General features: G+C 40.8%; 8 protein-coding genes across 16 annotated transcripts; all 8 read left to right on the top strand.

Moving 5' to 3' along the window:
- Positions 1 to 3,137: 3,137 nt before the first annotated feature.
- On the top strand, positions 3,138 to 25,826 carry LOC113136513 (CUGBP Elav-like family member 3). 2 transcript variants are annotated; one of them, XR_003296268.1, is made up of 14 exons: positions 3,138 to 3,312; positions 4,658 to 4,740; positions 18,767 to 18,815; positions 19,121 to 19,249; positions 19,350 to 19,429; positions 19,830 to 19,985; positions 20,412 to 20,556; positions 20,807 to 20,956; positions 21,089 to 21,154; positions 21,892 to 21,996; positions 22,126 to 22,269; positions 22,414 to 22,577; positions 22,921 to 23,020; positions 24,987 to 25,826. XR_003296268.1 is itself a non-coding variant. In XM_026317389.1 (13 exons), the coding sequence occupies exons 1-12, from the start codon at positions 3,168 to 3,170 to the stop codon at positions 22,539 to 22,541; spliced, it is 1,380 nt and encodes a 459-aa protein (XP_026173174.1). In that variant the 5' UTR covers positions 3,138 to 3,167; the 3' UTR covers positions 22,542 to 22,577; positions 24,987 to 25,826. The 2 variants fall into 2 exon arrangements, 1 of the variants encoding a protein (XP_026173174.1); XM_026317389.1 differs by lacking the exon at positions 22,921 to 23,020.
- Positions 25,827 to 27,630: 1,804 nt separating this feature from the next.
- On the top strand, positions 27,631 to 46,454 carry cers2b (ceramide synthase 2b). 3 transcript variants are annotated; one of them, XM_026317337.2, is made up of 11 exons: positions 27,631 to 28,074; positions 33,997 to 34,170; positions 34,840 to 34,957; positions 35,061 to 35,179; positions 42,032 to 42,089; positions 42,329 to 42,379; positions 42,893 to 42,985; positions 43,433 to 43,561; positions 43,954 to 44,060; positions 44,214 to 44,367; positions 44,636 to 46,454. In XM_026317337.2, the coding sequence occupies exons 2-11, from the start codon at positions 33,998 to 34,000 to the stop codon at positions 44,789 to 44,791; spliced, it is 1,158 nt and encodes a 385-aa protein (XP_026173122.1). In that variant the 5' UTR covers positions 27,631 to 28,074; position 33,997; the 3' UTR covers positions 44,792 to 46,454. The 3 variants fall into 3 exon arrangements, with proteins under 3 accessions (XP_026173122.1, XP_026173124.1, XP_026173123.1); XM_026317339.1 differs by lacking the exon at positions 27,631 to 28,074 and adding an exon at positions 29,269 to 29,342 and having other exon boundaries at positions 33,998 to 34,170; XM_026317338.1 differs by lacking the exon at positions 27,631 to 28,074 and adding an exon at positions 30,493 to 31,897.
- Positions 46,455 to 47,727: 1,273 nt separating this feature from the next.
- arnt (aryl hydrocarbon receptor nuclear translocator) lies at positions 47,728 to 58,182 on the top strand. 3 transcript variants are annotated; one of them, XM_026317047.2, is made up of 20 exons: positions 47,728 to 48,086; positions 48,584 to 48,677; positions 48,809 to 48,847; positions 48,934 to 48,984; positions 49,836 to 50,049; positions 50,668 to 50,881; positions 50,974 to 51,076; positions 51,178 to 51,243; positions 51,416 to 51,501; positions 51,598 to 51,674; positions 51,973 to 52,107; positions 52,231 to 52,305; positions 52,940 to 53,091; positions 53,349 to 53,471; positions 53,945 to 54,029; positions 54,910 to 55,097; positions 56,203 to 56,392; positions 56,585 to 56,759; positions 56,840 to 56,976; positions 57,074 to 57,157. In XM_026317047.2, exons 1-20 carry the CDS (start codon positions 48,050 to 48,052, stop codon positions 57,155 to 57,157), a joined length of 2,325 nt encoding a protein of 774 aa, XP_026172832.1. In that variant the 5' UTR covers positions 47,728 to 48,049. The 3 variants fall into 3 exon arrangements, with proteins under 3 accessions (XP_026172832.1, XP_026172833.1, XP_026172831.1); XM_026317046.1 differs by having other exon boundaries at positions 48,050 to 48,086; positions 53,346 to 53,471; positions 57,074 to 58,182; XM_026317048.1 differs by lacking the exon at positions 53,349 to 53,471 and having other exon boundaries at positions 47,732 to 48,086.
- Positions 58,183 to 61,625: 3,443 nt separating this feature from the next.
- setdb1b (SET domain bifurcated histone lysine methyltransferase 1b) lies at positions 61,626 to 71,920 on the top strand. Its single transcript, XM_026317767.1, has 25 exons — positions 61,626 to 61,763; positions 63,197 to 63,400; positions 63,591 to 63,757; positions 63,907 to 63,950; positions 64,327 to 64,453; positions 64,547 to 64,717; positions 64,889 to 65,090; positions 65,405 to 65,478; positions 65,670 to 65,860; positions 65,949 to 66,078; positions 66,319 to 66,562; positions 66,959 to 67,072; positions 67,200 to 67,503; positions 67,601 to 67,862; positions 68,000 to 68,090; positions 68,179 to 68,295; positions 68,476 to 68,642; positions 68,796 to 69,020; positions 69,177 to 69,347; positions 69,586 to 69,725; positions 69,875 to 69,894; positions 70,024 to 70,142; positions 70,242 to 70,489; positions 70,599 to 70,687; positions 71,564 to 71,920. The coding sequence occupies exons 1-25, from the start codon at positions 61,747 to 61,749 to the stop codon at positions 71,679 to 71,681; spliced, it is 3,756 nt and encodes a 1,251-aa protein (XP_026173552.1). The 5' UTR covers positions 61,626 to 61,746; the 3' UTR covers positions 71,682 to 71,920.
- Positions 71,921 to 72,324: 404 nt separating this feature from the next.
- Positions 72,325 to 80,066, top strand: LOC113136731 (meiotic recombination protein REC8 homolog). Its single transcript, XM_026317768.1, has 18 exons — positions 72,325 to 72,380; positions 73,693 to 73,761; positions 73,836 to 73,978; positions 74,055 to 74,127; positions 74,243 to 74,363; positions 74,483 to 74,564; positions 76,001 to 76,068; positions 76,184 to 76,256; positions 76,411 to 76,522; positions 76,602 to 76,779; positions 77,147 to 77,342; positions 78,008 to 78,198; positions 78,439 to 78,481; positions 78,797 to 78,881; positions 78,952 to 79,041; positions 79,157 to 79,266; positions 79,529 to 79,653; positions 80,004 to 80,066. The coding sequence occupies exons 1-17, from the start codon at positions 72,325 to 72,327 to the stop codon at positions 79,612 to 79,614; spliced, it is 1,776 nt and encodes a 591-aa protein (XP_026173553.1). The 3' UTR covers positions 79,615 to 79,653; positions 80,004 to 80,066.
- Positions 80,067 to 80,161: 95 nt separating this feature from the next.
- On the top strand, positions 80,162 to 89,026 carry clk2b (CDC-like kinase 2b). Of its 3 annotated transcripts, none has more exons than XM_026317191.1 (11): positions 80,162 to 80,708; positions 81,395 to 81,485; positions 81,559 to 81,625; positions 81,748 to 81,864; positions 81,957 to 82,123; positions 83,023 to 83,117; positions 84,007 to 84,136; positions 84,231 to 84,313; positions 84,403 to 84,482; positions 84,558 to 84,648; positions 84,734 to 86,481. In XM_026317191.1, exons 1-11 carry the CDS (start codon positions 80,643 to 80,645, stop codon positions 84,911 to 84,913), a joined length of 1,167 nt encoding a protein of 388 aa, XP_026172976.1. In that variant the 5' UTR covers positions 80,162 to 80,642; the 3' UTR covers positions 84,914 to 86,481. The 3 variants fall into 3 exon arrangements, with proteins under 3 accessions (XP_026172976.1, XP_026172977.1, XP_026172974.1); XM_026317189.2 differs by having other exon boundaries at positions 80,163 to 80,708; positions 84,731 to 86,481; XM_026317192.1 differs by lacking the exons at positions 84,558 to 84,648; positions 84,734 to 86,481 and adding an exon at positions 88,945 to 89,026.
- Positions 89,004 to 96,327, top strand: cyp11c1 (cytochrome P450, family 11, subfamily C, polypeptide 1). The gene is made up of 12 exons (XM_026317775.2): positions 89,004 to 89,342; positions 89,731 to 89,818; positions 90,301 to 90,523; positions 91,538 to 91,871; positions 92,046 to 92,201; positions 92,523 to 92,737; positions 93,977 to 94,180; positions 94,326 to 94,495; positions 94,613 to 94,779; positions 94,989 to 95,067; positions 95,219 to 95,419; positions 96,209 to 96,327. Exons 1-12 carry the CDS (start codon positions 89,122 to 89,124, stop codon positions 96,317 to 96,319), a joined length of 2,169 nt encoding a protein of 722 aa, XP_026173560.1. The 5' UTR covers positions 89,004 to 89,121; the 3' UTR covers positions 96,320 to 96,327.
- A 196-nt stretch (positions 96,328 to 96,523) lies between these two features.
- On the top strand, positions 96,524 to 109,291 carry pklr (pyruvate kinase L/R). Of its 2 annotated transcripts, none has more exons than XM_026317613.1 (12): positions 96,524 to 96,595; positions 100,484 to 100,648; positions 101,501 to 101,592; positions 101,721 to 101,852; positions 103,071 to 103,257; positions 103,627 to 103,900; positions 104,620 to 104,770; positions 105,570 to 105,722; positions 105,836 to 106,002; positions 107,014 to 107,080; positions 108,204 to 108,318; positions 108,424 to 109,291. In XM_026317613.1, the coding sequence occupies exons 2-12, from the start codon at positions 100,510 to 100,512 to the stop codon at positions 108,528 to 108,530; spliced, it is 1,584 nt and encodes a 527-aa protein (XP_026173398.1). In that variant the 5' UTR covers positions 96,524 to 96,595; positions 100,484 to 100,509; the 3' UTR covers positions 108,531 to 109,291. The 2 variants fall into 2 exon arrangements, with proteins under 2 accessions (XP_026173398.1, XP_026173397.1); XM_026317612.2 differs by lacking the exon at positions 96,524 to 96,595 and adding an exon at positions 97,861 to 98,375.
- Positions 109,292 to 110,055: the final 764 nt, after the last annotated feature.

Genomic DNA, 110,055 nt, shown 5'->3' on the forward strand with positions numbered 1-110,055 from the left:
GCAAATAGCACAGTTGACCTGAAAGACATTAAATAAATAAAGCCACAATTGAATAATTGCTATCCCTGTGAAGTGTTAGTTACAGCATGTGTAGTGTGGCATTTAAGTGTCAAATACAAAGGCAACATTTGAAGATGAAGTTTATTGTGCAGATTGTTTAAAGCCTGTGGACAAATAATACAAAAAGAAATTTTGCAGAGTAGAGAAATATCAGAAATATCTTGTTGTCTGTGGTGTAAATGTAGGACTGACTGAACGAGTAGAAATATGTTGAAGAGGGCCCACTGCCTCCTCTAGCGTTTGATCATTTAAAAACCAGCGCATGTTTGTTAAAATACATTGTAAGTATAGTAGGTTTGTGGCAGGGGGGCTATAGAATACCATGTTACAGGCCAGGCAGGATTTCAGAAACACCCAAGTCTCCTTCCTACTCCACCCCATATTCAATGACAGTAAACTTCTATCTCACAGACCATAAAAATAGCCCTGATGTGTAAGTTTTTAATTGCAAAATGTATATCCCAAATTCCCAGGAAATAATACACAGGACATTGTTTTATAGTAGATATTTGTTAAAGATTAATAGGGTATTGTTCTGATGGACTATAATGTAATCTTATAGGTTTAGCTTTCAAAACCCAGGACAACATTATTTTTGTTCCTCCTCTTGCACTTAGTTGCATTGTTTCTTATTCATCGTGCAGGTCGAGTTAACTGCGCACCGTTCGCATCCGTAGGGAGCAGCGGGCTTTGCGTGCGTCCTCTGTCGGTGTTATGTTTGTAAGAAGCCCCTAGTGTGGCGATGTACATGCTAGTGTGTGTGTGTGTGTGTGGGTGGGGTGTGTATAGTGGATGGATGTTGCGGGGGATGCTGGCTCACAGAGGGCACGAGGCAAAGCAGGCAGATGGTGACCTTTCGGAGCAAATTACCATGGACCCTGTGACTCTCGCTTTTCACTCGCCCCTTGTAAGACCACACGCACACACACGCACCTCAAAGATAAGATTTGAAGGACGTGTGCGGTTGCGTCAGTTTGTCTAGCAGTAACCTTGTACGCCGCTTGTTTTTTTTTTTTTGTTTGTTTTGTTTTTTTACGCCCGCCTTGTCGCGCTGTTTTCCAAAGTAGCGGCTGTAAAGTAGGCCAACTCCATCCCGGAGCCATCTCCCCTTCCCACTGTCACACATTTTAGCCTGCGTGGGTGTGAGCGTGATTTCGGGCTCAGGCGTGAACAGCTGTAGTTGTCGTGACTGCGTGCACGACGTCGGTAGCGCGCTTCGGCTTCACGTCAAGAGGCATCGTTTCAGCACCAAGGCCAGGGCTCGCAGCGAGAACAATAGGCGGCTCCGCGCACGCCGTCGCTAGGCAACGTCTCAAAGGTCCCACCCGCAAACCCTCGTTCAGGCGAACAGATTAAAAACGCACAAAATGCTTATAAAATGAACATATCGTGGATGAAAAAAAGCACGTACAATGCTGAATTTAACGAATGAAGTTGTGAATGCGGTTGAACCATTGGGCGACGATGTTGTTGTTTTTTTCGTGTGAGTACGGCGAGTAAAGTTATCCACGGTCCCTGCGAGTTACGTCACAGCCCAGCAACCGCTTCGGCGAGAGGAGGGGGAGGGAGAGAGAGGAGATGCCGGTGTAGGACGTTAAAAGCCAACCATCCGTGAGCCGCGACAACAAGACCGATAATAGCAAGTAGTAAGTAAGAAGAGCTTCCGTTAACGTTTACAGTTGGTACAACAACTACAAGGCCGAAAGAGGTTGTTATATAAGTACAAACAAGTTTGACTAGTTAAAAGTGACCAGAATTAAACAGCTGGTTAACGTAGCTCGTTATCAATATAACTGAATTGGGAGCTTGTTTTCGTGAAAGTGTTCACTGACTAGCTAGTTAGCCAGGTGTCCACTCTCGGTGTGTATTTTGAGAGTTAAGCGCTTGGTTTAAAATCTCAGTGGGACCGGTGACAAGCTGTGATTTGGGGTCACCTGCCAGGACTCTCCCTCCGCCGCCACCTCCTGAACTGGAAGAAGACGAGGTTTTGCAAAAACGAGCATATAGTTAGTGTCTGTACGCCGAGGAGGAGGAGGAGGAGGAGGAGGAAAGGGAGAGTAGCACGGCAGGCACAAAGAGCGGAGAGCATCCAGAGACTGGCGGAAGGAGGACGGGACGGAGAGAGCGCGGTGAAGACAACAACGGGGACCCAACACAGAGCATCCCCCCTTAATTCCTCACCAACACAGGAAACACAACGCTCATAAGCGTCGTCTGTAAACGGTAAGAGCCTTAATGTATATATCCTCTATATTTAAGTGAGTGTTGTTTTGTTCTGTTTTGTGTATTTGTGTGTATATGTACGTGTGTACATTGAGGGGGGGTGGGGAGGGGGAGGGGGTGGGGGGGATCGGACAAAGAGCAAGGGAGCCCCATGACATCCGTGTGTATGCTATAACCTACAGCTGGCTAAACAAAGAAACCGCTCTACTGAAATGATTTATCCCGATCACGCTTTCTTCACCTATTTAATGTGTAGAGATCCTCAACGCAGTTTGTCCACTAAAAGCAAATGCATGCTTACAAATATGTTCGATTTATATGTATTTAATTGGTGAAATAGTGCCATTATTGTTTGTTGATTGGCTAATTAAAATTTGCATAATTGTTTTACCAGAAGCTACTGGAGCCCTTTGTCAGTAGGCTGAGCAATAAATACTCAAAATAATCACGCATGCAGTCTTTACAGTTATTTACATAATTGGGGCACACATTTCATAGCCTAAGAGCATATTCAAATAGGATATTTTATTAAGAATTTATATTTATAACGTTTTTTATTCTTTATTTTTCTGACCTTACAATCCCTGAGGGAATACTACAAATATTGTTTCAATACAATAGTAGTTTAAAACCTATAAAACCTGTATTACTTTTACATTTTTTATTATATATCAGATATACCATAAGCCATTAAATTAATCATTTTAGAAATTGCTTTGTGATTTTTCATTTGTGTTTTCCATCGTTTGCTTTTTCTTTTCACCTTTCCAGCTGTGACCCTAAGACACGTCCAGCGTTGGTTGCCCCTCTCCAAGGATACCTGCTACTTATCTGTTTGCCCCTCGGCCCCTACAGTACCCAGTCATCCTCTCCACCTTGTCCTGATGAAGGAGGCCGATGCCATCAAGCTGTTCGTGGGGCAGATTCCCCGGAATCTGGAGGAGAAGGACCTCAAGCCTATCTTCGAGCAGTTTGGCAAAATTTATGAGCTAACAGTGATTAAGGACAAATACACAGGCATGCACAAAGGTAGGTCTCACAGTATAATGCAGCATAAGCATAGCAAGAAAAAAAACATGGACAAATAAATAGAGAGATATTAGGTACCACATCGATAGACGTGTGACACTAACATAGGTGGTGGGTTTTTCCTGCTCTGAATGCCACCGGTTTCCATAGAAACTGTCACACCTTTGCTCATCTTCATTTCCTGTTAACACTGCAATGTGAGATCATGTCGACAGGCAAACACGCTTCTTTATATTCCACAGGGGAGTATGATATATAAAGCTGTGATGAATAGGTTTTTAATATATGGGATCTAGTAGTTGAGAGCCTTCTAATTATGTGAATGATTAGAAGGCTTTAAATAATGGCCACCTCCAACAAAAGGTTGGTAATAAACTGTAGCAAATAAACACTCTCTTTCTCTCTCTGACACATTAACACACACACACACTGACCTGGGGTCTTGTGTGTTATGAACCAGATTAGGTTGTATGCTCCAATCAGTGTAATGGGCCTGTAAGCCTGTGTCTCACAAGGGAAAGAATCTGTTGTTCTGAGAGTCCCCACGGCCACAGTAAGCACCTCCTTAATGCAATGAGATGGACCATAAGATGCACGTGTGTCTGTATGAGTGTGTCATGTACTTTCCTGTGAGGGGTCATTTGTTTTATCTTTATTTATGTATTTTTTTTGTTGAGTCATTGTCAATTTCTCAGATGTGAATGTGTCCTGTGTAGTCAAATCTTTTCTTATCTGTTCTAAATTTACATTAGTCTGTCCGAGATGTCACTGGGATGCTAACCTGCTGCTAATCTTGTTGTCTTAGTGCTGGTGACAGGTGTAGTAAACAGCTCTGGCCAGCCAGCTCTACTACCTACCTACTACCTACCTCTCTCTCACACACACAGGCACAGGTACAGCACATAGGAAAACAGAGGGAGTGTATTTGGAGTGATCGTGAGGCATGCATAGTATAGGGCAAAAATCTGGCTGTAAGGCCTTGTTAGCCCGGCGCACACGTCTGTGGTGCTGTCATGTGTGCTGACTTGTGCCGTGCCGTTCTGAAATGTGCTGTCCCGTGGAGTGTCCTTCTCTGCTCTAGAGTGCATCATTATGATGTTATTAAGTTCAGTTACAGTGCATGGATATATATTTTTTAATCCTTTAGCAAGTTAGCCTATTGATAATTCAGAATGGATGAGTGTTATCAAGGAGGGGTCCAGAAAAGGACATTTAAATGATTTAAATGGTGTCTGACTGTGTGTGTTCGTAGGTGGTTCAGACAAAGACATAGCATGACAAATATTAAAGCAGTGAACTTTTCTACCTTTGCCCCTTTCCCTTCTCTACTGTTACTCTCTGACAGGATGTGCATTTCTGACGTACTGTGCAAGAGAGTCAGCACTGAAAGCCCAGAGTGCTCTGCATGAGCAGAAGACACTACCAGGGGTAAGTTCACTTCACCAACTTACACATGCATTGGCAGACAGTTATATACTGAGTTACACTCATATCACAAGTGCCCCTCCCCCCATCTACATACACATGCTGCCATCTACTGTGACATACAAGTGACTTAACATCAATATGTGCCTGTGCTTTTAGAGGTTCATCTCCCATTAGTAACACTGTGACATAACTCAGCAGCCAGGCGTCTTGCTGCTAAGGATGAATGTTACTTCTCACTGGAGACACATAAGGCACATTATCATCTCCATTTCTCTATCTGTCTCTGTCTCTCCATTTCTGTTGGTCCCTGTGTTAGCCTCCAGTGATAGCTCCTGCCTAGAGAGTGTGTGTAATTAATGTGACCATTCCCCTTTGTCTCTTCCCAGTCTCCCTCAGTCTCTCTAGTGAGAGATTGTGTGCAGTGGTTAGGCTAGGGTAGGACACTGTTCATTATGGATGGAGCACCGTGCAAGGTCTGTGTCTGTTGTGTAGGCTTTACCTCTCTGTCGCTCCCTCGCTCATTTTTTTTCTATCTGACCTGGTTTCCACTGCAGTTAAAAATGAATTTTACAGTTAACTGTTTTGGAACATTTTGCAATTTAACCCTATTTTCTAACCCAAAAGTAGCGTGCTGACGGCCCAGCCGAATAAGAGTGTCGTGACAGTATAGGACATTTTATCGAAATTACATTTTCCTATCCTTATCTAAATACTGATTTACAGCAGTAGTTTACAGAATAGTGAATGTACTTCCGTCATCTGTGAGCCTTTCTCTATCTTGATCGCTGTGTCGCTCTGCCACTGATCAGAGTTTCAGTTCCTGCACCTTCTCTGCAAGCTAGGATGTTGATAAGATCTCTGTGCAAAAATGGTTGGAGGAGAGACTTTGGGGGAGGGGAAATGTTCTGACACACACAAGCACAAATCCCTGCATACATACATATTGCAATCATGCATGCTTTTTAAATGCAGTTGGGGAATGCCTCTACATTCATACATACAGAAGGACTCACTTGTCCAAATGCAGCATCTAAATAATTACATGAATCCAATTAAAACTAGTTGGAAGTCTGACTTTGTTGCAAAAATCACCTCTCCACTGTCTGCTGTGTGTTGTTCCCCTCTCACCTGCTGCCTTGTGACTCATTCTCCTCACCCTCTTTACTGGATTTTTCTTCATCCTTTCTGGTTGATGACTTGCAAAGCAGGAAGTAACAGACTTGTTGCAGACAAGGGAAATTATCTATAAACTTGATTAGTGAGTAGGTAGTCACAATAAATTTCCAGATAAATAATAACAAATATTCTGGACACACAGAGGAAACATTTGCAGGGAGGATACTTGTTAGTGGCACAGAATCACTAAAGAACCAGTATACAACAATCAGAAGCACCACTCCCCTGAGGAAAACTGGTGCTGAAACAAGGGTGTGGTTGTCGTGTGTTGGGTTTTCAATAAGCCTGGATTCTTAATGTGCAACATTACTGTTTCCACATGTGGTTTTACTCAATTTGGACAGGCATACCTTCTCCTTAATGGTTTATTAGAAAGAGAAATCTTCCATTATTCTGTCCAATTTGTATCAAAAGTTTCAGAGTAAAGTATTGGTAAAACTATGCAAAAAATAATTGACTGAAAAACTTATTTTGGCATGCTGTGTTCAGTGAATTGGCTGATTAATGCCAACGAATTTCATTACATTACGTAGTTTTCCAGCAACACTTTACGCTATTCAAAGCACTCAGAAATGTTTCATGCTCATTCCCATTAACTTGTTAATCACTCTATGTTGTCCACAACCTGGGAATACATGTGCGTCTTGTAGTTTTTATATTTATGCTGCATTATTTTGGTGGATATATTTTAGCTTGGAGATCTCTAAATGGTGCATTACTTCCCCTCCACTAAATCTTTTCTTAGGTTTAGCTCTGCTGTCATTTTCCACTGTCTTTTCTCTATCCCGTGTCTTCTTTCGTCTTCATCCACCTCCCTGCCTATTGCCCTCTTTGACAGGACCTAGGAAGTAATTCAGATAATTTCTCTTTTTCACATATCCCTCCATTATGCCATTCTTTTCTCCCTAAGAATAGCCTTTTCATCTTTTCTTATTCTTCCTTATTCTTTCATTTTATCTCTTTTTCCTCTGAAATCCCCTCGGTGCTGTGTTCAACTCCTCCCCTCACGCCCTCAGGTTTCTCTGTACCAGTAGAATATGACAGAATGTTCCCCTCGCTACGTCCAACCCTTTCATTGCTCGCTCTTTTCCTCTCAGGAATCTCTTCATGGTATCCCTGTCTTATCCCCCTCATTTTTTTCCGTCAGTGCACACTTGAGCTTCCTCCTCAGATTCTCATTTCACAGTCATTTATGGTAACCCTTCTCATAAGTCCTCTCAACATCAGCCCCTCTTTCTCTCCTTAACCCCCCCCCCCCCACACACACACACACATAGAGTAGTTCCTCTACTCCTCATCTCATTTCCCCTCCTCTTGATTAGTTGACCCTTTTGACCGTTTCACACCCCCATCTCCTCCCTCTCCTCCCCTCTCTCCTTCTTCTAAGGCTCCACTTGTTAAGCTGCATGATTAGTTTCTCACAAACTAATTTTCACAGTCAGATCCTCGGCTCACCGTCGGGCAGGTTTTTGTGTGTGTGTGTGTGTGTGTTTGTGTGTGTGTACACAGTAGTCTTGGTTTAGTGGGACTTGAATATTGAGATCACTCTTAATTGCAGGTATTGTTAGAAAGCAGGCACCTCATACAAATGTAATCGTCAAGCAGTAAAATTTTTTCAAAACATGTTGAATGCTACAAAGTGCTCTGGCTCCCTTTTCTGTCACTGACTGATGAGATTTATCGCAGACTGTAAAGAAGCAGGCAAACACAGAGGGATGCAGAGAAACTAAAATGTCCCTGACCAGCTTTAGCAGGGTCAGTGCACTGTCAGATTGGAAAAATGAGGAAAAGGACAGAGAGACTGAGAGAGAGATGAACAGATGGCCTTATCAGAGTACCCTGCGCCTTGTGTTTAATTTGGACACAGCGTGGGAAAGAGAATCACTGAGGGAGAACAAGATGAAGAGAAGGAGCAATAGACAGAGAAAGAGAGAGAGATATGCATTATATTAGTCACAATGGCAGACTTCTAACAGTGAAGCCACTAGTACGTCCCACTGTAGCACAGAGAATTTTTTTTGTTGTATCAGATGTGGTGTAGAGATTTCCCCTGTGAATATCTTTGTGAAAGAGCTCATGAGCACATATCAGTGCTTATTTGCACTTAAAAATTGAATTCCTCATTCACATTTGCCTGCAGGAATGGTAGCAAATAGAAGTGATGAGGAAAATGAGCAAAGAGGCAAAAATCAGCTCTAAGTGTTGTTATTTTTGTTTTTATCTCATTGATGCTTCATTAAAAGCATATCCAGTATTGCTTGATAAGGACAAATAAGCATCTCCATCAAGCAGTATTTTATTTATTTTATTGTTTTTGTCTTTAGATGAAACACGCAGTTTTAATGTTTATATTTCTGCTATACATCACAGTGCCATGTTGATTTCACTACACACATTCGATCACATGTTGTTGAAGTTATTAGCGATGAAATTGTTCAGGATGTAGTATGTTTCTCATTAGCCCAGAGTTAGTGGCAGTCGGCTGACAGCGTGTGTCCAAGGTCAGAGGTCAGGGCTCATGCTCTGGTCAACAAATTCAGAGGGGTTGGTCTAAGAGCCATAAAGCTTAGCTTCCAGAGGAACCATTAAAATGACATGACATCCCCCGTGAGCTGTTACATCCAGTGCATTTGACAGAATGGTAAAGATGGGATGTTGAAGTGAAAGCTAGATATGCAGTGTTTTCTTAGTAGTATATATATATATTTTTGGTAATTATTATGCCTTTAGGGGAAACAAGTGAGGCATAGTTTGGCTTGTAAATAATTTTGCTGGAATTTGAGGCTGAGTATCAAATGCTACACTGTGCAAAACAGGTTTTTGTACTTCTGTTAAATTTGATGTAACTAAGATTGCATTAGCCACTTAAATATGGTTTTTGTCACATCCTGTGTTTGTATATAGACAGTTTGTCTATATTTGTGTAATAAATAAGAATGAGCATTAAAGAAATCTGAAATACCTATACTTTAAAAATTAATTCACATTTTATACCCCATTACAATTTAAAAAAGACTAGTCTTAAATGTCCTATTTCCTAATTTGTTGACATTATTTGTCATTTCCTTCCTGTAGATTTTCTAGCTTTCCTCAGCTCAGGGTTGCTAACAGACAAAAAACACAGAATTACTTAGTGAAAATGCTAACAAAGATGTGTCAAAAATGTGCAAATGTACTTTTGTGCTCATACACTTGCTATAGTCACAGTAATCATTTATACACAACTGTCCTTACTTCATCCTTATCCAACAAACCATCCATCCATCCCCTCTCTCTGATTTTCCATCAGGCCACACTTTCCTCCTGGCCTCTTTAGATTGTAATGTCATATCTCTCTCCACTCTCTGTCCCTCTTTCTGTCTCTTCCAATCCTACTGCTTCTGTATTTCCTCCCTTATCTTCCCCCTTATCTTTCTCTTTGTTCTTTGCTGCTGATATCTCTCTCTCCATTTAATCTGCACTTACTTCTCTCTGCCTTTATCATTCCCTTCGTCGTCCTACTTCAAACACAAGGGTGTGTACACACACACACACACACACACACACACACACGCGCACACACACACACACACACGCGCACACACACACACATCTGTTTGGTCATGCTGGCACATCTCAGTGTAGGTGAAATTAAAGTGTGATAAGCAGCTTACCAGGTTGTGTGTTGTCATGCCTCACTGCTCTCCAGGCGACACTCTGCTACCTGTTCTTTGATTAGAGCCAATCCAAAGCATACACACACACACACACACACACACACACACATACAATGACACAGTGTATGCCTACTGAATTATTAAAAAAGCAGAAGCACAACAAGAAAGGCAGTAACTGATAACAGTATCTGATAAAGCGAAGGATCGATACACTTATAAAGAATATAATAAAAGTTTGTTCTATTCATATTGATTCAAACCATATGGTTTGACAGTGTGTACATTGAAATAGTTCTAGGGTTACTGCTGGATCATAGAAACATGTTGAGAGCTGTTATATATTTTATTGAACCTTGATCGAAGAGAGAAGGAGTGAATTTATTTATGTCCCAGACTGAAAAGGCTCTACTTTCTATGCACGCATAGTGTGGACTCACATTGACCCAGCAGTGTACTTGCAAGATGCAGCAACAGTGGCTTAGTAGTAGTCTTTGTAGTTAGTTCAACACATTTACATGACATTTTTGGTTTGATTACAATACAAATATCAATTGCTTGTCCCATTACTATGTCAGAAGCGTTATGAGACTGGGAAGTAAGGTACTATCTTTTTATATGTGTCCATCATCTAGTACTTGATGTTTAGCACATCCACCCTAGATGTGTAATGTGTGCATGCGTGTGTTTCCATTTGCAATCTAAGATGCCTGGCAGGCGGTCTCCCTGTGGGGCAAAGCTATGATGAGCAATTATCCACTAGGGCGACTTTGTAGGCTAATTTAGCATATTTATGTGGTCAGCAGCACTGTTTACTATTCCCCTTCACTGCTTACTGCTGCACTTTCAATTTAGAACAGACCCCAGCTCACTTGCGCACTCTTTCCGTTTCTCTGTCTCTTCCTCCTCTGCCATCCCTCTGCCTCTATCTCTCCGCGCCTGATGGGGTTTGTGATGTGTATCGCTCGCCCCTCCCCTGTGCTGTTTCTCTATTTTTATCCTCACTGTGTGTGGGATGGGAAGGGAGTAGAGGGACAGGTGTAAACTCAAGTGTGTGTGTGTCTGGGTGATTGTATACAAGAATTAGAGAAAAGAGGAGGAGCCAATGAGAAGGCTACAGAAGGGGTATATACAGAGCAGAGGTGTTTGTGTGAGATTGTGTACAGCTAAGACCAAGGGGGATTTAGCCTATTTGTTTTAAACAAAAGTCAGTGCTTATAATGTATGTTTGTGCATTTATGTGTGTGTGTGAATGTGTGTGCATGTAACATGGAGAGAGAACGAGAGCCTGCCTCATATTTCACCACAAAATCTAATCATAGTCTCATAAAAGCCTAACCCTGGAGAGTGCCTTTGTCTTTAAAGCTTGATACACACACACATGTACACAGAGGAACATTTGTATCTTGGCCAGTTTGAAAATTTTGTGGACACATGATTACCAGGGTATGTGATCACTGCCAAATCTGTGTCTCTCAGATGCTGAGCTCTAAAGTAGCCCAAAGTTGAGTTGAGTCCATATCATGCACCATCTGTTTTGTAAATCCAGCCAGCTACAAAAATCTGCATGGCCTTCTTTCATTTCATTCATTCAGTGAATGAAAAAGACTGTTCATTTGCAATTATCAGTCATCATTATTGCATCTGATGCTGACCCATAATTTGTTCTAGCAACTTAAAGCTGACTTCAGACTTTGAGTGAAGCAGCTTTAATGTCCCCATTTAAGTCTTGGATTCCCAAAATGATTTACTGCAAGCTGCACACTTTACGTGATGATAATTCAAAACCAAGGCATCTCCGACTGATACTGTAACATTTCAAATGAATGTAATATGTAAAAGACAACAAGCAGCCAAATCATATAGCAAACATCACCCCATTTTTACCTTAGTTACCATAACATTGACAGTTTCATCTCCATTTCCTAGTACATATCTTAATGTACTGCTTTCGATACATTTTGGCAACCACAAAATATAGTGTCAAAATGGACCCTGAACACTAACTAAGGAATTGACAGTCTTCTATGTAATTATATGTTAAATTCTTACTTTTTGCATAGTATACACATTTCATGTTTAACAATTGAAATCCGCTGCTGTATATACATTATAAAAAATCAAGGATGGCATTGGCATGAGTTGGTATGTTTCAATCTGCCCAATTATTTTGTTGGGTTGAAAATTACAATATCTTGTCTCAGCATGTAATATTTATATGTCTACACTGAGAGTAGGACCCATACAAGTGTGCTGAATGAGTGTGAATTCGTCTGAATGAAAAGGGGGGTTAAGAGCAGTGGAGGAGGGCCATGAAGAGGTTTGGTATGAATAGGGGTCTATAGACAGGGAGGGGGTAGGGTGAGACAGGGGAAGAGCAGAGGAGGTCAGGCTAGAAAGAAGGAGGAAACGAGACAAAAGTTTCCCATAATGAGCATGAAGGAAGAGGCAGGGGGGTGGTGTGTGGAAGAAAGGGCTTTTTCTGGGTGGTGAAGGAGTGGGAGGGAATCGGGGTGCACTTCTGTCAATTTAAACACAGACATCTGTCAGAGGGGGCCACTGGTGTGTGTCTGCATATGTGTCTATATCTGTGTATGTAACTAGGCAAGCAAAGACAATGGGAGGACGTTTGGTTGCAACTTGGGTGTGATCATTGCTCTGATGTCACTTTTGTAACCACACTTCAACTTGGTGTCCAGATAATGACTTTTCCACACTGACTACAGGGAAAGCTGAAGCTTAATACCACCAAATAACACAGGTATAGATTGCCACATCTCACTATGATATGTCCAGCAACAGAAGACAGGTGAATAGGGCAACAAGGCTAATAGAGGTCCATATTCTTTGGTTTGTTAATGCGTGACAGGAGCACTGTTGTAATACTAATGCTCCTTTGAGCATGAATGTGGGTGTATGCGGTGTAAATTGAAAGGCTTTACAATTAAGGTTTTTTAAGCAATCAGATTTTGTTCATATTTTGATTTGAAGTACATTTTAATGAATGAAGACAGTGTATACATAATTACTTTGTGTGTATGATTTATTATATAATAGATTATTTGGTCTTGGATCTTTAGACATGTACACTGATTACTGATTACACACTATTATTAGTGCATCTAATTCTGTTGTAGCATGTATTTACAGTTACATCCGTTCCTTATCATGGAACATGTAAAATCTAACAGAGTTAGGAAAAGACAACAAAATAAAGACAAGCTACACATTGTTTGAAAGGGTTAATAAGAGTAATTATAAGATCTTGGAAGTGATTTTGCCTAGTTAGTTTCTCACCATGAAATAGAAATGAGTTGTTTTAGATACCATGAAAAAAACATATATGATATTTTCCCATTTAGTTAAGCTTCTAGAAGACCATACCAGTCATTTGTATATTTGTCATGACTTGTTTTATGGGATCCTGTCTAATGCTATGTAAGCATTCAAAAATGTGCCACTGGCTTTGAATCGAATGCAATCTTGCTGGATATGAGATTTTAGCAATCATAAATTTGTACGGCTTTCACAGTCTTTTTAATTCACCAGCTCATTTCCCAAAGGACTTAACACTCTCAAAAATAGAAAGAAGGTCCAAGTGCATAGGTCTAACAGTTATCCGCTATAGTGCTGTTGGATTATATTGGACTAAATCCAAAGGATCAAATTTCAGTGAGTGCTTCATGGCTGCGTGTAGAATGTCCTCATTTAGGTTTTTTGACAAAAACAGCATAATAATATAGGGATCTACAAGGTAGTTAGTTCTGCTTTATGCATGGTTTAATACTATTACTATGGACCATGATAAAGAGAAAAAGAGAAGGCAATAGAAGAAGGTAATCCCTGCTCCAGTGGAGAGGCTGATAAAGGGTTAACTGCCAGATAAAGTATTGAGTGGAGGATAAGAAGGGCAGACTTCTCAGGTGTGAAGAATGGAATGAGTGCGACAGAGGAAAGAGGGATGAGAGCAGGGGGATGGGCTGCACAGGATCTTGTAGAATGGTTGCAGACTCCCGTTACCAGGCAACCGAGCTGAGTGAGATGCCAGGTTGCTAGGTAACCTGAGGATGCAAAGCTTTAACGTGGTGTGATAGAGAGATGGGAGAGAGGCGGAGTGGAGCGCTGCTTCTGGGCTACTCCACCTTTCTATTCACTCTGTTTCTCACATTCCAATATCTTCATCCAGCTGTGAATTAGAACTGTCACCTCAGTTTTATCAGGGAGCCAGTATGTTGCATTTTATAGCATCTTACCAGCCATGCAGAAATATAAACACACTCAAATGTAGTATATAAAACACTTCCTCTATTAATTACTCTCAGACAGATAATACACTGAGTAGAGCTGTGTGATGTGTACTATAGTTGAAACCCTAATATGTAATTTAAGACAAAATTTTGTCCACTATTTTGATTGTTGTGATGGATTATCTTTTGTCTTTTACTAGTTTACAGTAAAGTAATGACAATAGGACAACTAACGATTATATTCATCATCAATTAATATACTATTTTTTCTAGATTACTTAACTATGGTCTTTACATTTTCCGAAAATGGTGAAAAACCTTTCCTGAGACCAGTTCGATGACTTAAAAGCCAAATGCCTAAGGATATTTTGTTTGCTATGATAGAAGTAAAAACATTCATATTTAGGAAGTTATAACCAATATTTTATTTCACATTTCAAAGAGTTGGGCTTTTTAGAATGCGTCGCTAAGATGCTTATATGTCTAGTTTAGCTGAGTTATAGCCAAGTGAAAAAGAAATGTTCCTAGCTATTTGATAATATCCATACAGCAGATTACTGTCAAAAACTGTGTTTCAACATCTTCTGTAGCAGTAGCAGTCATACCCAGATAGGAAAGAGAGGAACATTATCACCAAGCTGTTAGGTCAGAATATTTAACATGTATTTACCCCGAGCTACAATTAAAGCACGTATAGTCATAGAGTACTACAATCATCGCCTACAATATCTTTTCTACAAGAATTTTGCACCGAACAGGATTAAAAGTATTTTTTGGTGCCTAAGTGGGTACTTCGTCTAGTTCAAAGTAAAGGCATATTTATATTAAACATTCATATATTATGTAAAACAGTTTATACATAAGACACCATTGGGATAAGAGTGCTGCTGTTTAGCTGAATTTTGGTTTTGTCAAATGAAGGTTATACTGTACTGATGATAATTAGTCTGTAGGCCTGAAAAGCACGTTACGGCAATGAAGAGAATGAGCATGAGTAGGAGCGACATGAGAGAGGGAAGTGAATGAGATAGAAAGTCAGAGCAAGAGAAGGGATGGAAGAAGACAAACAAAGCAGAGTTTCCCATGTCACCGGGCATGGTATGGAGGGATTAAAGAGATGAGAGTGGAAAGAGAGGAATTGAGGCTGGGGGACAGAAATAATGCTAGATCGTGGAGAAGGGATAAAAATAGTTTTCCTTTCTTGTGCACTCTGGAAAATGGACATGAAATTGTGTGGATGGAGTGTTCCAGGGGAGACCGAAAGGGGGAAGGGTGTGTGTGTGTGTGTGGGTACGTGTGTGTTTGTGTGATGAAGCGAGTGTTTGTGTCTGTAAACAGACACACACATACACAGCATTGTTTATTATGCTGTACAATGTAATCAGTTTTATATTTCTATCTGTGGGAACATTTGTAGAGTATTGCCCTCAAGAGTTTGGTTGGCAAATAATGATCAAAATGATAACATTGATTGGACACTGTAGTTTAATCATTGTTCCAAACTGTGCATGTACATACACATTTACATGCTCACCACCCCCTGCCCTCATGATGTGGTGCAATGGTTTGTTCCACTGATTTTGCGTAAGTGGGGGAGGGGGTAGAATACGATTTGATTGGATAATCCAAGGATTTAATATCCCCTAATCCTGGCACAATCCTCTCTGCATTACTGCAGGGAGTAAGATTAACTGTATGTGTGCAGCATGCGTTTGTTTCGGTGTGTGCAAAAAAGAGAGTGGGAGGAAAACTGTAGTTTAAATTGTGTATGTGTTTTTGTACCCACATGTATGCTACATGTAGTTTGTTTTAAATTGTGTTAGCACTACAGCATGCAAATGGAGTTGTGTTTGCATGCAGGGTTTGGCCATGCGTGTGTGAGTGGATGTGCCTCCACAGTGAGCGGTCATGCAAGCTCGCACTCAATCATATATCACATATCTTGCCCTCATGCGCCACTGCACCCCAGCTCATGTATGAATTCACTTTCCTCAGAGATCCAGAAACTAAGAGTGCTTCTTAGTATGCAGCAAGGCAGACTGAACCACACTACAGTAGGAAGTTTCTTATACGGGCGCACGTTTGCAGATGGTTACTTTTAATTAAGTCTTAATTAGAACGTGAGTAATTAGAGGATAATTTGACTTGAAAGGGGCATGTGGCTGTTCATGTGTGTTCAAGTAAAGGAGAGAGAGAAATAGTGGAATACAGTGTCTGACTGACTAACAGGGACTGTCCTTTATTTGCATTTTTCTCTTGGGCTCAAGAAAATTTTAATTACTCTATTACAATATAGATTCAGTTCTCTCACCTTCTACTCCTTTCTTTGCTCAGAGCCAACTCACACTTATTCTTCTTGTGGATACTGCCCACATCGCTTCATGATTCTCCTAAATTTCTGTTCTGTTCACATATATTTTCAGTCTTAGTGCTCATTTCTCCCTGTGTTAGATAAAAGGATTAGGGATGATGTTGTGGAGATCAGTATGAAGCCAGCAAACCGCTCTCAAACACAAATTCTTTGTTTACCCAAAGAGCACAGCAGTCGCCCTTGGCAACCAGCATCCTTGTTTACCTACCCAGTGTGCCGTCATACGATTGCCATGACAACGAGCTAGTTGCCATGCCAATTTTCCGATGCCATTGTGTTGTCTTTGTAGTAGCAGTGTGCACGACTCACCTGCTGCCTTTTTCCTTCTCCTCCTCTTTTAGCCCCCATGTTTCTTTATATATTATTGTGTCAGTATTTTAAAACAGATCTCACAACAGCAGGTCAAAAACAAAGACATTCTCAGATACAAACTGATAGGCCTTGATTGATAAGTCGCTGTTTGTTTGTATCATTAGGTGTTTCTGGTTAGTCTGTTTTACTGTCTCAAGATTGAGCTTGAATAGGTGTAATTAAAGAAGAAATGGAAGAGGTGATGAGTCGATGGATGGATAGACAGAGGAAAGGTTAGTGGACACAAATCTTGATACAATCAGCCTGCTCTACAACACAGCCTGAAATCAATGAACAAGACAGGACTGATCGATGAGTTGATAGCAAAAGATGGATGATGGTGTGGACGGACAGCAATAACACCAGGACTCAAATACGATGGTTGGTTGGATGGGTGGATGGATGGGTTGATGGATGGCTGGATGGATGAACAACAGTGTGAATCCAAGGTCACACAAAACTGTTAGGATAGAATGTGTGTATATTCTGTAAGTTTATGTTTATTCTGACAGCTCCAGTCAATAATGGTGTGGGGTTAAAAATGTACATTCCATCCTCTGTGGACCTTCTGTGTGTGTCTGTGTGTGTGCGCATGTGTTGTTTATGTGAGCTGGTGTCTCTGTGACTCTGTGTGATGGCCTTACCTTAGATCAATAGCTTTGTGGTGACAGCTAAGAGCTGATTAATCAAATGTATGGATCAGTCTCTTGCTGTTCTGCCCTCTCCTCAATTACCAGCTTCATTACATTGCCTTAACACCCCACTGGGACCTTTTTCCATTCTTCCTTCTCATCCTCTCTCTTTCACCTCCTTCTCCCCCTGCTTTCTGTCACTTCTCTCATTCTCTGTTCCCTTTACGCGTCTTTACGCGTTTAAAAAATGTACTCTCTTGATTTGGTTTTGGGACATTTCAAAGCTAGAAATAGGAAATAGTATGTATGTTGTTATTTTCCCACTTTTTAGGCTTTGCTTTATGTATCCACATCACTCTCTTCTTCATGTCGGGCCTCCTCTCTCCTTTACCTTCATCTCCTCGCTCTGGATCCATCCAACTCTGCCTCTCTTTTCATTGTCATTTTGCAGCCCTTCTCCTTCTCCTTCCCCACCCCATCCCTCTGGCATTAACACTCTTATTGCCTTAGTGCTATGACTAAGCACTGTTTGTGTAGTAGGTGTTTGTGCATATATATGCCTGTGTGTGTGTGTGTGTGTGTGTGTGTGTGTGTGTTTGTGACAACCCTGTGTCGCTGTAGATAGCACAGACCAATCAGAATATGTGTGTAAATGCATTCACTAAAACTCTAGGCGATGGATTTCTGTAAACGTGACATTTTTTAAACACAGCAAGTCACGACTGAATCACGCCTTACTTCTCCCTCCTCCCCCTGTCTTTTTCTTTTTGAATCATCCTCTCAGGGGCAGCTCTGCTTTCATCCTCCCACTCCCTATCTCACTCTTCATGTAATGCTTCTTTTCCATTCAATCCCCAGGTTCCTCTTGGCCTTCCACCTGCCCTTTCAGACAGTCGAAGTCAGTCAGGGTCCCCCAGGCCTCTCTCTGTGTCTCTCATTCTCCATCCTTTTATTTTCAGCTGACTGCGCTTGTTCCCTTCACACTCATGTCATCTAATCCCACTACAATCTTTCTCCTGTCCCCTCTGCCTCTTCCATCTCGCCCCCACCTCAGCTTACTCTTGTCTGTCATCTAATCCGTAGTTCTTCTGTAATCCAGATCAGATGGCCTGCATTCTTAATCTCACTTCTAAATCACCCCTCCAATCTGTATGTGTGTGTATGAGAGAGAGAGAAATCAAAGATAGTAAGATTGTGTGTGTTTTGACAGAGATAGAGAGCAGCCTGGAACAGAATTCAGACACACCTGTCACCTGCTAACCTTGATTTATCAGGGGCTAAAAAAAACACATGGGCGGATTCAAATACACACATTCATTAATACTATAAATAAAGTTTCAACATTTTTTTCAAGATTCTGAATATTACACTTAATCTCGGTAATTCTCTTGTCACCTTTTTTATTTCACATTTCACAAAAGGAGTGCACCAACCTGGGCACATTGGCAGAAATATTAATTTATGTAATTGTCAAATTGTCAAATCCAAGAACTCTTTATTGTATGTGAAGTTAGTTGTCCTGTAGTAAGACAAATGGAAAGAGTGATGTTTATGTTGACCATCTGTGTTGATGTTCCGGCTTGTTTATCTCTTCAGATGAACCGGCCAATCCAGGTGAAACCAGCTGACAGCGAGGGCAGAGGAGGTGAGGTGCACACTTAAATATCTTCACAGACACACACTTTATTGTGACAGAGTGAAGGATATGTGTAAAGTTGGACAAGACAAAGATGGAAAGTAGTCCACAGTTTGCTTGACAGGGCCCTTAGACTCCTGATTTTAGTAGACACACATGTAGACACACTTTTGAATTAAACGATCCCCTTCCTTCTCTTATTATGATTGTCTGTAAGCAATACTGCTCCCTGCTGGACAACAATGGTTGCTTCTATAGAAAGATGTGTATAGATTTAGAAACTAATTCATTATTTGGTTTTCCTTCCTCCTCAGAGGACAGAAAGTTATTTGTGGGTATGTTGGGAAAGCAACAGAGCGATGAGGACGTCAGAAGGCTGTTTGAGCCTTTTGGCAGTATAGACGAGTGTACTGTCTTGAGAGGACCCGACGGCACCAGCAAAGGTAACACATGTTTAAGCACACAAACAAAAAAATATCACAACCTGCCTTCATTACTAGTACTTTATTTTCAGTAGTACGGCAACAAACTCTTTTGTTGCAGGGTGTGCTTTTGTAAAATTCCAAGGACATGCTGAAGCCCAGGCTGCCATCAACAGCTTGCATGGAAGCCGCACAATGCCTGTAAGTTAAATGCATAGAAATATCAACTTAATAATCACTTCAAAGATTATAAAATTTATCTTACCGTATCTTATTACACATGATTACACAAGGAGCATACACAAGGCAAATACACACCATATAATGTGGTCTTCCAAAGATGTATGCATATGTCACGTGGGAGAGATTAAATTTTCTGTAGGTAAGTAAGCTAAGTAAGTGTCTGCTTTAGTCCTCTGCTAGGCTCCCTTTATGTGCTGGGAGCCCATCCTGTTCCCATTTGACTTATAAAATAGAGAAATGGATGAATTAATAAACACAGAGCGTTGTTCCATTAACATATAAAGAAGATAACACATAACATTACTTGCAATTGTGGTTGAAACTTAGGTCAGTCTCCATCTCTCTCCTCTCTTCACAGGGAGCGTCATCCAGTCTGGTGGTGAAGTTTGCTGACACAGAGAAGGAGCGGGGGTTGAGGAGGATGCAGCAGGTGGCCTCCCAGCTCGGCATCTTCAGCCCCATGACCCTTAACTTCCCCGCCTATAATGCCTACACACAGGCAGTCAATGCACAGGCAAGCAGCGAACACATGCACAAACACTCACTGTACCACACACATGTACGCACAAGTTTGTAAGGGGAGTGCTGTGCTTATGAAAGGATGTAATAAGTTTGAAGAGGCTATCAGTGGTCTAATTGGGGCTAATGTTATTACCCAGACAACAGAACATACGTCATCTGGCATTAGCTTTCCCGCAACACACAACCATTAACCCACTGACTCAGGACATAATGGCCTTGTAATTAGATCTCTATTCATCTGTTCCTCCATCACTCCCTCTGCCTGTCCCTTCCTCTCATTTTTTCTCCCTCCTTCTCTCTCTCTTCTATATCAATTTAACTGTCTCTTTGTCTACTATATCTCCCTCACTTTTTTTCCTCACTCACCCTTTCCCCTTTTTTCCCCTTCCTCTCTCTCTGCTTCCTTCCCTGTCCACAGCTTGTCCAACAGCAGGCCCTGGTTGCCCAGTCAGCATACTTGTCTCCTGTTGCAACAGTTGCAGCCGTACAGATGCAGCAGATGGCAGCGCTCAATGCCAACGGAATCATTGCCACACCCATTACACCCATCACACCATCCTCGGGTAGGGTCACACACACACCCCTGAATTTGTGTATGGTCAGACACAAGCAGAGGAGTTTTCCCTTTAAATATTTGGCTTCAGCAGAATAAAAGTGATGAAAAATGTTGCTGATTGTAATATTGCATGCTTTCATGTTTTGACAGTATTCTGCATAAGGATACAGGATAAATGGATAAATTATGCCGAACTAAGGAAACACATATAGTGCTATAGTAGGTGTAGTGAACAACAAAATAATCTATGTCTGTAGGTGCAAATACTCCACCAACCATCGCAGCAACGCCTGTCCCAGCTCTTCCTCCACCAATAGGTGTGAATGGTTACAGCAGTGTGCCAGCCCCAACCAATGGACAACAAGCAACAGAAACACTTTACACCAATGGGGTTCACCCATATCAAGGTATTTTAATCAAAGTGTAGACATGTGTAGAGTATTGCAACTAAAACATTAAATGAGTAAAAGACTCAATAATCTGTTAATACAATAATCTCTATTTTCGACCCTCAATGGTCTTTCATTTTCTCACTCTAGCTCAGAGTCCAGCAGCAGCCCTGGACCCCATACAGCAGGCATACGCAGGCATGCAGCACTACACAGGTTGGTGTGTGGCAAGTTGAAGACATGACTAAGTACATTTTATTCTGATTTCCTTAAATATATTATCTAACTTACTGTAACAATGAAGCAAAGCCCTGAGAACCAAAAGCTGACTCGCTGGAAACAGTAAATTACTGTTTTTGGTATTCAGTACTTAGGTTTACTTACTATGAGACATACAATATACAGATCACCTTACATGTGAGTGACATCTTCTCACTGTGGGCCTTTAACATTTGTGTGGAGATGGTATGTAATTTGTCCTGTTAATCACAAATGTCTCATTGTGTTATCAGAAATAAGTATTAACATGCAGCCCAGCAGGCAGCTCAGACTGTAGACTGTCTCAAGATATTTAGAACACTTATGAATAGGGAACAAGGCTACATGTCTGCTTTCAGTGTGACCACCTTCATTTCAAGGATACCTCTTGTTAAGGGCAACAGACTGAATTATTTTTGTTCTGATTTATTGTTGTGAATATGTCATTGTGACACAAGAGACATAAATGGCTGGTAATAATATGATACAGCTCAGATATTCCTACCTTTACACCATCTGTGATGTGTTATATCAGATCAACAGTGTCATTGTTTATCAGACTTTCTTTGTTCAACTGTTACAGTTTATAGTTTTCACCTTCAGCAGGAGACAAAATGACTCTATTGGCCAGCGCTATGTTGCCACCTGTTGTTTTTAACCAATCAAATTTTGTTACTGTCTGTCTCTTCCAATAGCGGCATATCCTGCTGCCTACGGATTGGTTGGGCAGCCATTCCCCCAGCAGCCAACACTGGTTGCCCAGCAACACCAGCAGCCCCAGCAACAGCAGCAGAGAGAAGGTGAATTGCCTTCTTGTCTGTGTTGGACCACACCCTTCTCTCCAGTATAAAGTTGTTTATCACAAGGATTTCACAGCCTGAAATCATTTATCACAGCCTGCCTAATGTATGTGTGTGTGTGTGTCTCAGGTCCAGAGGGGTGTAACATCTTCATCTACCACCTGCCTCAAGAGTTCAGTGACTCTGAGATGTTGCAGATGTTCCTGCCCTTTGGCAATGTCATCTCTGCTAAGGTGTTTGTGGACCGTGCCACCAACCAGAGCAAATGCTTCGGTGAGACACAGATATAGTGGCGAAAGAGGGAGGGAAGGGAGAGAACATCAGAGAAAGGAACTGGACTAGTAGAGGAATGGCTATGTAGAGTATAGCATACTGTGATATTGTGATAATGTGAGAGGTTTTTGTTCTCTTATTCAGGATTTGTAAGCTTTGACAACCCAGCCAGTGCTCAGGCCGCCATTCAGGCCATGAATGGTTTCCAGATCGGCATGAAACGACTGAAAGTGCAGCTTAAAAGGCCTAAAGATGCCAACCGTCCATACTAAGTGACAATTACGAGGAGAAAGAAGAAATAAAGCGAGGTGAGATGGTGGTGAGGAGGTGATGGGCAACACAACAACAATGGATTTGAGGTGTTGTTTGTTGGGGGAGCAGGAGGCTAAAATTAATTTAGTGAGAAAAAAAAGATGGAAAAAGTAACTTTAGATTTGACTCTACACTGCTAACTGATTGTAAAAAATTAAAAAGAAAAGCTTAACATGGCATGTTGTGAATATACGTTGGGTTAAACATAAAAACAGCTTAATCAACTCAGGAAAAGTGAAAATACTAAAATATTGTTTTCCTTTTTATTTTCTTTGACAATCTTATTTTCTTTCCTGCTGTTTTGATCTTTTCCTGAAACGGCAACTTACCTCACCCAAGATCCTTCCGTCCAATCATAATTCACGAGGACCCCATCGCTATGGCAATGGTTGCCTAGTGACCGATAAAGCCCTGACCCCCCCCTTCCTCTCACATTGTTGTAAGTTGATTGGTTGGCCTGTGTTTGGGTTGCTGTGGCGATTGATTGCCTGTGTTGGTTGCCCTTGGCAGTTTTTGTTATGTCACCTCGAGCAACCAGCCATGCGTTGACCTGCATGTCCTGTTGCTGTAGTGACCACAGACTGTGTTTGGTGCATTGTGACTTTATTTTGTATTGACCTGTGCACATACTGATCAATAACTGTCAATAGCCAGGACTGTACTCAGAATCAATAGATTTGATTGGATATTTGATATACTTAATCACTGCATAGTAACTTGTTAAATTCGTAGCAACGCTTGTTATTTTTGCAGCTTTGTTTTTGATCAGTTTCTGTAGTCTGTTTGGTGTCATTATTATTTGAACAAATTGTTTGGGTACAGTAGTGAGCGTGGGCATCTATGTGTACATATGTGTCTGTGTTACACTGTTAGTGTGTAATACAGGAGTGCATAATCCCTGTTGTATTAGCGTCTGTATAGAGAGGATTTCCAGATGTTTGAACAGTGCACTGGTGAAGAAATCTAGCACAGCACTTCAGTTTACTGCAAATATGAAAATGCTATGGTGCTAAAATGGCAGTCCATTTTGGACAAGAGGCCTTGTCATCGTTACACACTATAAAATGTAGAAGTTTAAAATGGCCACAAACTGGTCCACAACATGGGCTCTATAGTTTAGAGGAGAAAAGAATGTAAGTTTAATGACAAATGCTCACTGTTTTGGGGTGAGCATGCATTTTGATGAGCTGTACTCTGACAGGCTGAGTTTGTAATCTTGGATTCTGATTTGTTACACTATTTGATATGGCACTTTAGTTTTTTGCTTCTTCGTTTCTCTTTATTGGTCTCTTTTATATTTTCTATCATTGCTTTTGTGGTGTTTCTCCCCTTCATTACCTCCCTCCCTCCTCCTCCTCTAATCCCTTATCTCCTCTTTCTTGTTCCACCTCTCTCCATGCAATTCTTCTCTAATTCTTCTCTACATGCCAGCCTCCTCTTTCTATCTCTCTAGCTCGTGTTTTGAGGTAACGAATATGTGGTTGTCATGGTGGAAAAACAAGTGCCTCTTGCTTATTGGAGAACAGCCTTCAACTATAGGAATTCTGGGAGAGATATAACACAAAATGAACATCAGATCTCTACGCTAAATTTAAACCTCCACCACCCCTAACGTTACCCAAAGAGGAGAAATCACGTAGCTGCTGTCACATGTGGAGGCACTGTCACATGGCAAGACACATTATAAATAAAGGATTGTGTTTCTATTTCTAGGCAAATCTTTACATAACAAATAATTTTCAATAATAAAAAAGGTATATCTAATACTACTGCTATTTAAACCGATGAAACCTGCTGCCCCTACATTCGTCTGATTAAAATTATCGCCCAGAATTTCTATATTGCAAATGCTAGAGAGTGATGCATGTCGGTAGTAGTGATTGCTTGCCCTGATTCAAGGCACACCAGGTAACAAAAAAGTCACAAACATAAACATGTTTTTTTCCAGATAGTGGATCTTTACAAACACATGCAGACATGCATATCTCCAGACACACTTCCATATGCACACAAGGACACAAATAATTGATTTTCACTGTATTGAGTTGCATGATTCAGACACTGTGTGTGTGTATGTGTTAAAGCACCATGATTTATTGCTGTTGACAGAGCTTTACAACTGTGAATGATGCCTCTTTGTTGAACTGAAGAAGTTGAGACTGAAAAAATTGCCATTTAGGAGCATCCTAAGGTGCAGTTTTGCTGCAAGATATATGATAGCAGTGCAGGTCATGCCTACTGAAGAATTTTGGTTGTTGGGAGGGGCATGTTTGACAAGATGTAAAGATACAAAGAGAAACATGGAGCTCCAGTGTATTTATAACTCTAACATATCTTCCCTTCTTTTCTGTCCCTTTCCTTGATTTATCACTCCCTCTACCCCCCAACTCTCCCTCCTTTCACAGGTGACCTTTCAGAGTCCAGCTGAGTTGGAATCCCAGGGTTCATTGTGCTTTCAGGCTGTCTGCTACCTTTGAGCGTCCGGGGAGTGCAGTCACATATACACACACATACACACACACACACTGACACACCTCACACAAATACACATGCACTCCCAACACTGACTCTCAAACGGTACAAGGCTGATATACAAATGTACATAAAGTGCACAAACACACACAAATACACAGTTCACACAATTCAGTAATCCTATTCATACAGCTGAGAGTTTCCCAACAGGGTGTTCAGTCCAGTTACGACAACTCAGACCAAGTGTGTATGGAGGGTACTGATGAAAAATGCTGATATATCATTTCAGTAGACTTTAACATGTCTATACCATGTCTATTACATGACAAATATAGAGGGGATGATGTTTCATAATAAAAAAAGAAAGAAAATACAAAAAACACAATTAAATGAGTAGGTTAGAGAGACTTTGGAGAAGATCCTAATGACCTGTAAATAATTTAGTTTACAAAGAGCTGCATTTAAAAAACAAGAAAAATTTCAAAAAGAATACTACTTTAGATAAACACTGGACAGGATACAGCAACATTATTATTATCATTATTATTATTAATATTTTTATTATTATTATTACCACCACCACTAGTAACATCATCATCTTCATAATGGGATATTACATTCCAAACTGTAAAATGGGAAATCACTAACCTATTTTAAATTTCTACTTAGATTTTAGGTGAAACACAGGGGAGGGGGGATTGCCCTTTTTTTGGGAGGTTTTAATATTTGAGCTATTTTTATTTATTTACTTATTTATTGGCTATTTTGTTTATTGGGAGAAGAGGTTTGAGTGGGTTGCAATATTTTCATTTTAGAATTTTCTAGATAAAAACTTTTGAGGGCCTGTTTCTGTCAGACTCTTGCAATCGAGTAATTATAATGTATGTATTAATTATTACAGCAATTATATTTATTTCTAATTTATTGAATCCTGTTTTTGATCCACTCTTTTTAAGTTAAAATAAAAAGTATCATACTAAATGCCTACACATGATTTATTAAGTGTGTCTTTGTATGTATGTGATAGAAAAACTATGACAGAGCATTTTTTAAATAATTTATTTCACATTAACATCTGGATTTGAACGATTCCACACCAAGGAATGCCAAAGGAATGAACGCACACATCCGTCTTCTGACCAGGAGAGGGCGTAAGTATAGAGCATGTAATCAAAAAAAGATTAAGCAGGAGTGCCCAGTGTATTATCTTCTGTATCTGTTTATGAGAGTAGGCTACTTATTTATCAGCAGAATTGCATTTGGTCATATTTGTTTTTATCTTTGAAGAAAATGTTCCTGTAAACTCTTCCCCTTGTGGGAAAATAATTCTATAGTTTTATCCCTGTGATGAGGTAATCTCAGTTCAGTGTACCAAAACAGAAAGAAGAGAATTTTAATGTATGCGGGTTAAATTACAAGTAAAGGTTATTAATGAGATTAGTGACAGCATAATACAGTATTTCATTAACTTGTTTCACCACAGGTATAAGTTTCAAAATAACACATCTGGATTCACAGGACTCATTTAACCCTGTGGTTTTCAAAAAATGTAAACTAATGTGCTTGTGATTCAAAGTTGCTGAAACTTGCTGAAAACTGAAAAGATATTTTGTTCAAGTAGAAATGCAATTTAAGATATTTATAGCTTGTATGACTAAAACTGTCAGCCTTACGGACCTTGCCCATTTGAACTCATCTTACATATTCTAATGTGTTTCTGTCTCATGGGAAGTTTTTAACAGGCTCAAGGTTAGTCTGGCCTTAAGAAATACTGTATGTCAGCCTGTAACCCCTCACATGCTTTTATAGTTCTTGGGTCAAAAGCATTGGAGCATAACGTCTTTCCTCTGCATGACTGTAGTTGTACAACTGCAGTAGAAATATCACACAAAGCCAGGCTAACAGAATTGTGTGTCTAAAAAGGCCAAAGCTACATGTTTTGTTAGGATTTAATTAATTAAGCAGAAATGCAGTGCAGGAAATAAAAAAAAAAGATGTAAGAAAAAACACAAACAATCCATGTAAGATCATTTTTATTATTTTAAAGAAACCATATGATTTATATTGGGCAAATTTAACGCTTATTTTTTAGTGTTGATTTATCAGATGATTATTTCATGATTAAAAATTGTCACCTACAATGTCTCACTTTACTTTGTTTGTTTTGCCCGAGGAACAGTCCAATACCCAAAGATATTCAATTAGCATATTCACCTTCAACATTAATTTTAATTAAGTTTGAAGTATACATTGAATGAGTCATATGCTGCGTTTGCAAAAAACGAGGTGAAAGGTCAGAGCTGATGAAAAGCTGAAAAAGCACGACTCCAGTGTAAGAAATTAAATATACAACCGAATGGGAAGGCGGTGCGGGGGGGGCGGGGGGTATCATCCATGATAACTTAAAATGACAGAAAATTAAGTAAAAAAATAAGAAGGGATAAACATGTGTCCGACCGGAAGCAAAATGCGGATGTGTGTGATTATGTGTCAGCCAAATGCTCTCTCATGTGTTTGGACGTCATCTGCGTCCCTCCCTCTCCGTTATCCGCTCACTCCTCCCTCTGTCTGCTCCTCTCAGTCCACTCTCCTGCCGGCCCGACCTCCGCCTCTGCCCCGCCGGACACCCCCACAGACCCCGCCGACTCCTGGGACACACGAGGGGGAGAACAATTAGCTGAGACACCACGAAAAAATAAAACAGCCCCAGCGTTTGTTGGGAGAGCAACGGGCGGCCGCATTGCAGCGTATCACACATTCTCCCATCTGCAGCTTTTTTTTTCTACATTTCATCTTTTTCACCAGAAGAGCAACAAACTTTAGAGCCCAATGGAAAGATGTAAAAATCAGCCCGGACACTAAACGCGGACACAAACTGCGCCCCCCTGAGCACAACCAGCTGGCTGGGAACACTAAACAGGACCGTTGGCTAGGAGGGACCCGGACGCCTTGTTGTAAAAATAAAACATAATCAGATAGAAAGCCTCATTTTACGCTTCACAACGGGAGGGAAACACCAAAGTAAGTAGCGCTTCACTTCTATGTAAACGTTTTTCGCTTATGTGTGCGTGAATGTGTGTGCGACGCATCCTCACTTCGTCAGACGTCATTACGCATTCGTGCAGGATCGGTTAATTAAAGATAACGGGCACTTTTAAAAGCTACACCGAGCTAATGGCGGCGTGGAGACGTTATTGCACGTTAGCAACCGTTAATCCATTAATCGTTATCCTTTGCCGCTAATGCAAAGACATGGAGGGCGGCCCGCTGTACGGCTAAATGGTGGGTTTGTTTCTTGAGTTTGCTAGCAGCAGATTATGCGAAGTTATTGCCGTAAATAGACGCACTCAGTCGTAGATACAACACTGCAGCCAACAAAAGGGAGACCAGTTTGTAGACTTCTAAAATGTAATTTGTCTGCTTGGTATTTAACTACAGTAATTAGTTTATGTTCGGGACCCCTCCGCCAGACATTATTGTGGTCTTCACCACAAAGGAAAACAACATAGTACATGTCCTGATCAGATACTGGATACTGTTTCCAGTTTGTGTTTGTTTACATTCCATTCCATTGCATTTATCTGACAGGTATGACGTTAGTTACTAACAGCAATAATTGTAACATTCATTTATAGTTATAACATCTTTTATAGGCTGTAGTTTTTGGTCCACCCCCAACTTGGGGAAATTATAACTTCAAATATTTAGATGACAACTGGACTTTGTTTCATCACTCATCCAAGTAGCATCCTCAGCCTAAAAAAACTAGAGATTTCAGTCTTTCCAGGGTCTTTAGGATCAAATGGTAGTTAGCCTCTTGTGACCCCTCTGATCCACGAGCTGGGTATCCTCTATGAAATGTTCTTTACCTGCTTGAGAATGGGTGAAAAGACAGCAGAGACAGAGGCAGGTTGTGTCTGAGTTCAAAGTCCAAACTTGCGATGACATCTTCTGACATCCCTCTGCTCAGTTCATTGAGTAATCAGTAATTTGGCTACAGATAAGAATGTTGTCCTGGTAATCGTTGCACAGAAGCACCTCAGTGTTGCTGGAGTTTTGAGTGTTTGTAGAGCTACCATTCAACAGAAAGAATAGCCTCCCATATATCCAAGGTGGAAATAATTGACCTGACTGATTGAAACTCCCCATTAATAATTCATCCAAGTCATAGACCACTGCCAAAAGTATTGAAGTTGGCTTTCTTGTTATTTCCAGCTAAGACACAGAGGGTTGGCTAACAGTGATGAAACAGATCACAGCAGACTGGCTGATGTTTTCTCCCACTTACAGTATGTCTTTTTCTGTAATCTGTTTGCATAACCTTGACATCTTGCGCCTTGATAAAACTACAATGAGATGTTTTCTGTTAAACCATGGGCTTGCGGAAGGACTAAAATGTGAAGGATGTGTATGACTCATCCTCAGAGCAGCCCTGTGGTTCAAAATGGCCAAGGCATGACCTGCGTTACAGCTAATGGACCATGTGTAGAAAGTATGCCAGCCTCCTGAACTGCCATCTCTCACAATATGTGCATTCAGAATTTCATGGCTTTACTCTGATATCCAAACTGTGACTGCACATTGGACCGCAAAAAATAAAAGGTGTCATTATACTGAGTTTACTATCATATGACAAAGAAAAGCATAACATCCTCATTAGAGATATTTCTGCTAGTAACCAAAAGGTGTTGAACTGACTTGGTTTGACTAAATGTCATTCATTCATAGTTACATCATTTTGAATTTGTCTGCATTTGAACAGCTCCAATATGACAGCAATCACTCTATATAATACTGAACCATACATGAACCCAGCTACAGTAAATTTCAAGGCCATGATTTGATTTATGGTTGCTGACTTATTTGACTCTGTACCATTTTGACTCCACTCTGGTGACCATCCATCCATCCATCTTCTATACCCACTTATTCCTTAACCAGGGTCACGGGGATCTGCTGGAGCCTATCCCAGCTCTCTTTCGGGTAGAAGGCAGGGGTACACCCTGGACAGGTCACCAGTCCATCACAGGGCCACATATAGACATACAAAGACAAACAACCACACACACTCACTCCTATGGGCAAGTCAGAGTCACCAATCAACCTAACATGCATGTTTTTGGACTGTGGGAGGAAGTAAGGAGTAAACCCAGGCAAACACGGGGAGAACATGCAAACTCCACACAGAGAGGCCAGGTTGCGAACCCACGACCTTCTTGCTGTGAGGCAACAGTGCTAACCACTCAGTCACCCACTCTGGTGACCTTTGGCAGTATTAGCTTTTATTCAGTGTGTCATTCTGTCTCTTACTTATCAAACCTGATCCATTAAAAGCACGTTATGTTATCTAGTCTACAGTGAATGCATTGTCAGCTGTCTCATTCCCGTCTGTCGGTCTCCTCGTCATTTTTGAAGGTTATGGTTTAAATGATTCAGCTGTCTGTAATCAACTTAAGTATTGATGGATATGAGTAAACTAGTAGATGTGCCCACATTGATGGTATGTCATGAGTGACTCACACTTAGAGCACAGCGCGCATTGCTACTGTCTCATGACCTATGTTCCTCTGGCTGGCTCAGTGTCCTGTCAGATAAAACTCCACAAGGCTGTAATAAGATGGTATTCATCCATGGAGTGTGAATGAGAAAAGCTGGAGTGCTCGCTCAGTATGGAGGCGGCATGTTTACATTCTCCAAATATTCCTGCACTCTGTACTAGGTTCCAGTCCTGTCTGTTTAGGTTTTCCTCAGAGAGCCATTATGTTTTTTTTTTTCTATTTTTTTTTTATCAATGTATTTTGGGTATGTAAACATGGGATTAGGGCAGAGCTGAAAACAAACATATCAGTCACAGATGGAGTCCTCTCTGCCAGCTCAGAGTGAGAACTCTGTTTACAGCCACCACATCATTGTAATGTATATTCATGTAGTGAGCTAGTGAGAAAGTGGGAAACAGTCGGAGAACTTCCTTTCTCCCTCCCCCGCTAGAGAAATCCTTTATTTCTATTGGATGTTTGCAATGGTCAGAGTCTGGTCATATGATCCAGTGGTCCAATGGTATGTGGTATTAGGAGTGCTGTGGGGGGAAAAGTGCTTTAACATGCTGAATTCTCTGGATGATCTCAACAAGTAACCCTAAAAATATCCTATACTGCCGACTGTTGAGGCAGCCTTTGACCTGTCCTTGTTTAGCTGCAAATGTTGGGTGTCTGTGCATATGGATATTTAGGTATCTGAGAATATACTACAAATACAAGTGGTTATTTACAGTTTAAAGTCAGTTTTTAGTGTTGGAAATCAGGTATTATACAGTGAAGTCAGCAGGTTCTTGCACTCCTCAGCACTTCTGCCCTTTGAGCAGTCATTTTTTTGTGCTCAGAAGCTCGCCTTGTTATCTGTTTTTGATTGAGATTACATTGACTTTTGATAGAGCCAGACATGCAAACAAACAAAACTCACAAGATCTGGCAGAGCAACTTAGCAGAAGCAAGATGTGGCGCTGCTCAAATGGAAGAGCTGGCAAAATCACTAGGACAATATATGTCACACTTTCCATACACCACCACCTGCGCTGAGCAGTAGAAAGAGATGGGAAAGCCTAGTGCCAGGCCAGCTATGCTGTTCCAACAGGAAACAGGCGCTATGACTAACATGACACGATGTGGAAAATAACTGACACACTCAAGTATAGCACCATTTCATGGACAGTGTCAGAAGCTGCAATCAGCAGGAAATGGTTTTAACCTGTAGGGTTGAATTAACGAAGGGTGGTCTATCAGCATCAGATACTAAGAGCTGGTGTGAAGTAGTGAATTTAAAGAATCTGTAACAGACTGAGACAAAGGTAAGGCTATAGACAGTCATCAAAGTTTTTTTTTGGACACAATGCATCAGTAAAATTGTCAACCGATGAAAGTTGTCATTTAATGTCTGGGTCATTTAAGCAAACTTCTAACCAAACGTCTGATTGTGTCTAGACAGCATTCAACACTAATGTTTTTGCAGACCTGAAACACTCATTGACTAAATAGTTTGAAAATTAGACTAATTAATCATCAGTCACTTTTTGGGGCTAAATGCTAAAGTGGTAGTAGAACTCTTAATGCTATTTTTCTGAGCCTTATGTCCTTTTGGGGCTGATCAGAAAATCACACTTCAGGGTCTAGGAAATGACATGTTGCAGAACAAATGATTAATCAGTTCATCAAGATAGCAGATTCATTGATGATGAAACCCAAAATGTTAGATGCAACCGCATATATAAAAAAAACTTGTTAATGGTAATATTTGTGTATATTCTTTAAGGTAAAAAAGTATCACTTTGGTATTAATACTGAATCTTTAATTTATGTTTAAAAGCTCTTTGTCCAAAGCTTATTTAGTCATTCACTTTGCTTTTCTTTAAGCTAACGACTTTATATTCAAGCATGATTTAGTCTGCATATTTTAAAGTTTGTTAAGGGAGGGACAATGTAGGACCTGGCTTTAGCTCTCTGGCCCAAAGAGGGAATCCTTGAATACTGGTGCGGAGCAGCAGGGTGGGGATGGGAGTGGAAGTGAAGTGGTTACATGGCTTTGTTATTTACTGCTGTAGTGGGAGGAAGGGGAGTTACTCTAAATCTGCAAGGGGTCTCCAGAGAAGGAGGGTGTGGGGTGCCCCTGCTGATCTGCACATATGGATAAATTATGACTCACATCCTTCAGCTACTTCTCTCTCTCTCTCTGCCACTCCCTGAACATAGCAGCAGAAATATTCATCTGTGCCCTCACTGAGTAAAAACCAACCTTCATAGCTGTTGAGGGGGGAAACTGGTGCACTTTTTTTTTTTTTTTTTTTGTGGCCAAGTATGTGCTCTGCATTTTACCCATCCCAAGTACACACACACAACAGTGAACACACACATGCCCAGTGTGTGCTGCAGCACCCAGGGAGCAGTTGGGGGCTCAGTGCCTTGCTCAAGAGTCACCTCAGTCATGATATTGAAGGTGGATAGGGCACTGGCTGTTCACACCACCCCACCAACAAGTGGACTCTACCTGACCTGAGACTCAAACCGCAATTTTCGGGTTACAAGTCCAACTCTCTGTCCATTAGGCCATGACTGCTTAATTGCTGGTGTGATTTTGCTTACCTAATGTGGGCCTCCTGAGCTCCCTACTTATTGCATGCTCTCAGGGGAAAGAACTGTCAACGGGCTTCCAAGGGAAGGAAAACATTGGTACCATAATTGAATTTTCTTGAGTACATAGTACAAAACATTTCCGATCACAGATCTCCTCTGATGTTCATAGCCAGACAGCTGACTTTAAATGGTCTAATCACAATAATCATCACATCTGCACTGATGATGTATTTTCCTAGAACGGCCTTGTCAGAGATGCATCACAACACATTAGCGTTTACACTACAGAAGATATGTGGTCAAATGCGTCCTAGACCACCTTGGAAAGTGATTTCACACAACCCGTGTTGAGCTGTCCACTTCTAAAATCACCCAGGAGGCATTAAGATGTTTCTTGATAGATAGATAGATAGATAGATAGATAGATAGATAGATAGATAGATAGATAATTTATTCATCCCCCATTGGAGAAATTCAGAATGCCAAACCAACCAACCAAACTTAAGTGTTTTTTTTTTTTTTTTTTGGTTGTCTGAAGTAGTGCTGCTGTTTTATGTTTTAAGTTAGGAGATACAGATGCAACAGAGCTTGTTTGACTGGGATGTGTACAGTGATGTAATTAGGTGGCTCTGTTGTTGCTCTTTCCTCTGTGGAAAAACAAGCCAGTTCTTAGAAGGTGCATTCACATTTTATGATGTTTTTATTTTCTCAGGCTGTGGATTCTGCCTCTAGAGCACATTTTTCGTGGGTTTTGAGACTTTACAGCCTAGCACACCCATAAAAGTGGTGCTGATTCCCTATGTGTTCCTGTGTGTTTCAGGATGCTCTCTGAGTTGAGTGAATGGTTCTGGCAGGAGCGGCTGTGGTTTCCAGAGGGCCTGGGCTGGGCTGATCTGGAGGATCGGGATGGACGGGTCTATGCTAAAGCCCAAGATCTGTGGGTCGCACTGCCCATTGCCCTTATATTCCTCATTATTCGTCAAATCTTTGAAAGGTCAGTCCATTGTCAGTCTTAACATGTGTCTCCTTCTTCTGTCCAGTCTCACTCTTTTCTTTTTCCCTTGACTGCTGCCTTCTTTCACTTCTAGTCAACTAATCAGTCACCTCCTCCTGTGACCTCTAATTAGATAATTTTATTTCAGAAACCCTTTTTGCTTGCTTTTTTTCTCTTTACTCACTTTACTCCATTCTTCCATGCGACTTGTACTATTTCTCACACAATTACAGTGTTCCTATTTCCTGTAGCTCATATTTTGGAAGCTAGACAATCATTCCAATCCACCTATGTTTTATTGTTAATAGCTCTCTTCCTTCTTTATTGTTTTTAATCCTACTTTCCGCTATGTCACAGAGGGATAACTTATGTAAACCAAGTTAGATGACTAACACCGCAGATAAAAGAAATACAGCACAAATTGTTTCCATACACACACACATAGATGATACTTGTTGCTCTTTGGGTTATCAGAACACATACTTTCAAATGCAACTTTGTAAAAATGTGTCCTGTTCTGATTAAATAATCATCCTGAATTACACCAGCTAAAGCTGAAATGGTTTCTGTGGTTTCACCGTCTACTTCTTCCCTTCCTAACTTCTCTTCATTTTATTATCTTTGTGTCTAATGTCTGTTTATGTTTCAATGACCGTTTTATACTTACAGGATGGTTGCTACACCCCTGGCCTCTCTACTTGGGGTGAAAGAGACAGTACGGCTCAAAGCCCCTCGCAACCCCAAACTGGAGTCCTACTACTCTAAAGTTACCAAATATCCTACACAGGTAAATGTTCACATTCACCTATACACACTTTAAAAGACATGTGCCAACTAACCAGTGTGTATTCTCAGGAAATTAAACACTGATTTCTTTGTGCTGGTCTCAGATTTCAGTAGCAAGTCTTTGCAAGCAGACTAGCTTTTCAGAAAGAGAAGTGCAGCGATGGTTCAGGAGACGAAGGAACCAAGACAGGCCAAGTTTGCTTAAAAAGTTTCGAGAGGCCAGGTAAGAAAAAACACATATTTTCTCTCTTTTAAATATATAAGCACACACTGCTGTAGAGCTACAGAGCAGGTTGAAACACCTGCCCTCCCTTGTGTTCCCAGCCCCCTATTTTTAACATGCACTTATCAGAATGCCCCTCTACTACCATGCCTATCCTTACTCCTCACACACACACACTATATGCAACACTGGTCTCAACAATACTCACCGCAGTTTATTATTTTTACGTGATAAATTACTGTAACATAAGCAGAGTTAAAACAATGGCAAGATTACTTGATGTAAAGCTACTGAACTTAAATTCAGCAGGCAGATTCACACTGTGGAAACATGAAAATTACATCTAAATATGTATAGCACTACAGACAGACAAATCTATGAGGTTGTTGTATACAATAATAAAAGCATTAATTTACTGGTAGATGGGCAAATATGCAATGAAATGCATGTAGACAGATATTTGTTTATACATTATTGCACCACATGTTGTATTGATGCAGAACTCATCTACTGTTTCCGTTAGTTTCATTGACCATTGTTCTTGTTTGATGCAAAAAAGATTTTAAAGGGCCAACTCACCCAAACTACAAACACACTCACTGTTCAAAGAGGTTTTACATGAATTATTTTAAACTGGAAAAAATTATCTATATCACAGTTTTTTTGCTTGTGTTCTGTGAATTATTTGGAGGAAAAGGAATACAACAAAAATGTATATGATCTTGAGAAGATGTGGCTGCAGCCAAAGTACAATATTGCAACCAAAAATAATTAACCCAGAGTCCAACGCAGAGCAAAACGTATTTTTGTCTCTTTTTCCATTTTTACACAATGTGTGTTGATGTTTTAGCCTAGAACAAATTTCACTATGAAATGTTAAAACTTACTGAAAGTTTATGAAAATCAGTTTTCAAAGGATTATTCAAAATATATAATTTAGCACACTGATGACCTGTTCGGGGCGTACCCCTGCCTTTCACCCAGAGAGAGCTGGGATAGGCTCCAGCAGATCCCTGTGACCCTAAAGAGGAATAAGTGCGTATAGATAATGGATGGATGGATAATTTAGCAGACATTAATTCAAACATAGTAAAGATATTCTGCAGAAATGTAATCTCCAAGTAATGATTTATTTAAGTAGGTCTAGTCATATGTAGTATGTATGTAATCATAGTAATGATAAGACATCATGCTGGTTTTAGCCTAAAACAAGTGTTTTCAAGATATACACTCACCAAAACTACACAACAGTAGTTGTTGTATAAATTAAGCATAGACAATTAGGTTTTTGTCCACTTTTCCAGGAACTTTACCATCATAAATAAAGTTCAGCCATGAGGCTTCTGCTACTATAGAGTCGGAGGGCTGATGTTTTGACTTGTAGTGACTTGTCTTACACAGCCAACAACATTGCAGCGTTGGGCTCCTTCCCTCTGGTAGCTGTTGTGCTGATGACTCCAGCAATGTCTTGCTATGAAGCGTTAGTTCTAGAATGGCGTTCTCTCAAGTTCTAGAATGGCGCCTGTTAGGTGGCAGCCTGTTACAGCAGCTCCTCTGTTTGTTTTTTGTTTTTTGCAAGTTTTTTACTGAATTATCATCTGTTAATCCAAGTCAAATCAAAATATATGCTTTCTCTCTGATAACGGATGAAAGTGGATGAGTTGGGTTTTTCGAATTCTTGTGGAAAGACATATGGAGATTATGGAAACAGCATCAGAAAATATACGTTTCTGTGGCAACGGCATCTATACAAGGGAGCAACTGTTAGCTCTCAAGGGAACAAGTCTGCTTCTTGGTATAAAACCTGAAATCCCCCAAGACCTGAGGAGGCGCAGGAGGGGCTGTAGAGCAGGAATGAAGCGTCGAGAAAAACGTAGGAGATTTAAACCATTTCTCCCAAAAATTATTATGGGGAATGTGAGGTCACTCTGCAACAAAGTGGATGAACTTACAGCTTTAGCTAGCAGCCAGCGAGAGTACAGAGAGTGTAGCTTGCTTTGCCTCACCGAGACCTGGCTGAATAAAAATATACCGGACAGCTCGCTTGAACTGCCTGGGTTCTCACTAGTGCGAGCGGACAGAGGCAAACAGAGCGGCAAGAAAAGAGGAGGTGGTCTCGCAGTTTTTGTTAACTCTAAATGGTGCAACCCTGGACATGTAACAGTGAAAGACTGTATCTGCACTCCAGACATTGAGCTGTTCGTGGTTGGACTGAGGCCATACTACCTGCCCCGTGAGTTTTCACACACCATTGTTGTGACTGTTTACATTCCTCCATCAGCTGCAGCACAGAGTGCATGTGACATCATCCACACAGTTGTCGCTGGTCTCCAAACAAAACACCCCAGTGCCCTTATACTAATTAATGGGGATTTTAACCATGTCAGTATTTCGGGAACTCTGACCAACTTCAAACAGTATGTGGACTGTGCAACACGAGAAAATAAGATTCTTGATCTCCTTTATACCAATGTGAAGGAGGCATACAGCTCTTCAGCACTACCCCCACTTGGTGGATCAGACCACACCTTAATATATTTAGTACCAACATACAAGCCTGTAGTAAGACCACAGTCTGCTATCAAGAGATATGTGAAAGTTTGGTCAAAGGATGCTGAGGAGGCCCTGCAGGAGTGCTTCAGGGTTACAAACTGGGACCTTTTCATGGACGCTCATGGTGAGGACATCGAAGGCATCTCTCACTGTATCACAGATTACATCCACTTCTGTGAGGACAGTATTGTTCCATCCAAAAAAGTTCGTTGTTTCCCCAATAATAAGCCATGGATAAATAAGGACATTAAAGGCCTCCTCAACAAGAAGAAGAGGGCGTTCATGGCAAGAGACAAAGAGGAACTCCGAGCCGCACAGAAGGAACTCAAGAGGAAGCTGAGGGAGGCAAAGCAGCTCTACAGAGACAGAGTAGATCACAAGTTGAGACAGAACAATATCAAAGAGGTGTGGAATGGGATGAAAATAATAACTGGTTATAAGAAGTCACACACTGCTGTGGAAGGAGACTCAAAGTTTGCTAATGAACTTAACCTGTTTTTTAATAGATTTGACACCACCTCTGCTTCTTACTCTGATCCATTGTCCTCACACACCATCCCTCCTCCCTACACCACCTTAGCTGATGCCTTGGGGTCTGTTCACATCACCCCACCCAACATCTCTGCCAATGCTGCCTCCCCATTGCCCACTGATACCATCTCCTCTATCAGCAGCCATACAACATTGAAGTATACCTCACCTCCAATAACTCCTCCCCTGCCCTCATCATCTGACTCCTCATCAACACAATACACAGGCCCAGCCTTTGCCACAGAACAGGTGAGGAAGGAACTAGCTAAACTAAAGGCCAACAAAGCAAAAGGACCAGATGAGATCAGTCCCAGAGTACTTAAAGTGTGCGCTGGACAGCTTGCAGAGGTTTTTCAGAAACTCTTCAACCTCTCTCTGAGGCTCAAAAAGGTGCCTAAGTTATGGAAAACTTCCTGTATTGTTCCATTACCAAAAAGAACCCGTCCCAGTACCCTTAGTGACTTCAGACCAGTAGCGCTAACATCACATGTCATGAAAGTGTTTGAGAGACTGGTCCTGCAACACCTGAGATCCCAAGTGTCTGAATTTCTGGACCCCCTGCAGTTTGCATATCCAGAACACATCGGAGTGGAAGATGCCATCATCTTCTTAATGCACAGAGCATACTCCCATCTGGAGAGGCAGGGCAACACTGTGAGAGTCATGTTTTTTGACTTTTCAAGTGCTTTCAACACTATTCAGCCCCACCTGCTAAGTGCAAAGATGCAGGATATGGAAGTTCCCGCAGATATGGTGGAGTGCATCAAAAACTACCTCACTGGGCGGCCACAGTTTGTTCGCTTAGATGGCTGCATATCTGATGTGGTGATGAGCAGCACCGGTGCACCTCAAGGAACTGTACTGGCACCATTCCTGTTTATACTCTACACCTCAGACTTCCGCTACAACTCAGGAACCTGTCACCTCCAAAAGTTCTCTGATGACTCTTCAATCATTGGATGCATCAACAATAATAACGAGGAGGAATACAGACACTTGATAAAAAGCTTTGTTGATTGGTGTAACAACAACTGTCTAAAGCTCAATATCAAGAAAACCAGAGAACTGGTGGTGGACTTTAGGAGGAAGACCCCAGTTCCTGTCTCCATCCTTGGAGACGAAGTAGAGATTGTGGACTCCTACAAATACCTTGGAGTCCACATTAACAACAAACTGGACTGGTGAAACAATACAGATGCCCTCTTCAAGAAAGGACAGAGCAGACTGTTCTTCCTCAGGAGACTCTGTTCTTTTGGTGTGTGCAACAAGCTACTGAAGATGTTCTATCAGTCTGTAGTAGCGAGTGCACTGTTCTTTGCAGTTGTGTGCTGGGGAGGTGGCATCAAGGCTGGTGAGGCCAACAGACTAAGTTAATCAGGAAGGCAAAATCTGTTGTTGAACTGGAACTGGACAGTCTGGAGGCTGTGGCAGAGAGGAGGATATTGGACAAAATAAACTCCATATTGGGCAATCCTGCCCACCCACTTCATGAGGAACTGTGGCGAATGGGAAGTTCATTCAACCACACACTAATTCCCCCTAAAGCCGAGACTGAAAGATTCAGGGAGTCTTTTGTGTCCACGGCCATAAGACTATAATTCCTCAATATAAACAATAACGCACACACACGCGCGCGCGCGCACACACACACACACACACACACACACACACACATGCATGTACGCACACACACACACAAACCCCCCCCAAATAAATAGTTAATTACTTTATTACTTTATTAATTACTTTATAAATTACTATTAATCAATATAATTTAAATAATCTCAAATTTAATAACTGCTGTAACAACTGAATTTCCCCTTGGGGATTAATAAAGTACTTCTTCTTCTTCTTCCTCTTCTTAGCTTAGGAAGCTAATTCAGCTAGTGTTAGCTCCTTTGCTGTGGGCAGGGCCTTGGGGACAGATACACCAAGGGGCCTGACTAAGTTAATGAGCTTCACTGTGACATGTGAAGGAAGCCAAATCAGAAACAAGGTGTTCTGACTTTCAGTTTCTGAAAAAGCCGGTCTATAAGAAAAACACTGGGTGGGCCGCTGACACACATGCCAAAAAAAAAACAAAACAAATAACAATCATGAAATCATAAGAATTTCCTGCTGCTCTGGGTAGTAGACTGAATATCCTTGAGTTTTGGATAAGACAAGCAATTTAAAGATGGCACCTCCTGTTGCTTTGGTGTTCAATTCAATTCAATTCAATTTTATTTGTATAGCGTCAAATCACAATACAAATCATCTCAAGGCACTTTACAAAAACTAAAACTAAAAACCCAACAATTCCCTTATGAGCAAGCACTTGGCGACAGTGGAGAGGAAAAAACTCCCTTTAACGGAAGAAAAAAACCTCCAGCAGAACCGGGCTCAGTTTGGGCGGCCATCTGCCTCGACCGGTTGGGGTGAGTGGATAGAGGAGAGAGAAAAGAACAGCAATAATAAACAACAACAAATAGACACTGCAAGTTGGTGGGGCCAGTAACTGCACATCAGCGATAAACAGCTCCAGGACCAGGGACACCTGCAGAAGGTACAGAGAGAGAGAGAGAGAGAGAGAGAGGGAGGGAGAGAGCACAAACTAGGGGAGAGAGAGAGCACAAGGTTAGTAACATTCAATGGTGGAATATACATGAGGTGGGAGAGAAGGGGGGTTAGGGTAGGGGAGCTCAGTGCACCGATGGTCCTCGGGCAGTCTAGGCCTATAGCAGCATAACTAACTAAGGGATGGTTCAGGGTTGCCTGAAGCCAGCCCTAACTATATGCTTTGTCAAAGAGGAAGGTTTTAAGTCTAGCCTTAAAAGTACAGAGAGTGTCTGCCTCCTGAACCCAGGCTGAGAGCTGGTTCCACAGGAGAGGAGCTTGATAGCTAAAGGCTCTGCCTCCCATTCTGCTTTTGAGAACTCTGGGAACCACAAGTAGGCCTGCACTCTGAGAGCGAAGTGGTCTATTGGGATAATATGGTACTATGAGGTCTTTAAGGTATGAAGGAGCTTGATTATGAATGTTGCCTCTGACTTGTAGCAGTTAAGATATAATGACAGGAATCAGTAGTTGAAGCCCCATTACTATGACATGTATTTCAAAATTAAGAAAATTAAAACCGCTACATCTTTATGGCAAGATAGATATGAATGAAATTAGGTTTTTCTATAGTTAGGTGAACTGACTATCCAACAGTGAATCCAGCTGGTGTGTATGTAAGTGTGAGTCTGCTTTATGTTTTTTTCAAAAAGGATATTACTAGTCTATAGGGGATTGGTGTTCTGCATATGCTGAGTGCAGATGCGTGTGTCACTGCATGTTTGGGATTCTCCGGTTACAGTATTTCTCCTCTGAATCAACCTATTGTTTGTATGCACACAACAGGCTCCCTGCTGTCCTCATTTGCCCCACTCTTGCTGTCTCTTCTTTCTCTGTATCTGTCTTTCTGTCCCTGCTGCTGTGTCTGAAATCCTGTCTTACCTGTACAAGAGGCTGTAATGGGAATGACCCCTCAATGTCTCTCTAACAGGATAATAACAGCAGGACACCATCTGACACCTCTCATTGTCGGTCAGCACGTGTTTTGGCTGTTTGTGTGTCCCGATTGACATTCTGAGCATAGTTCGACAGATTTTTTTCCAGACTCTCCATTTAGCCTAGTTTTTCTTTCCAACTGCTGCTATTTGTGATGCATTTATCTATCTCCTGGTGGAAAATCTGTATTATCCTTTTCCCATTGACTGAGGAGAAAGTGTGTGTGTTCTCTTGCAGTTGGAGATTTACCTTTTACCTTCTTGCTTTCATTGCTGGCCTGGCCGCCCTCATCGATGTGAGTACTGCCATATGTACCTCAACCTCTCCTCCTCTCATCACTTTATGTTCACATCCTCATTTGTCACCTGCCCTGCCATCATATCTTGGCGGTTTTCATGATCCTTTTTTGCTGTGATAACCTCAACTCGCACACTCTCAAAGCAGCAGCATTAACTTATAGCCATGCTGAGCCACTTCATATAAATACACTTGCCAGGCTCTACTGTCTCAATCTCATCTCGTCTCTCCCTCCAGAAACCTTGGCTGTATGACATGAAGGAAATGTGGCAAGGCTTTCCTGTGCTGGTACGTCTCTGGGTTGTTTAAGTACAATGAATGCACATCTGCAGGTTCCAAAAAGTCTCAAAAAGCACTGAATCTAGTTTCCTTAAAATGCCTTACAAGGCATTCAGAAGTCTTAGATTTCATTTATAAAATGTAAGTGAGATTGATGCAACAGCGGATTGTGCACAAACCCATTTTTCTGATGAAGCAACTGGGAACTACTGATAAAAGACAGCTGAGTCCAGCCTTTCGGATGTCTATATTTGTTGTTTTACATCTTCTTTGATAATCAGCTGAGTAGTTTTGAGTTTGGGGACATACAAAGCAAACTAATTTAATGTGTCAACCTAAGCATTCAGAACTTGTGGACATTTTAGAGACCAAACAGTTCATCAGTCAGTTATATTAAAGTCAAGAGAATAAATTGAGGATTAATCAGTAATTTAAATAATGGTTATTCGCAGCCTTAATTCTCAACATAGATGCGTGTGCATGTATGAATTTGAAACTAAAAATGTGTTTCGTCTCCTGCAGACGCTTCTGCCATCTCAGTATTGGTACTATATGATTGAGCTGGGATTCTACAGCTCTCTACTCTTCAGTGTGGCTTCTGATGTCAAACGCAAAGTAAGTGAATTTGACCTGTGATGAAACAGAAGGAAAAGTAAATGGAAAACAAATGTATAATTCATGCAGGCAGTTTTAATACTGTCATTGGGAGTTTTACCTTTTAAATGATTATTAAGTCATGATCAACTGTACATAAGAGGTAAACAGTCTTTTGTTGCTATCTGATCTGTTTGACATCTGGCACTGACTGTGGATGGACATTAAACTGTTGTTACACGTGTGTGTGAACGTCTGTGCGTGTGTTTGGACTTTGCTCACCCTGAGTCAGCTGAGCACAGTAGGGAAAATCTTGCCAAAGAGGCATAGGTTGGTCCTCTAACACAATATTCTAACCTAGATAGCTCTTAAGCAGAATTTCCCACACAGATCGAAGACACAAATATAACAATTGCATTTTCCCAGCATAAGTGGCATGTCTTCTCCCACCTTTTTTCTTCACTTTAGGACTTTAAGGAACAGATTGTCCACCATGTAGCGACCATCCTGCTCATCAGCTTCTCCTGGTGTGTTAACTACATCCGTGCTGGAACTCTTATCATGCTGGTGCATGACTCCTCTGATTACCTCCTTGAGGTGAATGTCTCTAAAAGTCATTGAGCATTTTTGTATTTGTAGTATTTTAGTTACTACACTTTAGCAAACAAATGTATATACAATCACAACCAATGCGCCAAAATGACGGTAGATATACATACTGTAGTAACTGACATACAGCACTTTTAACCACATTTAATTTTATTCTGTTGTCATGTGTCCCAACTAGTAAGAGTACTGTTTGGAATCTAGATTCTGCATCCCAGTTGGGATTTAAATATGAATTCTGAAGCACTAATCACTAATCATACACTGCCACCTTGTGGAGGAAACTTAACTTTGATAGTCTTTGGTGCAACAGAGCCATTCCATTTTCTCAGGGGACATTATACAAAGAAATGTTTTTTGTTCTTTCTTTCTCCTTTTGACAGTCTGCAAAGATGTTCAATTATGCTGGCTGGCGTAATGCCTGTAACTACATCTTCATTGTATTTGCTGCAATCTTCATTGTCACTCGACTAGTCATCTTCCCTTTCTGGTATATATGCGCACATGTTTTGAACAATTGTTTTTATGGCTTATTGCAATATAAGATAAGATTAGATAAACTTTAATATCCTTTATATATATTTATATTGCTTTGTGCTACCCAAATTTACCTTGTTCCTAATCCTGACTGTCTCTGTTGCAGGATCATTTACTGCACATGGGTGTACCCAGTGACCATCTACGAACCTTTCTTTGGTTACTACTTCTTCAATGGACTTTTGATGATTCTTCAGTGTCTACATATCTTCTGGGCTGTCCTTATTGTACGCATAGCGATCCGCTTCCTCACCAACAATGTAAGCAAACATCAAGAAACTTACATGTAAAATTCAAGAGTGATCATCTAGCGAAAAAACTAAGGAATATTTAGGCCTGTACATGTTTATCGTCCAGCACTGACTAAAAGACAGATATACATTAAATACCCACAAATAAAAATAGTATATAGTGGGTTTTTAGTGTTTTGCTGAAAATAGCTTTATGTTGCAGTGTGGGTTGCTTTGTGTAGAGGGGAGCTGCGGAATTAGCCTCTTGTCTTTATACTCTCTTTCTCATTTCTTTCAGGAAAAAGTGGATGATGATAGGAGTGACAAAGATGAAACAGATGAATCAGGAGAGGAGGAGGATCGTGTGGCAGAAGATAAAAAAGACATGAAGAAAAATAGACCAGTGCAGAATGGTTACATAGTCCACAACAATAACCACAGAAAGACAGAGTGAAAAGAAACAAGTGTCAGGAAGAAATAATGTGAGAAGGACTCGTATCCCTCAGCAAGTGAGCAGGAGAGAGGGATGAAAAGACAGAAAAAGAAAGGGATGTGGGTAAGCAGGGGGAGGGGGTCATTAATTCCCTAAAAACCAAGAGCAGCAGGTATTCTGAGGTTTGACACCATTACTTTGCACAACACAAAATATTCACTCACACACATTCATGCATACTTCTAGAGGGCACAGAGATCCAAAAGATGATATACACTACATCATGTGGCATGGCTTTTGTGCTTTGTCATCAGAGAAAAATGTATCACAGTCAGTGTCAGTCCCAAACTTTCAAAAAAAAGAGGGGAAGAAATGGAGAGGACAGAGAAAAGGAGTGATGCTGATTTTACTTCAGCTTTCTTGTTGTAACTGTGCCTTAGAGCCAGCTAATGGCTGTTAAAATGCCATTTTATAACTTTATGCTTTAATTTTTTGTTGCTTTATTTCAGTGTCTTTTGCTTTCTACAAGGATAAAGAGAGTCAAAGTGAGTTTTATGAAACAACGGGGCATGTATTTCCCTAATTTTCAGTCTATGCAACTACATTAGTGTTTCTTCAGCTATTGCAACATATTTGCACAAAAATACAGTATATCATATAATTTAATATTGTGCGGTAGGACTGTGTACCTCTGCTCTCCAGTACACACAGTGCCATTTATAAAAAGGCCACCTTGTAAAGTTTAAGGAGTAAATTAGGTTTCAGATTTGTAGATAAACACCAAGAAAATGTTGCCTTATTTCCATTTTTGTTCAAATGATGTCACACCTGAAAAGGATACAGTTGTCAATTCTTTGCTGTGTGTGCAGCCTTTGATGCCCAGAAAGTATTGTTGAGCTAAATCACTGCAATAGAAATCACAGCTCCATGCTAGGTTTGACAGAGCTGAATGCTCTGGGGTTTGGCCAAAGCAAAAGTAAATCCTGTCTCACCCAGTTGTATCACACCTATGATGATGTTCACTGAAAAGTGATGATTCTCAATAAAATGTAAAGGTTGGTGGTACTGTTGAAGTGAAGGAGTTTTACTAAAGCAAAACCAGACAGGTCAACTATTTCCAAGTCTTACAAATATTGGCCAAATTTCCTATGTCACTGCCAAGTAGCCCAGTTATTTTGTTAACCTGAGTGAGAATTTAAATGCTGATCTAATGGATGATTTTAGGTATTATTCTTTGTATAAATCAGGTTTACATGTATGTTTTTTAATGTTTGAAGGAAATCTGGAGTTCAGTGTTTCAGTTTTGAGAAAAATGAGGAAATCGTGAAATGAGTGTCAGTGTTTTGTTTTTTATGCTTTTTGCATTTTTTTTTTTTTTTTTTTTTTGTATGTCAAGTGCCTTATACGTGATGTGTGGCAAACTCTCTTTCCTGTCTTCATGTCCTCTCCTTTTCTCCACCTCAAACCACAGATTCAACTCTTAAGACCTGGGACATCCTCCCTCCCTAACGTCTCTCACTTTTCCCCTCTTCATTACAAATTGCCATCTGGTCCAACTCACGCTCATTCCACCACCATGTTCATTTTACTAACCTAAACCAGCCAGCAACCTCTCTTTTCTTGTGATACCGAAGAAAACAGCTGTGTCCTACTTACAGTGTTATTTTTGACAGTGTTTTTTTTTTTTTTTTTTTGGTTTGTTTGTTTAATAATAGCTAAGTATTGTTATTAATAATAAAAAACAAACATCATAAATCACAATGACAACACTGGAAAGTTGGTTTCTTTTGTTTATACTGCTAGCTATATTTAAACAAATGTCCAACAAAAACTGGAGTCCATTAATCATAATTTTATGGCTGAAGAGAAGAGGTGGCTCAGAAGCACATCACTTAAGATGAAATGCTCGAACTGTACTGGAGCTCTTACCTGAACATTGGTCAGCAGTGTCCAGCTGTTCTTTTGTCTGCACAAGAGGTTTATATGATGCCATGAATTTTAATAGTTATTTCACATACATTTTTATGTTGCATGTATCTATAGTTACGCCAAAATGTAAAAATACGTTCTCTTTTTAAGAGATTTATAATATCACAATACATTAATGCAACCTCATAGACTTCTGAATTTCAAATGCAGTAGTGGAAAATGACTAAGTAATAAGTACATTTATTTATGATTTATTTGTATCAACTGACCAAATTTTAGAGAAATATTTTACTTTTTGCTTGCTATTAACATTTGAATGGATTTTATAGATTCAGCAACACGGTAAAAGTAGTTACATCTGACTCAACAGTGAAAATCAAGTGTTAACTTTTTGCAAAATAATGATGGGTATTTGTCAGGATTTCCTGAACTCTAAAGAAATTATCAGACATGTTGATATTGGAAATAACACGCAGATGTAGAGTTCTAATGTTACTACTATTAATAATACTACCTAGCCTGCAGGTTTCCTGTGTATTTATTACACAGAAAAAATAAAGCAAGACCATGACTTTGTCATAGTAGTTCAGTGGTGCAAATTTGCAGTTAATTATAATTTGTAGATAGGGCAGATTAAATCAAGGGCTTTTCTTCCCCATGGGCAGTTTGAACTGTTGATTACGATACTAATTGAGAACAACATGAATGCTTTTACCTTTAAATAGAATATTTTACTTAAGTTGACGATCTCAGTGCTGAGACGTGAAAACATGACTTCTTGTATCAGCTATTAGAAGCATGTGATGAAATCTGGCATTTCTTAACTATTTGTGCATTGCATAGCATGGGTTTCAGTCCAGCTTATTCGGCATTTAACCACCAAAGTCATATCCTATCAGATTTACGTAACATACCTCAGTGTAACCCTGTAACTCTACTGTAACCCTGCAGAGCTGCAGGTCCCTGTGCTGCCGGCGGGGAGGAGCACATCACGGATTTCCCGACATTTGACGTCACGTGTTTGGCTTGTACGGCAGCCAATAGGAGGAGAGGAAAATACTACCGACAGCTCGACCTCTGCTAGCCTGAAACGCCATCTTAAACAGAAAGGGGCTTTAAACCGGGAGATAACAAGAAAACGGGCATTAGACGAGATAAACAGCATTCTCGTCTATGTTTTACACCCTTCGGTTGCTCTGGAGCAGCACTTGTCATGGCTTTGGATGTTTATATCACAGAATAAAGTTGGCTGTGTGAGGAACTCGGCACTGGTTAGCCTCTAGCTAGCTAGCGAGGGGGGAGGGGCGGAGGTTTGAGGATTTTTTTTTCCGCAGCCGAAGTTGTTTGTTTATGTTATTCCAGCCCGACATGTCTTCTTCAAACCCAGGTAAAGTGCAATAAAAGTTACGACAGTTGATTTACACAGTGCTATTCAACCGTTAATCGGCTATGGGAGTTTTCTCTCGCAAAACTGAAGCGTTTATTTTCCTAAACAGTGTGACTGTAGCAGCTAGCTAGGTTAGCTTACTAGTAAGGTTAGCGGGTAATTGCACAGGTGATAGTTTGCTAATATTCTAGCCAGCTACAAGTGGCTAGATTAATGCACAAGTAGTTAAACTAAACTATTAAAATGACTTGTAATATGTTGATCGGTTGGCTAACTCTTGCGAGCTAAATATAGCTTCAGTGTTGTCAAATGAAGTGTAACTGGTTGTAAAATAACCAAAACTGTCAGATGTGTGCTTTAATGCTAATTTGGCTTCTGATTGTGGAGTCTAGCGTGTGTGGTTTCGTTTCTTGTTCACCGCTTGTGGCACAATAGGTAAATCACTTGTCATCTTTTCCACATTGCGTCCAATTTTACCTTTGTGTTGTTATTATTAGAGTTACCACTACCAGACCCAAATCTCGGAGCAGCAGGGACCCAAGCCAGTGGCGGGGCTGTTGTCACGAAAGTGACCACCAAAAGACGACCTCCGTAAGTGTGTGTTGGTGTTGAATTCAACAGTGTGATGTTGGGTCTCTTGGCCATTGGCATTTGTGGTTAAATTTTATGTGAGGATGATTGTATGAAGCTACTTATGTATATCTGTCTTCTTCGTGTTGCAGGACCGACTTTGATGATGAAGAAAGCAGCAAGTTGTTCAGGTATATCTTTGTCGTTTATAAAGGAAGATGTCAGAGCTCTGTATGTCAGAGCTGCCGAGGTAACAACGTTTTCTGTTTTTCCTCAGGTGTGACGATGAAGCAGCATGCTCCAACAATGACAAAGAGCGCTTTGCCAGGTATAAGGATGAATTTCAAAAAATAGATGCCTTGTTGGGGTTGGGGGAGCAATAATATTAATACAACTATTACCCCTAAGATCCTCTCCCCCTCTCCTTCCAAGTTTTTTTTTTTTTTAACTCTTACAGTCCTTTTTATTTATTAGGTAGTGATTTTTGGGCCTCTGTTTTAGTGGGTTGGTTTTATTTCCAGGTTTTTGGAAGAAGATCAGAGTTTCTCAGATAAGGAAAAACTAGCCAGGTATGGCCTGTACCACTGTGGAAGGTTCCCTCTCCTTGTCCATATCAATATTGAATGCACTGATGAAATACTATCCTGTCCTGCTGGGGCCCCAATACATTGTCATTTTGACAGCACAAAATTATTGGTATATTTCGCAGCTCTGTGCATCTGTTTTAGTGCCTGTCAGTGCTTTTCTGTCCAAGGAGACTGGTTGTCTGTCTCAGCCCACCACTGGTATGTGTCACTAACTGCTGTGCTTTGTGTAAGTCAGGGACTTTTTTCACCTGGTAAACCATTATCTTTGAGCAACTGTACTCTCTGTTTTTCTCTCTCCTTTCTAAGGACATCTGAAGGGTCTTTCTGCACTTGCTTCATTTAGTCACACGACTAGCCTCAAAGACTCTCTTCCTTTCTCATTATCATTTTGTTAAATCACTGTCTACACGTTGTTGTTCTGTGTTTTCATTACTTCTCATAACTTCTATGATTCCTACTTTTTCTTCCAAATTGCCATACTTGAAGAGTGGAGTTAACTCTATCCATGTTTTCCACCTGCCCATCTACCCCCCCCATCCACATCTCAATCCCTCCTATCCTCTCCACTTGGTCCCTCGTTTCCTTATTTCAGGGAAAACCACAGTGAGATTGAGAGGCGGAGGCGGAACAAGATGACCGCTTACATCACAGAGCTCTCCGACATGGTGCCAACCTGCAGTGCGTTAGCACGGAAACCAGACAAACTAACCATTCTACGAATGGCTGTGTCCCATATGAAATCTCTAAGAGGAAGTGGCAATACCAGTGCAGATGGCTCATACAAACCTTCCTTTCTCACTGACCAGGTATTTGGAATTTAGAGAAAAGTATGAAACTGAGGACAAGTTGCGTGTTAAAGTTGTCACCAAATCTACTTAAACTGAGTTTACGCCAACTTTAAAGTCGATGTAGCTGAGAAGTTGAAGACATATTCAGAGCAGGCAACCATCTCTGACATAACAGCGCTGCTCAAGTATAAGTCAACAAATTTACTTAGGGATATGGGTCTCACAGTTATGTAGTTTTAACTGTATATTCTGAAAATATAGCTATAGTAGCTGAAGATTGTTTGCTATTTTCATTGAATATTTTTGATGTAGCTTGTATGATCAAATTTTATGTCAAAACATTTTTTTTTTCTCACCATGTTGGGCCAGACTTTGTTCTAGGCTATTGGTTACATTGCAAATTACTCACATCCTAACCTTTTGATTATATATTGACTCAAATTGACTACAAGAGATTCTCCTGTGTCTTACACCCTTCTAGTAAAGCTTTATGCTGACAGCTGGTAGTGTATGTGACGAGACCAAGCAGCAAAGGAAATTTGGTATTCTAAATTTGGAGAAAAACAGATTCATTAAAAAACAACAACAAAAAAAAAACTAATCTACACACTAAAAGCATTTGCTCTCTGTCTGTAGGAGCTAAAGCACCTCATCCTGGAAGCAGCTGATGGCTTCCTTTTTGTGGTGTCATGTGAGACTGGTCGCATTGTTTATGTCTCTGACTCCCTGACACCCGTCCTCAACCAGCCACAGTCTGAATGGCTTGGCTCTTCCCTTTATGATCAGCTTCACCCAGATGACACAGAAAAGCTCAGGGAGCAGCTTTCCACTGCAGAAAATAACAACACGGGTATAAATCACACACATAAATATCAATAGACACATGGACCTTTATGGTATACCCATGATATGCTGAACACACTGTCTTGTTTGTCTTTCAAGGGAGGATGTTGGACTTGAAGACAGGAACAGTGAAGAAGGAAAGCCAGCAGTCATCAGCCAGAATGAGTATGGGAGCCCGTCGATCATTCATCTGCAGAATGAGGTGTGACTCATACTAGATGTAATTATCCCGCTTATCATTTACATTGATATATGTATCAGGATGTAAACATTATTCATGTGATGGTATCGTTGTGTTTGCAGGTGTGGCTCGTGTCCAGTGGAACCGCTGTCGATGAACAGATTGCACTTCCTTAGAAATAGAAACAGGTGACCAAAACCAAATGATTTTTGTTTTGAGGTGTTTTTTTTGTTGTTGTTGTTGTATCAGGATTTTAGCATAAATACAGTAGCCCAATTGCAATGAGATGCATGCAAACACAACTGCTTATTGGCACAGTAATAGATCTTACAGATTTTACAATTTCTTCTTTTCCTTCAGGAATGGCTTGGGGATTGCCAAAGAAGGGGAGACCCAGTATGTAGTGGTCCACTGTACAGGATACATAAAGTCTTGGCCTCCTGCAGGTAAAACTAATAATTTTGTGAGGACTGGCATATATCTTTATAAATTTGCTTCTTTCTGGTCCATGCTATACCATTTTTTACGTGTTTGTGTTTTAGGAGTGTCATTAACAGATGATGAAGCAGACAACACTCAGGGGAGCCGATACTGTCTAGTTGCTATTGGGCGGTTACAGGTATAATGCATATTGTTTATGTGGAGATGTGTAGTGTGGTATGTAGTTAATACAGAGAAGAATAAAGGTCTCTAATTCTGGCAATGTAATGTTTGGTAAAGATCTTAAACCTTGCCTGCCATTGTAAAGGCTTGAGAACATTTTCAATCAAAACTCGAAATTGGTTGTAGTGATTCACGCTCAGTGTGGTCATAAAGAATCTGAAATCTTAACCATTTAATATTATGTTATGTCGTGTTTTCTGTAGCACTTAATGTTCAAGCTGTTTTTTTTTTTTGTTTGTTTGTTTTTTTTTAAGGTGACATGTTGTCCAGGTGACACAGACATCAACTGTACCAGTCTTCCAGTGGAGTTCATCTCACGCCATAACTGTCAGGGCATGTTCACCTTTGTAGACCACCGCAGCATGGCTGCTGTTGGCTACCAGCCCCAGGTAGTCACCACAACTGGTCAAAATTTCACATCCGGGATGGCGTGACCTAAGAGGCTTTGTGCCAGAAAGTGGTATGAAATGTTTTCTGGGCTAATGGTGGTTGTATTATTTGCTGTGTCACAGGATTTACTGGGGAAGAATATCCTTGAGTTTGCCCACCCTGAAGACCAGGGCTTACTGAGAGACAGCTTCCAACAGGTAGGAATATTTTTTTCTTGTCAAATCCTTGCATCTACATCACCCACAATACACCTGCACTCGGTGCATTTCACTCCGCTGTACAGATTTGTTTGTGTTATGCTAGCAGCAGCTAATGCAGCCTCAAGCAGAGATGAGGAGCAGGTTCCAGAGGTCTGATTTTGTAAACCCCTGTTTTATGCTCATGGTCTTTAAACCCAAAACCTCACAGTACTCCACAACACATATAAACAGATTATGATGCATAAATTCAGGGAAGTTCCTTTGTTAACTTTGTTCCTGGTATCTGTTTCCAGTAATCTGGTTTCTGAGAAACTTTTTTTTTTTTTTTAAACCTTTTTTTCATTTGAGCTTGGGGAAACATAGTGTTGCTTTGAAAGTGGATGTATATATCATAGATGGCGCATTCCTTCTAAACTGCTATTTTAATCTGCAGATCCATGACAAATATTTGCAATGATCAATGTGTTAACCTTGTTTTCAGAATAAAATAATTAAAACTGTTTTGTCAATGTGTTGTCCAGTAGCTGTGTAACCTGACCTAACCCCATTTCTTGTGTACATGTAAAGTTACTGCTCACATATTGAGTTCACCACAATATGATGGTTTGACATGCTTGATTTGTGTCCTCAGGTGGTGAAGTTGAAGGGCCAGGTTTTGTCAGTGATGTTTAGATTCCGCTCCAAATCAAGAGAGTGGCTCTGGATGAGAACCAGCTCTTTCACCTTCCAGAACCCGTTTTCAGAGGAGATAGAGTATATCATCTGTACCAATGTCAATGTCAAGTGAGTCACATTTTGTAGACTGTTAGCAATGCCAGTGCTTATGTAACATGATTACACAATCAAATACAGCTCATAATGAAACCATTGACAATGTGAAATGTGACTGTTGGGAAAAATCCCTCTGTCTGAATACTTACCCTAATCCCCAGTTCTCTTACAGCCTTACTACAAGCCCTTTGTTTAAATAATAATAAAGTACCTGATCACTCTCTCCCAACACCTTTCCTCTGCACCCATATCCAATTATCGGGCAGTAGAAACTCGACACAGGAGCCCCTCACTCCCATCTCCTCCCCAGGGGGTTCGCTGCCCCCCTCATTGGGTCAGAACAGCCCAACCATCCCTCCTGTAGTGCTCAGCCCAGGGCAAGTGGCCACCAGGTGAGACCAGGCCTGGCCTGACTACCGTCCCCCTGCATGGGAGAACAGGGGCTGCTTCTTCACTGGAGACTGCTGCTGCTTCTAGAAAGCTGCAGTCCTGATTTAGTTGTCATTTCCCACTCTGAGCCATTCTTCTCTTCACTGTTACTTGTCTCTGATCCTCAGTAGCATTGTTATACTGCTGTTGTCCAGTTAGAAGCATGTCTTACTGTAGTTTTTTTAATTCATACTTAGTAAAGAGAGAAACCTTTAGCAGGAGGTGTATAACAGGCCTTTCTCAGCAGAAGTGTGTAACTCTTCCTCTTCTCTTCTTTCTTCTCTGTTGTCATAGTAACTGGTGGTGGGTTGAGTGCTATTTTGTCAGCAGGTGTTTGGGATTTCTCACTCAGCAGCCACGGGCATGTAAATGGAAATTACGCTGTTTAAAACTGAGTTCATTTTTAACACTTTCTCGCTTTCTTTCGACTCTTCAGGCAGTTACAGCAGCAGCAGGCTGATTTGGAGGGAGGTGGAACCAGAGATGGTCTGTATGAGGCAGGGCCAGTCACCCTGTCACAGGTTAGACCATGCATCTTTATACTAATAATGATGATGTCCAATTTCTCTTGAATAATCAAGTCTTTTTTTTAAATGAAAACAATGGTAGGATATTGATTGTTTTCCAGCAGGAAAACACAACTGGATGTTGGGATCTGTTATCACAACTTCCTTATGACATACTGCAGTTCATAACTAACTGGAACACTTTCTTTGTAATACAATTTCTAAAGGGATTTTAAGGCTGGGTGTATTCCTAAAATTAGATATGTGTTTGCAGGTTCAGGTTTGCAGGTTTGATCAAAACCTCTTCTTTTGCCTTGTTCAGCTATGCAGTTCATTTGACATGCTTGATGTCTTAGGAAATTTAACTCAGTGTATTGTTTTCTGTGAATGAGTGAACAAGATGACTTTCACATCATTTTGAAGCAAACACTTTAGGCTACAAGACACAGTTCTCAGAAGTCTTGTGAACCAATGTTCTCTGTGTTTTATGACCTTATTTCAGTGACTTAAAAATTTGTAGTTTTTCACTAACCATACATAAACGCTATTTTCTCAAAAAAAGAATCATGTATAAACATGCTGCTCACATATTATTGTAGCCCATTTTATGCTGATTGCACTGTTATCAGACTTCAACCATTATGTTTAAAACCAACTGAAAAAGCACAAATGTAAAGGCATGTCAAAACTTATCCAGGGCCCAAAACGCCCTTAGACCCCAGAGCGTTAAACAACCCTTGCACAGGGTTCTGCCAACATACCAAATTAAAGTGTACTTTAGTTTTAAGGAATTGTTCATTACAAGCAAGTTGGGCTCGGTCAATGCTTCAGCACTTTACACATTTTTAAGAGCTTTGGAGTTTGATTGCTGACAGATAATTTTGGTGCTCCTTAGATGCCAGTGCAGCCAGTGACAGCTACAGGACCAGATCATAGCAAGAGCCTTGAGAAGCCAGAGCTCTACTCCTCCCTTTTCCCAGGCCCAGATCAGACCAAGGGTATTCCGCCTGCGGCCACTCCCTCCACCCAGGTCTACCCTTCACCCAACAACTTCACTGCTGGTCGTTCCAACGACGCATACAGGTAGGAAGTCTTGTGTGTATTCATGTATGTGCATGTCTTTACATATTCACTGGATTTTAAACGTCAACATTTTAGTACAATTGTTAGTGTGAGGTCTGTTCCGTCTTAGATATATGCTTAGATTTTTAAGAGCACTCTGACCGTTATTGACAGTTACTTGATACAGTAATTCAGTTGCCCTGTCTCTTACACAAACAATGTGACACGCCACAGAAACAGATGTTTGAGTGTGCTTGTCTTTTATCTGTCTATATTGACATTTGATTTAATTAGTTTATGTTGTTATCCTGGGATTATCTTGTGCTTTTGCTAGTGTCAGTAATGTAAGTAAGTTGAGATTTGGAGAAAATGCGATTTATTTATTTCTTTTTTGGTACTGTACAGCAGCCACAGTGCAGTAAAGACTAATAGACTTAAGTCTCTATGTAACAGACCAACCAGTTTGCGTGACACATCACAGATGGCAGGGGCAAAGTTTTTGTCTGAGATTGGCTGATGTGCAAGAACAGCCCTTGGAATACTAACAGTTCTCCCAGCTGCAAATTTGCCACAACATACAATCCACATGAAGGGTACAGGAGAACAAGGCGTCCCACATGAGGTTTGGTTTGGTTGGGTGCAGATGCCACCTTATTGTCTCTTTCTGAATGTGTTCCTAAAAGCATCTACAGTATGTTTAACCTATTTTGCTGAATTTAAATGCAATTTGCTGCTAAACCTGTTTGTCTAGCCCCAAATATTAGGCACTAACTGGGCCCTTAGATGAGTTATTCCCTCTGACTCAGATGGTATTAAACTGGTCCACAATGATCAAACTGGCATGTGAATCTTGCAATACTCTCTTTTTTTCTAAGCATGTCTTATTATAAGCACTCTGATGTAAGTGGGTCTCTTGCATCAGAACATTGATTCCATAGATGAGTGGATGTTCTGTTCTTTTTATTTATTTATTTTTTTTATGGAATGAACCTGAGAACCAACCTGTTTGAAATTATGCAGATACAGACAACAGATAATTTCAAATTGTCAACAAAATGACCAAACTAACGCATTAATCCATGTACAAAGAACAGAGCACTCTAACTCTCTTCACTCCCCTCTGCAGGCCTGTCAATGTGACTCCGCAGATGGCCCAGCCAGCCCACTCAGCAGGCCAGATGCTGACTCAGATGTCTCGTCAAAATGGAGTCCCGCAGTCAGTTACTTCATCCAGCACTGGCACCCCACTTCATGGTGGACCAGCAGGAGGATGGCCTGGCGCTGAGGCTGGAGCCAGACCACAATTTAATAACCAGGTAATACATCATATCTGATCCGATTTTGCTCGTCCTTGTTGGTATTTTGTGTCAATCTTCTTTCACAAAGGAAACTAAAAGGAGATACCTAATATGACACTTTTACATCTGTTCCCGGCACTGATGATATATTGACTTAACATTTAATTCTTGTTCCATGAATTGACTTACTGTTCAACTTCCAAACAACAGGTCCCCCCCCAGGCGGCAAAGACTGTATCACCAGCTTTTAATTCCATGGGAGGATTTGGGGGTAGTTCTTCTAACTCTTTTGGCCAGATGCCAACTGGTGCGGCTCCCACCCCCAACAATGGTGCAAACTACTCTCAGATCAATGCCCGTGCCAACCTCAACACCAATGGTTATGGTAGGCTGTGTACATGTATTTGTGAATCTGTGTGTCTTTGTTATACTAGTGTGTCCTCTCACTTTTCTGTTCTATCCCAGATGGTTCTCAGTCGGCGCCACAGTTCCCCTCTCGAGCAGCTGAGACAGTGTGGCCCCAGTGGCAAAACCAGCAGCACTCGCAAAGCAATGCAGAGCAGCATCCTCATACTCAGGGCAATCAGCAAGACATATTCCCTGTGAGTGATACAAGTGTAATCTGTCTGTCACATTAATTTTCTAATCCCTTGCTCTGCCATTTAAAATAAATGCCTTTGTCTCTCTTTTCTGACTCAGGATGTGTTGTCTATGCTGGAGCAGCCTGCTGCTTTCAACAGTGACGATTTTGAGATTCCCATCTACCCTTCTTTTAATGAGTGACCTGGTCAATACTACTTTGCTGGTTGTACCCCTTTGTCTTTTTAACTGTTTTTGCTGTCACTCTTTCTTACATTTAGCTCTTCTGCTCTTCTTTTCTTCCTGCTCCTGAGAGTAGCACTCTTCCCTTGCTTTGCATGGCTTAAATTGCACTGCCATAAGCCAGTTAAAGATGGAGGGATATATCTGACAGCAGATGTATAGGAGAGGAAAATCAAACATTTGCTACTGACTAAAAGATGATTACTTTTACAATATTCCAGCCATTCTAAGAGAACTCTCTAGCTAGCACTGCCCAAAGCTCAACAGTCTATATTGTTTGCACAATCACACAACCACACTTGAATAGACTTCTAAAGAACACTCTTACTCTGGTAAACGTACACAGTAAGTAAACACATATAAAGGCCTTTTATTCTGATATGTTACAGGTTTTTCTCAGGCTTTGAAGAAGAGTGTATTTTTCTGTTTTACCTTTTAGCATATACATTAATCACAGAATGGCTGATTTAAACTCTCAGGAAATTGCAGTGATGGTCCCCCCCCCTCTTTTCCCTCTTCTGAGCTGTTGCACGCAAACCATTGTCTGTACTAACCCTGCTTCTAGTTTTACATCCACAGCATGTCAGCACTGTTCTCACGGAGCGTTTCTACAATGTGTCGATCGACATATGGAGTACACTTTTCTATCTTCTACATTGGTGACTTCACCTCAAAGTTTGAATTATTTTCCTGTTTTTTCTTCATTAAATTATGTACTTTGACACATACAGTCCAGTTACAACAGCTATACACTGTTTGTCTCTGTGCCCAGTTGCAACGCATACAATGTATTTTTCTTTGCTTGCATACACATATATACAGTATGCATGGGCTTTTTGGGGTTTGTACAATGTCATTATCAACTTTAACACAGTAGGGTTTCTGACTTGCTTGACTGACTTGCTTGTCTGTCGCCTTGTACCAAGTATGGGCTTTTTGTACTCCTTTTGTAAAAAAAAAAAATTAAAGTTATAATACAGCAATAATTAACAAGCAGGAATTGTGTACGTTTAAAGCCATACTTTATTATTTGTGTTTTCCTTGTAATTTTAACAGGGAGAGATGTGATTGTCATTTTTGATTGAATTGAAATGTTTTTAAGTATTATTTTAAACCTTTTGACTTTCCCCTTGCCCTTTTCTGATTGGTTATACATTATTAATGGTTTGATCAGGGTATTCAGGATCAAAATGGAATAAACAGAGCTAAAGTTAATGCTCCAAAGGAGAGAGTGTCCAAAAAGATTTTTTTTTTTTCAGTGTTTTGTCCTCCTGTTTCTGAGGAAACATCTGGACTAGGACTGAGGTTTTGCCAACAAGATCCAGCCACCTGAGTTTTAGAATCAGTTTTAGTAAGTTGGTATCCAGAGATGATGATGTAGATGAAAGACAGTGGTTCTGCTGAATTACCCTTTGTTTTTTTTTAATGTGTGCAACTAGTTTAAATTTCATCCTTTTGGTGGCTGTGTTGTCTTTGTTGGAAACCTTTTTGGTTGCTCTGTATCCAGGTATTTTTTTTTTTTTCAATGATGTGAGCTTTTATCAATCATAGAAACATAAATCTAAGTATACTGTATATGAAATGTTAAACAAGAAAAAGATTTTTTGTATTAAATTGTTATATTGTAAAAAAAAAAGAGTGAAATTGTACTTTGAGCTACATATGTTTCTTTTCAGGTATAGTAGGTCAAACGGGTTCAGTTGGCACACAGTTTTTTAATCCTTAATCGCAAAGTCATACACATTTGCTGTCTTGTTACTGGGAGGTGTTGATCACACTGATGCAATAGATATGGTTGTCATCACTTCTGTCTATAAATGTACTCCCTGTTGTATGCTCTTCATTGGTTTAGGAAAAACAACCTTATGTGTATTGGTCAAGACAGAGACGAGCTCTGTGGGTAACTGCTGGATCAGTTTCTGCTGTCCTCCTTTGCTCCTCTGAGTGGTCTAAGATAGGTTTACTGGGTCAACTTTGCCCTGTTTGGGTTACACTTTTAGTCTTCTGCAAGTCTTCTTCCAGCATCATCTCAGCACATGCAGCCTCTTCTCTCAGCTGTTTGTCCAGAGCCATTTTTATTTGAGTTGCTTTACTCTTAAATCGTGTGCGTGTCTGTAGAGGCGTCAGAGTACATGCAATCTGCATTTTTTTTTTTTTTTTTTTTTTTTGGGGTCTGGATCAGTTTCCAACTGCTCTCAAGTGGATTGGCATCAAGGCGTCATATCCTCTTTCTTAAACTTCATCTTTTCTGTATCTTGACCATTGTGTTGCCTTCTTTGTCAATTCTGATAAAATAAGATGATCAGAATCTCATGCATGTGTGCAGGGGTTATGTGTTAAACTGTTTGCCATAGACAGCATTTTAGTCTTCACAGCACATCTGTGATATAAAGCTTTGAAAGCCTGTGTATAGCCAAATCTTTATGGCATGTTGTCATGTATTTATACCTTGTACTGAACAGAGATGCTGTCACACCTGTAAAGGTCTCATCTCCTGAATAGTCCAGAGAGAGGCTGGGTCATTATAAAACTATTAACTATTTATACAGGACACGGGTGCCAAATGGGGCTCAATGTGTCCAGTGATCCACTTTACGAGGAGAGTAGGTGTCAATGCTGGGAAGAAAAACTTGAGACCAAGACAGAGAACTAGGCTGTTGAATGAAGAAAATAGCAGGATGGATTATCTATGAGCATCGGTAGAAGTATTTGGGGAGCCCATCAGATAAAGATAAACTGTATTTTTGGAATAGTTATTTCTGGAACTACAGATGAGACTACTGATTTTAGATCTGATTTATATTGGATTTTGTCTGTTACCAGCATGGACCAGCCAATCCTCCCTGTGGCCAGGCTGGAGGTGGATGTGGATCTTGGTTTTGTCCTCTTCTTCTTTTTCCTCCTCTGCTTCTTTTTGTTAGTGACCATAGTGCGTTGTGCTCAGACAGTGCTGGATCCTTACAGTGCTATCTCTGTCACTACATACCAGGAGGAGCAAACAGAGGACTAATGGGGACCAGAGGCCGACACATTAAAGAAAAGGAGCAATGCCATCTACTCATACTGCAGGGATGGGCTGACAAAACTAGCTTCCACAAGCCACTGAATATTTGAGGCTTGTCTTATAATTGATGCAGGGTTGTGGAGTTGTTTCTGACACTGCTAACCTTTGAAATACTTTCTACCAACTGTAAAACTTTGTACAAACTACTGTTTACCAGCAATGTCCATTAATTGTAAGTATGCAATATGAATCACAGATAGTAATTCTTTAAATTCACTGAAATTTTAAATATATTCAAAATGACTGTCTCATCTTCACGTCGTGACTTAATCTCTCATAATATCTTTGGGAACAGCTCAGGGTCCCTCAGGAGGAGCCTGTAAAACGTTAATGGGGAGGAAGTCTGGACTGCTGCACCGAACCCTTTGCAACCTCAACCTGACCCCGAATACGCGACTGATGTTGGATAGATGGAATTGACTATGTTTACTATGTGGGCTATATGGTAAGTTCTGGAATATCAGCTTCTGCAATTTGGGCATTTTCCTAATATACGTGTTTTTTTGTTTGTTTGTTTGTTTTTTTTATAATAAAGTATCTTCAAAACTTTTTAAACAAAATCTCTGTGTTGTGAACCAGTGGACACTGCCCCTGCTCACAGTGGCCCATTTACAATTACAGTAACAAAGGAAAATATGTAATCAAAAGAAAATACCCAAACTTTCACACTAATCGGGTGCAGATGTTTCAAAGTGCTCTGTGATTGAACTGTAATGCAAACCAGATGTTCTCTTCTTTTCCCCAAATTCTATCACACTGTGTTTTGGAAAATTTGCACAAACATTCGTGCAAGATTCTCATTAATGGACAAATTAAATAAGAGTTTTAACTTGTGGCATCTGTCAGTAATTCGCCTGTACTGGGCAACAGAAGCAGAATCGCTGTTGCATCTACAGCAGCAGAATCAGCAAAATTAAGAAAATACTAGGAGATATTCTTATAGACCCTCAATCTTTTTGATACTGGTTCTCGAAGTCATCCGCAAATTAATGATTATTAATTAATACTAATAATGCAAAGAATTACAAAAAGACTAACAAATAACAATCTGTTGTAAATTTATATGAAACTGACATTCCAGTCCAATAAAAATTATATCTAAAAGCTTTAAAAACAGTAAGTCTCATAATAAGCCATTTAAAAGTGTAGAACCTCTTTGAAATATATTTGTTTTGACATAGCCGGATAGTTGATCTTAACTACGTCCCAGATGCAGAATCGTGTGCTAAACCTCAGTTAAAGTTTGTTATTATATTATCTATACAGGAGGAACAATTTCGGCGCCTCTTGACTGAATACGCAAAGCACTATGTGTGAGTCGCCCGTTTGAAAATCCTGGGTAACCCGCGGGGGCGGGATTGGGGGGCGACGGCGAACGGCGCGAACAAACACCGTCCCCTTCGGCTACCCCGGCAAACCACAGCAAGCATTCCCCATTGTAGCTATTCGGTAGCATTAGCTAGCCTTATATTTACGAGCAAGCTGGATGGAAAGCAGCGAGGGGTGAGTGATGGGTGCTGTGTCTGAATGAAGCTTTAGTTGTTCCGGGTAAACTGTGTTCGTGAGCGACTGTCGGGGACACGGTGCTGTTTGTTTTCCTGACACCTGGAAAGATTCAGCAGATGAGACGTTGTGCTTGCTGCTGCTAAGCTAACACGCTAGCCCGTGGCTCCCACTTGCATCCAGCTTCAGTTTGTTGTCTTGTAGCTGCTCTGTTTGCCCACAGTGTTTTTAGGGCAGCGACAATGTGTTGTTGTGGCTTATATTGCCAATTACTATATCAAGCGAGGCAGAATCGGTTTTATAACACGAAATTTATCCTAAGTGTATCCATAAGTTGTGTCTGGCTGGGCTAACCGGTAATAAGTTAACTAGCTAACGTACAGTCCAATGCAAACTCTGGCTGTTACCTTAGGGTTAATAGGTCATTATTATTTACGTTTACTTTACATGAATTAGCTCTAAAGCATGCGCTCCGTTCAATCTCTACATATGCAATTTATTTTGGGGGTGCTTCCCCTCGCCATTGAAACGATGTGTTCGTAAAAGACATTATCAGCAGCAGAAACAGATGAATGGGTGGTTTGTAAGGACTCATATCTGACTCATGACAGATATTATAAACATAAAATTATGAGGTATACTTATGCAGGCCCAAATAGACTACAGTCATGAAAGAGATTATGTTACCTTCTTGTTGCTAGATATTGATTCAACTGTATGATCAGGATCTTGTTTGTGTTGCTGTTGAATTGAATTGTGTTTTAGGGAGAACTGTTTATTATTTATCCTACCTTCACTGATAGAAAGGTTCTAGACCTTCATGAAGTTTTATTGCAGGACTGTTTTATTACAGTCAGTTTTAGCTGTGTACCTGATAACCTGTCAATCACAGTATAACTACAAACTGATGATGGTGAATTGTGTTTCAGTGTTGTAAAGAATATCAGAACAAATTTCAGGAACAGATTTTGATCTGAAAGTTTTATTTTCATTGAATTAAAGCCCAGCGATATGTCTATAACTGATGGCTATTTTCATTATTTATGAACATGCAGATATTTTATTGATAGGGTAATTACAATGACAAAAACTGACCAAATGTTTTTGATAGGCCAGAACAAATGTCCTTAATACTAATGAGCTCCTTTGCCTACCTATAAATCTGACCAGCACACTCAAATTATCACTCAAAAAACAAGGCAATACTCACATTAGTATTCAGCCATGTCTAAGAGATACGCAAAAAAAACAAATCATAAAAATGTTGGTTCTGCAGGCTTCCGGTTATTGATAATAAAAGTAATGCCGGACTAATGCAATAATGATTTTTAAAACAGAAATAATTTGTGGTGCCATGAAGTGGGAAGATGATGATTCATGGATTGATGTTTAAAATGATGTTTACATGCCCTCTTTCTGTTTGTGTTCCCCAGAATGGAGGTGGAGGACTGGGACCCCAGTCTAGAGGAAGAACTGGGCATTTCCCTGGATGAGCTGAAGAAGTGGATTGATGAAGCTGTGGAGAAGAGCGAGGTAGTGCAGAAGAAAAAGGCTGAGCTGACAGAGCTGAAGGAATGGGTGGAGAAGAAAGAAGAGGAAGAGGCATTGACAGAGAAGCTCCTCAAAGATGCCAGCCAGTGAGCAGCAATTCATTTAATTTTTTTTTACTAAACTACTTGTTTTTAGCGCACAGGCAGTGGTTGCATGCTGTAGCTGAAACACTGAAATGTATGCACTGACCCCGGTCTATTTAATAACGCCAGGACCGGATTGGTGCATCTCTAGTTGTACAGTGGTTGTGTCTCACAGGTTGATATTTTTCCTTAGGTCCATTTTGGAGTGTGAGAAACTGGTGAAGGCAACATACCAAAAAAATGGTCTGGTTTATCAAGAGAGTAGCTCAGAGGATGAGGGCGGCGGAGGAGGGGTGCTGTCCTCTGAGGTTATTGAGATAGATGACGACGACGATGATGACGTTATTGCTGTTGGCTGTCGTAAGTTATGTGTTTTTAAATGAGAAACATTATTCACTGCTGCTATGACAAGTTGTCGAATGTCTATAATAAAAAAAATAATAAATTAGAATAATAAATATCTATTTATCTTCTGGGGTTTTTTTTGTTTTTTTTATCTTCTGTTTCAGTGGTTCCTCCAATGAAGCCTGTCCCTGCTGCCAAAGATCCAGTGGTGGGAACATTAAGCTTTATTATATTACTGTGTGTTTCCCCTTCAGTGCTAAATGTTTGTAGTGATCTGGTCTGAGTTATGGGGGCCTTTGAGCTGCTTGTGTATTGTTTTGTGTCTCTAAAACTGGTCATGGATTTGATTGGTCAAAATTCCATTAGTAATATAAGAGATAATTGTCAGTAAGCAGGATGAAGAAGCTTATTACACAGACTGTGGTATAATGGTTTTCTGTGCTTTACTTTCTGCTGTTAACAACTACATTGTGAGGCAGACTTGTGAAAAAGATTAGATTAGATCGATATGACAGCACACATCTATGATGCGGTAACACTCCTGAGTATGCAGGTGCCGATGTCCTTTTTATTAATTTTGTCAGGTAAAAGAAACATCTGCGGCTCTGCAGAAAACCACCCACCAGGTGCAGAAGTTGGTTCAAATGGTCAATAAGGCCCCACCGGGCACTGCGGTGATTCGATCTTCAGTACAGCCTTCTGTTCAGTCAGGTGAGCATTGATTCTCTTTAGGTGCTATAACATGTGCCATACCTTTGTGAAAGTATTACCCTTTATGATGTGTGTGGCTTTTTTACCCTTCAGGTATTCAGAGTTCACCCCCAGCAGTGTTTGTGTCCCAGGTTCTGTCTCAGCCCATAATCGCGCCGAATCCCAACGTGACAGAAGAGGAACTCAAAATCGGGATGAGCATTCTGGGAAAGAAACGCACCAAGACCTGGCACAGAGGCGCCCTTGTTGCTATCAACCCCGTTGGTGTGTTTTTAGAACATTTTTGTCTTGCTATTTTGTCTTTAGGATAACTATAAAATGACAAAATGATTCAAGATGTAGCTTGATCATTTTTATTTTTAGTAACTATATGGGTTTTATGTTGTAATTCTCTTGCTTCGTCATTAAAAATACTCATCTTTTGTCCATGCGCAGCAAGTGGTGTATTCAAGTATAAAGTGAAGTTTGACAAAGGAAAAAGTCTGCTTTCTGGAAATCATGTGGCGTTCGACTACAACCCTACCCTTGAAAGTCTGTATGTTGGAGCCCGTGTAGTTGCCAAGTACAAGGATGGCAACCTGGTATGGCTCTATGCTGGAATAGTGGCAGAGATGCCCAACAACAAGAACCGCATGAGGTGAGTGGACAAAACTAAAAAGTGGGGAAACTGTTGATGGGGATGCTGGTTGCATTTGCTTATTAGTTAATATTAGAGCCTGACCAGTACTGTATTTCTTAAGCCAATATCAGTATTTGAGAGGTTAAACTATTTAATATATTTGCAACAAATGACACAAATATTTTTATATTAAAAATTGTGACCAAAAGATGTGTAATTGGGACTTTTATATATATAAAAAAAAAAAAGTGCTCATGGTGCTCAAAAGTATATCGAATTTTCAAAACTAATTGATCAGGCTCTAGCTGATATCTCTGTTGTATGTGTTTTAGGTTTCTGATATTCTTTGATGATGGCTATGCTTCGTATGTGACACTACCTGAGCTCTATCCTGTTTGCCGACCATGTAAGCGCTCAGTTCTTTATTTTCCCATTCTTTCTTTGTACTCTGTAAAGCCCAGCAAATTCTACTGACTTGCAGCTGTAACATTTGTTGCCAAAAATGATGCGTTCACTTTGAAAATTTGAATATTGGATATGATTCTGATTTGTGATTAGCTAATCAGTAAAAGGACACAATCATTCTCATTTTCACAGTAAAGCATACTTGGGAGGATATAGAGGACGCATCATGTCGAGACTTCATTGAGGAGTACATCACTGCCTATCCCAGCAGGCCTATGGTGCTGCTAAAGGTTGGCCAGATAATCAAAACAGAGTGGGAGGGAACCTGGTGGAAGAGCAAAGTGGAGGAGGTTGATGGCAGCTTGGTCAAGATACTTTTTTTGGTACGTCTACATCCACACCTGTTTTTTTTTTTAAATACTGTGTGAACCGATTGTGGTTGATGAACTTTTTGTGTTTGCTGTTGATCAGGATGATAAGAGGAGTGAGTGGATCTACAGAGGCTCCACCAGGTTGGAACCAATGTTTAACTTGAAGATGACCACAGCAAACACTCAGGAGAAGAAGCTGGCTGGCCAGCAAAGGACACGACCAAACATGGGTAACATTATGTTTTATATTTGTACCCACACTAGATCAGATTTTTGAGTTTGGTTTAACCTCTGCACTGTTATTCAGAAAAAAACTCAGTTTGAGACACTGCAATTTTGTGTAGTAGTAGAAATAACATGTAAAATACACTGTTTATACATCTGTTAAAATAATTTTTAGCACATTCCTGCACATGGCCTTTTACTAATTTATTTTCCCTTAATTGCTTACTGTCCATTTCCATCTCCAGGAGCATTGAGGAGTAAAGGTCCAGTAGTTCAGTATACCAGTGATGGACATGTTGGAGCCTCCCCCATCAAAACTCAGCAGACCCCACCCAGCCACCCTTCACAGACACCACAACATCAACAGCATCTACAGCCCCAACAAACTCCTCAGCCCACACAGCCTTCACAGACTCCACAGTCTCCACAGTCTCCACAATCTCTACAGTCTCTACAACCTCTGCAGCCTCTACAGCCTCCACGTGTTGAGTGAGTAGGGCTTATCAAACATCCAAGAGCCTTTGTTTAAAGGTGTATACTTTTCACTAAGAAAGCTGAAGCTGAGAGAGAATTTTGGACAGTGTAATCTCTACCATGTAATCTCTTCCAGTAAGATCAATGTCTTCTCATGTCCCAGCTAGAGCTGAGGTTCATATTGTTTGTATTCTTTTTTTTGTCAATATTTTGGTGTCCATTACCTCAAGGCTGACATTGACAAAACACTGACTATACTTTCCCTTTAAGATCTACAAATGGAAAGTCTCTATGGACCTTCTTATTACACATGTTTGATGCCTTGTTAATGCAAAAATTAAAGATTGCTGCAGCTGAATATGTAAATGATTTGACATTTGGACTGTCTCTTTCTCTGCTCTCTTTTTCAAGCAACAAACATCAGATGGCAAAGAAAAGTACTTCTCCGTTTGTCCCAGGGGTGGGAGGCACGCACGCATCTAAAGTCATGCAGTCTCTTTCCTCCAGTCCCAACAACCTGTCTAGGTGACTTCATGTCGTTTGTATGACCTAATAAGCTGAAAAAACAAGACCACTGTACAAAGTGATTGCCTCTGAGACATTTGATGCTTTTTAATGTGATTGATGTTTTCCCTTTTTTCTGTCTCATTAGTGGAAGGATGTTGAATTCCACAAGTACTCCTACAGCAACTTTCACCCAATCACATCAGAAACAGCTGCCCTCTCTGGCTCCTGCCCCCCCTGCTATGATTCACGCTGTGGCCACCATCCCACATCAGCCCTCTTATCGTGCTCCGACGGACCGCATCTTCTACATGGCCCACACTTGTCAGCCCGCCTGTCTGAATCGTGTCCGACCTGCAAGGTCAGACATCCACCGAGGAAAAAACCCCCTTCTCACACCCTTACTGTATGATTTCAGACGGATGACTGGGCGACGCAAAGTCAACCGAAAGGTACATGAACAGCAACATTTTTGTACATTTAATATCTTGCAGTTAAGCTTAATTGTACAACTCTTTGTTGCTTTTTCTTTTTATTCCCACCCCTCAGATGTCTTTCCATGTGATCTACAAGGCTCCATGTGGACTTTGTCTGCGTAATATGGCAGAGATACAGCGCTACATCTTCCAGACACGCTGTGACTTTATATTCTTAGAGATGTTCTGTTTAGATCCCTACGTACTCGTGGACCGGCCCTTCCAGCCACAAAGGCCATTTTATTACATTCCAGACATCACTAGTGGAAAGGAGGACATCCCATTGTCTTGCGTCAATGAGATTGATTCCACCCCGCCTCCTAAAGTAGCCTACAGTAAGAGCCTCATTGAGATCATGTTGGGAAAAGTGATCCATTTAAATAAGGAGCTCAGACTGCTGCACAATATGGTGTTTAAAAAAAGAAAAAATTGTGTATGTACAGACTAAAGATCTTCCTCACCTTTCTTCAAGGTAAAGAGCGCATTCCTGAAGATGGAGTATTCATCAACACCAGCTCAGACTTCCTAGTTGGGTGTGATTGCACTGATGGTTGTCAAGACAAGTGAGTGGAGCTTCTCGCCCATGACCCAGGAACTTTTATATTTCTCAACATGATATTCTGAAGTCATGCCTTTGGGTTTTAATTACAGGTCCAAATGCTCTTGCCACCAACTTACCCTTCAGGCTACAGCTTGTACACCAGGGGGGCAGATCAACTCAAACGCGGGATATTTGCACAAGCGATTAGAGGAGTGTCTCCCTACAGGGTCAGCCAACGTACACCCATACTGAACCAAAAACTTCCCAGTTGTGGTACACCATACCGAAAGACAAACTCACTCTCAACCCTCGTAACCTCATAAGAAGATAATTACTGTTGAATTTAACAGCTCATTTGCTTGTCTTGTGTTAGATGTTATACCTTTTCTTCTTTCCTTCTCTCTCAGGATCTACGAGTGTAATAAGATGTGCAAATGTTCTCAGATGTGCACCAACCGGCTGGTGCAACACGGCCTGCAGGTGCGTCTTCAGCTCTTCAAGACCCAGAATAAAGGCTGGGGTATCCGCTGTCTGGACGATGTGGCCAAGGGCTCTTTTGTCTGCATCTATGCTGGTGAGGAAAGGGAACAGACATAATTATGGTTCATCATGGGCAGGGTTGATGGAAATCAGGCGTACACGCACACACAGGCCTTCATCAGTTTGTTGTTTGAGTGAATTGCTTGATTGTGAGATTCCTATCTGTCTTTTTCTTGCACTTCCACAGGTAAAATCTTGACAGATGACTTTGCTGACAAAGAAGGTCTAGAGATGGGCGATGAGTACTTTGCTAACCTGGATCATATAGAGAGTGTGGAGAACTTCAAGGAGGGCTATGAGAGTGAGGCTCACTGTTCGGACAGCGAAGGGAGTGGAGTGGATGTTTCCAGGATAAAAATCCAACCATCCGCACTGGTATCATCTAATTCTATGGGCCGAGCCTCCAGGAAAAGTGAGTCTAAATCTGAAGCCTTAACAGATGGGATAAAGGCAGTCTGTAATAGAGATGGGTGGATTCTCAACTGTGTTTGTTTTCTTCAGCCCAGCTCATGACATTTTATCTTCCTCATTCTCCGCATGATTTTCCACATTTTATTTTTTATCACAGCCCAAAGCTCCAGCTCATCAGGCGACAGCAATGATGACGATGACAAAGACTCCAAGAGTGAAGATGAAAGTGACAGTTCAGATGACACGTTTGTGAAAGATAGTTACTACAGCTCCAGCTCTGTGTGGAGGAGTTACACCACACGTGGTCAGGTCAAGGGCAATAAGGAAGGTGAGCTGGTTGTTTTCACTCTGATTGCAATGAGGATGCTGTCGGCGTTAACATCAAAATAGTTTTTTTTCCTAATGCATTTGTCCATGTAAGACTTTATATTGTTAATGTTGTGTTAAGAGAATTGTTTTTTTTTCTCCTTACCTTCCTTTAAACTGCATTTAACTGCATTCTAAAGGTAGATCTTGAAGATGTCTCTTTTGTCTTCTTACTCTCACTTTCCTCATTCCTTTCCAAGGGAGTCAAGACAGCAAGGATGAACTTAACTTCAAAAGTGTGTCTGCCAGAGGAACTGATGACGAGAAGCCACCGTCGATGCCTGAGGAGACAGGGAAAAGCAAAGTGGCTTCCTGGCTTACAAGTCAGGGGCTGAAGAAAGTGAGTGCACATTAGATAAAGCAAGAGTAATAGCAGGCTATCTCACACACAATTAAAAAAAAGGTGAAAGATGGCTTTTAATTTAGGTGGTTTTGTATAGTGAGTGTCATCAATATTGATTATTAACCCGTTTCTATGTTCCATCACAGGAATCTGGAGACATCAAGAGGTGTGTTGGATTTGCCAAAATATGTTAACATGGATATGATGTTTTAAACATATTTTATTTGACAATAATTCTGGACCATCGATGTTACCAAAGTTAGAATTCTCTTATGTTTAATTGTGTTCCTTGCAGTCAGGTGAAGTCAGAAGTGGGGAAGAAGCAGGATGTGATGACTCTCTCTGACAGTGATGATGTTCAGACCATCAGCTCAGGGTCTGAAGACAACAAGGAGAGGGAGAAAGCCACCCCAGGTCAGGAAGTAAAAATGAGAAAAAATTTACACCACGTTGGTAATGACCCCTGGTTTTAACTGTTTTCATTTTTTATTTGTTTCTATTGTTGTTGCTCAGGTGTGACCAAGAAGCAGGTAGCAGTTAAATCTACACGTGGCATCGCCCTGAAGTCCAGCCACAGCCTGATGGTAAAAACAGGAGGAGGGGGAGGGCTGGGCAGTCAGGGAGGAAAAACTGGACAGCAAGGACAGGCTGGAGGAGGTGGGGACAATGCTCCCAAAAACACCCGCCTGTTCTTTGACGGGGAAGAGTCGTGCTACATTATTGATGCCAAGTTGGAAGGCAACCTTGGGCGTTACCTCAATGTAAGAATGTTAGCAAAGTGTTTATAGCAGTATAACCATGTGATACCACTTTATTTGCCATCGCATGCATTTGTCTCTGACGTTTGTCTCTCACTTCTCTGTATTACAGCACAGCTGTAGCCCTAACCTTTTTGTCCAGAATGTGTTTGTGGACACACATGATTTACGGTTCCCCTGGGTGGCGTTCTTTGCCAGCAAGTGAGTTTCTAAACTTGATTTTGTCACAAATCCTCTCCCATCATCTTGAGAGTTTGGGGAAGGAAGTTAGGCTTTACTGCATCAGTCTCAATTTATTTTTTGGTTTGTTTGTTTTTTTTATTTAGAATTCTTAGATTTTTGGCCAGTTTGCATACAGTTGCATATTGAGTGGACAGGAAAAAAGGATATAGACATGGCGGATAATACGGTCACGGCCATACCAAAGCTCTTTTTTTTTTTTGCCCACTGGTACCCCCACTGTGTCCATATAGCGATCCACTTGACAGAGCTAAAGTGGGCATTTCTAACATGACGCTGTTTGTTGTCTACCTAGATGAAACCTTAGGGTGGTGCTACTAGACCATATTCATACCATATAGTCTGACTGTATAGTCTTGTTTTTCTGTTGGATTGGTATATTCTCTGTGTTTCATTGTGAAATGGTATTTGTTGGACTATTAACAGTCCCATTGGAGAAGTAATTAGATTAGATTTACACTGACTCTTTTTTATTCATTCACACACACACACACACACACACACACACAAATGGCAGCAAATGACCACTGGCTTGACCAGCAGCTGTGTTTCATTGTGGACAGAAGGAGCAGGGGCTCTAACTGCCAACTCTGCAAATAGTGGAAGACTTGCTCTGTCTGCTGAGACACACAACTAAGAGCCTGTTGCTGTGTGGCTAAAATCAAGGCTGAAACATTGCAAAAACATGATTTCCAACACATTTGTACTTCACGCAATAACATTTTTTTTGTGCAGTAGTATTTCTATCAGCCAAAGGTGATCCATGAACTGTATTGGGTTACCATCAGTGTAGTGTTAAACTCTTCCACTGACTTGCCTGCTTGTGTCCCCGTGCAGACGGATCCGGGCCGGCACCGAGCTGACCTGGGACTATAACTATGAGGTTGGCAGCGTGGAGGGCAAAGTACTGCTCTGCTGCTGCGGATCCACAGAGTGCAGAGGTAGACTGCTCTGATTTAAAGCATTCATGGACTTTACTCCCTCTGCTGTATCTGTAGGAAACATACAACAACACTGTAACTTTCTTTTTAACTTTCTTTTATTTTTAAGTTGAATTTTGAGTTTTATTACAGCTGTTTTGTTCCCTGCTACAAATACATTTCCAGGTATTTCTCATTTTACCCTTGATGTGTTTCTTTACATCAAAATAAAGTCTCATTTTCTTCAACAAAGCAAATCACCTGTATTTTCTGTGCCTGTGAAACAGCATCTGCTAGAAAGGGACAAATGGCAGTTTCCTTCATTGTACCTGATTCATTACTATGGGACGATTATACAATTACTCAAATAAAACATGTAGGTAGACGTCACTTTCCCCAATGCATCATACATTTTTTTAAACACAGTATTAATATTGTAATATTAACAATTGTTCTTCTCTGTTAAATGAAGTGTACAACCGGTAATGTCGAATTTCTGCTTACAACTTTGGTGTTTGGAGTTACTGACAGCAACACTGACCAATCAGTTTCTTTGAGACTGAAACTAAATAAATGCGGTCACACAGCGGACACAATCAGTTTGGATGTAGGCTAAAAACTGGCTTTTATCGGCGTTATCAGGTTTTTTAAATTCTTACTGGCTTAAAGCTGCTGAAAATGTTTTACTACCCCGCAGTTTTGAAGCGTCATACTGGATGTTTCTCTACAATCTGGTGAGTAAAAAAAAAAAAAAATCTCTTACCTTTAGTAAATCGATTTATGGGCTTAAGCTAGTGGAGTGACTTTGCATTATTTACTATTGGAGGCTAATTCGTATGTTTTCATAAGTGAGCACAGGCGAATTTTTTTTCATTTAGAGTCTGGATTTTAGCACTGACTTAACTCGTTTTGTTATCCAGTGTAGTCAATAGTAAAGATGTTAACCAAGAGATTAAAGATATTTTTATTTCTATGCTTCTTAATGGAAAAATATGTATGAACCTGTTTATATATATATATATATTTTATTTTTTTTCTAAGTGGATGAATTTTTCTAATATTTCCCCACATATCAAAGTATTTTTGGTGCGCACATAGACGGATATGAACACAAGATGCCGGGATGCAGGTGCATCAGTGAACTGAAGCCTTTGGTGTCCCTACGTAAAAGACAACACCTTTGACAGTCAAAAACAAAACGAACAACATAAAACACACAGATGAAGCCGCGTAGTTAACACACACTTAACTTCCGATTAGAGATTTAAAAGGTAAAATCATTAAAGCGAATTGATTTGATGACACTTTGGTCCTTAACCGGCTAAAAGCAGAAATGGTTGGTCATTATTAATACGCAGAGTATCAATCATCAGCTAATGTATCAATATTCGGGACAGACACAACATCAAAGAGGTTGCAGGTGTTGTTTCTAAAACCACTTTCAGCACTTTGTTGGCGTAAAGATCATTTCAGCTCAGCAGAGATAATGTAACACTGGGCAGCTAAGTCTTCTCTGATGTTGTTCTTATTTTATCCTTACATTTTTGACTGTAACATAAGTGCTGTTATGATCTCAAACGCCTCCTTCATTAACAGCAGAGTTGAATCTGTACTATGATAAAAGTATTTTGATGTACCTCTAGTCACTATTTACCAGATGCCTGTTAAATTTGAGAGATGACATCAACTTTGTCAATCCCCAAAGGGGAAATTCAGGCAGTCTTGGAGTTAGTTAAGGAAGGAAAAAGGAAGATGGGACTTAGACCTTTGAAAATTAACTACCATTTCCTTTGTATTGGTGTTCAGTAGGAGCCAGTTTTTGTGGCTCCAGCCATTGAAGGTGTTTATCAGGTCCCTGTATTCCTTTATCACCAGTTGTAAACGTGTGTGTAACAGGACACTATAACTTGCAGGTACCATGTGTGTGTATGGTTGGAGGTCAGCTTGTCCAAACTAAGGTGGACTATACTAAGGTAGTGGGCCAGTTTGAAGGTTGTATTTCTTAACATGAAACAAGACTATACCCGTGTCCTGTTCTTGCTTCAGGTTGGTTGCTACAAAAGGTGTCCGAGTTCCTCGCCGGGATTTCCTGAAAGTCAATGTCAAAACCACCTGGTAAGAACTCGTTTTAGTCATTCTCGTGTTTTCTAACCGATCGAACAGTTCCGACAAAACTGTGTCCCATACAGTGAGGACATCATGAGCTACGTGCTGGAGCAGGTCCCACCACCTCTTCCAGATCTGCCACGACCTCGCTTCTCCCTCTACCTGTCCTCCCAGCTCCAGTATGGCGTCATTGTTGTCTTCCACCGCCAATGTGCTATTCTCCTGGGTAAGAGATTATTATCAGACTGGAGGAAAGTGATGCTGAGACAGTTGCACTTCACCTTGACCACCTGTCTTTCTAGAGGAACTTCATTCCATTGTGGGCCAGCTTTTGAAACAGAGGATCTCTCAGAAAATTGATATGGATGACCAAAAGTGAGAACAGCTGCTCAGTATTTGACACATTCGCTCTTTTGTTACAAACACAAAATAACTCCTGTTTTTCTTTTTTTCTTTTTTTTTCCTCCATCTTGTTTTTTTATTTTGTCAGGCAATCTCTGGTCCTTCCTGATGCTCTCTCTCTTATGGAGGAGGCAGAAGGAGCTCCAGATCCTTTTTTTGGTGTGATGAATATGCAGGATGCTATGCCAAGTCCAAGTGTAATGATACAGGTACCAAATACAAAAATAGAGAAAGAGTTAACATTTAAGCCTACATTTGTAAATGAAGGTAAAGGTGGAAATGATTTACTGATACAAAGTAAATGTCCTCTGCCTGTTCTGTGCGTTAGAGGAGTGCAGAGTATCTGAGAGAGCCCTCTCCTGAGCCTCCTGAGCTGGGCAGTCCAGCTGCTGTTGCTACACCAGAAAGCGGTATGTTGATTTGATGTGCTGTAAAAACATGAAAATAATGATTTCTTCAGGGCATCAAGTCATCGCAGAATTAAATTAACAAAATAAGCAAAAATTACTACTCATAGACATCTTTTAAAGGAAAACCAAATTAATTGGCCAAATAAACTCATTAACATTATGTTATTACAAGGCCTTAGAAATATTTGACCTCAGGTTGGTTTTGTCTTATTTTTCCTTTTTGGCTTGTTGTATTTCCTAAAATATTATTATAGAACAGTTCTTATTATTCTTGAACAAAAATGCAGCATTTTTAAAACTAATTGATGAAAATCTAAAGATGTGAGGTTTGTGTATTTTCACCGTTCACTTCAACCCGTTTAGATGAAAATACACCGAAATATGATTCAGTAATTGTGAGATGGTTCTGTTACAAATCATTTCACATTGTATACTCAGTTTTGTTGTGTAATTGATAATAATGTAAATAATTCACACTCAGTTTATTCCCTGATAAATGGCCACACTGTAGAGAGTTAATGAGCCCTAAAATACGTATTGAACTGATGCCATAATACATCAAGATAAATGTGCTCATCATGAGTGCTGCTTTTCATATAATGATGTGACTGTGGAGGAGCTGAGAAAAATACCCCTGATTCTTTTTATTGAAGTGAAACACTAAATCAGTGGAGCACATCTATTGTGAAATCTTATGCATTAAAGCAAAAAAAAAAAGAGACGTAATGTCCAACCTTTGATCAACAATACAGATACAACAGAACCATCTGCACTAACCAGGGCATAAAAAACACATGTTATATAAAAGAAGTTTCAAATAAAAATGATTTTTTTTTTCTACCCTAATATGATTAAAATAAAATAATCACAAGCAGCAATCTATTGTTCTCAATTAAGCAATAAACACTATTCAACTAGTAGTTATTTGTTAATATTACTCTTATATCCCCAAGAAAAATAATCTGAGACCAATCTTGGATAAAATTTCATTTTAAGGAAGAAAATGACCAAACCATCCCAAATGAAGGCTTCACATTTCCCGATAAGAGAATTCACAAAGCCTGTCCTAATTATGAGATTATGATTGGTATTTCAATGTCAGCTATGCAGTGGTACATAAAGACAATATAAAGTATGTGAGGTTGTGTGCAGTGCTATGTACAGAACTCAGACTGTGCATATCCAGGCAGAAATCCAGATCACCACCCAGCAGACTGATCCTGCTGTATTTCGGGGTAGGGCAGAGCAGCTGCCTTGGGCAACATCCCCCTAATTGGCCGAGGCTGAAGTGCAGCGTAGCCTGATTTGGCTCGGCATAAGAGAACAGTGTAATTTCAGCTTGATTGGTTGTACACTGTCCTGCTGGTGTTACTGGCTTGTATAGCTGTTCAAATAGTAGCTGTTTAGTAACGTTATCAGTTCTTTTTTTTCCTCAGCCATAACCACGTCTCCAGAGACCATCACTTTGAGAGAGCCAGAGACTGTCACTATCCCCACTCCCGAGGTACAGCTGGCCAAAGAAGCCTGTGTGAAGACATATACCTTTTATTAATCTATGTTCCTTATGATCTTCATTTTCATCAATCTTTCTGTCTTGTCGTTCTTCTTCCTCATGCTAGTTTGAGGGTGAGGACCTTGTCGATCAAACTCCAGATGTGATTGACTTCCTCTTGGAGACAGCAAATCATTTTGGTGACTATCAAAAATAATAAATTGTATTCTCCCATGAAAATGACAAGGCTAACAGTAAAGGGTTTTGAATTTAAAAAAAAAAAAAGATGACGGAAGGATAGTTGTATTAAAATATGTTTTGTTTTGTTTTGTTTTTTTTTTGCTAACCTTTAAGATTTGGAAGAAGAAATGATACCAGCAGAGCAAGAGCGGGAGATAGAAAGGGAAGAACGAGAGGAAGACCGGGAGAAAGAGAGAGCTAAAGAACTCACAACGTCCACTCTTGAGTAAGTTATGCAGCTGAAAATGTGGACACATCAGGGCGAACATGCACAGATTCATAGACAGCGTTTCTGTCTGTGTCAGATTGCAGCCCCCCTCTGTCACCAGTGAAGAGGCCATATTGTTGCCCCAGGAGGAGCCTCTTTTCCCAGGGGAGAAGCCCGAATCCCCCACAGACCAGTTGACCCCAGTCTCTGTGCCCGCTTTCCCCTCCCCACCGCCTGCACCAAGGGAACGTCAAAGACCAAGTCTGGAGTTAGAGGTGCTGCTTCTGGTGCTTATACTGACAGTTCACTCTCATCTTTCAAAGTACACCCTGAAAAGAGACAAACAGAAAAAAACGACATACCTCCCCCACACACAAATCTGAATGAATCTGATGAATTAAACAGCCAAGTAAAAGTGACAAGTTGTAGAATTGTAAACATTAGAAGAGGGATTTAGAACAACCTGGCAACCTTGGTTTTTACTTATTTGTGTCTGATTTGTAAAGCATTAATGATTTTTTTAATGTTTAATGGCACCTACTTAAAAACTCATACTACATTGTGCATTACTGAAAAGTGGTTCTTAAACAAAATTGGTGAGCAGTTTTGGTAAATGTCATCCCACATCCCTGTCATGAACAGGATGTGTCCCCTCCAAGAGAGAAGAGAAGGAGGAAGAGGCAGCTCATTTTCTTCGACTCAGAGACTCAGATCCCACCGGAGGTGCTGCAGCAGCAGATTGACAACCCTCTAATTGAGACAAGACGCTCACCTCCTCCACGGCCTCCATCTCACAGGAGGCGCTCTGCTGCTGATCTGCTCAACGAACCCTGTATCGGTCTGTAGAAAAACAGATGAATTCACTCTCAAATTCTCCCTGAAACAGTTAAATACTCTGCTCATTCAGTCAGATGTTTCCAGTTATTCTCTATTCAGGTACACTGGGAATCAGGTGTCAACATAACTGTGTTATAATAACAACAGGTCTGTTCACATGATGATAGCAGCGTTAGTTCTCCTGGCCCATGGTGCAACAAAGCTAACAGAAGAGAGGCAGTTAAAACACAATCCCTCTTCTTAATTCACTTCACTAGCAGTAAATTGAGTCGACAGCTGAAGAGCCACCGCACAATATCATTTTTAATAATAATCATTTAGTTATGTTTGTTCTGTATAAACATCAGTTGACCTTGACCAGATGAAATTGACCTATAAAATAAATAGCTGTTATTTAACAGCAGTTTTCTTCTTGTGTTGCACAGTTTGATGATGCAATAAAATATTTCAGCAGAAATGCCAAACTACAACTGACACTAAATGTGACTGTTGTTATTTTCTGGTGAGTTGGTGATGTTTTTAAGTTGTCATAATGGTCTGATAAAGTGCAACATGTCACTGTTGGTTCTACTCTTAGCTGCAGGTATTTTAAAGGATGTGACACCAGTAACCTTTTCAAAAATAAACCAAAAAAAGCTTCTTTTTTTTTTGTTTTTCCATTTGCAGCTTTGCCTGATGAGATACTGTCTCTATGGAGACAGGCTGCAGTCATCACGCCTGATCCCAGCACGGACCTGCAGGTCGGGGAGAGAGGGCCCGAGTCCACTGATTCTGAAAAGGAAAGAGAACTCGCGATGGCCGAGGCAGAGGAGGTGCCTGAGAGAGAGGAGGAGAGACTCTATCTTAGCCCAAAGGAGGTGTGTGTGTGTGTGTGTGTGTGTGTGTGTGTGTGTGTGTGTGTGTGTGTGTGTGTGTGTGTGTGTGTGTGTGTGGGTGTGTGTGTGTGTGTGTGTGTGTGTGTGTGTGTGTGTGTGAGTGAGTGAGTGTGAGAGAGAGAGAGAAAGTGAAAGAGCAAAAGCGTGTTTCTGAGTGTGGCACTAATGCTGGGACAGGAAATGTCACAGGATGGCTAACTGTGTGTCTGTGTGTGAATACAGGTCCCCAGAGACTTGCCTGAATCAGAAGTCCTTGATATTTCAGGTAAAAAATGTAAAAAAAATTAAAAAACATGAGAATGTCCTAATTGCACAATTCAAGACGCTGTGGAACAAACAAGCTTATGGCTGACAGGGAACAGCTTGTGGTTAACTGGGGATGAAATTGTTGTTCTCTAGCTCCATTAAGGATGTACTAAAGTGGTTTGTGCATTTACAGCAGTGAGGCAAAGGTCAGAGATCACGATCAGACATTTATCACTTATGGTTAAGGATTAGGGCAAGCCTCAGGGGAATTCATATAAACCACTGCAATGTCCTCTTACATATATGCTCCACCAGTGTGTTTGTTTTCGTCCAGGCCTGGGAACCATTCCATTAGAGGGCTCTGATCAGAGGGAGGTGTCGCGAGAGGTCTCGCCGCTGCTCACATCTGAGAGAGAAGAGTAGGTAATGTTGAAAGGTGTTGAGTGTGTGTGAGTGCATTCACGCTTACATGCATGTGCGTGTCTGCAGGTCCATTGTCTCCAGGTCTGTTTCTACACTGCCAGACATCCCAGAGGCGGTGGACAGGTTTCCGGGGAGAGCAGCAGCAGAATATCCTTGGTAAAGACAGCAGACATGACGCCATTACTAACCCCTCAAAAATAGAAGCTGAGAATTTAGATTTTTCCCCACACTTTTATTTGAATATGTGCCACTTTTGCTCATGTGTGTTTAGGCGATTGCTGGATCTCCCTGAATATGAAGGGGAAGCTGTGACTTTTCACTCTCTTCTGCCACCAGATGTCAACCGTTTAACTCTCAGCATCATTTTCCAGAGGCTCCTGGGTAAAGGATCAGATAAAGTTATTGTTAAATCTACTCATTACTCTTGCTGAACACTTTAACACTAAAGCATCAGCAGCAGAGGAAGCTATTTGATCAGTATGTGTGATTGGTGAGTTACTAGTAAAAGCACATAGGGGGTTCATGTGATGTTCATATGATAAAATTTAAGCCAATTAAACCATTCAGCTCCTGTGATTTTTTTCTGAATTGCGTCTGGTGCTATGATCATTTTAAACTTGGTGCCTGTGTGTCTGGTGTGTAGAGGCCGCATCGGCCAGGAAGGTGCAGGTGGAGCAGGACGAGCCTTATGGTGACATTTTTATATTTCCCGGCCCCGACTCCGAGTAGTGGACAGACTTCAAGTTTTCTGTGTTCAGAATCTTAGAGGTAAACGTTTTCTGACTGTTCATTTCACAACATTTGTTTTGTATCTTGTTGACGTGTTTGACATTTAAACCATTTTTTAAAACCAGTTACCTCCTTTTATGCAATCAAGCCTGGTGTTGTATCATTGTTCCTTGTTGCCAGTTATCTGTATCAGCTTTACGACCTTCCAGGTGAAAATTTTAAAAAGTTTTGTACTGTTTTTGATATTTTAATATTCTTACCTTGTGTTACTCTGCACAGAAAGAAGCATGTACCTTATTGTTTTTATCCTAATGTGTTCTTTGGATAATGGACTTCGAAATAAAAACGTTGTATGGGCTCTGTCGGTTGACTGTGCTGTTTATCGAGAGGTATCTGCAGCATGCAGAGGAGTGTGGCAATACATATCGCAGGGGTTAAGGACTAAGTACAAGGAGGAGTGTAAGTAAGTTGAGTGAAACTGGATCCCTGTCCCCCCTCCTCCTTGCCCTCCTTCTCGCCTCGCCGTCACTCCAGCTGACCACATCTTGATTCTCCTCGAAACACTTTCTCAAGGGGGTTGTGACCAAAGTTTATTATTAGCATCTGTCTCAGCTATCTCTCTCTGTCTCTGTCTGCCGTCCTGCCCGTCATGTCTTTTTGTCTCATTTGTGTCCGTCTCTTTTTGTTTTTGTCTTGTACTTCGGCTGTCTACTTCCTGTTGTTTGATTTACCTCTTAAGGTATTTTAGCCAAACTGTGTAGTTGTGTCTTCTCCTTCTCTTCTGGTTTCCTCTAAACAACAGTGCAGGCTATTTTTTTTACTTTGTCACATCCTCTTGTCCTCTCTAGTTTTTCTGTGCCATTGCTTTAATTTTTTATTCATCATTTGGGCTTTTTCTCTCCACAACTCCTCGTAGTTTAGTTTTTCTGCTGCTTCACCTGGCTCTCTCTTTTACCTGCAACCTCCCTCCACCTCTGCTCTTCCACTCCGACTTGTCATTTCTCCGAGCAGCTCTACACTTCTGCATAATGGGCAAGACAGACCTGTATTCCCTGTATAAGGGTTTTCTGGACTGTATTTGCCTCTGTCTCTCTGTGAGTATTTCCATTTCATTTTCTGTGCATGTGTTTGCTGTCACCTCTGCATCATGGTTGACGTTTTACCTGAAACCACTTTGCCTATTGGCACTCTTGTTTTTTTTTGTTTTTTTGTCATCCATGTCTAACAAATCAAATGCAACTGGTGTGTTTATGTGTCAGTGCCTGCTTTGTGCATGGTTGATTTCATGACCCCTATTCTGGATTAAGTGTTTCCTCAGCACATGCTGGTCTTTAGATATTAATAACAGCCTCAGAATGTGGATGGAAATAGAGCCTCAGCTCCTCTAAAGAGGCCAGAAATCATTTGACATTTCTTATTAACCTCCTTTAGCACAAGCTCAGGTCATCAGGGTCAATTTCAATGGATAAACGCTACACACATTAGAAATTTTTAAAATTCTGGCTTCATTTGAACAGCGCAGTTTGGAAGAAGTCATAAAATGAAGTGCCTTTGAGTGCAGTGTTTCATTGTGCGCATATTAATACGCATGCAGGTTTGAATGCATCAGTCTTAGTCGGGTCTAAGTCCAGCTGGTGGCCTCTGCCCTTTCAAGCCCAGAGGTCAGATGTTACCCAGTCTGTTTTTAGTTGGATGGTGATAAAAGCAACAGAAGCAGGTGGGTCTCTGCCTTGACTTCTTTTGCTACACCTGTCGTACATTTGGTTGACTTTGTTTCCAGCGGGGCAGTGACGAGCCCGCAGCAGACACCCAGAGAGACACTGTGAATGGTCACCTGATCTACAAAAGTGGAGACATCATCAAAGACAGATGTAAGTAGCTTCAGACTTTAGGAAGTCTAAGAAAAATATTACAGCCTTAATTTCCCCTCAATCTGTTTTACAGATGAGATTATGGACACTTTAGGTGAGGGCACCTTTGGGAAGGTGGTACAATGTGTGGATCACAGCAGGTAATTTACATCACCTAAAAAAAAAAAAAAAAAAAAAAGGGACCAAAATGGAACATGTAAAGTGTTTACTGACTTTAAACTCATAGTTTTAACACATTTAAACTCACTGTTTTAACACACAGAAGACAAAGGCGCATTGCTCTGAAGATCATTAAGAACCTGGACAAATACAGAGAAGCAGCGAAACTGGAAATCAGTGTCCTGGAGAAGATCAGTGAGAAAGATCCTCACAATAAACAGTGAGTAGCTTATGAGTTGGTAATTTTTTGCTTTGTGTTTGCGTGGTTTTTCTGTCTTATTCGTTTCTTCTCTGTGTTTCTTTTCCCATCAGTCACTGTGTGCAGATGCTCGACTGGTTCAGCTACTACGGCCACGTGTGCATCACTTTTGAACTGCTGTCTCTCAGTACCTTTGACTTTTTGAAAGCAAACAACTTTCTGCCTTATCCAATTAAGCAGATCCGACACATGGCCCACCAGATCTGCCACGCTGTCAGCTGTGAGTCCAATACACATCACACCAAGCACGCAGTACCACAGTGTCAATGACGACGCTAAGCAGATTATTTACAGCTGTCCCACTGATGGAGCAGCAAGCACGCCAGGTAGATATTTAGGTGGTGACTGTTAACTGAAGATAGTACAAGTGTTCCTGATTTAAATCCCATACCCAATTAAAGTGAAAGACAAACACACCTAGGACTCAATTATTGGTTTATTATTTTCATTATCAATTAATGTAAAAGTGTGGGCGGCACAGGCATGCAGTGGATAGTCTTACTGCCTCACTGCAAGGTGCATCGGTTTTCTTGCATTTTGTTTTAAAGGTGATGGCCACTACACCCTCCCTCTGGCCCTGGAAACAGGGAAGGTGAGGTGCAGTTAAGTAAGGAGTCAAGTATGCAAACTCACCAGTAGATACTGCTAAAATCTTTTACATTTTACACATTGCACCTTTAATTGCCCATAACTGTGAATGTGCATGTTTGTCTGTCTATCCATGGAGTACCTCACCTTCACCAAATGTCAACTGGGATTGTCTTTATCTCCGCCCCCTGCAACCCAGGATAAGATGACCAATACCTTTTAACACTAATTCCCTAGTGCTTGTTTTAAACAAGAGATGTTCAATGAAATTGCCACACACAGAACATACATTTAAGAAATACATGCTTTTTAGTCAGGATGTCATCATCTGAGTTTATGATACACTGTATAGCCTATAAATTTCTTTTTTTTACTCCAACCACCACCCCTACCCCACTAGTTTATCATGGTGTCCAGCTGTTTTTAGCCAAAAAATAAGTTTAAAAAAAATGACCAGATGAGGGCGTCGGCTGACTCCGGATGGGTCTCCGTTTACTTTCTTTCTGCCCCCTCCCTCTGTCTTCTCTGCAGTTCTCCATGACAACAAGCTGACTCACACCGACCTGAAGCCCGAGAACATCCTCTTTGTCAACTCAGACTACTCCCTCATATACAACGCTGAGAAGGTTAGAAACATCTGCAGGCATTGCAGCCTGGGACCCTCAGGGGTGCAAGAGAAAATCAGGATGTTAAATAAGTAGGGATTAATTCAGAAGGAACAGTAAGATTGCTTTGTGGCTTTCCATTTGAATGCAAATCTGCCTCAGCAGAACCTGTGAACCACCCACTTGTTTCCTTTATATGCACATATTTATCCAGAAAGCTGTTTATTGACCTGAGTGTGACATCAGTGTGGCATCTTTGAAGAGATAGTGTTCAAAAAATGACTTTTATTTCAGTGTGGACCTTGTTTTTGTAGCATCATCAGTGCACTCAGTTATATTAACACTGTACTAATGTAAAGTAATTGCAGAGATCCGGAGAATTTATGGATTAAAAAAAGAGCAGTTAATCTTCCATTATTTCGCTGTAAAGATCTTAATTTACATAAAGAATAGTTTGATATTCTGAGAATATATATTCTGCTTATTGAATTTCGTGCTGTGCATTGGATGAGCTGCAGCTGGTTACCTTTACTTAAAGGCTGTAAACAGGGGGAAACAGCTAGACACTGTCTGAAGTTAACAAAATCCACCTGCCAGAATTTCTGTCATCCTGTAAATACCTGAAACATTATGTCCTGGTTGTTTTGACAATGCACAAGAAAATGAATTGTAAAATGACTGACAGGGGTTATGTGCTGGATTGTTTGTTGTTTTTTTGTACACCAAGTTAGTTGTCTGGATGTGGCTAAATTGCAGTCTTGTTTGCAACATGTCTCAACCATTATACTGTTGAGTATAATCTTATTATAACCAGTAGAAAAGATGGCAGGAGCTATAGATAGAAGAACTGAACTGTAATGGTTCTTTCAGTGAGGTAAAATGTTTGGTGTCCCCTCCGCCCGTCTTTCAGAAATGCAATGAGAGGAGAATAAACAACACCACAGTGCGGCTTGTTGACTTTGGCAGCGCCACTTTTGACCACGAACACCACTCTACCGTCATTTCTACACGTCACTACCGAGCTCCAGAAGTCATTCTGGGTAAGAGGTGTTGATTTAGACTAGGGAGTAACCAGGAGCTGTCAGTCTGGTTTAGTTTATTTTGAAGGTTTTCTCCTTTTTGGCTGTCCCACAGAGATGGGTTGGAGTCACCCTTGTGATATCTGGAGCATCGGCTGCATCCTGTTTGAGTACTACCAAGGCTTCACACTGTTCCAGGTCACACGTGTGTTTATATTTGTATTATTACAGCATATTGAACATGACTGGATGAACTTGACCATGTTGTCATCTGTGTTTATGTACAGACTCATGACAATAAGGAGCATCTTGCTATGATGGAAAGAATAAAGGGACCAATTCCTCGGCGAATGATCCAAAAGACAAGGTAACATGAAACTGCGTGCTAAATTACACAGAAACACAGACTAATATCTAAAAAAAATTGTATATTTCCAATAAGAAAGCAGAAGTATTTCTACCATGGCCGTCTAGACTGGAACGAGTGCTCTAAGGCTGGACGCTATGTGAAAACCAAGTGCAGACCATTAAGGGTGAGCCGCAAACTTTTAAACATGAGCTAAGGGTGTTAACTCCTTAAACATTATATTTAAGGCTTCATCAATGTGTTTTCAGAAGTATTTGTTGTCACACGAGAGGGAACACCACCACTTTTTTGATCTCTTGGAGAGCTTGCTGGAGTACGATCCCTCAAAACGCATCCCTCTTCCATCTGTTCTGTGCCACCCCTTCTTCCTACCCTTCATTCATCCAGGAAGGAGCCAAGTGTGGAGGAATAGCCGTGATATGGGCAGATGAATGTACAACGACAGTTGAGCCTGCAAGGACTATGCTAGTGTGCTTGCACATTTTAGATCCTTGTTACATTTCAACGAAGAGAGACTAATTGAAAGAAAAGCATGAAGAGTTATTAAGAAATGAATTATTAGATACAGTGTGCACAATAGGGAGCAATGATGAAACACTGTATGTGATGTCTTTGGTAATTAGACCCAATAGTATTGTCATCATTTTTATTAGGGCATTCATATCATTAAGCCACACAACAGTATCCCCCTCAGATGACAACACTATTGAAAGAACGATGAACACTGAAGAGGAGGATTAATGTGATCTGGAGCTGGATTCCTGATGAGATCAGTAGAAGGACACAGAGGCCAGATGGTCCTGGGGAAAATGAAGGGGAATGAGGTGGAAACGGGTCCCATCAATCTGACACTCAGATGATGGCCAGTCTTGGTTGAGGTGAAAAATGTCCTCAGTCAGCTGATTGAGTTGTAAATGTGAAAATGTATATGAAGGTATAGAGTAAGGTAAGTTAAAGCAGTTTTATTAACAGAATACTGCAGATTTTATTTAAAGAGACCATCAGTTATGCTTAAACATGCAAGAACTGGTTTTGGTCACTTGAAGTTGGAGGAGCAAGCAGCAAACACAATTCTAATAAATTATCTTTAACTTGATGTGGTAAACTTATTAGCAAACAGTAACCTTTTTGTTTTTTCTATTTTAACACTGGCATTAATTTGGAGTTGTGTTTCTGATTTTGAGATGTGTTTCTTGGCATCTGATGAAAGTAATTCATTCTCTTTTAGCTCTGTTTTGTTCTCCACCACCTCCTGAAAATATGTTTCACTCATTATATGCTAAATAAGAACTCCATTATGTTCACTTAGATTCAGGTTTTAGAGCATTTTTGCAAAGAAACAAAAAAAGCTAAAAGCAATACTGAGAAGGCAGGTGAGAGTAAACCAAAATGGCAAAGATGCAGGGCAAGGAAACACGAATAAGGATGCTGTTACTCTCTGTAGAGCTGAGAGGAACTGCAAGGTCAAATGAAAATTCTCTCTTTGGGTCTAAGAGGAAATCCTTTCACATGATGAAAAATATTGATTATAGTGTCTTTACAGCGTAAGGATGAAAGATAGTCTTTGTCACTGAATGTTTGCATAGTCTCGTTACAATTCTGCAGACACTGTTGCACTATTACAGTATGTTTTTCCTAACCAGTTCAGGTTTTATGTGTTTTTTCTTACTTTCCCAAGCTGTCTTTGCCCTTAATTTTCATGTTAGGACAATCAATTAGCAAACTCTTGAAACTTGATTTAAATCTGACAGTCTTAGATTATTTTTCCTGTGATAATACAGTTTAGTGCAGCTTGGTGTGAATCGCACTGTTATGAAAATAATGTAGCTGAATAAAATAATTGCATATTTGACTTTTACTGAATAGTAAAAGCGATTTTTAGCAGTCTGCTATAAGAATTTGTGTCATACTCGAACGAAAACCTATGAAAACCAGTCAAACAGCTTGGTTTATAAAATGGTTTGCTGGTAATGTGAATAAAACATGCAATTCCACTGGATTTTGTCTTTTAAGGTTGATCATCACGTGCAGTTCATCTGTGCGTGTTGTACACTCTCCTCCTGTAACTGCCATTGACTCACGTCCCTCCTCTGGCACCTTGATTGAGCACAGCTCGGCAGAGAGCACGGTCACAAGGCTGAGCGAGTGCCAGTTTCCTTTTGGCAGCCTTGACAGGCCTGTGAGAGATGTAGTGTCAGTGTATGTGTGTCTGACTGAATGAGACCTCATACTTCTAAAGTCTGATTGTGTGTTTGAGTGGGTGGTTGCGTGTCCTTGTGGTTGTGCATTAGTGAGGGTGTGTATAAGTGTGTATAATCTTCTTTCTTGGCACTGCTAAAAGTAATTTTAGGCTGTTGATGAGCATAAATAATGCTAAAATTAAAATACGACTTGTTTTATGCTTGTATGGAGGAAAGTAAATCGATCTCTGCGTGTATGTGTTAAAGTCCATTTTCTTATTTTTTTTTTTTAATGCAGAATGTTTTGTTAATACATGTTTACTATTTCTATTTTGAATGCTTTTCATGCTGCTGTAATAACTATAGGTGATTGAAACAGACATTTGGCCCAACTTAAAATCATTCCAACAACAGCGTTTAAACAGGTGGTTAAACATGAATGTAATGTGGTCTAACAGGCCTACATGCCCCAACTGCAGTGCATATTCCTCCAGCCATGGACTCCTTGTTTAGGTAGTGGTCTCTACAGACTTCTAGAGTGAACACCCCAGAAAATGTTCTAAGTTCTAATATGCATAGCAATATGTGTTTGTTAGTGTCTATATACAGTAGCTTATACTGTGTGTATGTGTGTGTGTGTTAATTTGTTGTCAGTTGCTGTCTATCTGATCTGTGTTTAATGAAGGACCAACTCATGCTCCCTCCATTCACCTGTGAGGTGCTGCACTTTGGATGAGTAAACTGATCCCAGAACTGTCAGTGAACCTGAGGAGGCGTGGTTTTTCTCTTATCCTGTTAAAGCATTAAAGTTTCGTCACCTGCCACAAACCAAAGTGCTCAGGAGCCGAGTGGAAAGAATAGCCAAAGAAGAAGTGACTAAGGGGAATTTACAGTAAATAGGTTGTTTGAAAAGCCAGGTTTCATGTGAGTATATTTGTTGTAAGTGGAAAAACAGGACATCAGAGTAGGTCATATGGCCCAAAACTCACTGTGAGGAGATCTTTAAAGATATTTAAACATAGAAAATATTTAAGTTATATTGAAAAATACTGCACATTAATAGATGCTTAAAACTCCTTATATCAGTTTAGGGCTTTATTATAATTAGTTATAAACCATTTTCAAACATGGGAAATGAGAATCTCCTCAACATGCAACAGAAAATCAACTTTTCAGTTTTTCCCAAAAGTCCCTGTGGCTAATGGCTCAGGCTACTGCAACCCATAACAGCATGAAAGAAACTGTTGGGAGCATCTCATGCATTTGTCTTATCAGTCTAGAATACAACACAATATTAGTATTGACATTTGTTGTTTGGTGGGGAAACGCAACCTCAGCTTTGGTGCCATTGTCAATACTTTGCTCTTATCTCTCTACAACACTGCTGTCTCAGGCCTGACTCTTCCTATCCAGGTGTCTCTTTGTTTCAGTTCCTTTCAACATCTTTGCACGTATCTCCTCTCTGAATATTCAGTGAACTGAAAATATTCATACTCTTACATAAAAATTAAAAGGCTTTCATGGCTTTCAGCTTTCTTTCTTTAAAGGTGGCTGACTTTGAATACCTGCTCACCTCTTTTGTTACCTTCACCCTCCTGCCCTTCAACTTTAAATTTCTCTTCTGTATCTAAATGAAGAAAATGCTCTGAGTTCAGGACCAACTGATATCAGACCTGTCTGCGTGTGTCACTCAACATGACATCAGCTAGCATCTCCAAATCCTCATCACAAACACGTGAGCGGTCAGTCACATTCTTTGCCACTGCTAACGAGATTCCTCCCGTTAAGTCCTTTAAGTGGTAATCTGTACAGGAGAGTTGGGGGTGGTGAAGAGTGGAGCGAGTCTGGAGGAGGGATAGAGGGAAACAGAAGAAGCAGAGGCTGAAACCTGCAGCAGCAAACATTATTTTATTTCCTGTGAGGTCTAAGGAGCACAGACACAACATTTTGTGGGGAGTGTTCTGTTGTTTCTTTTTGTTTTTGTGCCTAAACCTTGGGGGATTGTTTTGTATCAGTGGAGGCCATCTGGCTGGAGCTTTATCAGGATTGTGCGCTGTGAGCGTTCTGCCAACTGTGGCCACCTGTATGGGTAAGACCAAGCTAGATATTTTGTGTGGAGTTCAATAGTGACAAATGGCCTTAAAAATATCATGTCCAATATGTTCCTTTCCTTCTAAATGACAAACATGTCATGTGTGTATGTAACCCTTGTAAGCAGATGTGTGTGTGAGGTGGTGTAGTCAGTCTAATCCTTGTCTGTCTCCTGTCTTTGTCCTTGTCAGGTCTCAGCCAGAGTCACCGCTACCACAGGATGTGAGACTGAGACTGTGTCAGTCCCAGGTTTGAACTATTAAAGCCACACAACATGAACAAAGGAGAAAACCGTTATATACTCTCCCTTCAACAGTCAGAGAAGTAGGGGTGGTCGTTCCCTCCCATCCTGAGAACTCCGGTGCATCATGGAGTCTGTGGTGAGAGTAAAAAAGTCTCTGAGGACGCCGGTCAGGAAGCTTACCAGCTGTGTGTCCGGAGTGAAGGAGAGGAGGTTGTGTGCCAAACCCAGAAGCAGGAGGAGCAGAAGAGGAGGCAGCAGTTTGGGGAAGACCCCTCCTCTCCGAACTGCACCTCCCAAAGACCCGTCAGTCATCCGCTCATACCAGGCCGACCTGGAGAAAGAGAGGCAAGAGGATACTGTGCATAAAGTTAAAACACAACAGGGAGGATGTATTCAGATTCTTTACTGAAGTGAAAGTAACATCAACACATTGTAAAATGCTTCATTACAAAAAACTGCATTTAAATAAACATATATTAGTATTATCAGGCATGTAAAAAGTACTCTGCAGATACATAGGTGTTTTACTATTTTATATGGCAAGATATTATTGTTGATGCATTTTTAAAGATTGAGCTAATTTTAACACTTTTAAACCTATATTTACTTTTATCTCTAATTTGTCATATTTATTAGTCAGTGAATCTGTGTCACCTGTGCTTGTGGCAGGAACAGTGCTGTAACTGAATTGTGTGCATGATGAATCAGGTGTGTTTGTGTGCTGTGTTTACAGAAAGCTGCGTGAAGTCATGAATGCACAGAAGAATGCAGAGAGAGCAGCTATGAGAGCTCACTTCAGGAGAAAATACCAGCTGTCTGAGGTCTGTGTGGATGTTTGTAATAAAATGACACAAAGGACTCGTTTATGTTTTTACTCCTGTTTGTTTGTTAGGTGGCAGGACCTTTCATGCTTTCGTGCTTTGGCTTTTTTGTATCGCTACATGCATATAACATTGTGTGATTTTTCTTAAAACTGTTACTTGGGCTGAGGTATCCACACATTGACTTGTAACTGTCCTGCAAAATGCAATTTTAACAATACAGTAAATGATGCTACAGCCACTAAATGTAATTATTACTAAACCTATTTAAATAACCATAACGCAGTGGTTTTAAGTCTGACTCGCGTACAGTTTTGTGCCATTCATATTCTATTTTATTTTAATTAACAGCACTTTACACATGTTCTACATACTTCCTGGTGGTGCTGCATGTGCATACATAATGTAGTTTAGTTTTCATTTGATTTCACATGTTCAGCCCATTAACCCTGTCCTTCTTCTATTTTACTATCACAATAAAGAACCCCAAGGACACAAACCACCTGAGGTCTGTTGAAGGGAAAGTGTTGCTCCCCCCCGAGCTGTCGAGGATGATTCATCCTAAAACCAAAACCAAGGACGATGGCTTCAATCTGCTGAGAGCCTTTCAAGGCCTCAGCTTCGGCACCATGGCGCTCACAGGGAGGAAGCACAGCAAGACGCCCACTTCTAGAACAGCAGCTGGGGATGCTTGTAAAGTCATGTGATCAATATGTGATCACAGGGATTAGTATACCGTCTTCTGATTTTATTAGCTGGAGAAACAGCAGGTGAAAAACTGTGACTGCTGCTCAAACACGAATGGTGCTTTTACATCTTACACCACGAGTCATTCACACATTTCGTTCAAACATGATTTGTGTCACAGTATCAACTGTATCATTTAGATTTTCAGATGATCTTCTTTAGCGTATCTTTGTCTTGTATGCAGCTATACTAATGTATACTGTAGTTCTCTCTCTCTCTCTCTCTCTCTCTCTCTATATATATATATAATGTATATATATGTATATATATTCATAGGTTTTATCCTCTTCTCACTATATTCAGACTAGCATTTTATGACAGTTTAATAAATTATTACATAATCGGTTCTTCAAGATAAACAATTAAAATCTTGTCATGTTACCAAGACGATATAGTTGTTTAATAGTAGAATTTTTTGTGTCTAGTTTCTACTTAAAAGGCTGTCACAGCTCTTTAAATAATATAGATCCAACTGGGTGATCTATACACAAGTAAGGAAACTTCAGGGAAACACATTTTTCTTTTCAGCACACGGTCACACAAACATTAAAAACATTTGATTAAAAGAGAAACGTCTGTTGCTGTTTTTTATGTAAGTGATCTGAAAGCTGTATCACGTCTTTGTACTGTATCTGAGCCAAATGTGAAGCTATTAGTTTCTTGCAAAAACTACCTGGTTTGCATTTAACTCATTTTGGTGTGTAAATAGTATCACGCTGGCTAGTCAGTGGCTTTTATCCAACAGAATCACTCTTTTTTCAAACACTGAAAGTGCGAGTATATGTGTTTCGGAGTGTGCTGACAAGCATCTGGACATTGTCGTGTTTCTCTTGAACTCTGATCTTCACATCCATAACTCATCAGCTGCTATCAGTTCTTCAGAACAACAACACATTCAAGGATATGGGGTTGGGGATGGAGGAGAAAAATAAACATGTAAAGATGAAAAGGACAAGTGGTGTCACACTGAAGACAGACGTCTCGCCTGCACCATGAGGTGCATGCCCACCCGAGTGACTGTGCGTGTCAGAGTACAGGGCACATGTGGGTCCAGAAATCCACTTCGTGTCATACCACGAAGCACTCTCTGTGTGACCGCAGCAGAGTCGGTGGTAGATGGAAAGTTAGAGGGGAGAAAAGAAGTTAGAAAGAGGGGCATGGATGGACAAGTGCGGGGCTTTGAGGAGATACCTCACACAGGGAGGAACGGATGGGTCAACCTGGTGAAATTCTGGAGAGAAGATCGATTCAGGCAACTTCACAAGCACATGGATCGGACCTTTAACGCCCTGGGCCCCATCTACAGGTAGAGGAAAGACTGAGAGATCATAGTATCATAGCTAGAAATGTTTAAAAAGATTTGACAGAAACCATGATGCATATTGTGAGTAGTTGATCAGTAACATGGCACTGACGCTGTGTTGATCATCAGTAAAGCGAGTTTACATTTTAACCTTTATGTGTGTCTGTGTGTGTGAAGGGAGCATTTGGGCACTCAAAGCAACGTGAACATTTTCCTGCCATCTGACGTCAGTGAGCTGTTTCTCTCAGAGGGCCTGCACCCCGAGCGGATGACCCTGGAGCCCTGGGCCACGCACCGGGAGATTCGCCAGCACAGCAAGGGAGTCTTCCTCAAGTCAGTATATTTATATCCTTGGAGGCAGGAGTGTAGTAGTTATGAGGAAGATTGGGACAATTCACCAGGCGAACGAAAATCTGTTTAAATAGTCAGCCTTCCTCATGTAGACCAGTTTCTGTAGCCTGTGCCCAGCAGCCCGTCGACTCAGATCTGTCCACTGCCTTAGGTTAGGTTAGGGCACCTCTACTTTGGGAATATTAATGTAAAGAAACTGTAGTTCAGCTTGAGAAATGTATTCAAGGTTTCTTTCCAAACCCACACTCATTCTTCGGCTCACAGTGAATGAGCAGAAAGCCGCTGTAAATCTTCTCTCCACAGGAATGGTGAAGAGTGGCGAGCTGATCGTCTTCTGCTCAACAAGGAGGTGATGATGAGTTCGGCGGTGAAGCGATTTCTCCCTCTCCTCGATGAGGTGGCGAGGGATTTCTGTCAAATGCTGCGGATGAGAGTGGAAAGAGAAGGAAGAGTCGTGGAGGAGAAACACAGTCTGACCATCAATCCCAGTCCTGACCTCTTCCGCTTCTCACTGGAAGGTCAGAGGTCCTCATTCATTGGACGTCACTGGTCAAAGTGATTTCTGACCTGTGGTTGTGTGTGAATGTTTTTTTCGATTGTGAATTTGAAGTATGCATTAATCTCTTTTTTTTGGTCATAGGCCACAAAATTCGGACTCTTTTTCTATACAAGAGAAGAATGTTTTTGTGTAGAGAGATGTAAAAGAATGGGAGTCTGATGGGAACATCCCATCTCTTCACTGTCACTTTTTTCATCCTGCTTAAAGTCCTTGGGAAGGACTTTCCTGAGGTATCTCCTCAGAGCACCTCCTTTTGACAGGTTCTCACGTCAGAGACATTATATAATCTGCAAGAACGTCATCTTTTTCAAATTGTCCAAAAACTTTCCCTTTGCTAACATCTCGCTGCTTCTGCTTGTTCTGCTTTAATTTAAAAATAGTTTCCTCTCATATCAGAAGCAAACCTCATTCTAGCCTGAGGTGTGTTTTTCCATTTACATTTTAGAAATGAAGGTAGTCGAGGAGAACAAACTCCAACAAAGACTAACAAAGCGGCTACAATTTCTCACCAGGTCTTTTTGTTCATGCATCTCTCTGCAATATACCACATTCAGTGTGTGTGAATGCTTGTGCTGTGCTCGTACGCATCTGTGAGTGTGAAGCTGGAGAGTTGAGTCACGCTGGTCTGTTTTTAATGAACCACAGCACACAAACCTCGGCACTGAGCCTGGGTAGGCTCAGACCGACATGAAATTCTATTCCAGTTGCTGATGTGTGTTTATATAACACAATGTCTGATAGTTGGTGGATGTCTGGTGGAATACAGACAGTTTTATGAGACGTATAAAAACAAATCTTGCTGTTTATCTGGAGCTGGATTTGAAAAACTGAATATTTTTCTTGGTGTCACAGAAAGAAGTTTTTACTAAAACAAATAAAAAGCCTCTCTTTTTGGAAATTAGAGATTTCTGCAGGAACCCTATAATCATATGTTCCACCCACAGGACCATGCATTCTTTGACACCTAAAAATGAATAAGCCGTTCATGTTTTCATTAATTAAACATGAAAAGATGAGCAAAGAATTTCACATTGATATTCATTTTAAACATTTCCATTAATACCGTTTAAACGTTCTTTAGCCTTGTCCCGATTTAATTTTCTGAATGTTTGTTTCATTTTGTGTGCTCACGTGGAAACACAATCACCTATACACTCCTACACACCCCCCACCCTCCCTCTCTTCTTCCTCCCTGCAGCCAGTTGCCATGTGATTTATGGGGAGCGTATCGGCCTCTTCTCCTCATCCCCCTCCCTGGAGTCTCAGAAGTTCATCTGGGCTGTGGAGCGAATGCTGGCAACCACCCCTCCTCTCCTCTACCTGCCCCACCGTCTGCTGCTCCTCATTGGTGCTCCCCTGTGGACCCAGCATGTCACTGCATGGGACCACATCTTCAGCCATGGTAGGAAGCATAGACTGGACTCCTAATGCAGGGAAAAAGTATAATGTGCTCTACATTTCTGGTTAATCTTTCTATAATTAGTATATTCCTCCTTCATTACCCCCATCTCACGTGACCCTGTCGTCTTGTCCTGTGCTTCTTCCAGCGGATGCGCGTATCCAGAGGGGGTACCAACGCCTGGGTCAAGGGTCTGAGGCTGGGGCAGCTAGAGGCCATTACACCGGGGTTCTGGGACAACTCCTGGAGAAAGGACAGCTATCTTTGGACCTCATCAAAGCCAACATCACCGAGCTGATGGCTGGGGGGGTTGACACGGTACGTGAGTGTGTGTGTGTGTGTGTGTGTGTTTGCGTGCCTGCCTTCCTTGGTCTGTGTCTGTTTGCCTCAGCCTGACTAAATTTATGTCATGTCTTATTGCGTTCCCCTCTGCAGACAGCCGTGCCTCTGCAGTTTGCTTTATTTGAGCTGGGCCGAAACCCAGAGGTGCAGGAGCAGGTGAGGCAGCAGGTGAGAGCGTCCTGGGCGCAGGCTGGTGGGGACCCTCAGAAAGCCCTGCAGGGGGCACCTCTACTAAAAGGCACAGTCAGAGAGATTCTCAGGTACATAAAAGTCAACACTCCATCTGCATATGACCTGGAGTACATATTTGAGCCCCTGAGATTTTTTTTCCTGCTGATTACCTTTATAAACAACCTTTATAAGCACACACTTACACATCTCTGTACCTTGTTGCCTTCAAGATCCATAGTCCAGACAAATACAAACTCTTTGTATCAAGAATTAAGTGAGAAGTTGTGTGTTGTGTCAGGTTATACCCAGTGGGAATAACAGTGCAGCGACGTCCAATCAGAGATATTATTCTTCAGAATTACCACGTACCTGCAGGGGTGAGTGATCACACTTTTAAATCTCTTTCTTATTTTATCACACACACACATAAACTCACATAAACTCAAATCTGGACATACAATCATTCAGGTGCATTCAGTGCTACAGACAACTTACCATGTCTTTGGTGGCCACTGACTCTCCCTTCAGACAATGATCCATGTCTGTCTCTACCACCTTGGAAGGAGTCCAGAGGTGTTTGAGGATCCACAGCGCTTTGACCCCGAGCGTTGGAGCAGACATGAAGGCAAAAGAGGAGAAGGATTTCGCTCCCTGGCATTTGGGTTCGGGGCAAGGCAGTGTGTCGGCAGAAGGATTGCTGAGAATGAGATGCAACTCTTGCTCATGCATGTGAGTGATAGAAGACAAAAGAAGGAGAAAAGAGTGAGGACGCAAAAAAGGAAGTGTGAAACAAGAAGTAAAAAAAAAAAAGAAAGACAAGATTTGACACGTGTAACCAGTGTGAGCCAGTGACTTACTTGAGTGAAAATACCAGCCTCACCGTTGAAAACTGCACATTACCTGTATTTCAAACCCTACCTGAACCAAACCACAGCATAGTTATCAGCTAAATTTACATAAAATATTATGTAAATTTATGTAAATAATATGTTTGTGTTGCAGAAATCTAAATTAATTAAGCATTCATGTCAGCTGCATTTTACTTTAACTACTTTTATGCAGTAATGTAGTTTAATCATTGCAGTCAGACTCCTCACAATCTCCCAACATAAATCCAAGGGGTCATTAGGTTAGGCGGCACAGTGGAGAGGTGGTTCTTTGGCTTTTTCCCACAGTCCAGAGACATGCAGATTGGGCTTCTGTTAATTTGGTGACTCTAAATTGTCCACAGTTGTGATTGTTCGTGTGCTGGTTTTAATCTCTATGTGTCAGCCCTGTGATGGACTGGTGACCTGTCCATGTGTACCCTGCCTCTCGCCCAGTGTCAGTTGGAACTGGCTCCCCTGAATTGGACTACGCATTAGAGAGAATGGCAGAGAATGGCTCATTAGATCATTAATAGCAGAGGAAAGGAAAAAACAAAGTGAAACTGTTCACTCTGAATTGTACTGAAATGGAGTAGTCCTTCTTAACATCTGCTCTCCTTCTCCTCCACCTTTCTCCTCCTCCTCTGGGTAGATCCTGCTGAGCTTCCGCCTCAGCGTGCCATCCTCAGAGGACCTCAAGACCACATATACCTTCATCCTCCAGCCAGAGACCCCACCACAGATCACTTTCTGCAAGCTCTGACACACACAGGGACCCAGCGTCTGTCTACCAACACAACTCATTGAAGACTACTCAGCTTTACTGTATTCTCATTCACTTTGCATTCAGTCCAAAAATGTATAATGCTGTCCAGTAAAGTACCATTTCCTCCTCTCATTAGTTGCACTGTGGCTTTGCGACATTAGCACTGATGTCCACCAGGTGGCGCAAAAACTCACACGCATCCATTTATTGACATTTGTCGCTCTCGTACCTCGTCACCGTTCAGTCTTGGTTCTTGCTTCATACATCCGACAGGTTAGTCATTTCCTTTCTAAATATCTAAACTTGACAACTTTGCTGCACAGTGTCTGTACCGCGCGTTTGTAAAGCGCCGCATGCAGCGTGCCAATACGCCTTTTCATGGAACAGATTAGTTTATTTTTCAGCAGGAAAGGTTCCCAGCTGTTGGTTTCTGTCTTTCCAGATATTGATCACTTTACTTCCTTATTTCAGTTTTTTGCCTGAACGAGCTGCTCTCTAACAGAGAAACGTGTAGACATTATTTTTCCTTCCTTAGGATGAAGTGCGATGTAAGCGCGCGGGAGAAAGTTTTGATACCAATACTTTTATTTTCTTGTTGTAGGTTTTGCATTTTTAACTTGGATATGCCTAAAACCAGCGACGGATTGCTGGTCTGACAAACTTTCTCGTTGGGCCGACGCACGTTGAGGGCCCGATATAATTTAGTCAATACTTTTAAATAAAAAATATTTTGCCCATAAGGTCTACATTTACGCATTACGCAGTCCAGCCCTGAGTAAAGCTGACCTTTACTCCAGTCTTGTAATTAAGTGCCGTCACTTTTACATCTCACTGGTAGTGCACTGTGCAGAGCAGAGGGGCCAGCATGGTTAATATTCTCTTGTCTTCTCAGGAACAAAGGTCTGTTTGCCCTCTGGCTAACGATTTACACCCTCTTCCACTTCCAGCGTGCAACTCTACATCTCCATGCGCCGCTTTAAGAAACCGCTGCGAAACTTTTGAGTAAAGTGTGTCAGTGAGTGGAAGACACATGGTGTCTGTGCGCCACCTTAATCAGCTTCAGCTCTCTAAGGAGGATGTGCTTTATGTGTTTTCCGTCTAATGCCAAGTAGACAGCACAGTAGTGATGATACAGACAGAATCTCCAACTAAATCTGCAATAAGCAAAATGCACAAGATAATATTTGTCTAACCTGAAAGCTTTAAGAGTATATCTTACCTGCTTTCATTTGGCCCGTAGATTGACAGAACAATGACCAACAATTTCCCAAAGTGTCGGCCCAAAGGTTATTGTCATTAATGCTTTTAATAGATTTATAAAGGAGCAGTAAACAATTTGCAATTAGTTACAGCTTAGTTTATTCTGTGCCACTTAAACATGTACTGCGTTAAAATGATAAAACTGATAAAAATGACTCCCCTTTTTTCAGGTTGATGTCTTGAGATGTCTTTCAGTTCAAATCTCAAAAACATTGACATTTCAAAATAATGGAAAAGGCAGCAAATTCTCACACTGAGAAGCTGGGAAGAGGAAATATTTGGGATTTTTCTTATGCTTAAATGATTCTCAAATTTGTTCATTTATTCTTCTGCTGATTAATATTCACTGTATAGTTTGGAATTTAAAAAAATGTGAATTTTGAATCAAGGTTAGGGTTACATAATCTGCAGACTGTGGACAGAAAAAGTTGTACTCTGATGGTGGTAGCTGCTGGTCTATGAACACAAAGTTTTGCCATGTTTAGCCAGTCAGACTGGGCCACCTTTATCATTTGCCTCTGACAAGCAATGGATTCCCTCCAAATGGTGTGAGTGGGAGGAGAGAGGCAGGGGCATCAGAAGGGTCAGAGGGTAAAAATGAATCAAAGCAGTTGTCCAGGGTTGTTCTGGTGATACAAGACTTAGAGAATGATTAGTGCAAAATGTAAGAACAAGGAAAGATAAAGACAGAATTCTAAAAAAATACAGCACAAAATCCAAGAAACCTTAAAATAAACTGGTAGAGGAGAAGGAACTACAAGGTGGATACGAATAGTTTATTCACTCAATATGGGTAAGTGGACCGAGGTCATACAACTTTTTAATTCATTTGATTTGCAAGAAGTTTTTGAGTACCTTTGTTTAGTGATTGATCATTTCCGATTTTCCAATACCAGTCATTAGGCATTATCAATTTACTCATTATATATATATCCATCCATCCATTATCTATACCCACTCAATCCTTAACCAGGGTCACGGGGATCTGCTGGAGCCTATTCCAGCTTTCTTTCGAGTGGAAGGCAGGGATACACCCTGGACAGGTCACCAGTCCATTACAGGGCCACATTTAGACACCGAGACAAACAACCACACACACTCACACTCACTCCGATGGGCAATTCAGAGTCACAGATCAATCTAAATAACATACATGTTTTTGGACTGTGGGAGGAAACCGGAGTACCCAGAGTAAACCCACGCAAGCACAGGGAGAACATGCAAACTCCACACAGAAAGGCCAGGTTGCGAACCCAGGACCTTCTTGCTGTGAGGTGCTGACAGTGCTAACCACTCATCCACTGTGCTGCCCTCATTATATTATGCGTTTATCAGTTATGTCTTTTAAACCAGCAGGTCATTGCACGCATGCAGTGACCTGTGTTCATGCAGGGAAGAGACCAAGTGCGAACAGGTCATTCCTCCTGGTACGCTGTGTTCACGCCCATCATGTAGTTCACCTTTCTTATCAGTCATAAACGCTGTGTGTTGACTGATGTTTTGCAACATCCGTGTCTTTGGTCTAATCCAATGCCTGCTGTGTTTATAGTCCAGTAACAGGTACCTGGGTGTGAGTGCATGTGTGTGTGTGACTTTGCAGGTGTATGTGTGTGTTTCCATGCATACACTCTGGGATGTGTCAGAGGAAGCTCTCAGTGGGACACACAATGATGTGTGCAGCAGTGCGGCAGAACTGGGTCACAGGGAGGTGGAGAGAGACAGAGAAAAGACACAAAGAGAGAAACACCGACAGCTTCCGAATCCACAGGATAGAGGAGCTGAGCATGTTCGCCTCATCCTGCAAAACCTTCACTCCTCATTTTCATCAGGGAGTTTCCTCTGTGATTTCAGGATATGTCCTTTTCAGTTTTTGACTTCAATGGGCTTTGGAACAATTAGCACTTCAAACATTATACAAGACACCGGTTAAGAGACTTAACATGGAAACAAATGAACAAAACATACAGTGTGTCTATTTATTTAGCAGAAGTAGGTCTACAATCATCCTTGTCTGATCCCCCCCCCCCCTTGTCTTCACCTTTTTAGTCCTGTTGTGCTGTTAGCATCAACCTTGTGTGGCAGGTTCTCCTCTCTGCTCTTTGCTCTCTCCTTCCCCTTTGGTGGCAGAAATTGCAGGCTTGACTGACTGTGACATCCTTTAAAATGGATGCCATTATGCTCACTCAAAGACCTCGGCCAGGTAATCAAATACTGAGTATGAAAAGACACGGACTCCATTCACTGGTTTGTTTGCATCCCAAATATATTAGAATGAATTGAAATTCACTTGTTTATAGAAATATTCTAGTTTGAATAATCTACACTTTAGAACATATGTTTATATACATAGTGGTCCAGTGACTATATGTCTATGTAACAAGTAGTTGCTCATAAGGATAAAACAACTAAAAATTAATGACCCAGCGTTTTTTTCAACTCACTGTTTTGTTTTTTTTGGACTGTTAACACATCTTTAACAATCAGTACTTATTGTTGTTTGGGAATTGTTGTTTTTCAGTGTTATTTTCTCTCTTCATTCTTTCGTGTTTTGCTTGTGGAGAATTTGTTGGCCTTGTGCTGCTGAGGATGAGAAAAACTCTGACAGAATGGATAGTTTGAGTGCCACTTTTTAATAAAGCTGTGTGAGGAATCTCAATCTTGTCTACCAGTGTGAAAAACAGTGTGATTTATTTCCTTTGTTTCAAATGTCAGTCCAAAACCCTTCTAATCCTCCACAGAGTTAGTATCAGACTATATCATAACACTTAGAGTGTTGTTGTTCCTGTACATTGTTAAGACAGAAATTACACACCTTCTTTTCTGTTGTGTAGGTGTGTAGGTCAGTAGTTGACAGTGCAGTTTTCATGTATTCAACCTGCTGACAATTCTCTGGTGCTACAGCTTGTATCAGGCGCTACTCAGAGGTGATGACGCTGCCGGACTCTTTCATCCAACGCCAGCAGCTGGACGCCAGCATGGCTGACACCTTCCTGGAGCATCTCTGCCTGCTGGACATTGACCAGGAGCCAATCACAGCACGCAACACCAGCATAATCTGCACCATCGGTGAGTGCCACAACCGCTCACAGACAGCAAGTCTCAGTTTCAAGTTTGTTTTCTAGCAACTGTTACATGTCATCACAGGCTCCCTGTTAGACAGCCAGCTACTGGGTGTGTTGGCAGGGTTTGATTCGTGACTGTGGCTCTTTGGAGCACTCACTGCTTTCCTTCTGCCCAGAAAAAAAGACAAAATAATTACAAGAAAATATAATAAACAAATTGCTTCTTAGTTTGTCCAGATCGTTTATTTGATTCCCCAGCAGTCTGTTTAATTTGCCTAGTACAATTTCAGGAAAATATAAATAAATGGTGAAAAGGGCCCATTATAATTTTAGGTCCAAGCCAACATTGTGAAATGTTGTAAAATAATTTGGTTTTAGTTTGAGCAGTAATTGAAATTGTCAGTTTTCAATAAATCAACCTATTGTTTCAGCTCAATTTTAATATAAAATGTCTTTTCACTTACTGATGAAGAAAATCTGAGGTTCAGAATAGAAACTCAAACAGCCACAGTTGCTTCTAAGATATATTGTTTATTCTGGCATGTCAGGAGCATGCTGACGACAGTTCACACTTGATGGATTGTAAACGACATGTTATCAGGAATGCAAGCATCTTGGGAGGCTCCACACTGAATCTGTTCCAACCAGCTCACCCATACACACATGAGACAACATCTCACGTCACACATGCCCTTGAATCTTCCTTATTGATGGAGCACAGTGTTCCATAAGCTGTGCCAGAGATAAAATACTGTACATCTATGTCTTAACTCACTGGAATCATAAAGTGTTACATAAAGAGTTTCTGACACATATATGAATGAACTTCCAGCAAAATTACTCCTCTTTACTTCAGGTCCTGCATCCCGATCTGTCGCCAAACTACAGGAGATGATCAAAGCAGGAATGGATATTGCTCGTTTGAATTTCTCTCATGGCTCACATGAAGTACGTACTGCATTAATGAGTATGAGTTTTTGGGTATCATTTCTCATTTGCAGTATTTATACATATGTTGTCTTTCAGTCGGTCATGCACTGATTCTCTGTATGTCTGTCTTTTTATGTGTCTGTCAGTATCACGGTGAAACCATCAAAAACATCAGAGAGGTGGTGGAGACGATAACCTCTGACCCATTGTATTATCGTCCAGTTGCCATCGCCTTGGATACGAAGGGTCCGGAGATCCGTACCGGTTTAGTGAAAGGGGTGATGATCTTATGCTTCATTTACCAAGCTGTCTAAACCTAATCAATCAGTCAGGTGTAAGAGGTGCAGAAAATATGTTGAGTGATTTGTACAATACATCAGTTTTTACAAGTTGCTCCCTACTTTTCCTTAAAGACTACAGCGGATTGTGCTGCTGAACAAATAACCCCAAACTGTTGGAAATTAATTCATTCCTTGATTAGCTCACTAAATGATGACATGCTGTGTGAGATGCACACACACAGCATCATCTTGTTATGCTTCTTCTACAGTCTGTTGAACAGCTTAATTGGATGATAAAATAGTCACTAACACTTTATATAAAATTGTATGTGAATGTAGTTCTATATGTATCAACTATATGTAGTATAGTACAGGGTATATATATATATATATATTTATGTACTGAGTTGTGCATGTTTTAAGCCTATACAGTATAAAGTCAGTCATGTTATTATCATCACAACATATATCATCACTCAGACCCCCCAGACCGTGACCTTACCAGAAAGGTAAAACACAAACGGATGCTGGAACTCAGTATAGCAACAAATCACATATAACAGCAGGTGTCAGTCCGGCTCAGCCCAGGATGTGGCTTCGCAACAACAAACATCTATCTAAGGACACCAGTGTGAAATATTTGATTTTAGTTCCTTCTTTAACATGAGCAACTGATCATTGGTGCAGATATATCAGTCATCACATCACATCAGGACTTGCCACATGCTAGTTAAGTAAATATTTATTTAGAATAATAGCAAAGCATAAAACTACACCTTAACAAATTTATTTTTTCCAAATTTGTGCTCGAGTTTTTTGTTTTGTTTACATGTGGTGAACAATATACAGGAAAGTTTGTATGTATATGTCTATCTGAAGACTCAGTCCTGCAAAGATAAGCATAAAACAACACTTAGAAGAAACTTTGTACTTGTACCATAGGTTCTACCTACAATTTTACCTGAGCAGCTAGTAATGATACATACACCTTCTATTGGTTTGTGAATATGATATATTACCATAAAATGCTATTTAATGCATCACTTAGCTTAGAAATTACTTCTTTCTTTAGTCATTAACTGGCCCTCATGTGTACCTTGCTTTTAGAAATGTGGTGATAATTGAGAGATAATAGTGTTTACCTAAAGGCAGGCAGCATTACACTTCTTCCCATGTGTGTCTGTCTGTGGTGTGTGTGTCTGTCTGTTTGCACAGAAAGTGGAGGGGGAGGTGGAGCTGGAAAAGGGCAGCCATGTTCGTGTGGTGACAGCAGAGAGTGACAAAGACAAGACAGACGGAAAGATTATCTGGGTGGACTATCCCAGCCTGCCCAAAGTCCTCAAGAATGGAGGAAAGATCTACATTGATGATGGCCTCATTGGCCTCAGAGTCACAGAAATAGGTAATACACATTACACTGACTTTAACAAACCTGTGCAAAGTGTGCCTGTCCTCTGCTGTTGCACATCTGCATTCAAAGATTACATTTTTCTAATATGCTATAATTTGCCCCTGGAATCTTCTATTTCCTCAACTAAATCTCATTCCCCACTATTGTGCTAGTCTTCAAATCAAGTCCAAGGCGCTACAGTCAGCTATAATCACTGCGTGACATAATAGTTAATGCTTGAATCTATATTATGTAGTCTCTAATTTTAAAGACTTGGGAGACTTCTTTCCAGTTTGTAGGTGTGATAATAACAGGATGGGATCCTAATTTTGAGATAATGTACTTGACCTCTTACTTTCTCTGACTCCTCGTCCTCTGCAGGCTCTGACTGGGTGGACACAGTGGTTGAGGCCGGTGGCGTGCTCTGCAGTCGTAAAGGTGTTAATCTTCCCGGCTGTGACCTGATTGGCATGCGGGCAGTCAGCGAGCATGATGAGGCTGACCTGAGGTTTGGGGTGTCCCAGGGTGTTGACATGGTGTTCGCCAGTTTTGTTCGCTCGGCCCAGGATGTCAAAGACGTACGGCGAGCTCTGGGGCCGCATGGACAAGACATTAAAGTGATCAGCAAAGTGGAAAGCCGGCAAGGGGTTCAGAAGTGAGTCAAGGAAATGATTTTTGAATTTAAACCTTTTAATGGCAGGTTTTTGAGCAATAAATCAGCTTGAGGCAATGAGTCTTTCATAATGAAGCTGTGACAGGAATCCACTGCTGATGGCAGTCTGTCCCTCCCTCAGCTGTCAGTGATGGATATGTGTCAACTCTGGATTTTACACATCCAAGATAAGCAATCTGTGTGGCTGTCTGTGTGAGTTATAGCTGCCACTTAATATATCTGAACCAGTTTACGTCACAGCTCTCATGGCTTATCTTTAACTTTCCCCTCCGCTCGCTCGCTGCTGACAGTTTAACTATGGCTTTAATTTAAACAGTGTTTGTTTTTTAGATTGGATCATAAAGATTCAGTTTTGCATGGTCATGATACCATGTGTCAACATTTGGTGTGAAAAGTCCTGTTTTACATCTCATAACACCTTCCTGCTGTTGCTCTTTTAAACCGTTCACATACGGATTATTTGTGGTTTAAACCATAATGCAACACTGTCTTCTATTATTTTTCAGAAGCAGTTTGTAAAATCATGTTGTTGCACATCAAGATATTGCCTTTTAATGTTTGACAGAGGGTGCACAGAAACAACCAGTCATTGTTTTGGTTCTATTTCCTCATTCCTGCCGACTCCTCTGTTTGTGCTCTTTTCCAGCTCCCTCGTCTTTTTTGTTTTTATCGCAAACACTCATTTCTAATCTGTCTCTCAGTTTTGAGGAGATCCTGGCCGAAAGCGATGGCGTGATGGTTGCCAGGGGCGACCTGGGGATTGAGATCCCAGTAGAGAAAGTCTTCATCGCCCAGAAGATGATGATCGGGAGATGCAACTCTGCCGGCAAGCCTGTCATCTGTGCCACGCAGGTCAGAGCCACACAAAAACACACGCCCACAGAAAAGAGGATGCAAAAATGACACAATATGCAAATTTAGACTCTAAATACAGTGTTAGCCAATCAAATGTCAAATGGGTCCAAGTAAACTAACATTAAAACCTAACAGGCACACATTAACCTTACACTCCTGCATAATGTACTCACACAAACACATACTCAGTTGTCCAATAAACTTACGCTCAAGCACATACACATTTCCTCTCCTTCACACCCTTCTTTCATTACACACACATGCACACACCTTCCTGCAGCCATGTTGAGTCACAGTGCTGTATCTTGTTTATGCTAGAGCTCTTGACTCGGAGTGACAGCATTATAACAGGTTTGGTATTCGAGACCTGAGCCCACAAACGACACCCACACACATACTGTACACAGATCTGCATTAGCAGTAGCTTCTTAACTACAAAAAAACACAGGCTCTCAGGCAACACCGTGAGCTTCCTCATTTTCCAACTGTTTGTCTTGAATTTTGATTCATAATACTGAGTCTCTGGTATGCCAGTAACGGTTGTCCAGGGTCATATTTGTCTGCCTCATTTTTAATGAGCTCTCATTTATCCTCCATCACTGTCCATCTGTCCCCAAACCCATTAGCTTCTCTTTTCATTCCCATTGACATCTGTGTCTCATCTTGGACAAAAATTGACATAAGATTCAGAATGTCTTATTTTTAAAGGGTGTTAATACCTTTATAGCATCTGATGGAGACATTTTGTGGTTAAACAGGCTAGAGTGGAGCTGATGTATTCTGTGTGTGGTCGTAGATGCTGGAGAGCATGGTAGCCCACGCACGGCCAACTAGAGCAGAGGGCAGTGACGTCGCCAATGCCGTGCTGGATGGAGCAGACTGTGTAATGCTATCTGGGGAGACCGCCAAGGGACAGTTTCCCGTGGAAGCAGTTGCGATGATGCACTCGGTGTGTGTTTCTGTGCATGCATGATGTCCATTCTGTTACATCTGACTTAGTGCCCTCTGATAACGCTCTTCCCTTCTGCCTCCCCGCACATCCTCGCTCTTTGGCTCTCTCAGATCTGCAGAGAGGCAGAGGCAGCCATTTTTCACCAGCAACTGTTTGAGGAGTTGCGTCGCCTCACTCCCCTCTCCTCTGACCCCACAGAGGTCACAGCCATCGGGGCTGTAGAGTCCTCTTTCAAATGCTGTGCTGGGGCCATCATAGTCCTCACCACCAGCAGCAGGTGTGTACAATAGAATAAAGTCAAGACTGGACGATCCTGCAAAACCTTGTATTATTATCAGTTCTTATGTTGAATGTTAAATAACTTTGTTTTACTTAATTATTTGGGGAAGAATGCTTATGAACTGTCTGTGTGAGACTTTAATGAGAAGACATCACTCTCATGTACATTAAATATGTACCTGCTAGTTAGTTTAGCTTAGCATAAATACTGGAAACAAATGGAAACTGCTAGCCTGCTTCTGGGATCAGTAACTTCCTGGAGGTTTGCAATAGGCCCTGATCCAGAAATATTCCAGTATATACAACAGTAACAGTAAAACATTTACTTTACAAGTTACTTTAGTTTTTGTACAGATAACTTATTTATTAGTGAGCTCTGATTAAATGAGTAAACATTACATTTTTTCTCTCACTGCAAAACTACAATGTACAGGCTCTTTACAGGTTGTAGCAATAGATGTTTTTCACACAGCAAAGCAACAGATTGAATATTGCAGTGTTATTGCCGCTTTTACGTCCTCAGGGGTGATTTTTTTTGTGCTGACTAGAATGTTTTATTGCTCTCCCCTTATGTTTTCGTGTATTTTCTCTGTCTTCTGTTTGCTTACTGTGGAAACTTCACTCCCCTACCTGCCACAGTAAAGATGCCTTCGGAAACGTATACAAACATCTCGTGACATGTTTTAAACATCTGGTGGTATCGGTGCTTTAGTCACAAAAGCTGCTCGGTTGGTTGGTGTTTCAGTAGGAGCATGTGGGTAAAGCATCAGATTCCTCCAGCACCATCATCAAAACGCTAAACAAAGAAGTATCTTTTAGAAGAAAGGTCTTCATTCCTTAGAGTGTGGCCTCTTGGAGAGTTTATACCATATAGTAGTGAAGATATTCTGGCAAATCACAGAGGCTCAACAACTTACTAAGACATCTGACAGCTCTTTTTTCTGGAAACATTGCTCATGTCTGTCTGCAATGATTATTTACTTTACATTCTCATCTCTGCATACTGCAGATCAGCGCATCTCCTGTCCAGGTACCGGCCACGCTGTCCCATCATTGCCGTCACCAGAAGCCCTCAGGTACTGTCTGCTCCTAAAAACTGAATAGCAGTTTGACTTTTATTGCAGTGCGTTAGTCCTGCCAGACTGTTCATAACCCACACATTTCAAACACTGCCTCACACACTGTTCACTCAGACAGTGAACAGTGTGTGATTGAGTCAGTACTTACGTCTGTTGCTGTGCATGCTGACAGTACTAAAGATGTCCGATTGCCCTCCCTGGCTCATTGAGATATTTATGAATTCTACTTTATTGGAGTGTTTATGTTTTATGGAGCTTTTTACTGAGGTTTTTTTTGTTCTGAGGCAGCTGCTGTAAACATGCACTCAGTCAGTCACTGAGTGTCTCATAAAGTCGTCTGTGATTACCTATAATTTTAAAGTCATGTGGTGTTAATTCATATAAAACCTCCCTGGGCAAATGTATAATCAAACCCTTTTTAGTGTCAACATGTTTGTAAGTTACATCACTCCAGACCATTATTTTAATATTTTATTAAAACGCAAAGTTAAGGGTGAAGTTAATTTAATTAAAAGGGTTTATCTACTGGGAAGTTTCTGTAATATCAAATTATTTATTAATTGTGTACAAAGTAAAATTTTGGCCTGCACTAGCAAACATTGATTTTTTTGAGGTTGAGGTTACCTTGCCTTGGACTAAAATGTCAGTGAAAGGGAAATTGGTCTCACAGTGGTAGATCTGGAGGTTGCGCAAGAAAAAATTGCGAGATAATTCTGCTGCACAAAGCAATGTGAGTATTATAGATTTTGCTGTGAAATACTGGGTGGTTTCACCTGCTCAGGGATCTAAAAATATTTCAACAGAAACGGTCAGAGAGGAAAAGTCACTACTTGATTAAACTAATCATAACTTATTAAAACCATAACCTCTGAAGTATATGTATTTTTAAGAACTGACAAGTCAAAAGGGTTGGAAACAACTGTATTAGTTTCATTATGTGCTTTAAATCCTTTATAACTCCCAGACTTTTGTCACCATACAACCCCCACCTCAAGCAAGGAAAAAAAAATCAAATCTAGCATTGTAGTAATTTGGCCAAAATAAAGCATTATATTAATGTAAAAAAATCCTGACAGTGTTGCTGAACATTAAGTCCGTTTGTCCTTGTTCTCTCCCTCAGGTGGCCCGTCAGTCCCAGCTGTTAAGAGGAGTATTTCCTGCCCTCTTCCACCCTCTGCCTGCTCCAGTCTGGGCCGACGATGTGGACAACAGGGTCAACTTTGGCATGAACATAGGTCAGTATCTGTAGGCTGATTTTGTTCTTATTGTATGCATTTATTAGCATCTCAAATTTATAAACTCCGATACTGTCTTCTCTGTCTCCTCACCCACCCCCATAGGGAAAGCAAGAGGGTTCTTCAAATCAGGCGACATGGTGATTGTGGTGACCGGCTGGATCCCAGGGTCTGGTCACACTAACATTATGAGGGCGGTGAATGTCCCATAACACAGTAATCTTACTGGACTGTAAATCTGGTATTCCAAGTGCGTTAAAGCCTCTTTAAGATGGATCCTATAACACTAATTAGGCCTTCCAGCCTATTTGCTGCATTTTTTTATGTGAAAAATATTTAACTAAAAAATGAATATTGTCTGTTTCCCTGCCATTGTTGAAGCCTGTCATTACTGGTAGCCTTTATAGAATTTGGAGATAAGGCTTTCATTCCTGTCCATACTCTATGTTGGTGTGATTGTTTTGGCTATAATGAGTCATGTCAGGAAATGTGATGATGATGATGGGTGGTGGACTGCACCCTTTTTGTTCAATGAGTTGACCCGGATGCCCACATCTGCATACTCTTCTCCCATAAACCAATTATTGGTGGTCCTGTGTGGGGCTTTCTCAGGTCTGGTGATACTTTATGTGGCACTTTGGTCTTTTTTCTGCAGACCTCCTCCTTCTTTGCTGTTTCCTTTCCAGCTCTGCAGGAGCCTCCCTCTGCTGCTGTTGATCTCCTTTATCTTCATTTGCTTTCTACCACTAACAGTTACAACTACATAGTATCAGTCACTATAGGTGACTTAATGAAAATGTATCTTTCAGACACATTTAAGGGACTCGTATCTTTATCCTTCCAATTGAGGCCTGTACTTTTTACTGTTATTGCTGTGTAAGATGCAACTTAATGTTGTAGCCAGTTGATGCAATGTTGGTTTCAACTAATTTACACATTGCTGTCTGGTTTATCTATAAAATGACATATTTGATATTATCGTATGTTTTGTATTATGCAATCTTAATCAGCAGAAACAGTAGTTGGTTACTTTGAAGTTGTTATAATTTGTGAGCGTAGTGTGTTATTCACCACTTAGCTCTAAAGTTTATAAGGTTTTAAATTAGCAAGTGACACATTTTGTACTTTATTTAAAAAAAAAAAAATTGGCTGCAACACAACATCTGTAAAGTCTTTTTAATTTCACTGCCAACATAGATCAACACTGGAAAATTAGCATTTATTATTCCAGGGGAAGGCTATAAAACAATTTGTGCTTTATCTAGTCTGCCTCAGGTTCGTTTGGATCAGACAGCTTTTAATTAGCACCATCTGATTGTATTTGATTTATGTGCAGTGGGTTTTTATATCTGTCCTCGATGACTTCCCACCATTGTTACAAAGCCTTGATGTTTTCCCAGAGATTTAAATAAAGTTTCATCATCGCTCTCTCCACCACGCGCTCCTTCTGCATTGGTGAGAGAGGATGACGCGCGACCTGTACCTGCGAGGGATGCGTGCGTCCTGCGCCGGCCTGGGCACTCGGTCTTGGGGGACGGATGATGAGGATGCGGATGCCATGGCAACAGGCCGATTACATCCAAACCTTTAAATGCACATTTATTTATTTAATATGCCATCCGCATGCGTTGCACGCCTATGTGGACGTGCCTGCTCGACCTCTGGGTGTTGAGTCCGAGTGAGAAGTGAATTTCGGCTTTGAACTGTACTTCATCGGCTCTGAGCAGTCTGCGAAGG

Source organism: Mastacembelus armatus, chromosome 16, assembly GCF_900324485.2.
Source record: "Mastacembelus armatus chromosome 16, fMasArm1.2, whole genome shotgun sequence".
NCBI lineage: Eukaryota > Metazoa > Chordata > Actinopteri > Synbranchiformes > Mastacembelidae > Mastacembelus > Mastacembelus armatus.

What these genes read in the sequence shown, in the direction of transcription:
- LOC113136513 (XM_026317389.1), top strand. Translation starts at nt 3,168, where the DNA reads ATGAAGGAGGCCGATGCCATCAAGCTGTTCGTGGGGCAGATTCCCCGG. An exon ending in AGGCATGCAGCACTACACAG is followed by an intron (nt 21,155 to 21,891) that starts GTTGGTGTGTGG and finishes CTCTTCCAATAG; the next exon opens with CGGCATATCCTGCTGCCTAC. An exon ending in GCAACAGCAGCAGAGAGAAG is followed by an intron (nt 21,997 to 22,125) that starts GTGAATTGCCTT and finishes TGTGTGTCTCAG; the next exon opens with GTCCAGAGGGGTGTAACATC.
- cers2b (XM_026317337.2), top strand. Translation starts at nt 33,998, where the DNA reads ATGCTCTCTGAGTTGAGTGAATGGTTCTGGCAGGAGCGGCTGTGGTTT. An exon ending in GGCAAGGCTTTCCTGTGCTG is followed by an intron (nt 42,380 to 42,892) that starts GTACGTCTCTGG and finishes CGTCTCCTGCAG; the next exon opens with ACGCTTCTGCCATCTCAGTA. An exon ending in CCTCTGATTACCTCCTTGAG is followed by an intron (nt 43,562 to 43,953) that starts GTGAATGTCTCT and finishes TCCTTTTGACAG; the next exon opens with TCTGCAAAGATGTTCAATTA.
- arnt (XM_026317046.1), top strand. Translation starts at nt 48,050, where the DNA reads ATGTTATTCCAGCCCGACATGTCTTCTTCAAACCCAG. An exon ending in CATGTCTTCTTCAAACCCAG is followed by an intron (nt 48,087 to 48,583) that starts GTAAAGTGCAAT and finishes TGTTATTATTAG; the next exon opens with AGTTACCACTACCAGACCCA. An exon ending in TGTACCAATGTCAATGTCAA is followed by an intron (nt 53,092 to 53,345) that starts GTGAGTCACATT and finishes ATTATCGGGCAG; the next exon opens with TAGAAACTCGACACAGGAGC.
- setdb1b (XM_026317767.1), top strand. An exon ending in TGTTGCTATCAACCCCGTTG is followed by an intron (nt 64,718 to 64,888) that starts GTGTGTTTTTAG and finishes GTCCATGCGCAG; the next exon opens with CAAGTGGTGTATTCAAGTAT. An exon ending in CAAGTCAGGGGCTGAAGAAA is followed by an intron (nt 69,726 to 69,874) that starts GTGAGTGCACAT and finishes GTTCCATCACAG; the next exon opens with GAATCTGGAGACATCAAGAG.
- LOC113136731 (XM_026317768.1), top strand. Translation starts at nt 72,325, where the DNA reads ATGTTTTACTACCCCGCAGTTTTGAAGCGTCATACTGGATGTTTCTCT. An exon ending in GTCCAAGTGTAATGATACAG is followed by an intron (nt 74,364 to 74,482) that starts GTACCAAATACA and finishes TCTGTGCGTTAG; the next exon opens with AGGAGTGCAGAGTATCTGAG. An exon ending in GACCAAGTCTGGAGTTAGAG is followed by an intron (nt 76,780 to 77,146) that starts GTGCTGCTTCTG and finishes TGTCATGAACAG; the next exon opens with GATGTGTCCCCTCCAAGAGA.
- clk2b (XM_026317189.2), top strand. Translation starts at nt 80,643, where the DNA reads ATGGGCAAGACAGACCTGTATTCCCTGTATAAGGGTTTTCTGGACTGT. An exon ending in AGACATCATCAAAGACAGAT is followed by an intron (nt 81,486 to 81,558) that starts GTAAGTAGCTTC and finishes TCTGTTTTACAG; the next exon opens with ATGAGATTATGGACACTTTA. An exon ending in GATCTGCCACGCTGTCAGCT is followed by an intron (nt 82,124 to 83,022) that starts GTGAGTCCAATA and finishes TCTTCTCTGCAG; the next exon opens with TTCTCCATGACAACAAGCTG.
- cyp11c1 (XM_026317775.2), top strand. Translation starts at nt 89,122, where the DNA reads ATGGAGTCTGTGGTGAGAGTAAAAAAGTCTCTGAGGACGCCGGTCAGG. An exon ending in GCCGACCTGGAGAAAGAGAG is followed by an intron (nt 89,343 to 89,730) that starts GCAAGAGGATAC and finishes CTGTGTTTACAG; the next exon opens with AAAGCTGCGTGAAGTCATGA. An exon ending in GGATGCTTGTAAAGTCATGT is followed by an intron (nt 90,524 to 91,537) that starts GATCAATATGTG and finishes GTCACACTGAAG; the next exon opens with ACAGACGTCTCGCCTGCACC.
- pklr (XM_026317612.2), top strand. An exon ending in GTACCGGTTTAGTGAAAGGG is followed by an intron (nt 101,853 to 103,070) that starts GTGATGATCTTA and finishes CTGTTTGCACAG; the next exon opens with AAAGTGGAGGGGGAGGTGGA. An exon ending in CTGTCATCTGTGCCACGCAG is followed by an intron (nt 104,771 to 105,569) that starts GTCAGAGCCACA and finishes GTGTGGTCGTAG; the next exon opens with ATGCTGGAGAGCATGGTAGC.